Here is a 122,863-nt window from a genome sequence, read left to right on the forward strand (position 1 = left end):
CCATTTAAGGAAGTGAGTCCTTCCTCATTTTGTGGCCAAAGTATTTGAGTTTCATCTTCAGAATCTGGCCTTCTGAAGAGCAGTCAGGGGTTGATCTCCTCTAGGACTGACAGGTTTGGTCACCTTGCAGTCCAACGGACTCGCGGGAGTCTTTTCCAGCACCATAATTCAAAGACCTCAATAATAATATAATATATTGAATAATATAGGACCTAGCATAGAGCTCTGTATGGTTCTAATCTATATTTTATTTAACCTTAACATAACAACTTATTTCCTTTTGGACTGCAAAATAAGCACCAAATCTTATTTTCAGAGGAAGTCTTACCGTTTACCTTAGGACCACCGCAGCCAGGCCTCTCACACCCTGACACCTGTTGTGCTGCTGCCTGATGTCTTCTGTGGCCACTTGCGGTCAGACACTGCATGGCTCATTGCGCCGATGGCGCCACTCACAACAGGAGGTTGTGTGGCTTGTATCATTGCATGCACGTGCAGCGGCAGCAGCACTATGAGTCATGCAGTGTTTGGCCGCAAGTGGCCAATCAGGCTAATGGGAAAAGTTGGCAAGATAGTAATGGGCTGTAGGGAACTGCTTAATTCTTTCTTTGCATTTGTATTCATGCTAACAGGGAAAAAGAAACCAACCTATCAAAAGCAACACCATGGGAAATAGGAATGCAGATCAAAATAAACAAAAAATAGGCATATTTGTGAGCAACTAAAAATGAACACGATAATTAATAGAAGCCAACATGGGTTTGTTTTTGCCTTATTTCTTGCTTTGACAAAGTGACTAAATTAGTGATTCAAGGAAATGTCGTGGGCATAGTATACTTTGATTCCAGTAAGTGTGATAAAATACACCACAATCTATTTAAGATAGAAAAAATGTGGGATAAACAACATCACCACCATATGGATTCATACCTGGCTGATCAACTACCCTCAAAATGTAGTCCTTAGTGCAACTACATCTACCTGGAGGGAAGCATGCAGTAGGGCTCTTTGTTAAAGTCTTCAACAAGTGCTTTGCATATATATTACCACAATTCCAATAAGGCTTATTAGTCTTTTTGTTTCCCTTTGTCTCTCTTTTATCTAGGGGAACTATAATGGCAACTTTCCATCCAGTTGGAATATAACCTATATTTTTTATATGGGTAAATAACCCATATGTTATTTATATGGATAAATAACCCTGCTATTTCATGGAATTTATAAGAAGATTTGACAGCTAAATAATGGGGAATGCCAGGGTTGGACTAGATTACAGTGGTCCCCAACCTTTTGGGCACCATGACCGGTTCCATGGAGAGCGGAGGTGGACCAGAAGAGGCATGGTTTCATGTGCTACCTGCATCCCACAGATGGGGCTTTGCTTGTTTGTGTGGCCCAATTTCTGACATGCCATGGACCAGTACCAGTCCATGGACTGGGGATTGGAGACCTCTGGACTAGAAAACTCCTAAATTCCCTTCAAGCCCTATAATTCTGTGTTTCTATGTCATTAAATGAATCCAGGTTTCCCCAGTGACTTTGCTTGTCAGAAGCTGGCTGAGAAATGATGATCTCATGCCTTGGAACTGCAACTGTCATTAATATATACTTTGGCCGCATGGTATAAATAGCCCCCAACTAATCGAATGGCAGGCAGAAGCAATGGTGCTGTGGATGGGGAACTGTGGAATGAGCAATTTCAAGGGCTATGGGGAGACAGAATGCAATGCAAGATTTGTTTTTTAAAATGCCACAGTTGCTCCACAAGTTTTTCTTAGAGGGGAACATGTCTGAAACAGCAAAACTGCAGCACAAAAACATCCCGCTATTGGGGCCGCACCAGGACCCTAGGGGAGGGAGGGCACTGGTGGGGGAAGACGGATGTGAGTGTGTTGGAGGAGACCAGGAGGGGCACCTCTAGGGGGCTTCACAGAGATAATGTCAGGGTTCCAAGTAACACCTCCAATAAAATAAAACTCCGAGGCTTGAGTTTCCTCAAAGTTCCACTTTATTAGAGATGTCATATTGGCACATCTGGGAAAACCTGAATCTTTCCCACCTAGTTAAAAGTTCAAGACCCTGCCCCAACACCCACAAGTCTATCACAAGGTCCAATCCTTCATTGCCATGTAGAAAATTTCCTCCCATCCACATCCATCCTGGTGCAGGGACAAAGCGACTATGACTTTTTAAGAAAGAAAGTTATTATGGCTACACATTACCCATACTCTATATAATCCCCCCTCCCAGTTTCCCACAGTAGAAAGTGTGGCCAGCCTGAAATCCAAAAGAGAAAAAAATGGCTTCCAGGTCTCACAGGCGGCCTCCCGTCAGAAGAGAAGCATGTTCTGTAACAATAATAAACAGAAGGTTAACATTACATAACTAACCACCTCTTCCCCCCCCCCCGCCCCAGAGGAGGAGCCTTTGGCTTATCTAGGAATATGTCGTGGAATTGTGTAACTAATCTATCTGCTTTCACATTCCAACTCTTTACTCGCGTAGCTTCAAACAACAGGTACCCCTTCCAATGCACTAAATATTGTAATTGATCCCTATACAATCTGGATTTTAGTATTTTTTTCACCTCAGAATGTGTCTCTCCTTGTACTACTATAGGAGGAGGATGTGGTTGGGTCTGAGGTCTCAAACTAGACCCAATAACAGCAAGCTACAATGGAAAATAGGGTGTATTTTTCCCAGAATTCAGGGGAGACTGAGCTGAACTGTCACTGGGTTAATTATTTTTACTATTGGGAAGGGACCTAAAAACGTAGGTCCTAATTTCTTGCTAGGCATCCTCAACCATATGTATTTGGTTGACAGAAAAACTTTATCTCCCACCCGGAAGGGGGGTTGAAGCAAGCGATGCTTGTCTGTCTGTTTTTTATATTGCTCTGCAGCTTCTGCCAGGGCTTTCTTTGTATTCTTCTATCCTTGTTTCAAAGAGTCCATCCATTCAGTCAACGATATTGAGGAGGGGGGGCTCTCTGTGAGTTCAGGCATAGGGACAAATTCCATGCCACTGGTAACTTGGAAGGGAGTTAATCCAGTGCTGCTATGGACTGCATTGTTGTACGCCACTTCTGTGAATGGTAACAGGTCTGACCAATTATCCTCTTGGTAATCCACATAACATCAAATGTATTCTTCTACCATTGCATCCTCACGTTCTGCGGCTCCGTTCGTGTTCAGATGGAAAGCCGAGCTAAGTCCTTGTGTGGACCTGATGGACTTCAGGAACTTCCTCCAGAACTTGGCGGTGAACTAGACTCCTCTGTTCGAGATGATTCTCCAGGGTACCCTGTGCAGGCGGTAGACATGTTTGAGGAACAACTTTGCTAGCTTCTTTGCTGGCGGCAGCCCTGACCATGCTGTGAAGTGGGCTTGCTTGGAAAACAAGTGAAGTCCAGATTACTGTGTTCCCCCCACTTTCTGGGAGTTCTACGATAAAATCCATTGCAATTTCTTAGCTGGAGCTTTCCACTTGTAGAAGTCCAGGGGTTTTTCCTGGCCTCATTTTCCTGGTTGCACAGGTGGCACAGCTCTTTACATAGTCTTCTCCTTCTGCTTTCATCTTAGGCTACCAGAATTGCTGTTTGGCGAGGTGGAGCATCTTTAGGAATCCAAAGTGGCCGCCTAACTTTGCATCATGGCTGTGCTGTAACACTTCTAGCCTCAAGCTGAAATGGACATATATTTTAGATCCTTTCCAGGCTAAGCCATCTCTCATGGTTATGATGCCTTTATTGTCGGTGAGTCAGGGGTTGGTAGGCAGCGCTGCTTTCAAGGTGGTGGCCAGCTTGTCCTTACTGGGATTTGGTGGCCATCTGGCTTGGCCTCTGGTGGTGACTTGTGCTACCAGTTGTGCAGTGGAAAGAGGTCATCGACCACTTCCTCCCTGTGGCTGTCGAATTGTGGCTTGCTGAACAATGCATCTGCTAGTAGGTTTTTCCCTGTGGGGATGTACTTCAGCTCAAATATGAATCTCTTGAAGTAATGTGTCAAGTGGATTTGCTTGGGAAATAATTTCCTAGGGGTTTTTAGGGCTTCAAGGTTTTTGTGATCAGTCCAGACCTCAAAAGGCACGTTACCCCCTTCTAGGAAGTGCCTCCAAATGAGTAGGACCCAGCGGAAGGTGTAAGCCTCTTTCTCCCAAATGGCCCATTGCCTTTCAGTGTTGGTGAGCTTTCTGGAGACTACATCTGCTTGTATTATAAATTAGTTTTCTGTGTCCGGGTGTTGCAAAATTGGCTCTTGGGCAAAAAGTCTTTTCAACTTCTCGAAGGCTTTTTGACACTCCATTGTCCAAGCAATCGGATCGGTTGGTTTTTGTTTTATAGATGAAGACCCCATTCTCCATAGTGGAGGAAGTAGCATCCAGACTGGGTTAACCTCATCTGCTCATTGATTGGACTGAGCCTGATAAGTCCTTTTAGCCACTCCCATGTTGCCAGGCAAGCCCAGTCTTCGACTCAGTCCCTCAATTTTGACGGCTGTGTCATCCTAGTGCTCCAGTGGACTTTGGAAAATATTAGGTTAATTGTCTAAATTCAGATCTGATTCGGGCTGCGTGAGTACCTATATTGTCACCAGAAACCCCAGCCTGGGGTGGTGTAGATTCACCATTAACCCTCTGGGGTGGCGTGCAGGATTGGTTATAACTGACAGACCTATTGTCACTCTGTGAGGACTTGTGACTGGCAGGATTGAAGTGCTGCGCCTCTAGTTTGTTTTGACTATTTGACAGCTGCACTTGTTTCCTAGCATATTTGACAGCAGGAATGTCTCAATTGGCGCAGGAATGCTCTGCCGTTCCCTTAAAGGTCAAGCGGTGAACCGCGGCAGTTTAAAACGCTGTGGAGTGCCGACGCTCTTTCAAATTGACTGCTGGTGAAAGAGCGGCTTGAGGAGCTTGTTAACGAGCTGCTTTTGTCGGAGGTGAGTCTGAAGGCAGCTCTAAGCATCACAAGCCGCTTTTATCGTTTGTCTGAGGGACCTGTCAGTTGCTTTTGGTGCGAACCGCCTTTTTGAAGCCAGCCTGAGCCGCGATCCAAAATGGTGGCCGCCAGCAACGCAGAGGATACTGACAGGAGTCAGGTCCTCGCAGTTTCAACCAACAGTCCTATGGGAAGCCCAGAGGTTTCCCCATCTGCAACTATCCTCCCTCCTGATGTCCCTTCCAGGGGTGGGGGCCACAAAGCACGAAGTTAGACAAAGCATGTAGCCTCACAAGCTTCCAAAGTGACCAATCTTAGTTCTAGGCCTATCTCTAAGTATGAGAGACAGAGACATAAGGCGTTGGAGCTCATTTATAAAAGGCCAGTGGCAAAAAGGCTTCTCTTGTCTTGGGCATTGATAAAAGTCCTTCACTGGGACATCTGCCACGACTCTCTTCTCCTGGAGAGGCTGCAGAGGAGGATCTCTCTCTCCATGTGAGAATTCCCATTGACACCTCAGGCCCCGGGGGTTGGCAATCACCCCCATGCACTACATCTGCGCCTCCCCCAATGATGGGGGCTTTGCCCCAGCCTATTCCCTCTACTTCTGCAGGGGCCAGTGCCAGTCAATTACTCACTTTAGGGGTACCTAACCTCCAGGATATGATGTTCAGGGCCTTCCAGCAGTGCATGGCAGCGGCCTTCAAACAGCCTCAAATTCAACCAACAGGTGTACTACTGCCTTTAGCTCCTGAGGGGCCAAATGGTCAGGAGGAAGTTCTTACAGCCTCCCCTGCCCCATCATGGGAGGATAATGATTTAGACTCTGAGGAGGGCGAAATCAGAGAGGAAAACCTTTCTGAGGATAAAAGCATGCCTCCTTCTAAGCCCCCCCCTTTTCTGGTTTGTTTCAGCCTTCATTGTTTAAGTCCTTGCTATTTAAGGCTAAGGCCTCTGCAAAATTTGAGGACAAGCCATCGGTGCCACTGGTGCAACCTCAAGGCATCTCTGCTGAGACAATCTTTGAGGAACAAGCTATCGAGGCAGACACGGTGCCCACTCCTAAATCCTTCCTTGACTTAGTCAAGCGACAGTGGGCGTCTCCTATCTCGGGCCCTATGCCCTCTTCAAATGACAAAACATTCTTCAATGTGGACAAAGACATGGGCCAGGTGCTGTTGCAACCTACTATTGATGCTCCAGTCACTGCTCTGCATACCCCTGCCAACATGCCCAGAGCTCCTGAGGACGCCTTGAAACCGGAGGACCAAAAGGCTGACCTCACCTTACAAAGGGGTCACCAGGCAGTGGCCTGGGCAGTGAGAGCGGCCACCACTGCCTCCTTCTTTAACCAGTCTTCTTTGCTTTGGTTGCAGGAGCTCCAACAGCGCACTCTGATTGCAGATGTCAGGTCACACCAGGACATCAATAAGTTGGTGGCAGCCATCCAATTCTCGTCAGATGCCACTTTGGCTGCAGCAAGGTTTACCTCCAGGGCAATTGCTTCTTCTGTAGCATCTCACAGATTGCTCTGGCTAAGGCAATGGCAGGTGAACGTACGCCAAAAATGGCATCCGGCATTGATCACACGAGCAGAGTTAAGCAAGGGTTAAAAGCCGAAAAATTCCTGACATAGGTGAGGCATGTCGTTCTCCTGCCTCCTCCTGTAGAGGGTGCTTTTAGAGGCTTTTTTAAACAGTTAAGCAAGAGTCATCCACGGTGACTCTGGCAGCAACTAGCTCAGCCTGACCTCAGCTCTTGCCTTATTCCTTTTACATTTTCTTTTCTTTTCATGATGACAGTGGTGAGGCTCTGCCTCCCCTGCCTCTCCTGACTGCATGTCCCTGCTGGAAACGTATTGGGTTCTTGGTGCTTTTAGCCTTTGGGGGTCTCTTTTTCCTACCCTACCTCTTTTCTCTGATTCAAAGATTAGTCACTTCTACCATCTCTGGAATTACAGCCGTAGTGTCCTCGGTATCTGCCTCTCCTCATAGTAAGCCTGCAAATATCATGATTCTCAAAACGATTCCCACTAAATATGCACTAGTATAGATCTATTTCAAGCTATTTAGCTCTCATCAGCTAGTCATACCCTTACTGGGATTCGAACCTGTGCTGTATTGCATCTTAGGCAGATGTGTTAACCACTAAGCCACAGAGTTCGACTGTGCCCAGTAAGGGTATGGCTAGCTGATGAGAGCTAAATAGCTTGAAATAGATCTATACTAGTCTCCCTTTATTTATTTATCAGCACAAATACAACACAAATGTAACAAAGGCAACAGTAAAAATATTGGGTTTCTGTCTGGATGATCTCTTGTGACGAGCCAATGGACAGAGAATGGAAGTAGTGAACTTCCTCCCATATTTGGGCATACCGGGGGTTGTAACTCTAAATAGATATTACATACATACATACATACATACATACATACATACATATGCATTTTTGAATACAGTGTATGAATATAGAGTATGTCAGTTACACAGACAAAGATCAGAATAAAAAACATGGTAAATATTAACACATGAATCATAACAGTAACTATAACACTTATATTAACTATAATCGTTATAGTATAACCGAGTAGTTTCAACTGTGTTTTCTTATATATTGGCCTATTTACATTTTGTAGATTATCATACTTATAGTTGAAAACCATCTCTATTTTAATACAGACATTCAGAGTTTTTTTCCCTCTAATTCCTACCCAATGTCTCTAGCCATTCATAAAAACTGTCCCATATCCGGTAGTATTCTGAGTCTTCTTTATCTTTAATTTTAAAAGTTAGCCTATCCATTTCAGCACATTCTAAAATTTTCCAAATTACTTCCTCATCTGGCGGAGTGTTTTCATTTTTCCAGTATTTGGCAAATATAATCCTTGCTGCTGTCAGTATATGCAAGACTATGTGATTTCTTTATCATAACTCTCCGGTATTATTTTCAACAGATATAATTCCAGCTTCAAATCTATATTCTGTTTAGTTATATCTTCCAGCCAATTATGTTATTTCTTCCAATATTTTCTTGCTTTTTTGCACATACACATGTGGTAGTGTGTGTCTTCACATACTACCTGGGGACTGATTGCATTTCCAGCATTTTGTAGACAGGTTACTAAACATTTTTGCCAGTCTTGCTGCGAGGTAGATGCCACCTGTAGAACATTTTGTATACATTTTCTTTATAAGCTAAGGCCATAGTCAATTTATAATTCCTATCCCATAATTTTTGCCATTTCTCTAATTCAATGTTATAACCAAAATTTCCTGCCCATACAATCATTGGTTCTTTGATCTGTTCCTCTTCCATTTTAAATGTCAATAAGTAATTATACATTTTCTTTATCAATTTCTAATCCATTCCCCATCAGAATCTTGTTAAGTGCTCTTGGTTCTTTATTTACACCCTATGTTTTAACGTCTTTCTCATACCTTGATTGTATCTGGAGATATGACTACCAATATAACTCTGTAATTGTTGTTTGGTTTTCAATTTGCCGTTTTCATTCAAAAAATCTTTATAGAATACATTTTTTTCAAAATTAATGAGGTTTGAGTATATTAATGTTTCCATTGTGGAAAGCCAGACTAGTATTTTCATTCTACTCTGTCTACTAGTATACTACTTTTAATTTTTTCTCAAATATAAAGCAGCGCATTCCTCACATGGTGCCTTTGGAACCACGTGATCCTGCCATACCATAAGAAGGTATGCCAACCTAATTGGAGATCATGTCCTTCTAATAGTAATAGCTTTCTGTTTGTCAAATTTATCCATTCTTTTATCCATGTAAGAGCTGATGCCTGATAAAATAATTCCGAGTCTGGGAGTCCAAAGCCCTCAATAATTTTGGATTCCTGCAACATTTTTAGTTTTATCCTCGTTTTCTTACCTTGCCGTATATATTTTAAAATTGTTCTGTTTAATTCATCAAAAAATTCCTTCTCTAATTTTATCAGTATTGCCTGGAATAAGAAAAGTACAGGTGAAACTCGAAAAATTAGAATATCGTGCTAAAGTTCATTTATTCCAGTAATGCAGCTTAAAAGGTGAAAATAATATATGAGATAGACTCATTACATGCAAAGCAAGATAGTTCAAGCTGTGATTTGTCATAATTGTGATGATTATGGCTTACAGCTCATGAAAACCCCAAATCCACAATCTCAGAAAATTAGAATATTGTGAAACGGTGCAATATTCTAGGCTCAAAGTATCCCACTCTAATCAGCTAATTAAGACATAATACCCGCAAAGGGTTCCTGAGCCTTTAAATGGTCTCTCAGTCTGGTTCAGTAGGAATCACAATCATAGGAAAGGCTGCTGACCTGACAGTTGTGCAGAAAACCATCACTGACACCCTCCATAAGGAGGGAAAGCCGGTAATTGCAAAAGAAGTTGGATGTTCCCAAAATGCTGCATCAAAGCACATTAATAGAAAGTTATGTGGAAGGGAAAAGTGTGGAAGAAAAAGGTGTACAAGCAGCAAGAATGACCGCAGCCTGGAGAGGATTGTCAGGAAAAGACCATTCAAAAGTGTTGGGGATTTTCACAAGGAGTGGACTGAGGCTGGAATCAGTGCATCAAGAGCCAACACACACAGACGGATCTTGGACATGGGCTTCAAATGTTGCATTCCTCTTGTCAAGCCGCTCCTGAACAACAAACATCAGAAGCGTCTTACCTAGGCTAAAGAAAAACAGACTTGGTCTGTTGCTCAGTGGTCCAAAGTCCTCTTTTCTGATGAGAGCAACTTTTGCATCTCATTTGGAAACCAAAGACCCAGAGTATGGAGGAAGAATGGAGAGGCACACACTGCAAGATGCTTGAAGTCCAGTGTGAAGTTTCCGCAGTCTTTGTTGATTTGAGGAGCCATGTCCTCTGCTGGTGTTGGTCCACTGTGCTTCATTAAGTCCAGGGTCAACGCAGCCGTCTACCAGGAGATTTTGGAGCACTTAATGCTTCCTTCTGCAGACGAGCTTTATGGGGATGCTGATTTCATTTTCCAGCAGGACCTGGAACCTGCCCACACTGCCAAAAGTACCAAAATATGGTTCAATGACCGTGAGATTACTGTGCTTGATTGGCCAGCAAACTCACCTGACCTGAACCCCATAGAGAATCTATGCAGCATTGCCAAGAGAAAGATGAGAGACATGAGACCGAACAATGCAGAAGAGCTGAAGGCTGCTATTGAAGCATCCTGGTCTTCCATAACACCTCAGCAGTGCCACAGGCTGCTGGCTTCCATGCCACTCCGCATTGAGGCAGTAATTGCTGCAAGAGGCCCAAACCAAGTACTGAGTACACGTGCATGCTTATGTCAGCCTCTGTTTTGCTGCTTGTTTTTCGGCTGCCATTGAAATGGGAGGGAGGGCATGGTATTTGGGTGAGGGAAATAATCTGTGCAGGAGGATTGTTAATTGGGAGTTGTTCTCACCATTCGTTTGCATATGTGGAAGGAGGGGAGTTTCCCGCCAAGGCCAACTGTCCAGCATACCACCCTGATGATGATTTTTGAAGTTGTCTCCCACCTGACAGCTGTGGAGATATATGATTGGACTATGGACTGGGGTACCAAGGGAAGGGGAATGAATCATGTATTGATATGTAATACTTTCGTGCCTTTTGCTCAGATCCAGCTTTGCTTAACTTCTAATTACTTATAATCAGTAAAAAATACTCTTAATTCTGCAAAATGGAGTTGAGTGGTTTCTTTCTTGGTTATTAAGTGAAGGAGCTGTGACATTAAGCTGGATCGCATCTCGCACCCATTCCGGAGCTGACACCTTCCGAGGGGGTGGTGCACCCAAAACCTGAAGAATGTCCCACCAAGGCAGTGATCATGAAGAAGATATGGGAGCAGCTGCAGGCCCTTTGGAGATGGAGTGGATGGCTGGCCTGCAGTTGGAAGAATGATCTGTTCGACCCAGGTGGATTTGGGGGGTGGGACGGAAAGAGGATCCTGAAAAACCTTTGACTGGGATTACTATGAGGAGGCCCAGAAAACCAGCGGCTGACTGGCGGGATCCTGAAGAGGAAAATCTTATGATGCCCCAAGCCATGAAACTTTTCAAAGGAGCATGGGAGAGATGCCGGACTCATGAGAGTGAAATGGAGAGAGAAATTGAGGTAGAGACAGAGAAAAAATATATCTTGCCTGACCTGAGAAGAGACTGGAGGGGCCGAAGTGGGAGTTGAACAAGATGACCCAGCGCCGACCCCAACCTCTGCAGCTAGAAACATTCTGGGGGGGGGGGGGCGCAGACACCGGATGGCTAAGGTTCCTCCTTTAAGTGTAAAATACAGAGGAGAACCAAAAGAGCTAGGTCTCTTCCTTGTTCAAGCGTGGAACTACATACAAATGTATGGCGATGAACTGGGTTCTGATGAAGCAAAGGTAAGGGTTATATTGATGGCTTTGGAACAAAAACCAGCAGATTGGATGGTGGGATTGCACAACGCTGATTCCCCGCTTTTGAGAGACTTTAATGGGTTTATGACCGCTTTGAGGAAACGCTTTGATGATTCCCTCACAGAGTGAAGAGCCAGAATTAAGTTTACAACTCTTACCCAGGGGAAACGGCCAGTAGCTGATTATGTACAAGAATTTCGGGAGCTGTCAGCTTTTATGAAGGGGTGGTCTGAAGAAGCATTGCTGGACCATTTCGCTGATGGGTTAAACAAAGAGATTTACCAGCATTGTGTGAACAGAAGACCTCCCCGTAGATTGCAGCCCTGGTATAAAGCAGCCGCTGATGTAGAAATTGACCTGGCCAGGCTGAAGTACCAAGGGGAAGGTGAGGGCGAAGAATTCCCCCCTGCCACCCCCCCCCCAGGAGTCCCGAAAGGAGGGAAAGGTGGATTTGCAAGTAAGCCCAAACCCTTTGTGTTTTTCCGCTGTGGGAAGGAGGGGCATCGTGCCGTGAATTGCCGGGTCAAGATGAATCAAAAAACCCCACCCCCTCGGAAAGAGAAGAGGCTGGAAAAACCTTGCAGCAAGAGGAAAGAACCTGCCCTGCAAGGGGAGGAACCTTCTCAGCGTTTCAACCCTGTGGAAGGAGGAGAGGAAACCCCCAGCTCTTCGGAAGGAAGTGACTCTGATGATGACCGATGGGTAAGTTCCTGTTTGGGACCCATGACTATTCCAGTTGAGCTTAGAGTGCCCTCTTCTGGTGCACAAGCGAAAATTCTAGCTCTTTTAGATTTCGGATGTACACGATGCATTACAAGCCCGGAAATAGTATAGAAATTGGGATTGAAGCTAAAAACTTTGAAAATCCCAATTGCATTTTGCCAATTGGATGGGTCTATTGCGGGAGGGAGCCGATTGAGATGTGGATGGGAACCCACCAAGAGACAATAAGTTTTATTGTAGCCCCAAGAATGGACCGACCCCTTATATTGGGATTGCCCTGGCTGAGTAAGTGGAACCCACACATAAATTGGAGGAAAGGGTGGTTACGCATCCGATCTGCTACACCCCCTGAAAGGGAAGAAGGGGTTCCAGAACTGAATAAGTCAGACCTCAACCTAGCAGCCAGAGGGCAGGAAAAAATTGAAGGGGAGGAAAAAATCCCGAAGGAATACTGGGACCTGAAAGATGTTTTCAGTGAAAAATCTTCAGATATGTTACCCTCACACAGACCCACCGATTGCAGCATTGACATTCTCCCTGGAGTAAAACTCCCAAAACCTCAGATTTACTCAATGACCCCTAGAGAAATGGACGAATTGAGAAAATTCATTGACAAAAATTTAGAAAGGGGTTTCATTGAACCAGCTAGACCCTGAGTGGCTGCTCCAGTCTTATTCAGAGAGAAGAAAGATGGTTCCTTTTGTTTATGTGTTAATTTTAAAAACCTGAACGGGGTGTGTGTCCAAAATCTCTACCCTTTGCCATTAAGGAAAGACATGCTGGCCCAGCTGGGTAAAGGAAGGATTTTCACAAAGTTAGATCTACGAGAGGCCTACTACCAGGTCAGAATTAAGGAAGGCGATGAATGGAAAACTGCGTTTAATTGCCCTCTTGGTTGTTTTCAATTTCAAGTTATGCCATTTGGACTGCAGGGGGCGCCAGCTGTTTTCATGCAATTAATAAATGAGGTTTTACATTACCACCTTTACAAAGGCGTGATGGTCTATCTGGATGATATCCTTATTTACACAGAAACACGTGAAGAACACGTGAAGCTTATTCGCACAGTTCTTAAAAAGCTTCGTGCAGCAGAACTGTATGCTACATTGTCAAAATGCAAATTCCATCAGAAGGTAGATTACCTGGGATATCGCATCTCCCACAAAGGAATAGAGATGGACCCAGCGAAGGTCTGAGCAGTCACCGAATGGGCGGCCCCCCCAAACACGCAAACAATTGCAATTGTCTTGGGTTTTGCTAATTTCTATGGTCAATTTATTCCTTCTTTTGCCAAGATTGCCCTACCAATTACAAACCTCCTAAAGTCAAAGGGGGAGGCAAAACCCAGGCTGGGTAAATCCTTGAACTGGACTATGGAATACCAGGCTGCATTTGAGAAATTAAAACAGCTTTTTGCAGCTGAACCAGTTCTAAAACACCCGGACATGGATTCACCTTTTGTGGTCTAGGCGGATGCTAGTGATGTTGCAGTAGGGGCGGTGCTACTTCAAACGAATGCACATGGGAAGTTGCAACCCTGCGTTTATACCTCTCGAAAGCTAACAGAGACTGAGAGACGATGGGCTATTTGGGAAAAGGAGGCTTTTGCTGTCAGATGGGCTTTGATGACCTGGCGTCATTTTTTTGGAAGGGGCAAAACACCCTTTTGAGGTATGGACTGATCACAAAAACCTAGAGGCATTAAAAAAAACCCAGAAACTATCCCCCAAACAGATGAGATGGCCACAACATTTCAATAGATTCAATTTCACTTTGAAATATATCCCGGGAGGAAAAAACTTTATGGCTGATGCTTTGTCCAGACTTCCTCAGTATAACGATTCAAGGCTTAGTATTGTTCAACCTGTCATGCCAACAAGAAGCCTCGCTGCTCCAGTTGTCACCAGGAGTCAGATCATTTCCAATTTGGAGGTCACACAAGATCTCGTTGCAAAACTCAAGGAAGCCCTTGAGGTTGATGAGTGGTTTCACCAACATACAAATGAGTGCACCATGAAGGATGGCCTGGCTTGGATTGGAGCTAAATCATATGTTCCCACGACTATTAGACCCATGGTCCTTCAGCGCGCTCACGACTCTCGCATGGCTGGACATTTTGGGTTTGTAAAGACCCTGCATCTCATCAAAAGACAATTTTGGTGGCCCTTATTGAAAAAAGACATTGAATCTTATGTAGCTAGTTGCCCCACTTGTGCTGCTGCGAAACGACTGCCAGGAAAACCTCAAGGATTGCTCCAAGCAGTAGCCCGTCCTGAGGTGCCGTGGAAGGAGATCTCTATGGATTTCATTGTTGAATTACTGGAAAGTCAAGGGAATACAGTAATTTGGGTTGTTACCAACTTGTTCTCCAAACAGGTTCATTTTGTTCCTTGCTCTAAAATCCCTTCCGCTAAATCCCTAGCTAAATTGTTCATTACACATATCTATTGTCTACATGGGGTACCGGATCACATCATCTTGGATAGAGGGGTCCAATTTACCTCCTTGTTTTGGAAAGATTTTTTGAAGTTAATAGGCTCCGCCCACCACCCTCAAACTAATGGGGCCTGTGAGAGGACTAATTCTGTACTAGAACAGTATCTCCAGTGTTTCATCAATTACTAGTAGGATAATTGGGTGGAATTGTTACCTCACGCTGAGGTGGTGTATAACAACTCGGTACACAGCAGCATGGGATTTATGCCCTTCAGGGTGGTGTACAGAAATGATTTTGTGCCTATCCCCGAAATACCTCAGGAGAAACCACAAGTGCTGTCCCTTTCCGAGTGGAGCGACCAACTCCGTGAGATGTGGCCTTTAGCTTACCGGGCGCTGGATGCAGCACATCAGGCACATAAGAAACAAGCAGATAAAAAGAGGGCGAAGGCGAGGGAATATAAAGTTGGTGATCGTGTTTATTTATCCACCAAATTTCTCCAGACCTCTCAGAAGTCTAAGAAATTGGGCCCGAAATATGTTGGCCCGTTCCCAATTGTCAAGGTGATCAACCCTATGTCCATACGTCTGGAACTGCCTAAATACCTCAACCATGTCTACCCGGGTCAATCATGTCAATCTCCTGAAGCCAGAACGCACTTCTCCGTTACAGGGTCTTTTGGCAGCTCCACCTGCCCCGCTCCTGATTGAGGGTGAACAGCATTTTGAAGTCAAAGAAATTTTGGACTCTAGGAAACTTAGAAACCGTGTTCAATATCTTGTGGCATGGAAGCATTTCCCTCCATCTCATGCTGAATGGGTCGATAAGACCCATGTGCGGACTCCTCGACTTCACCGTAAATTCTACTCTGCCTACCCAGACAAGCCTTGAACTCGAATGATTTCTCTTTTCTTTCCCCGTCCCTTTTTTCTTCTATGTTATGTTGTTCGTCTGTTTGTCTGTGTTCTTTCGTTTCTGCAGGAGTGATCGTCCTGGGACTGGAGAAGGCCCAGCCTGTGTGATCTTACCGGACGCTGGGAGGTATGTGGCAGAAGACGGTCCTGTAGATATCTGGGTCCTAAGCCATGTAGGGCTTTAAAGGTGATGACCAGCACCTTGAAGCGTGTTCGGAGACCGATAGGGAGCTAGTGCAGCTCGCGGAGAATAGGTGTAACATGGGTGTATCTCGGTACACCCATTATCGCTCACGCGGCTGCATTCTGGACCAGTTGTAGTCTCCAAACACTTTTCAGGGGCAGCCCCATGTAGAGCGCATTACAGTGGTCGTCTTGAGGTGATGAGGGCGTGAGTGACCATTTGAAATGCCTCCCGGTCCAGGTAGGGCCGCAACTGGTGCACCAGGCGAACCTGGGCAAAAGCTCCCCTGGTCACAGCTGACAAATGATGTTCCAGTGTCAGCTGCGGATCCAGGAGGACGCCCAAGTTGCGGGCCCTCTCTGAGGGGTGTAGAGTTTCACCCCCCAGGCTTAAAGATGGAATATCTGGACTATCCTTGGGGGGCAACATCCATAGCCATTCGGTCTTGTCAGGGTTGAGTGCAAGCTTGTTCACTCCCATCCAGGCCCTAACAGCTTCCAGGCACTGGTGCATCACTTCCACCCCTTCACTGAGTTGGCACAGGGCGGAGAGATACAGCTGGGTATCGTCCGTGTACTGATGGTATTTAATCCCGTGCCAGCGAATGATCTCACCCAGTGGCTTCATGTAGATATTAAATAGGAGGGGGAAACAAGACCGAGCCCTGCGGCACCCCATATATAAGGGGCCTGGGGGTCGATCTCTGTCCCCCAACCAACACCGACTGCGACCTGCCAGAGAGCTAAGAGGAGAACCACCGTAAAACGGTGCCTCCCACTCCCACCTCTTCCAGCCATCGCAGAAGGATACCATGGTTGATGGTATCGAAGGCCGCTGAGAGGTCAAGGAGCACCAGGATAGAGGAATGTCCTCTATCCCTGGCCTGCCAGAGATCATCGGTCAGCGCGACCAAAGTGGTTTCGGTGCAGTAACCTGGCCTGAAACCAGACTGAAAGGGATCTAGATAATCCGCTTCATCCAAGGTCTGTTGGAGCTGGAAGGCCACCACCTTCTCAACAACCTTCCCTAAAAAATGGAGGTTGGAGACTGGACGGTTGTTATTAAGTACAGCTGGGTCCAGAGAAGGTTTCTTGAGGAGGGGTCTCATCACCGCTTCCTTCAAAGGTTGCGGGAAAGATCCCTCCTGAAGAAAGGTGTTCACAATCCTCTGAAGCCAGCCTCGTGTTACCTCCCTGCTGGTCGAGACCAACCAGGAGGAACACGGGTCCAGCAAACAGGTGGTGGCACTCGTTGCTCCCATGGCCTGGTCCACTTCCTCAGGAGTGACAAGCTGGAACTCACTCCACAAAATCTGATCAAGGCGCTCCCTCGGCATCTCCGCTGACACTGTCCAAATGGAGTCCAGGTCCCTCTGAATCTGAGTGACTTTGTCCGACAGAACCCAAGCAAATTCCTCAGCCCTTACCTGTAAGGATTCCCCAGCATCCCTCCCTTTCAGGAGGGAGCGGGTTATCCTAAACAGGGCAGCCCGGCGAGATTCTGCGGACACAATAAGAGCGGAAAAATGAGTGCATTTTGCCGCCTGTATCGCCACTAAATAAGTCCTAATAAAGGCTCTTAGTTGTATTCGGTCCAATTCGGAGTTACTAGCCCTCCAGCGTCGCTCTAGGCGTCTCTTTTGGCACTTCATCTCCCAGAGTTCCTCAGTAAACCAAGGTGCTCTCCTGGATCTACTGCCGCAGAGAGGCCACAAAGGTGCAATCCAATCTAGTGCCTCAGCTGCCGCTGTATTCCAAGCAGCGACTAAGGACTCAGTCGGGTTGTGGGCAAGAGAGTCAGGTATCTCCCCAAGCTCCGTCTGAAATCCCAATGGGTCCATCAGGCGCCTGGGGCGGAACCATTTAATCGGCTCCTCCTCCCTGCAGTGGGGGAGTAGCTTCCGAAAATCAAGCCTCAGCATCTAATATCTAATGCTTTCGCGCCTTTTGCTCACATCCACCTTTGCTTAACTTCTAATTACTTATAATCAGTAAAAGTACTCTTAATTCTGCAAAATGGAGTTGAGTGGTTTCTTTCTTGGTTATTAAGTGAAGGAGCTGTGACAGCTTATGCTTTTCAGAGATCCAATATTGTTCTATGTACAATCCTTGTTTTATTGAGTGCATATAATATTCTAATTTTCTGAGATTGTGGATTTGGGGTTTTCATGAGCTGTAAGCCATAATCATCACAATTATGACAAATCACAGCTTGAACTATCTTGCTTTGCATGTAATATATGTGATAGATATCTCATATATTAGTTTCACCTTTTAAGTTGCATTACTGAAATAAATGAACTTTTGCACGATATTCTAATTTTTCGAGTTTCACCTGTACTTTTGGTAATACATTCATTTTCACAGAAGCTATTCTCCCCATCATAGATAATTGTAAATTCTTCCACCTTTTCAAATCCAACTTGATTTGCTGCACCAGTTTTATATAATTATCATCTTTAATTGTAACACACCTTTCACTATCTGCACACACATTTTTCCTGTAAGTTCCTTTTTTGTTTATCGGTGAGATTTTTAACTATTACTTTAGTTTTTTTCCTTATTTATTTTCATCCCTGCCACCATTCCATATTTCTCAATTTTCCTTATAAATTTTTGGGCTGCTTCTAATGGTTCCTCTAATATAAAAACAAAATTGTCAGCAAATGCTTGTAATTTGTATTTTTTCTTTTTAATTTCCATCCCTTTAATCTCTGGGTCATGTCTTATTTTTCTGTTTAATATTTCTAAGGTTAAAATAAATAATAATGGTGATAGTGGACAGCCTTGCCTCACTCCTTTATGTTGAAGTTTTCTGTTGCGTCTCTATTAACCATCACTTTAGCTTTATGTTGCGTATAAATTGCTTTTACCATGTTTATGAAATTTTTCACCAAAGTCCATACATGTTAGTTGTTGCAGCATGCCAATTTATGTTATCAAAGGCTTTCTGAGGATCCTGAAAAATTAACACTAGCTGTTTTTTATTACGCATTTCATAGTATTCTAATGTATCCAGGATTATTCTAACATTATCTAATTTGCCTTTTAGGTAGGAATCTGTTCTGGTCAGGGTGAATAAACTCACTTAAAAATCTTTTTAATCTTTCAGCGATTATGAAGCAAATATTTTATAATCTGCATTCAAAAGCGAATGTCAGGTATGCCTCATTCAACATCCAAGAAAGAAAACCCCCAACTCCATTTGATTAGAAAAAAGATATTTTTACTGAATAAAACAGCAAAAGCGAAGCAAGGCAAAAAGGCACAAACTCGTACATATCAAAAGTTACCCAAAATCCTCTCAATTACCCCAGTCCAATGTCCAATTTCCAACCCCCAAGGTGTCATGTGGGATGCATCTTCAGGTCCTCATTCAATTGGTATGAGAGACAGTTGGCCTTAACCAAACCCAAACACGGACCTTCAGCATGTGCAGAAGATGGTGAGAACAAAAGTCCTTTCTTCGAGACATCTTCACCAGCATGATTTACCTCTGAAATACCATGAGCCCCCTTCCTCCCTGTTACTATGGCAGCCAATAGCAAGCAAACGATATAGAGGCTGACAGCAAAATTGGTCTGTAGTTTTTAATTTATATTGCATCTAAGTCTTCTTTGCGGATCAAAGTAATATAGGCCAGTATTCTGGCTTCATGTAGCCAGTATTTTGGCTTCTAATAAGACTTTGTTGTACACCTCTAGCATTGGTCAGTTTAAGATATCTTGCAATTCTTTATAAATTTCTGCTGATAAACCATCTGGTCCTGGAGTTTTGTTATTTTTTTTGTCTTTTAATCATTTCCATTAGTTTTGCAACTAATATTAAGCGTGTTTTTCACCGTTTTTAGAATTTTGGGTAGGTTAACTTTTTCTAGTTATTGTGTTATTTTTTTCCTCTGGTATTTTTTCATAGTCATATAACTTCTTATAAAAATCCTTTTTTTAATAAGTCCTTTATACTCTTCTAATGTTTTTTGGTGCTGTTTCTTTTTTATTTTTCCTTGCTATGTAAGTTATTGCTAATCTTCTAATAAATGCTTTGGCTGTATCCCAAATGTTCTGTAACAACGTCTCCTCTTTTCTATTCTCTAAAAGAGAATCCCATTTCTTTTGTCATCATCTGTATTATAGATTGATTTAAAGTCCATCTTACTTTTCTTTTTTGTCCCTTCCAACTAATCCTGATTGGATTGTGGTCTGCCCACAAGTTTGTTTCTATTTCTAGCTCCTGCACATTCCCACTCAATACTGGTGTCATCCAGATCGTATCAATTCTGGACCAAGATTGATATACACATTAGAATAGAATGTGTACTGCTTTTTCCCTGGATTAACTTCTCTCCAGGTGTCTTTTGTTGATAGTTCTTCTGTCATTTTAATAAAGGTTCTAGATAGACTTCTTCTCATTTTTATTTATTTTGCTACTTTTGTAATTCATTTTTGTATCCATGAGTGAATTGAAATCTCCAATGATGCAGTTGTTCTCATATTCTGTTTGTTGTATCTTTTGGTGGAGTTTTCTGTAAAATCCTTCGTTCTTTATTTGGTGCATATAGCCACCAAAAGTGTCTGTTTTTGGTTCAAAGTCACCTCCAGCATCAAAATTCTCCCTTCTTCATCTTTAAATATTTGTTCAGCGTTTATTGTCTCTTTAACACATAGTACCATACCTCTTTTTTTCTGTTGTGATAATGAATAAAATAGTTTCCCCAGCTTGGGGTATTCCAATAATTTGTAGTGATAGTTCTTAATGTGTACTTCTTGAAGTGAAATTATATCCAGTTTTAGTTTTTGTAATTTAGAAAATATATTTTCCTTTTGGTAGGGGAGTTCAGTCCATTTATATTAACTGAAAACATCTTTGCTTCTTCTTGCTACCATTTTATTTATATTTAGGTCTTATATTCCTGGTTGCTCTTATTTCTCCTCCTTATTCTGAGTGTTCCTTCTCGTTTTCCCTTTCATCTCATTGTAAGAGTTTCCGTTCTGTTCTTGTTATTTCTTGACCCTTGTATATTGTTGCTCCTCTTATTTCCTGCACCTCTTCTGTATTGAGATAGTTCACGTAGAAATCCATTGCCTTGTTGAATCTAATCAATATCTTTTTTCCTGTAAAATGACTAATATCCCTTTGGATGCTAACCATCTAAAGTTTACATTATGTTTGATCATCTCTGTAGTCAGAAAATATTGTTTTCTAAGCTCCCTTACTCTCTTAGGGGTCTGTTTCAGAAGTACCAATTGTTTTCCTTTATATTCTAATGGTTCGTCTCTTGCCTTATCTTGTCTCTTATTGACTTTTTCACGAACCCTACATGTGCTTCTCTAAGCAAATTATATCTTCTCGCGTAGTTTGTGTAAATCCGGAATGCTTCATCTATTTCCATTTCCATATCCTGTTTATCTGTTCTTAATGTCTTTGCCAATAATTCTTCCATTATCTCTCGTAAGTTTTCTCCCTTCTCTTCTAAATTTTGAAATCTTAAATAATGGGCAGCTTTTTCTGCATCTAATATTATCACAGTATTTTCTAACCCTTTGTTTGCTTGTATCAGTTTATAGTTTATGTCATCCACTTTTTTCCTCTACTTCTTGTTTTTTCTTCCACTCTCTGGATTCTTTGCTCATTTTTTATTATCATTTGTTGAAAATTCTCGAGTTTTTCATCCATATTTTGGATTTTTCCTTTCAACTCTCCCGTATCATTTCTCACTTTCCCTATGACTTATCTCTTCATGACTTTTAGTCATGGATTCCTGTAGTGCTTGTAGCAATGCTAGTACTTCCTTTTGAGATGTGTTGGATTTTTCCAATTGTAGTAGTTTTCAATCGATCTCTGATTAGTAGGGCTAGAGGATGCTGAGGATGGTGTAGATGCCTTATTCAAGGTTGACATCTGAGCAGCTTGTATTGATTCTTCTTTTCTCTATTTGTAATAATCACTAAATATTTCCCCCACTTCTCTTCTCCATCAAAAAGGTAAACCAACCAAAGGCTAGATACCTATATGCCAACACATACAATATCCCAAACAATATAAATAAGTACATATTGCATATGAACATATTATCCACATGCCAAAGGGAGAGGTCATATAACAGCTTCAACTCTCCTTTACTTGGAGGCCAGTCTTCTCTGTCTCAGTATCTCAAAAGCTCAATTTTCCCAAACCAGACTCAAAACAGCTGAGTTGTAATCCAAAAGACCCACAAAGTCTCCAGATTAGTTTTACTCCTGCTAGCCGAGTGTCTACTTTTTATATCTGTTGTGCAGTCTCATTACTATTTGTAATTTGTCTATAATTTGTAATCCATAGGGCCTGCTGTTACCCTCAGCAGAATCTGCATTTGTCCTTTCTTTTATGTCAATTAACCCATATTATTTATAATCCATCCAGATCTCTAAAATGGTTACACTCTTACTTTGCCCATGATAACTTTCAAAAACAAGGCAAAGTTTTTCACTTGTTCCTCCACATCAGATGTAGTAGTAGATAACAATGTTGTCCCCCTTTTTATTCAATCTAGTCAGTACAGAATATCCCCTCTGGTATATGCCAATTTTGGCCCGTAGGTGTCAGCCTTGATTGTTTTTTTCTTATCCACTATAGTGTGGGAGTCTGGAAAAAGAAAAATATTATAGAGCGGGAAAAAAGAAAATAAAAGAAAGTTTTTTTCAGTAACTAACTCCAAAGGGGTTTGGGAAAATAGTTGAAAGGTATTTTACTGGATCTATATCTTCAAAAAGAAACACTGGCCAGTCCTTTTCTTCAGCTTAGGGATAATTGCCTCCTTGCTTCACTTTCAGTTCCTGTGAGTGCGCAGTCCGCTCCAAACTTTCCCTTGCTGCTTCTGGAGGGGAAGAGTGGTAATTCCCTCCCTCCTTCTCACTGGAGACCCCTTTCATCACTAAAGTATTTTAGTGAGTTTAGTCTTGATTTGGGGTAGAAATTAGACAGTTTTTACCCCGATCCATTCCACTGTTCTCTTCTGCTTTCTTTGTGCTAGTGCATTCTGGCAGTCAGAGTTTTGGCTGGGCCATTAATAGCCATCCTCTTCTCCGCCTGTTGAGAAAATTCTCCCAGATCTAACAAAGTGGACTGTCGTCCACCTGTGATCTGCGAGCGCTCTTCCTTCTTGCTGCACCTTCAAGGCAACATTTGGCCCCAAAGAGCCCGCCGACAAGCAGAAAGTAGCTGAATTATGAGGAGCCCTGCAAGTAACAGCTATCACACTCCAGCGATCAGAACCTATTTATTTTATAATTTTTAACTGGATATTCCTTGAGCATTTTTAACTTGCTCTGGTCTCTGACTGTAATAAACATTGACTTGAAAAAAACTGGGAAGACTAAAAAAATGTATTTTAATGATAAACCTGGACCCCTAGAATAAAATCTCTCCTGGTGTGGCTCCCAGTTTATTTCTGTTTCACAAACCCTTGAAGTTTATTCTCTCAGGTCTTTGAGACAGGCAGGATCCTTGGGTGTGGTTATTATTTTTGCTTTCTGAGCATAGTGCCCAGAAGCCATCTTAATAAGTAAATAAAATCCCTCTGGCTATTCCCCCCCAACATTCAGCATACCACCACTAAACTTTAGTGACCTAAAATTTAAAAAATGAAGAGACATGAGACTTGTCTTGACTATTATTGCTTCCTATGATATTTATTTGATTTTAACATGTTCCCTCTGATCCAATGTAACACAAAAGTGATGGGGTTAGTTATAGAAGACCCTGGATGAAACAAATTATTTCAACCCCTTCTGGTCAGGTTTTGTACTGGGATATAATATTGAGACAGCAGTAATCATGCTTTTAGATGATCACTGGTGGGACCAAGGAGTCCCAAGTCCACATATCATAGGACTTGATCTCTCAGTGGCTTTTGATATTGTGTATCCTACTTGATCAGCTTCAAAGTTTAGGAATGGGAGGTATGGTGTTGCTTCAGTTCTACTCTTTCCTTCATGATCTTTTGTTGTTGTAGATGGAGGGGGAAGGGCAATAACATTAAGATGTATGGTCTTCAACTGCACTGTTACATTCCACAATGTTCTATTGTCTCTCAGCTGTAGATTAAACTATTGGATCAAGTATTCAGTTATAAACCTCCACTATAGGCAAAATAATATCATCAAGATTGTTTCCCAGTGTATTCAGTCTGTGAGTGTTTGGACAGGAATAAACAGTTTTCAGTTCAACCATAGCAAAACCAATGGCTATAAGTTTTTGAGCCCCTTGACTTTGGAGACTCCCTACCTTTGGTTATGAAGGTTACATTCCACTAGACAGAACAAGTGTACAATTGGGGGGCCCTTCTAACTCTCAACTCATGCTATGATGTCACCCATAAAGCCCTACATGGTAGTGGATCTGGGTACTTGAGAGACCGCCTACTGCCAATTACCTCCACGCGACCTATTAGATCTCATCGATTAGGCCTCCTCCGAGTTCCATCTGCCGGTCAATGCCGACTGGCAACTACACGGAGGAGAGCCTTCTCGGTGTAAGCTCCGACCCTATGGAACAATCTCCCCGTGGAGATTCGTACCCTCACCACCCTCCAGACCTTCCGCACAGCCCTCAGAATCTGGCTATCCCGTCAGGCCTGGGGCTAAGACTGTAACCCGCCCGAATGGTATGAATGTTGTGTTTTTTTTTAATTATGTATTGTCTTATATGTTAAAAAGTTTGTCTCCCCTCCCCCTTGGGTTGTGAGCCGCCCTGAGTCCCCCCAGGGAAAAGGGCGGCATATAAATAAACTTCTACAATCTACAATCTACAATAAATAGGTGGCAGCTGAGACCAGGAGCTCATTTGCAGAAATCTACCTTGTTCACCAATCATGAATGTTTCTATATTGAGAGCTTCTACTTATGATCATTTGTGCCCTGATTGTATCTTGTTAAGACCACTGCTATGCATCTACACAAAACTACCTTGAAAACTAACTAGAAGATGGAGGATGCAGTTGAAGGAGTAATAACAGATGAAATACTATTACTGGTTTCTGAGTTGCGATGCTCACTAGGGTGCAATTCCCAGTGATAGTTATCAGATGTAAACCTCTTCAAGGCATAGGGCTGGCTTACTTGCAAGTTTACTCCAATTGAATGTCTCAAACAGAGCTGCTAGGTTCTGGGTTCAGAACAAAAAAAAGTTCTATTTCATAAACTCTTTTTCTTACTGAAAGATACACAACTGTGAACTGCAGTAGGTGAGAGGAAAAATAAGTTCCTGCTTACTAAAAGTGGTAGTGTACTTGAGTCAAGTATTTATTAATTTCTATAAAAATATTTGGAAAACAGTTGCTACTACTATTCTGTCATTAGGGGACTTGGTGCTGTCTGAACTTGATAGTTTTCTTGCAGACATTTCATTACCCAAACTAGGTAACATCATCAGTGTTAGTAAGATTCTACAGAGAATCATTAAAACTGCCCAGAATATCATCAGGCTCCAGCTACCAGCCCTGGATGACATCTTCACATCTTGCTGTTTGAGGAAGTTACATAACATTCTCAGAGACTCTTCCCATCCTGCTTACAATCTTTTTAGACTGTTGCCTTCTGGCAGAAGATTCAGAACAATTAAAACTAGGACCACACATCTTCTGAATAGCTTTTATCCCAGAGCTATAATTGCATTCAACAATGAACTAAAGGGCCACCATCAGCGAGCTATTGGACAGTACTACTTGGTCTGTTGTTTGGATGCTTGGGTGGTTTAGGGGCGGGGATTTTTTTGGTGGGGAGGGGTGTGTTTGGGGATTGTTATATATGTTGGGCCTGGTGAATTTTGTTGTATGTGTATATTGTGTATATACGTACAATGACAATAAAGTAAAGTAAAATAAGGACTGTGGTTTGCTCTCAGTTTATGGTTATGTCTGTCCATATGTTTGAATGGGAATAGTTTCAAAAACCATAGTTTCAACTGGAAAACAATGAGCGTCCTAGACCAAGCCAAATCCAAAAATGCTAGGGAATTTTTAGAAGACTGGCACACTGACAAATTAGCCATCAAAAGATACATAAACAATAACTATCATTTATACAAAAGAGATGATCAACAGGATAAAAGGGGAACAAAAAAACCCCAAAAACATTTCTCCACCAGCAATCAGCACCCAGATGAACAGATTAACTCTAAGATTAACATCGATCAACAATCAAGTAAACAACACCACAATAAAGGAATTGCCAAACAAGCCAACAGTAAACAGAGGAAACAAAGAACTTCTAAGACCACCCCCTCCAGCACTAACATGGCAAGCCACTGGGATATAAATTAAAAGCAATCCCACTCCTTACTAGCACTGATTGGTGTTACCTAGTTTGGATAATGAAATGTCTGCAAAAAAACAACCAGACTCAGAGAGTACCAAAGATCCCTTATTTAAACCCCTAGCTATAAATATTCTCCTGTATTGATACTGTTATTATTTAGCACTTGAACAGATAAGGTTCTTCACAAAAATATTGATCCAATTTCACCTCTATAATAAATTGCATTTTTTTTATTTTGAATGGATTTTTCTTGTCAAGAATTCATCTTCTCAGAAATGTCAAAGAATTCTCAGAAAAGCTGAACAGCAGATATCCAGTTTATTACAAATGAATAAAACAGAGCACTGAGGAGCATTTTCCTTTATTGACAAATCTTCTACAAACTTATCTACTAAGCTTATCGTCGCAATCTCAGGAAGAAGGCATGTTTGCATTCCTTACTATCTAAAGGGTAGTATTTGTCATAAAAATCTAAAATATATTCCTCAGTTTTAAATCCAAACTTCTGATATAACAGCATTGCAGAATTACTAGCAGAGACATGGAGAGTTGCATCTTTTCCCATGCAAGTCTGTAAAAAAGAAAAGAAAAAAACAATTATATTAAGACGGTTACATGATTCCTTTTCTTATGTTTTTTTTGGCACTTCCATCATTTATTTTAATTGTTTCATTGGTTTGCTGCTATTACATTTACAATTTTTTTCTTTTGCCAGAACATTTTTTTAATTTATTTTATACACATAAGCACATCAACAGAACACATAAACACATTAACAAAAATAACCACATAACTTAAAAACAACATAGGAACAATAAGTTCCATTGTATATCATACAGCAGTTCCGAATCGGTTTCTTTGCAGTTAGTGTTTTCCCTTCTATACATTTCTATCTTGCGTTCCTAATCTCGTTATTCATTATCCATTTTTATATACATTTCTTTATTTATTTATACTTAGCTACTTATGATCAAGTATTATTTACCTATATTATGCTTTATATTTTTACTGTCATTCATTCTCTTACATACAGTTATAGGTATACATTCACATAGTTATTCTTTTTCTTTGCCATTCTTATATTATTATTATTCCATTTAAAAGGTTATAAGGTATAATTTGGAATGTATTGTTTACCATCCTTCACACCTGCTATGACGCCACCTTATTTTCTCTTTCTTTTCTTTTCTCCCTCCCTTCCTTCTCTACTTCCTTCCTTCCTCTTTTCCTTCCTTCTTCCTTCCCTTACTTCTCCCCTACTCCTACCCTCTGTCTTCACCTTCCTACCCTCTCTTTTCTCTCTTCCTCCCTCCTCTCCTTCTCTTTCTCTCCCACCCACCTCTCACTACCTCTTTCTTCTTCCCCTACCTCTCCTCCACATCTCACCTTATTTTTTCTTTCTTTTCTTTTCTCCCTCCCTTCCTTCTCTACTTCCTTCCTTCCTCCTCTCCTTCCCCTTCTTCCTTCCCTTACTTCTCCCCTACTTCTGCCCTCTTTCTTCTCCTTCCTACCCTCTCTCCTTCTCTTTTTCTCTCTTCCACCCTCCACTTCTTTCCTTTCCTTCGTCCCTCCATTCCCTACTTCCTTCCTCCCCTCCTTTCCTTCCTTCTTCCCTTCCTTTCTTTTTCTATTGTTATAGGTGTATTTTTCAAATCCAATTTATGTTTTCTTGAGGGTGTTATTTCCACAAGTCCATTTTTTTTTCATATCATTTCCTTTTTTCTCTATCATTCTACAGTCCATATTCCAGCTATCATCCTGATTTGATTTCACCAATCATGACCCCCTTTTACTCATAATTATTATTTTTGAGAGTTGTTCTATTCTTTCATTGCTTTTTATTTCTTTGCTCCATCCATCTATACCAATTAACCCATATCTGGTCTACTTTCAATTTCTTAGGAATATTAAACATCTGGGCTCTTTTTTTTTAGTGTGTTCAGTTCATTCAAGTTTATTGACATAATTGTTATTTCTTGATCCATCTTTAGTTGAGATTGTTTCTTTTACTTCTAGTTTGTGTCTGACTTTTCCCTCTCGCGCCTTCCTTCTCTGCTCTCTCTCTTTCTTGCCTCTGTTCTTCTCTCTTGCTTCTTCCGCTGTCTTCTAATGTTTCTTTCTCTTGACCTCTGCATTCTAGTTCCTCTTTGCTTCCTTGTTCTCCTTCCCTATTGCAGTGTTCTTCATAGAATTTGTGTGCTTCTTCTAAATTCTCTATCTTATATCTTTTTCCTTGCCAAGACACCAGAACCCCTTCTGGTACCAATCATCTGTACATTATTCTATTTTTATTTAACTCATTTGTTAAAAATTGGTATTGCCTACGCTGTTCCCGAATTCTCCGTGGGATCTGTTTAAGCATGGTCAGCTCTTTTCCCTGTAGTATAATCATCTCTTCTCTAGTTTTTTTGTACACTTCATCTCTGGCAGTTTTCTTAGCGAATCTTACATGGACTTTTCTCGGAAGTCTGTTTCTTCTTGCGTAGTTAGTATTCACCCTGTAAGCCTCATCAATATTCCCTCTCACTTCCTGTTCTTTTTTTTTTGAAATTCAGTGAGGGTATTAATCATTTTTTCTTTCAGATCTTCCTCCTCCTCTTCCGGTAGGTTTTGAAATCTTAGGTAGAATGCTGCTTTTTCGTTTTCAAGTCGGATTCCTTTTCTTAATAAGGTAAATAACTTAAGTCGGTAGAAATACCAGATCCTACATTAACTTCCATTTAACACTGTTCATGTTGTTCCCTTGTAAGGAGTGAAACATTAGCACTGAAACTGAGTTCTTAGTACAACATTAACAAATAAGAAGGAGAAAGAGAACTTCAGACTACTGGTAGTCATTTAAGAAAACCTCAAGAATGGCACATTTGGAGAAATGAACCATTTTAAAAAATAAACTGACCTATTACTTAAAATGTTTTGGAGAAGATGCTGCAGTCATGACATGTGCTTATATCCGATGTTTTTGATATATGACAGTGTTATCCTTTTCATGCCTTGTATTAGTTGCGTTATAGTGGGTTGAGTGGTCCCAAGCTTTTTGACAAAGTTGTGTGAGTATCTATTTTGTTGGAAGATGTTATATAAGTGGTCTATTTTCTTTTTCTGGTTTCTGCAATGTGTTTGAACTTGTTTGAATAATGTTCTTACACAGCTCTTCTTGTGGGAGTTTGGGTTGTTAGTTTGATAGTGGAGCATTTGATTAGTGTGGCTGGTTTTTCAATAGACATGTGCTTCTAGTTTGCACCATTTCCTCTGCAGTGGAGGATACCCAGGAATTGTAGTACACCTTTTCTTCTTACCTTGTGAAATATATTCCTTTGAAGATGTTAATTTTTCATGTGTCTTCTCTAATTTTTGCTTTATTATGACAAAGTTATCTACATATTGGATCCATACTTTTGGTTGCATGTGTGGGTCTGCTATTACTTTTAGAATTGCATTACAGTCCTGAAACCTTTTTTTTTTTTTTACAATAATTTACATTTTGAGAAGGAACAATAAAGAAAAAAGAAAGGAAAGGAAAGAGAGGAGAAAGAAAAGGAATAAAATGCACACCTCTCATTTTAAGAAAGAGATTTCCCATCATCATGACATGTGTAAACAATTTCATAATCCCATTACCCCTTTCATTAACAAGTATAAAACTCTTCATCCCCAAACCCTTAATAAACAGCTCAAATAAGTAAATCTTCTCCTTATCTAATTGTCATCAAAGAATCCAAGCAGAGTTCCAAAATATTAAAATCAATTAACAACTGTAAAAAGTCAACTTTCCACATCTTGACTATTAACTACAGTATAGATGAAATCCCCATTTTAAAGGCACAAAAATGTTCAAATCATCTAATATAAACAAAATCTAAAAGTTAAGATAACAAAAGAGACCTTTCCCCTTTAAAAAGACACCAAAAACTAATAACACAAATCAAATGCCAGCTATTACAGAGATAATTTCCCCAAGTAGCAATGCATCTTTCAAATGCATATTTCATATCTCAACTCTAACCTACTCACAAATATAAACTCATGTACACATGTACATATACATATATAGTGTTTTCCCCAAAATAAGACCCACCCTGAAAATAAGTCGAAGCCTAATTTTTTTCAGGGTGGGCTTAATATAAGCCCTACCTCAAAAATAAGCTTGGTGGATGGGTGTGATCAGCACGAGAGGTGGCGTGGTAGGGGGCGATGGTGTCCAGTTGCTACTGCAGCCAACTGGCCCCTTGGGGCAGCGCAAATACCGCTAATTCTGAGCATGGAGGCATGCACTGTGTCTCCTTTGCAGAAGGGGGGGGAGCCCTGTTCCAATCAGCACGTAGCAGCATAACACAGGGGGTGATAGAAGAGAGAAAGCTTCTTGATTCCTGTGCATGTCTTTTCACTCTGTGTGTGTGTGTGTATGTGTGTATAGCAGAGCTCTAACCAAGTCTTCTTGCTGTCCTGCAAATATGCAACGATCGCCGTATCTTTCAACAGCTGGGTTGTGCGCGTATTTGCTGACAACCTTTAAATTGCACTCTTCTCCCTCGGGAAGAGCTCTGCTCCCCACCACACAAACACGTTTAAACTTAGTGAAAAGTAAAAAGATATGCATAGGAATCAAGAGGATTTCTTTCTCTTTTCCCACATCCAGCGCTCTTAAGCTGATTGCCATGAAAAAGAAACTGGCGTGCTTTACTCCGCCCTCCATAAATCCTCTCTGTGCAGAAGAGGATGAAGATCCTCAAAATTCTGCCGTGTGCCAAAAATGCAGCTTCTGAGGAATGTGCCGCTTCTGCAAGTTGGGGGGTCACTTTGGTGCACAAGCCTGGCTGGGGGGGGGGGACGCTGCCTACGCCCCTCAAACGCAGCTGCCTTAAGATGCAGAGCACCATGTGCTGAAAGTGAACCTCCTTTCTGGCTGCAGCAGTCAGAGTCAAAAGTGGGCCACGTGGGGGAAAACGGCAAGGACTCTGTGAGCGGGGGGAGCAAGAGCGAAGGCAAGGAGCTGTGTGTTAACCCGGTGGGAGGTGGGAAAGGTTTCGCAGGCACTGGCGCATGACTCTGCCCTTCACCTTCCTGGCCGGGTTCCACAGCTGAGGGGCAATGGAGCAAACCGCATGCAGTTGGCAGGATGACTTTTGCTCTTCTCTTTTTGGACACGGGCTTCTGCTTATTGGGCTGCTTCCCTGAAGCCAGCAGCTCTGCAGCCAGCTGCTTTGCTTTTTCCCTCTTTTTCCTGCTTGTGTGGCAGCACCAGCAGCAGACAGAAGCATGGGGGAGGCAGGCGATCCAGATGCCTTGTGCTGGTGCTTGTTAGGCGCAGCTGCAGGCAAGACAAGGGACAGGGGGACGAAGTGTCCAGCGTGTTGGGATTGCCTCTACCTCTCCCATGCCTCTGCCTCCATCTGCTGCTGGTGCCACCATGCAAGCCTCCCATGATAAAAAAGAAGGAAAAAGCAAAGCAGCCCCCCCCCCCCACCCGGGCCTCTGCCTTCTATTGCTGCCAGTGGTGCAGTGCAGAGGAAGAGGGCAATCAGATCCAATCTCTGAGAGTTATAAAAGAGCTGGCAGTGATGTGCTCTCTTCCTTTCTCTCTCTAACACATACATACACATACACACACACACACACACAAACGTCCCTCAACCCTGGGACAGCCACATCCCTTCACTAAACTGCTTCCCAGCTTCGTTCTCTGCTGCATATGCAGGCAAGAAAAGTAGTTTGTGGGACTACGGTTAAAGAAGTAGTTCAGACCTTCCAACTTATCATGAAAAAAATCTCCCAAAGTTGGAAGGTCTGAACTACTGTATTTTTTTTTACTGTAGTCCCATAGATTACTTTAGTTGCCCTGCATGCGGTGGCGGAGAACGGAGCTGGAAAGCAGGTTAGTGAAGAGATGTAGCTGCCCTGGGGTTTGGGTGGGGTGGTGGTGAGAGTTTGGCATGGGTGGCCTCGCTGAAGGGCCTTCAGGTAAGCCGGTGTGGGGTGTGCGGGACAGCTCCGCACCCGCTGCCTTGCTTTGTCCCCCAATCCCTCCACCGCCTCCCTTCGTTCTTCACAACGTGCAGTCTCTCACAGTAATGAGAATTGCAGGCACAATTGCTTCCCACAAGTTACTGTGAGAGGCTGCATGTTGCTTCTAGGCAGAGGAGGCTTGGTCCCCTTACTTGGTTCCCCTCTGCTGTTTTTCTTTCTCTCTGTGTCTCTCTCTCTCACACAGAGAGACATTTGATTGCTTGAACTGCTGCACTGGCTTATATGGGGCGGTAGGGCTTATATTGGACACATGTAAAAATCAAGCTAGGGCTGATTTTGTGGATAGGTCTTATTTTCAGGAAAATACGGTATTTTGGGTAATTAAAAATCTGCAAGAAAAAAATCAAGCTGAGAGCACCAAAGACCCCTCATTTCAACCCTGAGCTACAAATATTCTCCTCTATCGGTATTTTTTCAGGTGCTACATCAAGGCCAAAAAGCAAAATAGAAAAATAGGTAAATAACCTCCTTAATTTTGAAAAAGCTGAACAATGAATAAATCAAGTCATATTTCTCAGGATAACAGAATCATTTCAAAGTACCTGAATAAGATGATATATCATAAAAGTTGCAATCCCTGATCGTCTCCACTCAGGATGAACGAAAAGGAAAGAGATATATGCTTCATTATATTTGACATCTGGCACCATGAAACCAAAAGCAACTATAACTTTTTTGTAAAGAACGACAACACTGAAATCTGGATACTGTAGGCATTCTGACAGATCAATCCCTATAAATAATGAAAAAAGGAAACCACAATGACATATTCATATTCATAATGGAAATAATTAAATGTTAGTGTGTCATATAAAAAACTATATAAAAAGATATTTTCCAGGTGGTAACTATATTGCAGCAAAGATATTTTACATATCAAAATCTAACATAAACATGGATGACAGTCCATTTCATTAGAAGCATAGTATCGGTAGACCTCACTTATCAAAGGCCAAGTGCTCACTTTCCTATGTCTGACCCTTTTTTCTTCCTCCACTCACAGAACACAATGGAGAGGAAGAAGCTGGGAGCATATTAGGCAAACAGCTGGCACTAGCACATTCTTTCAACATGTATCCCCCATTGTGTGCTGCTTAATCTCTTTCACTTAATCTAAAAAAAATGTAAATACAAACACTTAATTGCCTTCTTGCTAATTATCTTAGTGCCACAATGAACATTCCAAAGGGCAGGGGAGTAGGGAGAAAGGAAAGCTGAAATAAAACTGTAAACTCAGTTGTGGTTAAGTAGTTTTCCATGATGTAGTTTTTGTGATTGTTAAACAAGGACTACCTGCATCTAATCATATAAACTGTGGTCAATATAACCTATTAAGTGTGCTAATCTTTAAGAAGCAACAAGACAGTTTTTATTTTAAAAATAGTCTGAGAGTTAATAAAAAGCATTGTTGTTGTTGTGGTTGTTAGTTGCGAAGTTGTGTCTGACCTATCGCGACCCCATGGACAATGTTCCTCCAGGACTTCCTGTCCTCTACCATCCTCTGGAATCCATTTAAGCTCACGCCTAACTGCTTCGGTGACTCAATCCAGCTACCTCATTCTCTGTCGTCCCCTTCTTCTTTTGCACTCAGTCTTTCCCAGCATTAGGCTCTTCTCCAGTGAGTCCTTCCTTCTCATTAGGTGACCAAAGTATTTAAGTTTCATCTTCTGGATCTGGCCTTCTAAAGAGCAGTCAGGGTTGATCTCCTCTAGGAGTGACAGGTTTGATCGTCTTGGTGCTCAGCCTTTCTTACAGTCCAACTTTCACAGCCATACATTGCAACTGGGAAAACCATAGCCTATAGTTATGACTATATAGTGGGACCTCAAGTCACAACCACAATTCGTTCCACAACCTTGGTTGCTACCCAATTTGGTCATGGCCTGAATCTAATTTTCCCATTGGATTGTATGTAAATACGATCAATCCGTTCCCCTACAAACTATCTATCTATCTATCTATCTATCTATCTATCTATCTATCTATCTATCTATCTATCTATCTATCTATCTATCTATCTATCTATCTATCTATCTATCTATCATCTATCTACCTACCTACCTACCTACCTACCTAACCTACCTACCTACCTACCTACCTACCTACCTACCTACCTACCTACCTACATACCTACATACATACATACATACATACATACATACATACATACATACATACATACATACATATATATATATATATATATATATATATATATATATATACACACACACACATATACACGCACACAATTATGCCATAGAACTCAGTTAATAGTAAAATCCTTTAATAACACTAAGAAAACCTTGAACAACAGAGAAAAGTATTCTGAGAGAGGGGAGAGGTAGGTTACTGTATTGCGGGAGAGTCTGCATCCACAATGGAAGGACGATGGAAGGATGTTCTCCTTCAGATGTTATCTCTCTTGCGAATTATTAGTCTTCTAATGTTTCATCTTCAGGAATTTCTGGATTAGGGGCTTTCTGTTTTTTTAACCGTTTAGTCACCAAAAACTGATAATGACTTGTCTTTTCCTGCGCATCAAAACTATGGAAATGAGAGATGAATGATAATTCATCATGTTCAACATTCTATTCGTGGGAGTTTTGCTGGGGTGGTGCTTTTCAAAGAAATTCTGGTACTCATTCCATTTTCCTATGATGTCTTTCAACACATCACTTTTAATCACCTCCCTTTCGTCTTCTTCTTCCCCCAATGACTGCTCCTCAGTGAGCACCTTATGCTGCTAATTCTGGAGTGAAACGAGTTCGTCCATTGTCAGTTCCTCATCATGATTTTTGACCACTTTCTCAATGTCATCACTGTCGACTTCAAAACCCATGCTCTTACCCATGGACATGATCTCCTCCACAACAGGGGGCTCAAATCCTTCAAAATTTAATTCAGCAACGCATTCAGGCCAAAATTTGTTCCACACTGAGTTCAAGGTCCGGTATGTGATGTCTTCCCAGGCTTTGTCGATGAGGTTGATGTAATGAACAATATTAAAATGGTTCTTCTAGAACTCTTTTAGGGACAAAAACATCTCTTCAGTCACATTAAAATACTTGGTGAAGAGTCCCTTAGTGTACAGCTTCTTAAAGTTGGAAATAACTTGCTGGTCCATGGGTTACAGAATAGGAGTCGCGTTTGCGGGGAGAAATTTGACCTCAATGAAACTTGACACATTGTCCATAAGATCAACCAAACTTGGAGGGTGTGTCAGTGCATTGTCCATCAGAAGAAAGCACCTTTCAGGCAGATGATTGTCAGAAAGGTATTTCCTAGTAGTGGGAGAGAACATCTCGTGCAGCCATTCCAAAAATAAGTTCCTTGTGACCCAACCCTTCATATTAGCCTTCCACATCACGGGCAGTCTGGCCTTGTTGACACTGTGGTGTTTGAATGCATGAGGGTTCTTGAATTAGTAGATGAGTAGCAATTTAATTTTTAGATCGCCACTTGCATTCGCACACAGCAAAAGGGTCAATCTGTCCTTCATTGGCTTGTCACCGGGCATAGCCTTCTCCTCCTGTGTGATGTAGGTCCTCTTCGGCATCTTTTTCCAAAACAATCCCATCTCATCACAGTTAAACAGTTGTTGCAGGACATATCCTTCAGCCTCCATTAATTTAATGAAATCTTTTGTGAACACTTCCGCAGTAACAGCGTCAGAACTAGCATCCTCTCCATGCCTTACAACACTATGAAAACCACTTCTCTTATGAAAGTTTTCAAACCACACTTTACTGGCTTCAAATTCATCACTTTCTCCACTCGAAGAATGGTATTTCTGGCGCAAATTACCATACATCTTCCTAGACTTTTCACATATGATCGTCTTGCTTATGCTATCACCTGAAAGTTGCTTCTCATTCAACCATACTAACAATAGTTTTTCAGAGGACGGACCAGCGTCTCAACGGTATGCACACGAACTTCGGGTCTCCGGAGGAGCGGCAATATCCCACCACTCTGGGAGGCTCATCTACACCTGGAACTGTCTTGTAGGGACAGTGAGGAATGAGAGCACGGGCAGAGGTGAAGGGGATCGCCGCAAACCCCCTGGAACATCTGCAATAGCTTTCAACCCAGATGGGAAGGAAGACAGCCATTGCAGAGTTGAGGCGGCTTCACAAAAGAGAGAAGGAAGAGGCTTGGAACGTCTGGGTGAGATTGTGATAATACACTGGGGCAAACTGTATTCAAAAGTTTGTTTTTTTTTCTCCCTGATTGACTGACTGACAACAAAGAGAGAAGACTAAAGTGTGTGGGGGGGAGTGGATTACCCCTCCAAAAGGTAGCGGCGGAGAAATGAATGCCAATATAAATAAAAGATTCATCAAATAGTTTTGGGAGGGTGGTTTGGAGAAATAGAGAGCAGTCTGGATAGAGTGGATTGCCAGTGAAATTTTTAAATTTTGATATTAATATTTGAAGAAATTGAACTCTGAGATTGCTCTTAGAATTTTCTCCCCCCCCCCAACTACTCTTTTAAGTAACAACAGTGCCATCTAGTGGCAAAAGAGAGAATACAAAATGATCTTGAACAAATGCATAGTGATTTGATAAACAAAGAAGTGATAAAAACTGCTACATAAGACAAAACACCAGCTGTGGATTCATCTTCGGCGCTTTTGTTTTCTAATTTCCTGATTATAACTTTGGAGCTCTGGAATTGTTTTGGAACCATTTGGAACTGTGGAGCTTTTGCTTATATTAAGAATAGAAGTTATTTTCTTTAGGTGAATCTGTACTTGGTTCCTTTTTTTAAATCAATTTCATTCTTGATTTTTCCTTGAAACTTTCCGTTTAGTGGGTACTTACTGTCTGTTACAAAACAGACAAACACGAAAGAAGATAGAGAAGGAACACAGGAGACTGGAAAGAGAACTACAAAGAAACCCACAAAATGTTAAAATTAAATATTTGATAGACCTAGAAAAAAATATATTGAATTTAACGGAAAACAAAAAAGTGGCAGATAAAGTAAAAGTCATAAGACAAAATTTCTTTGAAAACGCAGATAAACCAGGAAGATGGTTGGCGTATAAGATGAAAAAAGAGAAAGAAAAAAAATGCATAAATCAACTATTAAACCAAGAAGGGAAGAAAAGGAAAAATAATAGAACAATATTATAAGGAATCATACCAGCAAGACACAGTGGCAGTGGAAAAGATAAAATAATATCTAGAAAAGGCGGAAATACCTAAGGTTCCAGAAAAATTTAAAAAGGCATAGAAGAGAGACTAACTATGATGGAAGTAACAGAAGCAATAAAAAGACAAAAAAAGGGGGAAACACCAGGTCCGGATGGATCACCAGCGGAATTCTATAAAACACTACAAGATATACTAAGCAACATCATGCTAGAAGTATTCAATGAGCTGTTACTGAAAGCAAAAATACCAGATTCTTGGTCGGAGGCCTATATAAATCTTATCCCAAAAGAAGAATCAGACTTGCAGCAAATAAAGAACTATAGACCAATCTCTTTATTAAACGTGGTTTATAAAATCTTTGCATTGATAATGGTAGAAAGACTCAGACTGTTAAGTGAATTTATACACTCAGTTCAAAATGGCTTTTTACCCAAGAGACAAATTAGAGATAATATGCGAATTATATTGAATGCATTAGAATATTATGAAGTACACCCTAGGAAACAAATGGCATTGTTATTTTTGGATGCACAGAAAGCTTTTGATAATGTAAATTGGCAAGTTATGATAATGCAACTGCAAATGATGGATTTTGGGGAGGGATTCATAAATATGGTTAAAACTATTTATAAAGAACAACAGGCTAAAGTGATGGTAAATGGGGATTTGACAGAAAAAGTGCCTATTAGAAAAGGGACCAGGCAAGGGTGCCCGCTATCTCCACTATTATTCATATTGACACTAGAAGTTTTGAACAGAAAGATAAGGCAAGATAAAGATATAAAAGGAAGAATATAAATTGCAAGCATTTGTAGATGACTTGGTATTATTGGAGATCCAATAGAAACAGGTCCAAAACTACTAGAACAAATAGAAGAGTATGGAGGAGTAGCAGGATTGAAAATTAATAAAGATAAAACAAAAGTTTTAGTGAAAAATATAACAGAAAAACAGAAAAGAGAAATAATGGAGAAATTAGATATTCAAATAGTAAAACAAATCTAACATAATAGTATATTAGATATTCAAATAGAAATATTTGGGAATACAGTTGACTTCAAGATGTGTAACTAGTAAGGAATATAATTATTATAAATTAAGAAATCAAATTGAAATGGATATAGAGAAATGGAAAAACTTATAGCTATCACTAATGGGAAGAATAGTGGCAATTAAGATGAATATATTACCAAGAATATTATTTTTATTCCAAACAATCCCGATAAAACTGGAAAAAAAGTATTTCAAAAAATTAAATAAAATAATAGAAAAATATATTTGGCAAGGAAAGAAAGCAAGAATTAATATAAGAATACTACAAGATTCTAGGATTAGAGATAGATTTGGTGTACCGAATTGGGAATTATACTATCAAGCAGCAGCTCTAATGTGGATAAAAGAATGGATATTCCTAAGAAATGCAAGGTTACTATCCTTGGAGGGACACGATATGCAACTAGGTCTGCACTCACTTTTGTTGAATGGGAAAAATAGAATATATGGTTATTTTCAGAGACACTATGTAAGAAAAGGTTTATATGCAGTATGGGAAAAAGTAAAAGGAAAGGACTATATGGAAGTACCAATGTGGCTTTCAATGGTGGAAACTGTGACACATCAGAATATTAGTACTATGAAAAAGGTTATTAGGTACAAAGATATATTAACAGTGCAGGGAGAACTAAAACAGAAGAAAGAATTAGAAGAACAAGGAACTGATACAGGATGGTTTAAACAAATACAAACAAGATATGAGAAAGATGTTAAAGAGTATGGTTTTAATATGGAAAACTCAGAATTAGATAGGATACTCATGGGAACGAATGAAAAAATGATTAAAAAATTGTAGTTATCTACTTAGAATAAATTTAGAAGAAGAGGTTAAGGAAACAATGATAAGGTGGGCAAAAAACTTCTAGAACTAGAAAAATGGCAACAACTATGGGAAAGGAATTATAATTTGACAATGGCGACAGCATATAAAGAGAATTTATATAAAATGTTTTATAGATGACACATGACACCTGAAAGATTAGCAAAAATGTTTAAGGATAAATCAGCTAAATGTTGGAAATGTCAACAATTGCCAGGAACATATTATCATATGTGGTGGATGTGTAGGGATGCAAAAAGCTATTGGATTAAAATATAAACATTGTTAGAGAAAATGATACATTAACCCGTATAGTTTAAGCCATAGGTATTCTTATTGGGTATTCTACCAGAGAAATATAGTAAAGAAGATTCATATTTGATTGTACAAATAATAACAGCAGCTAGAATTGTATTTGCACAAAACTGGAAAGCAGACAAAATCCCATTGGAAAGGGAGGTAATAACGAAGATATTAGACTGTGCAGAAATGAATAGGTTGACATTGAGAATAAAGGACAAAGAGGAATCATTGTACTACAGGACATGGGGGCGATTTCATGAGTGGCTTGAAAAAAGATATAAATAGAAAGAAAAAGGAACAAAACATGAAATATCTCAGACAACACATGATTAAAATGGGGGGAAAGGAGATAAGAAAATATCAAAATGTAAATATACAGACAGAAAAATGATATGAATTGACATATGTTAAACAACAATTATAAGAATGTATATTTAAGAATGAATTTGAAAAGAAAAATAAAAAACATTTAGCAAAAAACAACAATAATAGTTTTTCCACCTCTTCCAGCACTTGAGGCCTCTACTTGGTTATCATTGTCACTCCCCTGGCAACACTAGCTGCTTTAATAGCCTCTTTCTGCTTCAAAATAGTTGAGATCATAGACTTTGATTTCTTGTACTATGCAGCAAGTTCAGTAACATGCAGACCACATTCATACTTCTCAATAATTTCCTTCTTCAATTCAATTTCAATTTTCTTTAAAACTTTCTCACCAACATTACCATTCTTCACTTGATTAGAGGCCATGGTTAATTGCAAAATTCATGCAATATGGGTCCCTAACACACAACAGGAAATTTAGCGTTTAAAGAAAAATGTCACGGAAGGGGAAATCAGCTGCAGCCGCGTTTGATCGCCACCCAAGTTTGTGTTCGCAACCAGAGTAAAAAAAAATTATGAATTTTTTGATCAGAACCCGATTTGGTCATGGTCTGAGCTGTTCGTGACCCGAGGTCCCAATGTACACACTTTTGTTGGCAGGGTGATGTCTCTGCTTTTTAGTATGCTGTCTAGATTTGCCATAGCTTTCCTCCCCAGGAGCAAACGTCTTTTAATTTCTAGGATGCAGTCCCCTTGGCTGTGGTGATCTTGGAGCCCAGGAAAATAAAATCTGTCATTACCTCCATTTCTTCCCCATCTATTTGCCAGGAATTGAGAGGGCCAGATGCCATGATCTTACTTTTCTTAATGTTGAGTTTCAAGCCAACTTTTGCACTCTCCTTCACCCGCATCAAGAGGCTTTTTAGTTCCTCTTCACTTTCTGCCATTAGAGTGGTATCATCTGCATATCTGAGATTGCTGATATTTCTCCCGGTAATCTTAATTCCAAATTTTGATTCATCTAGTCCCGCCTTTCTCATGATGGGCTCTGTATATAAGTTAAATAGGCAGGGCGATGGTATACAGCCTTGCCTGACTCCTTTCCCAATTTTGAACCACTCAGTGGTTCCATCTCCACTTCTCACTGTTGCTTCTTGACCGGCATATATGTTTCTCAAGAGACAAATAAGATGGTTTGGTACTCCCATCTCTTTAAGAACTTGCCACAATTTGTTGTGATCCACACAATCAAAGGCTTTGACATAGTCAATGAAGCAGAAGTAGATGTTTTTCTGGAACTCCCTAACTTTCTCCATGATCCAGTGTATGTTGGCAATTTGATTTCTAGTTTCTCTGCCTCTTTGAAATCCTGCCTGTATTTCTGGTAGTTCTCGATCCATATACTGCTGGAACCTCACTTGTAGGATTTGGAGCATAACTTTAGTAGCATGTGAAATGAGGGCAATGGTGAGATAGTCTGAACATTCTTTGGCATTGCCTTTCTTTGGAATTGGAATGTAAACTGACCTTTTCCAATCCTGTGGCCACTGTTGAGTTTTCCAAATTTGCTGGCAAATTGGGTGCAGCACTTTTACTGCATCATCTTTTAAGATTTTGAAAAGCTTAACTGGAATATTGTCACCTCCACTAGCTTTGTTGTTGCTCAGATTTCCAAAAGCCCATTTGACTTCACATTCTAGGAGGTCTGGCTCTAGGTCAGTGACCACCCCATTGTGGTTATCAGGGACGTTAAGCTCGGCCTTCTATAATTCTTCTATGTAATTTTATCACCTCTTCTAATCTCTTCTGCCTGTGTTAGGTCCTTGCCATTTTGGTCCTTTATTATGCCCATCTTTGCATGAAATGTTCCCTTCATATCTCCAATTTTCTTGAAGAGATTTCTGGTCCTTCCATGTCTATTGTTTTCTTCTATTTCTTTGCACTGCTCATTTAAGAAGGCATTCTTATCTCTGGAATTCTGCATTCAATTGGGTGTATCTTTCTCTTTCTCCCCTGCCTTTCGCTTCCCTTCTTTCCTCAGCTATTTGCAAAGCTTCCTCAGACAGACATTTTATTTTCTTGCATTTTTCCCCCCTTTGGGATGGTTATAGTTGTTATCTCTTGTACAATGTTGTGAACCTCCGTCCATAGTTCTTCAGGCACTCTGCCTATCAGATCTAATTCTTTAAATCTATTTATCACCTCTACTGTATATTCATCAGGGATATGATTTACTTCATACCTGAGTGGTCTAGTGCTTCCCCCTACTTTCTTCAATTTAAGCCTAAATTTTGCAACGAGAAACTGAGCCACAGTCAGCTCCTCGTCTTGTTTTTACTGATTGTATAGAGCTTCTCCATCCTTGGTTGCAGAGCACATAGTCAATCTGATTTCTGTATTGACCATCTGATGATGTCCATGTGTAGAGTTGTCTCTTGGGTTATTGGAAAAGAGCGTTTGCTATGACCATTGTATTCTCTTGTCAAAATTCTATCAGCCTGTGTCCTGCTTTATTTTGTACTCCAAGGCCAAATGTGCCTGTTATTCCAGTTATCTTTGACTTCCTACTATAGCATTCCAATCCCCCATGATGATAAGGACATCATTTTTGGTGTTAATTCTATAAGGTGCTGCAGGGTTCATAGAACCAGTCAATTTCATCCTCTTCAGCACCAGTGGTTGGGGCATAGACCTGGACTACTGTGATGTTGAATAGTTTGCCTTGGATTCGAACTGAGATCATTCTGTCATTTTCGGGATTGTATCCCAATATTGCTTTTCCTACTCTTTTATTGACTATGAAGGCCTTCATAGGGATTTTTGCTCACAGTAGTATACCTGATGGTCATCTGAATTAAATTCACCCATCACTTCCATTTTAGTTCGCTGATTCCTAAGATGTCGATGTTCAGTCTTGTCATCTCTTGTTTGACCTTGTCCAGCTTGCCTTTTCATGGATCTTACATTCCAGGTTCCCATGTATAGATCTTTACAGCATTGGAGTTTCCTTTCACCAACAGATACATCCACAGCTGACCGTCCTTTCAGCTTTGGCCCAGCCGCTTCACTCTTTCTGGCACTACTAGTACTAGTCCTCTGCTGTTCCCCAGTAGCATATTGGACACCTTCCAACCTGAGGGGTTCATCCTCCAGCTTCATATCTGTCCATGGGGTTTTCATGGCAAAGATGCTGGCGTAGATTGCCATTTCCTTCTCCAGTGGATCACGTTTTGTCAGCAAAAAAAGCATTACCCATATATATCTTCTATTAAATAAAATAGTTTTAAATAAAAGTACAAAATACTGCTTTAGTTTTGCCACAAGTTCATTATTTTTTTTTGTACATTATCATACTCCATCAACTTTCTTTAACAGCACGTAAGCATCATACTGACTTCTGGCCCACATACAATGGATGGACTACAGGAATATTCTCAAAATTGTTTATACTATTCTCTGGCAGACAGACTCTGGAGCCAAAGGCCATACTGTGTGTTCTGAAGTGACTGGCAAGCATGGACGGTCTAATCTATGAAGCCAAGTGTCAATTAGTAAGACTTCTATTCCTAGGATGCCCATGTGTGGCTGCCCCCTGACCAAAGAGGTGGCAATAAATGCCAGTGTGATAGACTTCCCTCCCACAGTGATTCACAATGAAATGTGAGACCTGCTTGATTTGGTCTCCTGGTTTGTATGCCACAAATGGGCCATTTCTCTGATTTCTATAGCAAATACATCCTAGGTGCCCCATTGTATATTGAGGTAGTGTCAGACAAAAAAGGTAAGTAGCACAAACTTTTGCAACCTATAGTAACAACCAATTGTGAATTCACTTGGAATTAAGGCATGAAGCTATTCATATGGCAACCACTTCCATATAGAACACCAGTAGATGTTCCTAACTATTCTGCTCTCTTAGTTGACATAACTGCTATTAGGAAATTTGTAGTTGTCGTCTATCAAGCTCAAAAAAAATGCAGCAATTAATGGTCAGAAGATTAGTATTAGATACCGGGTAGGAAATAATGCACAATTAATAGGGATAAAAGTCAGAAAAATATTTTTATGTGGAGATAGTTAGATAAGAGAGTAATCATCTAGTAATACGGAAGGTAGCGTGGCTACTTTTTATTCAATTATGCCTATAGGAATGCCAACAACTTTGATACATTGTCAATTATTTGTTGGAATGTGCAGGTGAAGAAGTGGGGTAGGAAACTTCCAGCAACAGCACTGTAGCTTCCCAAAGAAAAAGCAACACATTCCAGGCCCAAATAAGAGACTGTGCAGTCCTAAACTGGATAGGAGAAGAGAGAAAAAGGTTCAGGGTAGTCACACAGGTATCTATCAAGGTAAATCTATTAGGTTAGAAGATTATAATGAGTTTCTGTCTATTAGACCAGGGGTTCCCAATCCCCAGTCCACTACAGGTAGTCCTCAACTTACAACTGTTCATTCAGTGACCGTTTGAAGTTACAATGACACTGAAAAAATGATTTGACTGTTTTTCATAGTTATGATCTTTGCAACATTTCCATGATGTGACCAAATTTAAGATGTTTGGCAATTGTGTCATACTTAGGACCATAGCAGTGTCCTGGAGTTTTGTGATCACCTTTTGCAAATTTTTGACAAGCAAAGCCAATGGGGAAGCCAGGTTACTACTTAGTAATCTGTGTTACTAAGTTAACAATCGCAGTGATTCATTTAACAACTATGGCAATAAAAGTTGTAAAATGGGGCAAAACTCACTTAACAAATTTCTCACATAGCAATATAAATTTTGGGCTCAATTATGGTGGTAAGTTGAGGACTACCTGTACTGGGCAATGAGCTGTTTCGCAACTGGACTGCAGAAGCGGTGCCCACCACTCGCGCAAATGGTATTGTGGGTGCATGCACATTTGCCAGCTGCTTGGGTGGAACTAACACCACCACCCCGCCCCCCACTGCCGGCCACAAAGCTGGAAAGGTTGAAAAACTCTGTATTAGGGAAAGCAAAGAACTGAACTCAACTGGATTTCACTGTTTCATCTTTGGACTTAGTGTGACAAATTAGTTCTGCATATAAACCCTAGCATCTGTAAAAATACACAAAGATGCTCCAGTGAAATTCAATGGAATCTCTGCCTCCCATCCCCAACATTTTGGAAGTATGATTTTTACAGTGTAAAAATAGATGCTATAAGCCATTAGAAGAGAAAATGTATTTGTTCTCATCTTTTAAATCACTAATGGGACAAAATAAAATTACCAGTATTCAATGGCACATGGCCTAGATTTAGCAATGAGACTTGCAATTTTTTTAAAAGAGAGAAATAAGAAAGGAATGGAAGCACAAAATTATTCTGAGGCAAAAATTCTAATTTCCATTCTTATTCCATCCCCTACATCTGTCAAAACCTTTTAATTTGCTACTTCTGGTACTACTACTTAGTTAGTGGAAGACCTCAGCCCACCAAGTGATTCAGTCAATCAGATGCAGCATTTGATCAGGAAAGATTGGCTAGCTATGATCTAGTAAAATCCTACCTGGCCAGAAGAACTCATGGCACAATGAATTAATGGTCGGGATGTGATTAGGACGCACATAGCAATAATCAATGGGGGCTTCTGGTTCAGGAGTCCAGTTTGGATCATTCTTATGATAATGAGCTCGTATTTCCATCAGCAGCCGAAGTTTTGGGGGCCTGTTCTCATAATCGCGTCTAGAGAAAACAATTGAAAAAAACTGAGTTAATGTTTCCCCAAAAATAAGACCTACCCAGAAAATAAGACCTAGTCTGATTTTTTAAAGCGTGCACCTATTAGCTCTACCCCCAAAATAAGCCCTGGTGAATGGGGGATGGACATGGCCAGTACCAGAGGAGGTGGGGGTTGACGGTTTCTGGCAGCAGCCACAGCCTGCGCAGGTGAATCCCAAGCAACAGCTGGAGGAAGAGAGAGCCAGGCGATCCGGACATATGGTGCCGGCCACAGAAAAGCTGAGTCAGTGGGCTGGAGCTGGCAGCCGACTGCAAGAGGCTCGTCTTCGCATAGCGGACAGCGGCAGAGGTGCAGGGGGGAGGAACGCAATCTGGATGTGCAGTGTGGGCCACAGACAAGTAGAGATGTGAAGATGATTCTCCTGCAACTGCCCACCCACTCTGTCTCTCAGCTTGCCTGTGGCCTAGATATTGCGTGCCTCCTATGCACCTCTGGTTGCTGCTGGCGCCGCCACATGAAGACGAGCCTCCCGTAGCTGCCCACTTGTAAGAAAGGAAAGCCCATTCTCAATTCATTTCAACTGATTAAGAAGTATATGAATAGGAAAAATCCAAAGATTTTTACAAATACAAATATGCTATCCTAAGAAAGACTACAATAATACTTTCCAACTATCTCCACTGAGAAATACTTAGGGATATCCTTTTATTCCTATAAAAAATAGGAATATTTCAATCTGACTCACTGTCCTGAATTCCCCAAAAGCAGAATTTCAAGACAACACCTTTTGGGACTCCCAAAAGTGGTCTTAGTGGTCACTCTATTTCAACATTATACACCTTGTTATTTCAATATTAACCTGAGAGCAAAAAATTAATGTTTGTTGATAATAGGTGATTCACTAGTCACAGGAACAGTCATCATATATAGATCAGCATCCTAGTGCTCCAGGATGTTTGAAAAATATAGTTCAACAGTTCTGAGATAATATCTACCAGCACCTTCAGATTTCTGGGATGTAATCCATTTGATCCTGGTAATCTGAACTCATCTATGGTGAATTGGTGTTCCCTTACCATTTTCTTGCCTATTTTGATTTGTATTCCTTTACAGTACTGATACAGAACAGATAGTTACGGTTTTGATAGTTTGGACTTAACTTTTTTTGTGTTCTTACATGTTCAAACAAACTTTTTAAATTATTTTTGGCATTTGTTCCAACTTTTACTTCATTCTGAGCCTTAGCTTTCCTGACTTCATCCTTGCAGATTTGAGCTATTTGGTGGTATTCTTGTTTCTCTCCCAGTTTGTCAGAAACTTCTTTATGCAAACTTACTGTTTTTATCTGGGGCCTCTTGTTTTTATTTCATTCTCTGAGGTATTGTATTAAATTGAGCTTTTATTTTTTCATTTTTCAAATTTCCTCAGCATCTTGAGCCCCCCCACCCCCACACTTTAGGATTCCTATTCATGAACTGCTTCCTAAACTCTTAGGTTCATTGAAGTCAGGTCTTTTAAAGTCTAAGACAGTAGTGTTACTTTGTTGAATTACATTATGTTGCATTCCAGAATGACAGTCACCCTCCCCCAAAGTTCCTGCAACTTCAACCCCATTTCATCTTTGTTAGTAACTGATAAGTCCAGTGTTAACTGACCCTCTAGTTCCCTCCTCTATCTTTTTGGTAACAAAGTTGTCAACTAGCCTTATCAGAAACTTGTTTTCCTTGACTTTTTTTAACATATTGAAATTGTTTTGGACTTTTTTTACAAGTTATTCATTGTGGGCTTAGTTTTCCGGACTTCATTTTTACAGATTCAGGCTGTATGCTAATATTCTGCTTCAGTTATGTGTCCCCTTTTCTATTTTTTTATACTTGTCCTTTTGTCTTACAATTTGAGTTTTTTATGCAACCATGCTGATTTTTTCTGGGATTCCTTTAGGGGTGGGTTCTAGCCAACATTACTGCCAGTTTGCTCATGCACGGGCTGGATGTGTGAATGCCCAGTTCAATGGAAATTGTTCTGCGCATGCGCAGAACTCCCCCCAAAATGGGAGCGGCAATGGCAACAACCAGGGAACCAGTTCAGGGGCGTGGCCAGCCTGGGTTGCTGCCAGTTCTGCGACTCAGACCGGCATAACACTACTGGTTCGGCTGAACCGATAGGAACCCACCTCTTGATCTCTTGTATTTCGTTCTCTATGGTATTGTGCTAGACTAGGTTTTTATAATCTCATTTTTCAGAGTTTTCCAAACTTTTTGATTTCTTTTTTCCTTCAAGATTTCCATCCAGCAACACCTTCCAAAGATCTAAGTTACTGAAATCCACTTTCTTAAAGTCTAAGACACTAATTTAACTTTGCTCTGTTGCTTCTTGTCTGCATTATCTTGACTTCCAAAAATCATATAGTCATTCTCCTCCTAAATTCCCATAACTTTAACCCCCCTTTCATCTCTGTTAGTGAGAATTAAGTCCAGTATCACTGAACCTCTAATTTTTAATAAGACTATATTAATAGGACAATTTTTCTAGAGAGATGCATTGTTTCCCAGATGCAAAGATTAAAGATGTAGCAAGGAGACTTACTAAAATAATGAAGCCCACAGATTATTATCACTTTCTTTTGTTTCATGTTGGGCTGAATAATACAACTAAGAGCCTGAAAACAATTTCAAGGGACTATGAACAACAAGGCAGAAAAACAAAGCATTTGGGAGCACAAGTAGTAGTCTCATCTGTATTTCCAACAAAAGGTCAAGATCCAATGAGGGAATAGAGGGTTCTCGAAGTAAACTACTGGCTCAAGGGATGGTGCCACAAAGAGAATGTTGGATTTCTATACCTTGTTTTACGTTACTTAGAAGAAGGACTTCTAGCAAGAGATGGGCTACACATCGCAAGGACCAGAAAGAATGTGTTTGAAAAATAACTACCCAGGCTCACCCAAAGGGCTTTAAACTAGGGAGATCAATCTTTAAGATCAAATCCCAAGCATAACGGACAAGACAATGAGAAAGGGAGAGAAAAGTAGAAAGGGAGCCTACTACAAAACAGGAGAGGTAGAGATCCTATACATTAATACTCCGAATTTGGTAAAAACGGGGAGAACTTGAAGTTCTAGTACATGAAGGCAGGTATGATATTGTTGCTATTACTGAAATTTGTTGGGATGAGCCCACAACTGGAACATACTGCTAGAAGGACATAAACTGTTCAAAAGAAGCATGCCCCTCAAAAGAGGAGGAAGTGTTGCACTGCATTCTATGTAAAGAATACATTTCTATAGAATGACATAACACCATGGATGAAAGCCTTCTTAGATGCATTTGGGTGAATATGAGAAGAAAAGAAATGAATTGTTAAAGGTGTGTATTACAAAAAAGCAGAAGCAGAAAAAAATAAATGAACTTTTTGCTAATCAGTTAGCAAAATTAATATCTGGAAAAAGCCTAAAAAAGATATTCAAGCAGATTTGTCAGCACCTAAAAATGAATTAAGCAATGTCTGGAAGCCAGCATGAGTTTATTAAAAAGAGATCATGGCAGACAAACCTTATTCCCTTCTTTAATAAACTGACTAAATTAGCATATCAATGAAATGCTATGGATAGTATACTTGGACATCAGTAAGCCATTTGACAAAGTAGACAGCAGTCCATTTCTTGATGTGATAGAACAATGTATGATAATACTACAATTAGATGGATTTGCAGTTGACTGACCAACTGCACTCAGTGTAGTTCTTAATGGAATTACATCTACATGGAGGGAAGCATGCAGTGAGGTACCTCAAGATTTTGTCTTGGGATAATGCTCTTCAACATTTTCATAAATGACCTAGATAATGGGACAGAAGGAGAACTCATCAAATTTGCAGACTACAACAAACTAAGTTTGGAAGATAAATTTATAATTCAGAAGGATTTTGACAAGAGTTGAGCATTGAGTCCTATCCAACAAAATACAGTCCAGTGGTAAGAAAAGTAAGATCCTGCCCTTAGGCAGGAAAACTAAATGTATAGGTATAGAACAGGCAGTACCTGGCTCAATAGAGTAATAACTGTGAAAGGGATCTTTGTGTCCTAGTGGGCCATTAGTTACATATGAGCTAGCAGTGTGTTCAGCTGCCAAAAAGTCAATGCAATCCTACGCTGCATCAGAGGGAACAGAGGGATAGCATCAAGATAACGAGAAGTGCCACTAAGGGCACTCTATAATGCACTACTGAGGTCACACTTGGAATACACATCCTGGTCACCATGATACAAAAAAGATGCTGAGACCCTAGAAAGGATGTAGAGAAGAAAGGATGTAGAGAAGAACAAATAGATGATAAGCAATCTAGAAACTAAACCATATGATGAATTCTTAAGGGAACTAAACATGTCTAGCCTAACAAGAGAATTACATGATAGGGATGACATGATAGCTATCTTCTGGTACTTGAGAGGCTTTCATAGGGAGGAGGAGTTAACATTCTCCAAAAGCAAAACAAGAAGCGATGGATGGAAGTTCGTTAAAGAGAGATCCAATCTGGAACAAAGGAGAAATTTCTTGACAGTAAGAATAATTAATCGAATAGCTTGCCTCCTGGAGTTGTGAGAGCTCCATCGCTGGAGGTCTTTAAAAAAAAGTTGGACAGTCATTTATCTGGGATGCAGAAAGTCTCCTGTTTTGGGAAGGGAGCTGGACTAAAAGACCTCCAAGAAACTTTCCAGCCCTATGATTCTATGACTCTTTTTCTAAAAACAAACAAACAACAATTTTTATTTGTTTTTAAACAAAGACAAAACAAACATAAAAATAAAAAAAATAAAAAACCATCTTCCATTACAAATTGTAGAAAGTATGTCAGTTGGTTACAGTATTTCCATGCATCTCTTCCATAGTCACCACCTGCTTTTAATATCAAATCATATTTTAAATTCACCTATATTCATGTATATCACAATTATTATATCTCAACCTTAATTTGACTATAATTGTTTTTACGTCCTTTTATATATAACATTCAAAATCTAGAATAGGATTATATAACATTCCATTAAATCATCCTAAAATCATCCAATCACAATACATCTTTATAACATAGTCTAGATAAAGCTTTTAAACCTCCTCTCATAATCTCTATATTGTTTATATAAAATTTCATATTATCAAATGATATATCTATATGTATTACCGTTATTAATCATTATTTACCTATAGCTATTGTCGCTTCATTTTATACATACTACTAGGAAACTAAATTTAGCTTAATTTTTATTATACATTTTCATTGCATCAACCTGTATCCCTCCAGCAATAGTACAATCTTATATCTCTTGCCATTTGCTGCATTAATGTACTAGTTACTTTCTTAATAAATCTTATATAAACCTCCCTTGGCAACATGCTGTTCCTTTCGTATCTCACAAAAGCTTGAAATCCAATATCTGCTCTTTCCATCAGCTTATCTTTAGTTATCACTAGTGCTTCTATCAAGATTTCTCTCCTTATCTCTGTCAATTTTTCTCTCTTTTGTTCTTCTGTGCTTTGAAGTCTGGGGTAGAATTCCAATCCATCCATCGCCCCTTTCCATATTCCGCTCTTGCCATTACCAACCACACTCACTTTGTGTCAGTATCCAGTTTTCTTATCTCTTTGCTCATTTTTTTCCTTCCATCTTTTGAACTCTGTCCTCCACTTTCTTCATTTGGTAAACATCCTCAGTTTCTCCATCCGATTTTTCTGTTTTGTATTCCATATTCTCCAAATTCTTTTCAATTCTCTCTGTCATAACTAATAGATTTTGAATTTCAAACAATCATTTGCAATGTTACAGTTTCTTTTTCTTGCTGGGCCATTCTCTCAATTTTGCAGATCTGCCACTATAGGGTTCAAGGCTAAACTTCAAAGAGGTTCATTTATTATCTTTCAAGTCAAAATGTTGTCTTCTCTCCAAAAGCTAGTGATAAAATTTCCAAAAGGCACCTGTATAAACAACTTGTGCACTTTCCACTATCACTGTCAGTAAACAAGCTGAAAGAACCTTGAATCTCAAATGATCAAAGAGAAAGAAGAAAAAACAATGTATCCAGCCTCCCGCCTCTAAGTGGCAGTGTAACTGCTTTTCCTCCTGTTGTTACAACCCTCTTTAATCCTTCTTATTTTCTTCTTTAGATTCCAAGCTTAAGAGAGAAAAAAAAACCTTAAATGGAGATCAAAAACAATCAAATCAATCAATCAATCAAATCAAGCATTATAAAAAAAGGAGAATTTGAACCCATAGGTATAAGCAAGTGAAAAAAGAAGAAAAAAGTAATCCATTCAGTTTAAAAAATAGGGAGCCCCTGCAAAAGTTCCATCCGCGAAAAAAAAAGAAATTAGAAATTGGATAACACACTAAGTTCAATGCAGATCAATCTCACCACCTAGTCTTTTGTCTTCAATCTTAACTTAATTTTTTTTCTTGGGTAGTCTCTTCTTCTAGTAATAAAATTTCCTCACCAATTCGACACACTTTCTCTTTCCGCTTTCTTCCCATTCCGGAGCTGTCCCAACTTCAGCAGCTTCATTAGCTGCGTTTCTGTCGTTGGAAAAAAAGGCTATTCCTGGATCTTTCAGGGACATGGCGATGTCCCTGAGATCAGCAAGAGGTACCCTTCTCAATCACCATCTCTGCAGGACAGTTTAAGTCTGAATGGACCGTCCAGCGGCAGGAATTCAACTGCGATCTCGGAGCATCAAGATCGCACGTTGTACTGTCACGACGTCAGCTCTCTTCCATCATGATTCTATGACTCTGATGTCACCGGATGTGTGCATTAAATCTAAGTATTTAATCTCCCATTAAACTCACCAGCTCTTCCTTCAGCAAGTACGGTATATGTAACTGTTCCATTTTTTCACATGTTAAATTATCCAAATGTTTAGCATATGTTGCCATGTGATAAATTCTGGATTAAAGGTGAGTGCTTTATTAGCATCATAATCTTAGCATAGTCAGTGTTTTACTGTGGTAGGAAGAAGGAAAGTCCACTTTCCCTTTCCTTGTCTATATGCAGAAGCCACCCATCCTGAAAGCCATCTTTTACTTGTCTTTTATCTTCTTCAGGACAACGCAATGAGGAAAAGCAATAGGAGTGCTACAGCTGACCAGTGTTATTTTCTTAATTATCAACAGTTATCAAGATCAAAGAATATAAAGGATCCAGAAGAAAAAGTGTCTTCCCAATAGTATATCTATACCTGATATAAGGTTTCAAAACACGAGAAGTATAGGGACTGATAATGCTATGATCAGTCGTATCTTCAGAGCCTACAAGTCGGCACCAAAATGTTGTAGTTCTATGTTGAAACTCTTTCGCAGCAGAAACTTTAGTCTGTAAAACAAAATTAAGAAATAACTGAGTTACAGAAATAATCAGGAAATAAAATCAGTGATATGGCTAGTACCAATGATTAATCAGATATGGCAGATGTATATGATGACATCTAATGTTAAGCAGAACAAAGAAAATTTTAATATACCAAGATGATATAGATATCCAAAATAGCAAGAAGTTGCATGCATCCTAGAGAAAACATCTACTAAATAAGTGGTCATGCATATAAAATCGAATTGCTTATCTTACTTTGAAGCCCATACTGGGCATAAAAAAACGATAAGTAAAAATTCTGAATTGGTGACACTGCAGGGATATGTATTTATGACAGTTGCAGTGTCCAGGGAACACGTGATCACCTTTTGCAACTTTCTGACAAGCAAAGTCAATGGGAAAGCCGTTGTTAGTAAGAACCATGTTACTAACTTAACAACTGCAGTGATTCAGTTAACAACTGTGGTAAGAAACATTGTAAAATGAGCAAAACACATTTTACAATTATCTTGCTGAGCAATGGAAATTTGGGGCTTGTAGGGGTAGCTGGTGAAATATTTTAAGGGAGATTCAGGTTAATGTCAGGGTTCCAAATAATATCCAAAATTAAATCAGAGTCCAAAGCAAAGCATTGCTCAAAGTTCTAATTTATTAAGAGAGTCATGTTGGCACATCTGTGAAAACCCGAATCTGGGCACGGGGGCTGGGAGGAGTGCTGACTCCCATCACTGACCTGACCCGGGTCAGCGAAAAATATCAGCAAAGATGAAGATGAGAGCCTTTGAGAATGGAAGCAGAGGACAAGTCGCTTCTCTGCAAATCTTCCAAACTGTAAAGGAATTTGTGGAGGAGTAAATTTGGACATTTATAGCATCTGGAAATATGCGGTCACAACCGGAGGGGGTTGAAAAGGCTATTTCAACACATGTCTGGAGAGGGCAAGAACCCAGTAGCTGACCAGATGATTGGAGACTCCCAGACCAACTTGTGCAGCCAAATGTGAGTGAATACTCCCCCTCCTTCCCTAGCAAAGGCTCTGCAATGTACTGGAATGGAGACTTTTACTCCTTCCACACAGCGGCAAGTGAAATGACCCATTACTCTGCAGCTGAGCCACAGACAGATCCCCCATCAACATGGGGAAATCAATCCAGGCAGCTTCATCACTGGAGGCCTTCACAAAGAGATTGGTCTGCCATTTGGAACAATAGGAAACAAACCAGACGCTTTGGCATCAGCAGATGCCAAGAGAGCATTGAAGATGACATTAGAAATCTTGAAGCCAATTTTCAACAGATAATGTAGCAAATGCAGATCCTGAGTCAACAAGGCATTCCCCTGCAACTGCAACACCTGCTCCACTAGCCCAAGCACAACTGCCGGTTCCTGCCCTGCTTATCCCCAAGTCTCCTGACTGTCTATTGCTGAGATTCATAGTTGAGTCTAATAAAATGAGAACATTCTTAGCACAGTATGTCGTGTTCATCAACACCAAACCTAGGAAGTTTCTGATAAGACAGATCAAGAGTCTCTTTTATCCTCATGCTTTTAATTAACTCCGGTGCCAAATGGACCCTTCCATTCATCAAAACCAATGACCCCATCCTGGATAGTTACTCAAACTTCCTCACTAGATTTAGAGAGCAATTTGGACCCTATTCAAATAGAAACTGCCAAACCACACATCTTCCAACTCCACCAAGGCAACAACTCTGTCAGAACTTATGTTGAAGATTTCAAGATCACTGCAGCGGATCTGGATTGGAATGAGAAAACCTTACAGGCACAATTCCAAAATGGGACTCAACAAATCCATAATGACACAACTGATAAAACAAGATATTCCCCAGGTTGTACAAGATAGCTGCTGTTAACAGCGGAGTCTTAAAATCATTTTTCGGCAGCCCCAGCCAACTACTTCCAAACCTGATTCCATCACTTCCCCTAGCTTCCCTGTCCTTTTGATTTGGATCCTGAAGAGCCAATGCAAATTGGAACCATCAGACAAAATTCCAGGAGCAGAACGGCAAAGGTGCAAACAACTAGCCCTTTGTTTCTATTGAGAGCCTGGCCACATCATCAAAAATTGTCCTAGCAAAACCATCCAGGAGAGATAACAGACAGCGCAACAATGTCTCCATTACTCACCATCTGGACAACAAGCCCCTCCCCTTTCATGAGCTCCTGGGGGAGCTACCCAAAGCACTGAATGGTTAATTATCTCCACTCAGGTACATTAATAAAATTTGATCCAACCCTGATACTTCCCAGTGGTCCCTGTTTCGATAGATTCTGGCTCAACCTCTGACTTCATAAGCCTAGCCACAGTTCATAAACTTATGATACCTACAGTTCCCGAAGTCTCAATTGCCAGTGATAACTATTGATGGCCAAATTTTAAAAGCAGGCTCCATTACTCATCTACAGTGCCTTTGAAGTTTAAATTAGTGTTTAAAAGAGTTAACCCTTTTCATAGCAGATTACACAGATCTTCCAATAGTGCTGGGAACCTACAACAGGACCCCACTATAAAGTGGAAAAACCAGTCTATTGCTTTGAAAATCCTGAATGCCTTTCTAACTGTGATCAGCCCTCCAAAGCCTCCTACACGCCCCCCTTAACGAAAAAGATGACCAATCTATAAAGTAAATATGCAGATTTCATTGATATGTTAGGAAAGAAGGAAGCTTCGGCCTTCCCTCCACAAAGACTGTGATTGTGCCATAAACCTGGTCCCTGGTGCCAAAATTCACAAGAGACAATACCAAATGTTTACTATAGAATTTGAGACTTTAAAACAATATTTGGACTCTAATTTGAAAAAGGAATTCATAAGTCCTTCTCAGTCTCCTGCCTTGGCTCTCACTTTCTTTGTACCCAAGAAGCAAGACCCTAGTGCCGTGATGGCAAACCTATGGCACGTGTGCCAGAGGTGGCACCCAGAGCCCTCTCAGTGGGCACACGGGCCATTGCCAGTTGCTCTTCTGGTTTCCAGCATGCACATACGTGCCAGCCAGCTGGTCTTCGCAGGCACCAGAGCACCGGAAAACGGCCTGAAAACAGCCAAAACTGCCCCAAAAATGGAGTGTTTTTCAAGCCAGTTTTCAGGCTGTTTTTTTGGGCCATTTTGAGGCTGTTTTTCAGGCCATTTTTCGGAGCACCCAGCCTGTTTTTCAGCCAGCTGCTGTTCCAATTTCTTGCACATACATACGTGCCAGCCAACTGGTCTTCATTGGAAAACAGCCTGAAAAGTGGCCAAAACCAGCCAAAAAACAGGCATGTGCACACCGGCCAGCTGGTTTTCGGGTTTCCAGCACTCCAGTGACACATGCACATGCATGCATGCGTGTTCCAGTTTGGGCACTCTGTGCCGAAAGGTTCACCAATCCTACCCTAGTGGGCCTAATAACTGTGAGAAACCTCCAGTGACAGTGGTCCATGATTACAGGGATTTAAATGCAGTCACAGTAAGAGACCATTATCTACTGTCATTAATTCCAGACCTATTAGATAGGCTAAAGAAAGCAAGTATCTTTACAAGAAATACTTATCACCTTATTCTAATAAAAGAAGGCCATGAATACTTAACCACCTTTGGCACTAGATAGGGCAACTTCAAACAATCACTACACATCTACAGAAATGCATAAAATCAAGTCTCCTTGAATGTTAACATATGGGTTAATATAAAAGGAAGGGACATTCAATGGTATTGTATGATCAATTCTAATTCACTTTATTACCGTCATAGACCAGGGAACAGAACAAATAAAAATACTCAGTAAATATAAAATTAAAAGTTCTAGTATAAAATAATAACTAACTAAAATATATGATAAAAGCCAGTCTGTCAATTATACATGGTCTAACTACTAAAATTACAATCCATAAACTGTGTGGCCTGTTATCAGTTTAATACTAAAAGGGAAAAGAATAAGCAGTGCATAGGATTTGCCACATTTGTTATATAACGTAACTATGGTAGATATGTGTTTCCGATGAATCCCCAGTGCTGCTGCGCAGAACCTAGCCACCTGCACTGTAGTTAAGCAGCCACTAGAAATAAGCAATGCCGGAATGGCCAGGATACCTAGCAATTATTGTCAGAATATGTTTTTTCCCCGAATCTCTGGGTAAAAGGAACATCAAAGGAGTATGTGACCAACAATCTCCACCTCTCCTGAGCCACAGGAACAGAGTCTTTCAGTTAACACATCTTAGTATGCCAAAAAATTGGGGGAAGGGAGCAGGACATAGAACATGGCCCCAGATATCAAGAGATCTGCATGAGAACCAAGGACACTTCAGCAGGTGTTTACAAAAGCCTGACAACACAACAATATCCGGAGAATGTATTGGACAATGTGACATGAGCTAATTGGGGGGTGGAAAAATGTGAACTTTAACTATGGGGCTTAGCACAGGAAAGAGCTAAATCTGATTTTGCCTTCAACCGTGCCGAAGTGACGTATTCAATAAAGTTTTGCATATGAAGAGTATTGGATCATCTCGGTGTTGGTTGCTTTGGTCAGTCAGAACCTTGATATTAAACCAGATTAAACCAGCCGAAAGTTGGGACCTAAGTATATGAGGCCTTTTCCTATTGTGAGGTTGATCAACCCTGTTATGGCAGAGTTAAAGCTGCCCAAGATGCACCCAGTTTTCCATTGCAGTTTGTTGAAGCCAGTCCAGGGCTGTAACTTAAGGCCTGTAGGAAAAGAAGTCCCTGGATTAACTATCATGGGAGGAGAGAAACATTACAAAGTAAAACTGATCCTGGATTCCAGATATTACAAAGGAAAATTGCAATACCTAGTGTAGCGGAAGAGGTCCATTTGACATTTGGAGACGTAGTAGACAAACATTTAAGTAACAGCCAGCAATGTGCTGCAAAAAAGCCAATGCTTTTTTGGCTGCATTAAGATCAGAATCAGGATCATTTGATTTGATTTGATTTTATTGACATTTGTAGGCCGCCCTTTTCCCTGAGGGGACTCAGGGCGGCTCACATAAAATCAGGGAAGGGGAAATGCAGACAATAACAAAGACACATATAATAAAAACAGTAACCAACATGCATTCATCATTCGGGAGGGGCAACTATCTTCATCCCCAGGCCTGACGGGCTAGCCAGTTCTTCAAGGCTGTGCGGAAGGCCTGGACGGTGGTGAGGGTACGAATCTCCACGGGGAGTTCGTTCCAAAGGGTCGGGGCGACTACTGAGAAGGCCCTCCTCCTTGTAGTTGCCAGCCGACACTGGCTGGCCGATGGGATACGGAGGAGGCCCAGTCTGTGTGATCTTATTGGTCGCAGGGAGGTGATTGGCAGAAGGCGGTCTCTCAAGTATCCAGATCCACTACCATGTAGGGCTTTATGGGTGATTAACAGCACCTTGAAGCGCATCCGGAAATCGACAGGTAGCCAGCGCAGCTCGCGGAGGATAGGTGTAATGTGGGTGAACCGCGGTGCACCCACAATCACTCGCGCGGCTGCGTTCTGTACCAGCTGAAGACGCCGGATGCTCTTCAAGGGCAGCCCCATGTAGAGCACATTGCAGTATTCCAGCCTAGAGGTCACGAGGGCCCGAGTGACTGTTGTGAGTGCCTCCCGATTCAGGTAGGGTCGCAACTGGCGCACCAGGCGAACCTGGGCGAATGCCCCCCTAGCCACAGCCGTCAAATGGTGGTCGAACGATAGCTGTGGATCTAGGAGGACTCCCAAGTTGCGGACCCTCTCTGAGGGGTATAGAATTTGACCCCCCAGCCTGAGAGATGGAATATTGGTGGAATCCTTGGGAGGGAAACACAACAGCCACTCGGTCTTTTCTGGGTTGAGCACAAGCTTGTTAGCCCTCATCCAGTCCATAACCGCCTCCAGGCCCCGGCTCATCACGTCTGCCGCTTCATTGAGTTGGCACGGGGCGGACAGATACAGTTGAGTATCGTCCGCATATTGATGGTATCTGATCCCGTGCCTGCAGATGATCTCTCCCAGCGGTTTCATGTAGATGTTGAATAGTAGGGGGGATAAGACCGAACCCTGAGGCACCCCATATGTTAGGGGCCTAGGGGATGATCTCTGCCCCCCCACTAACACCGACTGCGACCTGTCCGAGAGGTAGGAAGAGAACCACCGCAGCACGGTGCCTCCCACTCCCACCCCTCGCAGTCGTCGCAGAAGGATACCATGGTCGATGGTATCGAAAGCCGCTGAGAGGTCTAGGAGAACCAGGATGGAGGGGAATCCTCCATCTCTGGCTCTCCAGAGATCATCAGTCAATGCGACCAAAGCGGTTTCTGTGCTGTAACCGGGTCTGAAGCCTGACTGGAAGGGGTCGAGATAGTTTGCTTCCTCCAAGGACCGCTGGAGCTGAAAGGCCACCACTTTCTCAACAACCTTCCCAAGGAAGGGAAGGTTGGAGACTGGACGATAGTTATTAAGGACAGCTGGATCCAAAGATGGCTTCTTTAGGAGGGGTCTCACCACCGCCGCTTTCAGTGCGGCGGGGAAGTTCCCCTCCCGAAGAGAGGCGGTCACGACCGCCTGGATCCAGCCTCGTGTCACCTCACTGCTGCTGGTAACCAGCCATGAGGGACACGGGTCCAGTACGCAGGTGGAGGCACTCACAGCCCTCATGGCCTTGTCCACATCCCCGGGGGTAACATCCTGAAACTCAACCCAGAGATGTTCCATCTGATCCTCTTGTGCCTCGGCTGGAACTGCAGGGGTGGAGTCCAAGTCCGACCGAAACCGAGCAATTTTGTCCGCTAAGAATTGGGCATAATCCTCAGCTCTGCCCTGCAAGGGTTCCCCCGCCTCCCTTTTGTTTAATAGGGAGCGGGTTATCTTAAACAGGGCGGCTGGGCGGGACTCAGCGGACGCAACCAAGGTGGCTATGTGGGATCTTTTCGCTGCCCTAAGCGCTCTGGTGTATTCCTTGGTGCAGGTGGTTACCATTGCTCGGTTCGATTCGGACTTATTGGACCTCCATCGGTGCTCTAGGCATCTCCTCCGGCGCTTCATCTCCCGGAGTTCCTCGGTGAACCAAGGGGGTCTCCGGGATCCGCCGCCTCGGAGGGGCCGTAGTGGCGCAATCCGGTCGAGGGCCTCTGATGCTGCCGAATGCCAGGCAGCAGCCAAAGTCTCTACCGAATTGTGGGTGAAAGAATCAGGAATGACTCCAAGTTCCGTCTGGAACCTTAATGGTTCCATGAGTCGCCTGGGGCGGAACCACCTGGTCGGTTCCTCCTCCCTACAGTGGGGGTTTGGTCTCTGGAAGTCGAGCCTCAGTAGGCAATGGTCTGACCACGACAGGGGTATGATGTCGTTACCCCTCAGACCAAGATCACAAATCCACTGCTCCGAGAGGAATACGAGGTCGAGCATGTGACCTGCCGAATGGGTTGGGCCCCGAATTACTTGGGTCAAGCCCATGGCTGTCATGGAAGCCATGAACTCCTGCGCCCCATCAGAGTTTTCACCGAGCGAAGGCAAATTAAAGTCCCCCAGGACCATCAACCTAGGGAACTCAATTGCCAGCTCGGCTACCGACTCGAGGAGCGAGGGGAGGGCTGCTGCAACGCTGTTGGGAGGCAGGTACGTTAACAGCAAACCCACTTGACCCTTGAGGTCCAACTTTATCAGCAGAGACTCACACCCGACAAGCTCCGGAGCAGGGACCCTACGAGGAACTAACGACTCCCGGATGACAGCGGCCACACCCCCACCCCTTCCCTGGGCTCTCGGCTGGTGCAGTACCTGAAATCCTTCTGGGCACAGTTCTACAAGGGGGACTCCTCCCTCTGGGCCCAGCCAGGTTTCAGTAATACATGCCAGGTCTGCCCTCTCGTCTAAAATTAAGTCCCGGACGAGAGGAGCTTTATGTACCACAGACCTGGCATTTAACGACAGCAGCCTGAGTCCAGGGTCCTGATTACTTGCGCCATCTGGTCTCGGAGTGGGACTCACAGGGCCGGAAGGAGGGATCTCTGTAATGTAGCGAACCCTCCTTCCCCGGTAATGGCCTGCCCTGAAGTCCCCGCCGTATCTGCCCCTCCCTGTTACGACCGTAATACCCCGACCCTCTCCCGTGTCTCTAGTTCCCTCAACCACCCCCATGGCCCCCGCTTCTCCCGGCAGGTCCTCCGAATCAGACATACTCATTCATTCACCCAAGCAGTCCCCACAGAAAGTTAAAACACATAAAAATACAATGATAATGAATAATAAAAGTGGGATCATTCACTCAAGCACATACAATCCCATGCACTCATCATACCAGATAAAAATTGCGCGGTTATCATGTGAAGTGTACCGCTTTATAATGTCTTGATAAGACCACATGTGGAATATTGTGTCCAGTTTTGGTCTCCACAATATAAAAAAGATGTTGAGACTCTGGAAAGAGTACGGAGAAGAGCAACCAAGATTATAAAGGGATCAGAGGCTAAAACATATGAAGAAAGATTGCAGGAATTGGGTATTTCTAGTCTAGTGAAAAAAAGGACCAGGATGACATGATAGCAATAGTTCAATATTTGCCACTAAGAAGTGGGGTGGGGGGGTGTCAATCAATTTTCTAAAGCACCAGAATGCAGAATAATTAATCAAGGAGAATTTGATTTAAAATTGATCAAATTGATTAAAACTAATCAAGGAGAAAACCAATCCAGAACTAAGGAGAAATTCCCTGACAATGAAAATTAACTAGTGGAATGGCTTGCCTTCAGAAGTTGTGGATGCTACATCATTGGAGATTTTTAAGAAACAGAGAGCCATTTGTCCAGAATGGTATAGGGACTCTTGCTTGTAAGGGGTGATTGGACTAGAAGACCTTTGTTATTGTTGTTAAGCATTATTGGTCCATCCTATTTATAGGGATGTTACAACAGATGATAATTTATTATTTGTTCCTTCAAGTCAGTCTTGTCTCCTGCCATTGAGTTCACAATGTTTTCTTGGCAATGTTTTTCCCCAAAATGGTAGTCCCTACTAGGACTGAGAGCGTGATTGGCTCAATCTCATTCAAATGGTTCTGTGCCTAAGATGGGACTAAATTCACCAATTCTCAGTTTGTAAGACAGTGCCTTTAACCATGGCACCAAATTGTCTCCAAGTGGATTCTCATACATGTTGAATTATAGATAATAACTTAATAAAAGACAGAAATTTTGAGCCTACTGCTCAGCCCTCATAGGTTGTTGTTAAGAAACAGGGGGAGATTTCAAAAGGTAAGTTCCTAAGAGAAAAGTGAGATAAGGTATATTAGTTTATGATAACGATAGTGATAGTAACAACAGAAAAACAGGAACCTGATATCGATCCAAGATTCGGAAAACCTGGCAAGAAGTTTTGTATACTGCAGAATCTGATGGCAGATAGGCGGCAAGTCTTTCCTTAGTTCCATAAAACTGTTCAACCAAGATAAGAGCAGAATTCACAATATCGTCCAAGTTAAAAAGGGGAAGACCTCTCTCTCGTTTCATCTTTCGGACTATCAGCTTGCGCTTCAGCCGCCGAGCCTCAGGAGTCATGTCTGCTGCATTTAGACAGGCCTCCAAGTTCCTCAAAAGAAGTTTTTCTTCATATATACCAATAGAAGTGTATTTAGACTGAGAATTCTTATGAGCCTGCTGGGTCTTCCGCTTGTTTAGACCTTGCTCTTGAAAGAAGGCATGTCTACTATGATTTTCCACATCATTGACTAGCCTCTCTGCTCTTCCTTCTTCACATATCAGCTCTTGTTTAATCTGATCAGACAGCTTCATTTTCTTTTGGATCATTGTCCCTGATGCACCGGATGGAGGGATGTATTCTATTCCTGGGTCTATCATACCATCCATCTCTTCATCATCTATAAACAAAACAAAATGCCCGAGAAACACTGTAATATTGTAACCAAATACGTTTTCTGCAGATAGTAAATGTTTATACCTAAGAAATTCTGAAAATATGTCAACTTTGATTTATTTTCCTTACAAAGTGTGAGATAAAATCAATATCCCAATTTTTACAAAACAGAAAACTAAAATACAAGTAGTCCTCGACTTACTACAGTTTGTTTAGTGATGATTTGAAGTTACAACGGCACTGAAAAAGTTACTTATGACCATTTTTCATACAACCATCGCAGCATGCCCATAAAGAGCCGAGGTGGCACAGTGGGTAGAGTGCAGTACTGCAGGCCACTTCAGCTGACTGTTATCTGCAGTTCAGCTGTTCAAATCTCACCGGCTCAGGGTTGACTCAGCCTTCCATCCTTCCGAGGTGGGTAAAATGAGGACCCAGACTGTGGGGGCGATATGCTGACTCTGAAAACCGCTTAGAGGGGGCTGAAAGCCCTATGAAGCAGTATATAAGTCTAACTGCTATTGCTATCACATGATCAAAATTTAGACAGTTGGCAACTGAGTCACCTTTTTGATGGTTGCAGTGTCCCATGATTATGTGACCTTCTGACAAGCAAAGTCAATGGGGAAATGAGATTCACTTAACAACCCTCTGACTAGCTTCACAACTGCAGTAATTCACTTAATAGGAGTGACAAGAAAGGTCACAAAATTTGGGGCTCAATTGTGTCATTAGTCAATGATTACCTGTACAACTTTCTATAAATCAGTAGTATTTATATTGGTTGAAAAATTAAACAACCCTACAACTAAGGATAGTTTTATTCATATCGGATTACTACTTTCTAAATATAATGAAATTTCTTCCAATTACCCTCATTTGTATAAATGTTATTCCGAATAGAAATGTGGAAAACACACACAGAGAAAATGTGTCTGTATATATGCATGAGAGAAAATGAGAAACAGAGGTCTGCCATTTCAACCTAGTCTTGATGATAATCTGTAGCATTTCCAAGGGTACTCCAATGTACATCTGTCTATCTTAATTGCTACCCATACTATTTTCCTATCTCTCTAGTATAATAGTTTACTTCTAAGTCCTATCATGCACTCATATTAAATGCTTCAAAAATGTGATTTGCTGTTTTTCATCTCAAGAGAGCAGTCAGTTTAGTGTATTTGGTCCAGGACAAATAAGCTTCTTGCAGTCCTTGGTATTGTTAGTAATTATCTACATTGCCATAATATAGAGGCATATATCTTCTTTCCTTTATTCATTCCTTGTGTTCAGCTTTCAATAGCTGAACATTTTTTCCATATTAATCCTGGAAAAGAAAATATTAGTATGATTTGTAAGTCACAGAGACATTCTTCCCCTTCATGGCCCTGTCTCAGTTTATTACTTTCCTATTTAAACTTACTTTACTTTACTTCCTGAGCACATGATTCAGCTTTATGTAATTTTGAAACCAAAAAGCAAAGCTATCCATGCCCTATCAACTTTGAGATGATTAAGCAGACTAGCTAATATTTGTCTCTGCTGTTTAAATATTGTTATTATATTTAATTATGCTCTGTTCCCCTGGATGGATAGATAATGTCCATTTTCCACATCTCAACACAGGGAAAGTGTGCATAGGCACACCTAATGAATATTATCATAAGGTATCATTTTTCTTTTTCTAATCAAATATGTACACTGAATTTTGAAGCTGTCAAACCACTTATTACTAATATTAATGCTGCTCAATCGCTTCAAAATGAGATTGGTGGCAAATAAACTTAATAAATAATAATAATAAATTACACTTCTGTCTATATAAATGTATTTCTGGGCAAAGTATAATTATCATGTTTAACATCTTTAAATTCTTAAGACTACCAATCTATTTAGATACATTTCCAAATTGTGGGCTTTTTAAAATTATTCAATGCCTCCTTTTGTATATTAATTGTGGTTTTATTTATTTATGTGTCTTAATAAAAAAGGAAAGAAAAAAAATGAATTAATATTTGCTATGTTACACATTAATTGTTTGTTTATTTGGATACTGTTTTATTTTCTCAAGTGCTGCAACCATGAAAATTATATATTCTTTGTCCTATACCCATTCTTAATAAATGTTACATATCTCAGTATATAACCACAGTCATAATACGTTTGTGCAAATGAATCTAATAAAAATGATCACATAAGGAAACTTAAAAATTGCTTTTACCATGAAAAAGGGCCTGAGGTGGCATTATATCTGGAATAAGATCAGCTTCTGAAAGCAGACTAGGTGTAGCTGAATGTGACGCTGGAGTTCCCGGAGCAGAAAAATCCAGAGAGGGAGAAGGAGATGGACTGGTCAAAGGTGTTTGATCAGAAGAACTGAGGGAGGAAAAATCAACCACCTCCCCCTTTTCAAGCATAATGTCTGAATGCCTGTTTCGACTGGTGAATTTGACCGGTGTAGAGGATGTACTCCTGTCCATGAAGCCAGCTGCTTCTTTCTGAGCTCTCCTTATTTCTTTGGCTTCTTGAGTGCGAGACCGCTTCTCCTTCAGCTCCATAGCAGATTCTACTGGATTGCGGCTCACTCGCTTTCTAAGCCCCTCCACTGTAATGATTGGATCTATAGAGAGTTTTGAACCTGCCGGAAAACAAGCAATTAGTTTCCATAATCATAATATCAGCATTACAATGCTGATTATAGCTGATTACATTACAAGTATTTTAAAAATTCATAGCAAGTTTAGATACTTATATGCTTGCATATTTTAAATCAAAGTGTGCAATATTTTGTTGGTTGTAAGTCTGATATTTAATAATGTGTAGAAGAGTACCAAGAAAAGAATGGTTGCAGTGAAGGTGCAAAGTGAATGAGACCAGGTATATGTGTGAGGTTAGCCATTCCTGGATATATTTTTTATATGGTTAACTGCATTAAATATATTTTAGGATTTCACTATATTTTTTTTCCTATATGAAAATGAAGATAAAATTAATTAACTAATGCAGACAGAAGGCAATCTAAGGCCGTGATGGTGAATCTATGGCACGCGTGACATGCAGAGCCCTCTCTTTGGGTAAGTGCCATCACCAGCTGTTCTTCTGGTTTCTGGCATGTTGGCCAACACCGCATGCACACTGGCCAGCTGGTCTTCGAGTTTCGCTCAGTTTGGGCACTCGGTGCCAAAAAGGTTAACCATCACTGAAAATGTTCACAGTAAGGGGGAAAAGTGGTTCTGTGGAAATGTGATTCTAGCATTACAGGTTATTCATCACTGTTTTACTAGTAACTTATAAGAGAAAAAAACATATAGAAGATGCTAGGAAGAATTATGAAAACAGAAGAAAAACAAAGATATAAAGAAAGAAAGACAAGTGGAATCACTGAATAGATTGTGAGATGAACCTGAAGAAATGAAATGAAGAAAGTCAGGTTGGTAGCATAAACAAGTAAGCACTAACTCTTCACCTCCAAAGCCTATTTTGTCTCAAGCATAAATCTAACTGATATTAAGAATGAAAAATGTATTTTAAGTATCTGGCTGACCAACCACATAGTGGGATACCACTAGGTTCTGTCTTAGGCCCAGTAATCTTCAATATCTTTATAAATGATTCAGATAAGGGGATTGAAGGGTAACTCATCAAATTTGCAAACAACAACAAACTGTGGAAATAGGCTCGAGATCCAGAAGAATCTTGACATTTGAATACTTGGAATACCCTTGGAACTTAAAAAGCGACTAGACAGCCACTTGCCTGAAATGGTATAGGATCTCTTGCTCAAGCTCGTATGTTCTACTGCATCCAGCTTTGACTACAACAAAAAAGAATGTTGATTTTCTAGAATAGACTTGGGCATTTTGTAGTCTTCAATGGTTCCTGTCTGGCCTGTGTCATCGTTGGGGTATCAGCATTGGAGTGGGGGGGGTGTTGGCAGAGTACAGGGCATCAGCAGAGGGTAGAGTGGCAGCGCTCTGCAACAATACCAGCATCTCACATAGCCCCTTTGAAAAATTAATTGCTAATCCTTGCTCTAGAAAAAGTGCAGAGATGAGCAACAAAGATGAGTAGGAACAGGAGACTAAATCATATGAAGAACACTTGCAGGAATCTAGAATCTAGTAAGAATGAAAAGATAAGGAAACTTAAAAATAGCTTTTACCACAACAAAGGTGGCATTATATCTGGAATTATATCTGCCTACTCCAGGGGTGTCAAACTCAATTTCATTGAGGGCCACATCAGCATTATGGTTGCCCTCAAAGGGCAGTAGCTGGGTCACCGTGACTCGGTGGGTGTGACTGGGAGGGTATGGCCGGTTCAATGTCGCTCACTGGGCACAGCTGACTCAGAATGGCTGGGTCAGAATGAAACAAGACGCACCGGCTAACCTGATGGGGCAATTCGGTGCCCCACAAGCTCCTCACCTCCCCAAACTGCTGGCTTCTCTGGTGACAGTGAGGGGCTGCCCCCACCGCCTCAGTTCCACCCCCTGGGCACACGCACAGGAAGTGGAGAGAGCACAGGAGTTAGCATTCCCAGTGACTGTCTTGCCCCACAGGCTGACCACATTCTGAGTGCTTCCCTTTCACCAGGATGCCAGCCCCACATGCTTGCCGCCTTCTATGCGCACACCCCTGGGGTGGGTCAGGGCCAAGGCTCTGATGTCTTGATGTCTCAAGGGCGGCCCTGCGGACCACATCTAACCACATCAGGGCCGGATCTGGTCCATGGGCTTTGTATTTGACATGTCTGTTCTAGTCTAACAAAAAGAAGGAGTGGGGTGACCTGATAGTAGTCTTTCAATATTTGAGGGGCTGTCAGAGAATAGTGGGTTGACCTCCAAAGGATCCGAGGGTAGGACAAAAAGTAATAGATGGAAGTTCATCAGAGATATCCAACTATTAATTAATTATCAGTGGAATGGCTAACCTCCAGAATTTGTGGATACTCCATCACAGGAGGTTTTAAAAAAGAGATTGGACAACAATTTGCCTGAATGATATAGGGTCTCCTGACTGAGCAGAGAGTTGGACTAAAAGATCTCCAAGGTCACTTCAAACCGCATTATTCTGTACAGGTAGTCCTCAACTTACGACCACAATTGAGCTCAAAATTTCTGCTGCTAAGGAAGACAATTGTAAAATTGCCCAATTTTACAATCTTTCTTGCCACAGGTGTTAAATGAATAACTGCAGTGTTGAGTTAGCAACACAGTTGTAAAGTGAATCTGGCTTCCCCATTGACTTTGCTTGTCATAAAGTTGCAAAAGATGATCACATGAACTTGGAACACTGCAACCATCATAAATATGAACTAGTTGCCAATTTTGATCACATGGGAATGCTGCATAAGTGTGAAAAAGTCATAAGTCACTTTTTTTCAGTGCCATTGTAACTTCGAATTAACTGCTATAAGTTGAGGATTACCTGTATTTGGTTTCTTTTATTTTGTGATGCATAAAATTTACTCTCAATTAATTTTTCAAAGTTTGCACACATTCCCTTTCCATTCCCTTGAATCTTGAAATACACAGATTTATATGCAGTTCATTTAGCCCTACCTTTTGCTTTTAGAGAAGACACAGAAAGTTTCTCTCCTTCAGGCTTCATTATAGGGGGCCTATTATGAACAAGTTTCCACCATCCTGGTTCTCCGAATTCCTGAGCCCCAGAGCGAAAATACAAAGGGCTTCCCACAGAAAGGCAACCAGCAACAGTGCTCCACCATGTAGATGTCTTCTTTCTAAACAATTAATGGGAATAAGTAATTTAGCATTAGGATTTTTAGATAACACCTTTAATATCTATAACACAAAGCTATAAACTACAGGCATTATTCAATATCCTTGTTTAATGTTCATTGACCATTCAAAGTCATGACGGTACTAAACAAGTGGTATTCACAACTGGGCCTCAATGTTCCAATTGGCCCAGAATCCCCAGTCATGTCACTGCAATCTGAGTGCTTGACAACTATTTGCAGCTAAGGTTGCAAATAGTCTGCTGTCTTCCTACACAGTCAATGTGGAAGCTTGAAAGGAAGTGTGCAAGTTGTTTTTGTGAGTTGTTTGCATCCTTGTAGCTGTTTCTCTTGAGGAGTTTGGCTATAGTATGCACAAGTTCCCAGGGAATCATTCCTATGGATCTTCTACTTCACAGCATGTGTGCCCATAGAATGCTGACAATTTCTTGCTGGCTGCCAATAAGCAAAATCAGTGTAGAAACTGACAGGAAGTTGCAAGTCAAAAGCAACCCACAGGCGTCTAGTGGATAGGTAAGTGACTACTGCATTGCGATGTATGATGGGGCCAGGGGTAGCTGCTACCAGGTGAGGATGTGCAGGTGGCTGCCACTAGATGGGAATTCCCTGCTTAATGACAACAATAGGGACTGCAGGGTATGCCATCACTAACCAACGCAGTCATGTGAGATCACACTTTATGACTGCAGTGATTAGGAACAGAAATTCCAATCCCAATAACAATCATTAATCAATTGTAATAGCTATTTCTGTTGTCTTCTAGTTCATGTGTACCTTCAGATCAAAATTGACATGTGAAGTTTACTTCTATAGCAGTGATAGCTAACCTTTTTCTCCTTGCATGCCGAAATTGTGTGCGCACGCTATCACGCATGCCCACACCCACAATGCAATGTGCTCACCCCCCACCCATGTGTGTGAACCCCCCACACAGTTGACTCTGCCTCCTGCACCACGAGCTGGCCGGTGGGAGACGTGCGCATGTGTGATGGAGCTGAGCTGGGCTTACGTGCCCGCAGAGAGGGCTCCGTGTGCCACCTGTAGCATGCGTACCATAGGTTCGCCATCAAGGTTCTATAGTATAGTATTTTTAACATGTCAATTAGCTCACTGATTTCTGCTTTAAAAGACATACAAGAATCCAAAGAGGGGAAGAAGGCGGGGCTTAGCAGTGAGAAGATGGAGTTTCAGGCTACTCCTGAAATTCCTCTATACCAAAGGATTTTTGGACGGGTTCTTTGAACTCTAGCTGTCCCGGAGACGACAGTGAAGGTGGGGAGGGACCCAGGACCCCAGAGATATCTGCAAATCTCTGGGGGGGGTATTAACTCCTCATGCCAATTCCTTTTTGGATTAGTTGCGTGCTAACTGAAACTGCAGGTTGCCCCTAAGAATGGAAGAAGTGATGTCATCTGGTAAGCTGATTTTATTATCCAAGAGAGACTGTTCGTGTTAAAAAATTAAGCTAACTGAATCCAAAGAACAGGAAGATTTAGCGGCGAATTGGCTCTTTCTAATGGATTTATGACTGGTGGTTACTTTACTTCTTAAATGCTTCAAGAAACTCCGCGACATCCTCCCCCCTCTGAATCTCCCTAAGTGGATCGTAAAACTTATCTCCTACTAATTAGCCCGTCACGATTCGACATTTTTATTACTTTACTACCTAGTTCTGTTTACAACTAGATAAGATTGACAGCCTGTAAGAGACTAAAAAAAAAAAATGCTTTGAAGCCTGTGGGGAAAAAAAAAAAGAGAGCTTCTAATTTTTAACTACGACACATCATGGCGTCCCAAAATACCTCTAAGATTTCATTTCAGACTCTTTTCTCTGCGTGTAGAGGACTCTTTGATTCTTACCAAAAACTGGAAAGAAAACTGGATCAACTGATTCTAAAATATGAAGTTAAAACTGAGATCGTTGAATGCTTAAATGTTCCTGAAACACAAATGGAAAATGTGAGAAATGGTGTCTGGTCTATCTCAGAGGAAGAAAGGAGGGGGGAAGCTATAAAGACGACTCATTTAAAGAGACAGTGTGCAGGAGGAATGGAGAATCTACCCTTGAGAATTAAAGTTAATTTGGGAAATTTTATAAGCCTAGGACAACATTATTATTTCATCACCGACATTCAGAATCCAAAGGTGCCGAAATATTTCTGTTTGGATTTGCTTATGGAAACATTTGGTAAATTTATCCAACGAATGGCTATTGGACGGAGGAAATCTCGTTGTTGGAGGGACACAGGCTGACAGATGGGACAATACAACCTAAAATTAGCTAGATCGGATTACTTCAATTTGTAATAGATATAGCTGAATAATGACTGATATGGATAGCAATATATATAATTTGGAACTGGCTGATAGATTGATGAATACAATTGAAAACTAGTTAAACCTAATTGCTTTTTCTTGTAACAGATATTGCTGAATAATAATTGATATTGATAGTAATGTATATAATGTGGAGTTGATATGATAACTAACAATTGGATATGAGAAAACACCTTTAGACTATACATAAAGAGTATTAACTATAATAATTAGCACTATTAAAAAACTAAATAAAATTCATACAATCAAATGTTAATCAATACTGGGAAAATGTTATGATATATGATATAATTGAATATTATGGATGTTTAGCTAAAATAGGATATGAGGATTTGATGATAATAGAGGATTTTACAAATAAGTAAATGAACTGCCAGCATGTGTTATGGACTAATTCCTTAGCATAGCTAAGGATGAAGGATGTTTAAATAACCATAATAATTAAAACTGGAGGTATAATGATGTTGATATGGTAAATATTCGAGTTAAGATATCTGAATTAATATGAACTAACGGAAGAGAAGCACCAAAACATGTTGTAACCAGTTGATATACTTCTTTTTTTTTTTTTCATAATAGACACCTGTGTTTTGTTTTGTTTTCCTGATTGTCGTTTTTGTCTTTTTTTGTATTATCTACTATCCTTTATTTTAATTTTTAATTTCTATTTGTCCTTTTTTCTTTTTTCTTTTTTTTTTTTTGATTTTTCTCCCTTCCCATCGGTGTGGGTAGGTATTGTTTAAGATTATTACTCCTACCAATATTTCTAAATAATAATTACAGTTAAATGAAAATGGATATATAATAATGCTTGAGTTAATATGAGTTATGTTGGTTGACTGTGGAGGAGATGTACCAAAACTTATCTGTAATTGATTGATATATTAAGAAAGATGCTGTACCCGTTTTAAACTAAAACTAAAAAACATTTAATTAAAAAAAAAAAAGAATCCAAAGATAGTAAAAATGTTTTTCTGAACTCTCTAATTTTCTATCTATTAAAATTCTACAGTATGTGCTTTTGAATATCTAGAGGTATTTTTCACTTAATACCACAACTGAAAAGTGCAACTCTGTCATTAATGCAGTTGTTATGTTGAACATTACATTACTGCCACAAACCTATTTTTGTAGGTTTGTGTAAATCACCCACAGTTTTTAAACAAGACATCACATGAAATAAAATTTTACTGTTCCACTTTGCTTATTGGAAGTTGACTGAAAAGAGTGCAAATGGCAATCATGTGACCATGGGACACTGTGACCATCATAAGTACAAGGAGTTGTAAAGTTACTTTTTCAATGCTTTTGTAACTTGAATGATGTTAAGTGTACCACCTGTAATTTGTTTTATTTTAATAACTACTCCTAAATTATTATAGGCTTATTAAAATTGTTAAATTATCTAAAAGGAATTCTGGAACATTTCTAGTTGCTGATCCATATCTAGATATCGACATATCATCAATTTACTGCTATTCTACACTTTTGATCAGTGACACTTGTATTACAATTCTTCAAATAATAAAAGTTCATCATTTAATATCATAAATAAGCAGAAAAGTGATTTATCATATTCCACACAGATTCTCCAACCAAAAATTGCTTTTTAAAAAGTGTATTTAATAATGGAATGTGGCCTTGTGGTTTTTAAAATATAGTACAGTATAAACTCAGTTTAATTTAATTGGGAAACAGGTGTCAAATATTAACAAACTGATTAAATTGGAGAGTAATCCTGTGACAATTTGCATAAATACAATTTTCTGTTGCAGACTATTGATCCATTCCATGCTAAGTCCGTGGAATTGAGATCCAATATATTGAGATTTCTTGTACCATATATTTTAAGAAAGTTACAATAATTGAAAGTATAGCCAGCTGTAAGCAAGCGATTTATAACTATGAAAATATGAGAGCATTTTATTTTACAAAAATTGGTGGTGTATTAGAGATTTCCTTGAATCGTATTTGGTTAACGTTTCAACTACTACTAGATATAACATTGTTGTAAAAAAAAAGATGACTTTATGACTATGCTTTACAAAGTTTTTTTATATGCATTGCAAATTTCAGGGCTTGTGGCCTTTCTATCAAGAATAAAATAATAATATTATTGAAACTAGAGGTAGGTTCCTACCAGTTCAGACCAATTTGGCTGAACTGGTAGTGATATGCCAGCCTGGATCACAGAACCAGTAGTGACCACTGGACCACGCCGCTGAACTGGTCCACATGCTTGGACACTCGCCCTGCCTTGCCTTTGTCAGGTACATCCACTGCCTCCTGCTGCCTACACACAGGTAAGCATTGCGACGGGGACAGGAGGGTGCAGCCCGGCAAGCTTCACATGCTGGAGAGGGCAGCAGGGGAAGAAGAGGGCAGAGAGAGGAGAGGGCAGTGGTGCTAGCAGGATCGGCAGCAGTCGCAGGCAGTGCCCACATCCCAGCCGCAGCGGCAGGAGCAGCAGCAGAGCATCCTGGAACTCCCAGGGAGTTTTCCCACATGGCTTTGGCCAAGATATGGCGAGTAGCAGCTCCAAATGCTGGCAGGGTTCCCAGCGCCGCAGAGCAGAGTTGGCACCGCCTCTGCCAAAGACTGACTGTCCTTCAGATGAAGCGCCTGCACTGGCTGCCTCTAATCTGCAGTTTACTTGTGAGCACCATGCTGATGAGTAAATGTGCTCACGAGTAAACTGCAGATTAGAGGCAGCCGGCAGATCCTGGCTTGCTCGCTTGGCTGCTTGCCCCCTGGAGCTTGCAGGCAGTGAACAAAACTATCACCTCCTGCCTCTGCGCATTGAGGAGCACGGATTTCAGGAAGAGGCTGCCAGCGCTGCCCTCAGGTGAAGATATGAGCGGCGAGGCTCGATTCCACTTAGGAGCCCGAGTTTACTCGTGAGCACCATTGGCCTTTCTCCTTGCCTCTCCCAGCCAATGGTGCTCATGAGTAAACTGCAGCTAGGATCTCCCGTGTGTTGCATGGAGGGCAATGTTAGCACACTCCCAGCCCCACCCTGCAGTGCCTCCACCAGCTCAGGGCAGCGGACTCAGCTTCAGTCAGGACGATCCGAGGCTGTGGGGAGCCCCCCCTGTGTTGCATCCCCCTCCCAGCTTTTGCCTGCACCTATATGCCCGGAGCCAGTGGAGGCACCACAGGGTGCCTGGGAGCGTGCTAACCTTGCCCTCCCCAAGCACTGGACTCCGCCATTGCCTTCATCCCTGCCCAGGTCTCCCCCGACTGGGTCCCGAGGTAGGAGGCAGTGGCCAATCCCCCCTGCCCTCCGGATCGCCAGCATGAACGGCACCATGCTCCTGGGGGTCACCCGCTTACCTGCGCTGGGAGGTACCTGGCGCCGCTGGCGGATTTCCATGGTGACAGGTACACATATGTGGCTCCGCCCCCAGGCCGAGCGCATGCCTTTGGACCAAGGCCTCGGGGCTCGCGGAGCGGCCCATGTGCTCAGCTGGCTCTGGCTGCACCAGATGCCTCAAGGCACAGGTGAGCTGCTCTTGGCTGGAGGGGGGGGGGGTCACGAGGCTTTGGGCCAGGAGCCGATAAGCCGTGAGCACAGCTGCCCTACCGAGAGAAGCGCTTACCTCCGTTGGGTCCGTTGCCTCTGAAGAGTTCCCGGGCCAGTCTCTAGTTGGCAGAGATGCCGGGTGGGACTACCTGAATGGCCGTTTCTTTCCTCCTGGGCTCCGTCTCCTGGGCAGATGCAGCAGACAGAGTGTCCGGAGCAGATGGAATGAGCGCCCAGGGCCATCATCCACAGTCACCACTTCAAGACCAGGCTGCTCAGCTCACCCCCAGCGCTGTCCGGGAGACAGCGAAGAGCCCCGGCCTGCCCCCCCCAGCTGTCAAAAAGTTTCACCACCGGTTCGAGCGTGACTTGGGGGAGGCTCATGTGACAAAGTGTACGTGAGTGACGTCAAGTTGGCCACGCCCACCCAGTCACATGCCCCCCACCTAGCCACACCCACCAAACCGATAGTAAAACATTTTGAAACCCACTCCTGACTGAAAGTGTATTTTCCAAATTAACAGAGTATTTAAATGATAATACTACTGTGTACATTACTAGTAATATTTACCGGTTTCCTAGTAGATAACTCCAGTGTTTTTCAATAAAAGCACAAATGTCTTCTTTCCATCGGAAATAACCTTGGCGACCAGTTCCTTCTAGAGATAGATTATACATAGCCAGCATGACAACCTATTTTACAAACAGAAATGCTAATATTAACACCTCAAACAATTCATCTCCTTATATATAATAACCTTCTAAACTTTGTGTCATAAAACTTAAAAATTCCCAAAGATGAATTACTGATGCAATTCTATATTCAATTTTCCAATTTAATTACATCTCAAGCTACAGAAAACCCAAACATTCATCTTTCTTTAATCTTTCGTTATTGATTAGCTCTTGGGCGATATCAAAGTACAGAATTCCAGAAACAAATTATTACTAACATTTTATAAAAGCAATTTAAAATGGAATTGTATGAAATAAATTTAAAATAAAATTGGAATAAAATATGATTTAAAATGAAATTGGAATAAAATATGATTTAAAATGAAATTGGCATAAAATACAGTCTGAAATGAAATTGGAATAAAGTACAATAATTTAAGACATAGATAAAATATGATAAAATTGTATTTCAGTGTCACTCCTGCAATCTATACCAATCAGTCCCACATATGCAGGTGCGGCGCCATTCGCCAGCTCCAGCCTCCCTGGGACCTCCTCCTGCATGCTGCCTGCTGTCCCTTTGCCACATGTCACCCCGTTTCCCCTCCTTCAGAGACTCCGGCCCTTACTTAATCCTCCTGTGGTTGGTGGCAGAGGGCAAGGCAATCCAGGACTAAGCTGTCTCCACTGGGCTCCCCACCAGCCCGCATCTCACCCCATTGTCGCAATACGCCTGCAGTCTCCTCCTCTTTTTTTCAGTGCCATAAGCCTGCAGCCACCACTGCTGATTCAGTTCCAGCTGGCAAAGAGGCGGCGGTTAGGAGGCTTCTCACACTGAAAACTACCAACCTCCGCTTCTCGAACGTGTCAAAAAGAGCTTCAGTGCTGCTGCCATCGCCGCCCTGTTCTTCTGCCAAAGCAGGCATGGGGGTTGCATGTGCAGCCAGCGTGAAGAACAAGGAGGTGACGGGGGCGATGGGACTAAGCTCTTTTTTGGCACGTTTGCGAAGCAGAGGTCAGTCGTTTTCGGCACAAGAAGCCTGCAGAAGCTGCTGAGGCCCTCCTTGAATCTGGGGCCTGGGATTAGTCTGAAGGCCCTCTTGAAGAAGACCTCTGCTGCCCGGGGGAAGGTTCAGCCGGGCTGCTGCTTGCAGGCAAGGAATGGTCTGCCATTTTGAAAACAATCTGACTGTTAGTGCTTCTGAATTTTCTCACTCTAGTAGAAATTCAAATTTGGGGCAAATCCCAAGCCTGGGAAGACCACCCTTAAATGTAATGCTGGCTAATAAATCCGAAATTAAATTTGCCTGCACCTTCACAAAATGAAGGGATTGCAAAAGAACTCATTGTGAATACCAGCAATAGAGAAAAATGGGGGTAACCGGCAACATGGATTGCAAACACCACAGGAAAATACAAGCTGGATCAGGAACAGAAGCCTCGGTCTTGCACACTGAAGCCTTGGTCTTTTGCATGACAATGCACAAAGCATAGTGATGCCTGCTACCAAAGGGGCAGGCTGCAGGTGCTTAAAAGCCAGATAGAGTGGAGCTTGGCTTAATAAACTGGTGCTCCTTCGCGGAACGAAAAGCAGCATCAGTGTTTCCTTCAAGCCATTTGGAAGGTTCCAAAGATACTCACACTGCAGCGATCCCTGTAAACGGTGCCACGCTTAATCTCAGTGGGGGAAAGAGCCACCAGATTAAAATAGCTCCTTTGCTGCTGTCTCAAACTTTTAAGATCACTAATTGAAAAATCCAAGCATGGAGAATGAAGAAACGTGTCTCTCTAGCCAGACTGAGAAGAAAAAACTGAGCTCAGCCAAGAGAAAGAGACTAATGGGGCTTGTGAACATGCTAACTAGGGACTGCATTATAGAAATCCTCCCAGGGGTAAGACTCCCTAAGCCAAAGATTTACTTCACGACCCCACATGTGCTGGAGGAATTGTGAAACTTTGATAAAAACTTAAAACTGGTTCATCCAACCAGCTAGACCACGGGTAGCTGTCCTGGTGTTGTTTTAAGAAAAAAAAAAAGAACATGGCTCTCTTTGTTTATGTGTTGACTACTAAAATTTGAACGAACGCCATTTGCATAGAAAATGTTTACCCATTACCCCTCATGAAGGACATGTTAGCTCATCTGGCCAAAGGGAAAATCTTCACTAAGTTGGACTTAAGAGAAGCTTACTACAGAGTTCAAATTAAGGAACAGGATGAATGGAAGACCGCCTTCAATGGCCCTTTGGGTTGTTTCCAGTTTAGAGTGCTCCTGCTCGGACTACAGAGGGCACCAGCTGTGTTCATGCAGTTGATAAATGAGGTGTTGCATGAACATCTTTACAAGGGTTTTTTAGTTTATCTTGATGACATCCTCATTTACACTGAAACCTTAGAAGAACATGTGAGAATTGTGTGCTCTGTCCTGAAAAAACTCAGAGCTGCTGAACTGTATGCCAAATTGTCAAAGTGTGAATTTCACCAGGAAAAAAATGACTATTTGGGTTACAGCATATCACATGAGGGTATTGAAATGGACCCAGAGAAGGTTCGGGCAGTCATGGAGTGGGTGCCACCCAAACTGCACCAGCAAGCATTTACAAAGCTTCCTAGGTTTTGCCAACTTTTACCAACAATTCATCCCTCATTTGCTAGGATTGCATTGCCCATTACTAATCTGCTAAAGACAAATGGAGAAGCAAAGCCAAAACCTAGCCGACCACTCGAGTGGACCATGGAGTGCCAGGCTGCATTTGAAAAACTGAAACGATTGTTTGCAGCTGAGCCCATCCTAAAACATCCCCACATTGACACCCCTTTCGTGGTCAAAGCTGATGCCAGTGAGGTGGCTGTGGGGGCTGTACTACTTCAAGCTAATGCTACTGGAACCTTACAACTTTGTGCCTACACCTCTCGAAAACTGACTGAAACCGAAAGGAGGTGAGCAATTTGGAAGAAGGAAGCGTTTGCGGTCTGGTGGACCCTGTTAACCTGGAGGCATTTTCTCGAAGGGGAAAAACTCCCTTTTGAGGTGTGAATGGATCATAAGAATCTTGAGGCCTTGAAAACACCCCGGATGTTGTCACCCAAGCAACTTCGCTGGTCACAACACTTTAATAGGTTCAATTTCTCTCTACGCTACCCTCCTGGGAGGAAAAAACCTTATGGCAGATGCCCTATCAAGACTGCCCCAATATAATAGCACCCGGCAGGAAGTGATCTGCCAGGTCATCCCCTCCAAGCAATTGGCTGCTCCCGTTGTTACCAGAGCCCAGAGAAAGGTTGACCTGGACCTATCCACCAATCTAACCAGGGGGCTGAAGGAAGCACTAACAACTGATGACTGGTTCATGTCTCTCTCAAACTAATGTACGATTCATGATGGCCTCACATGGGTGGGGACTAAGTTGTACGTTCCTGTGAAGCTTAGGGGAGTTATGTTACAACAGGGCCATGATTTGAAAGCTGCTGGACACTTTGGGGTGGTGAAGACATTACACTTAGTTAAACGGCAGTTCTGGAGGCCATCTTTGAAAAAGGACATAGAGACCTATGTTCCTAGTTGCCCATTTTGTGCTTCTGCAAAGAGGCCACCTGGGAAGCCATCTGGATTACTCCAGAATATTGCTAGACCTCATGCTCCCTGGAAAGAGATATCCATGGACTTCATCATCGAATTACCCGAGAGCAGTGGAAACCCAGTCATTTGGGTGGTCACACATTTGTTCTCCAAGCAGGTGCATTTCATACCCTGCTTCAAGATCCCTTCAGCAAAAACATTAGCTAAACTATTTATTCAACATGTGTATAGGTGTTCCTGAACGCGTTATTTCGGACAGGGGAAATGTCCAGTTCACCTCCCACTTTTGGAGGGAGATCCTGAAGATGTTAGGCTCCACCCAAGGTCTAAGCTCCACCCACCACCTGCAGACTAATGGGGCTTGTGAACATGCTAACTCAGTTCTAAAACAGTACCTCAGGTGCTACGTAAACTATCAACAAGATAACTGGGCCAACTTACTGCCGTTTGCAGAGGTCGCATATAATTCCATACAGAGTAGCACGGGTTTTACCCCATTCAAAGTGGTCTCTGGTCAGGACTTTGTGCCCATCCTGGAACTGCTCCAGGAGAAGTTGCAAGACCCTTCCCTGGCAGAGTGGATTGAACAACTTCAGTACATCTGGTCCATTAATCATAAGGCATTATGTGCTCACCAAGCACATAAGAGATAGGCTGATAAAAAAAAGAGTTATGCCAAAAGAATACCAAATTGGGGATAGGGTTTTCCTCTCCACTAAGTACCTACAGACTACCCATAAGTCTAAGAATCTGGGACTGAAGTTTGTGGGTCCATTCCCCATTGTGAGAATTGTGAACTCTATTTGAGGGAAAAAGGTGCATACTCCGAAAAATACAGTAAATGCTTCTCTTTTTTCCATTTATCTCATACTTCTCTTTTATTAAACTTATTGCTACCCATCTTGCCTAGAAGTAACTCTAGGTAGCTTATAACCAAAAAAAGCAACAAGATAAAACATTAAAACAATAAATATCGATACTAAAATTGACTTAAAAATTAATAAAGATCGCAAGGTAGGGAGCAAGATGCACCCAGAGAGGAAGTGTGGTTTTATTTCAGTTTGTTAACAGGCCAAATGGCAGAGCAAGGTCTTCAGGACCCTTTGGAAGGTCAAGAGCAGGTGAGGATCTCACCTTGAGAGCGTACAATGTTCCAAAGGGCAGAAGCCTTAGCAGAAAAGGCTCTTCTCTTGGACTCTGCAAGCTGGAATTACTTAACCATCACAGTCTGCATCATGCCCCTTCTGCCACCATAGGTGGGGCGGGCTAATCCCATTGGGTGGGACAGTTTCTCAGGTAACTTGGAGCCATTCCATGAAAGGCTTTAAAGGGCTTTTACCAATGCTTTGAATTGGAACCAGAATCCAACTAGCCATCATTGAAGCCCACACAATAGTGGTGTACATGGGCCATCCTAGGGGCCCTAAGAATTGTTTGCACGGACACATTCCATCCAAGTTGTAGCTTCCAAATTTTTCCCTTTTCCTTCCCCTTTGCGTTTTCCCATTATCTTTATTTTCATGTGTATTTATATTATAATAATCTTAATTAAAAAAATTAAAATAAAAAAAATCTTAAAGGGTTGCTACACAAAAGAAGGCATACCCCCTGTTCTATCATTCTTGATTCAGGGCATGAACTAATGGATTCAAGTTACAGAATGGCAGAGTACAGTTTATTATAAATGGGATGAGAAGAGATTAAAAATGTTCAAAAATGAAAACTGTTTACACTGAGAACAAGCACAGACCAACATAACCAACAGTTAAAATGTTTTAATTCTGGGACTTCGGGGTGGGGGGGGAGGTATGGTGAACTGAAGATTTCACAAAAGCAGAACCAGTAGGTATAGCAAAGACCAGGAATCAGTGAGTAGACTGTTTCCTTGGAACTTTCTCTATATAAAGAAAGGACAGAAGGCTGCTCACATGTACTCTGGATGGTTACGTTTTGCAAGGACACCACAGGACAGTAATTTTCTGCAGGTTTGAGGGCTGGGAGGCTATGGATTAGCCATCGTACACACAATCACAGCAGAGATTTCTAAATAACATTAAGTTCATAAAACCTTACTTTGTAAGTTTCAGAAATTGCTCATTAAATACTTCTATACTACTGGTGATTTTTGGACTGACAAGTATGAAAACACTCGATGAGTAACTTCAATTCTGAGTGAAGAAAATTTTACTCATAAGCTTAAAATTTAAAGAATCTGAAATAAACAAAATACTAAATACACCCTTACGAACAATCGCAGAGGTCTGCAACATTTGTCCTAAATGTTGCCAGCTGAAATGGAGCTTCCGAGGGGTAGATGTGCCACTCTGATGCTCCGTTTGGGCTTCCAGAGGCCTAGCCTAGCACAGTGCTGGCTGAAATGGAGTTTCTGAGGGGCAGACTGACCAACAGAAATCCCATTCAGGCATCCAGAGGCTTTCCCCAGCCCATTTTTGGCCAAAACGGAGCCTCCGTGGACCGGATCCAGCCCTCCCAAGGATCCGTTCAGCCCTCCATGGGCCTCGCCGTACTTACTGTACTTACTTTTCGAAGAGCTCCAGAAGAGGTTGACCAAAGAAGCCAAAGGCTCTTATTCAGAAGCCCATGAAGCAGTAAGAATGTCAGATGTAAGGAAAACAACTTCCCCCATCTGAATAAAAGACCGGCTTCTCTGCCATGAGGGCCTGCAGGCTTAGTTTGGGTCCAGTATGGCCGGCGTCGAGCAGCCTCCTGCTTGCTGCTGACTGGCTAGTCAGGGTGTGGCAGCCAATCAACAAGGAGCTTGTAGTTCAAACTAATGAGACAAAGGAAGCAAGTTCCTTGTTGATTGGCTGCCGCCGCTGCCTCAATCCCTGAAGCTGTCCTGAAGCAGGAGGCTGCTGTGGCCCTGTCCAGGTCTTTTCTACTACCAGAGGCCTGCTGGCCACATGGCCCCAAGCCGAAGTTTTTTACTCAGAAACTGGTGAAAATGTTTTCCTTAGATTTCATGTTCTTACAGCTTCACCATCAACTGAATAAAACACTTTGGCTCTGCCAGTGAGTCAGCCTCTTCTGGAGCTCTACAAAAAATAAGTAATCCATGGGAAATAAGGTGAGGAGGAATAAGTGGAATCTGGGATGCTAGTCTGTGGACACCCGGTGGGGAAAGCAATTGTGATGTCCCCAGGGAAGCATGAGTTGTCTCAGTGGATTGGGGGATGCCTTGGGTGGCCTGCTCCAGCACTAGATCCCGCATGCTCTTCCCTGCTCTAAGATACCTCATTTAATGACCTGTGCATTCAATTAAGAAATGCATTGGGGAAAGCAGGAGAGATCACGTTCATTTAACAACATGATTCAATCAAATGAGTTCTTGGGTTACAAATGTAATTGGCAGGCTCTATTACATTCATAACTTGAGGATTACCTGAATTGATAGACTATGCCCAAAACATTTACTGAAGAAATGACAGATATAGATTTTTTTTTAACAGAAATGGTATTTACAACTCATTGGCTAAGAGAATGATTTAGAAAAGAACGTTTCACTGAATCTACAAAAGAAATTGGCTGAGGATTTTAAATTTAAAAGGAAAGTTCGGCAGTTCAAATCTCACCGGCTGAAGATTGACTCAGCCTTCCATCCTTCTGAGGTCAGTAAAATGAGAACCCAGATTGTTGGGGGCAATATGCTGATTCAAAACAGTTAGAGGGGTCTGTAAACCACTGTGAAGCAGTATATAATGTAAGTACTAAAAGCAAATGACAAGCCAAGAAAAACCTTGATAATTTTTTCCTACTCGATTTACAAAAAAGGCTTGTTAAAAATATTGAAAAATTCTGTCTAATGGGACAAAAAGGAAATGGAGAGAAATTGAATCCTACAACAATATTTGAGTGATTTAAAAATTTTCATTTTCATTTTTTTCATTTATTTGTCATTTATAGGCCGCCCTTTTCCCTGAGGGGACTCAGGGCGGCTTACAATTCGTGGGAAGGAGTGCAAGACAAAACATAAAATATGTGAATAAAATAAAATAAAACAGTAAAACACAACATTCATTCAACATTCGGGTGGGGCGGATTAGGATCTTATCCCCAGGCCTGACGGGATAGCCAGATCTTAAGGGCTATGCGGAAGGTCTGGACGGTGGTGAGGGTACGAATCTCCACGGGGAGATCGTTCCAAAGGGCCGGAGCTGCTACTGAGAAGGCTCTCCTCCGCGTAGTCGCCAGTCGGTACTGACTGGCGGATGGAATTCGGAGGAGGCCTAATCTGTGCGATCTGATGGGTCGAAGGGAGGTAATCGGCAGAAGGTGGTCTCTCAAGTACTCAGATCCACTACCATGGAGGGCTTTATGGATGGTAAGTAGCACCTTGAAGCGCACCCGGAGATCAACAGGTAGCCAGCGCAGCTCGTGGAGGATAGGTGTTATGTGGGCGAACCGTGGTGCACCCACAATCACTCGCGCGGCCGCATTCTGGACTAGCTGAAGTCGCCGGATGCTCTTCAAGGGCAGCCCCATGTAGAGCACATTGCAGTATTCCAGCCTAGAGATCACAAGGGCTCGAGTGACTGTTGTGAGGGCCTCCCGATTCAGGTAGGGCCGCAACTGGCGCACCAGGCGAACCTGGGCAAATGCCCCCCTGGTCACAGCTGACAAATGATGGTCAAAAGTCAGCTGTGGGTCCAGGAGGACTCCCAAGTTGCGAACCCTGTCTGAGGGGTATAAAATTTGACCCCCCAGCCTGAGTGATGGAACATTGGCCAAATTATTGGGAGGAAAACACAACAGCCACTCGGTCTTGTCTGGGTTGAGCACCAGTTTGTTAGCTCTCATCCAGTTCTTAACGGCCTCAAGGCCCCGGTTCATCACGTCCACCGCTTCATTGAGTTGGCACGGGGCGGACAGATACAACTGTGTGTCGTCCGCGTATTGATGGTATTATTTATACCCCATTAAGGCTGTTAGAAGTGAAAGTAAGATATATATATAAAGTTGGTTGATTTGATCAAGATTAAAACAAGTTATGACATATCTTGTTTTGTAAAGAGATATGGCAACTCTTTACAGACCTGCTGACATCAGGGCTGAATAGATGAAAGTTTAATGGGTTTATTTATAGACAAGAGATGGGATAAAAGTGATAGAAAAAAATGTCTGTTACCTTAGAGGTGAAGAATCACTAAATTTCATTATAGTTACGATAAAGGCTATCTCCTTATTCTTTTTTCTTGCACTATTTACTTCTTTCTGTTCTTTGTTTAAGTACAGATTTTATTTTTACATTTAAATAATCTTTAAATAAACATATACAGAAGAAAAAGAAATATTTTAAACATTGTTTACTGAAAAGGGTGTTGAAGGAAATCATTTTAAAAATTCTTCTGTTAACATTTAAAGAAATCTGAACTATTTCATTATTACATTATTTGAACTTTATTAATTAGCTTGCTACTTACTTGCTGCCATGTTAGTTTCAACCGTTCAAATTGCTCCTTCCCATCTTCTGAGCAATCAGAGCAAGTAAACTTGAAAAAGTTATCACCTTTAAGATAGGTGATCTGTTCTCTTGTGTGACCTGTAAATAAATAAAAATCAGTCCTTTTTTTCTCCACAAAAACAGTCACTCATTATGAATTATATTATAAAGTATTCTTTCTTCCGTTCAATCATGTCTGATTCTTGGAGGTTGCCTAGACAAGTACCTGCAATTTTCTTGGCAAAGTTTTTCAAAAGTGGTTTGCTATTGTTTCGTTTGCAGGCTTGAGAGAAAGTGACTAACTAAAAGTCACTCAGTGAGCTTTGTGCCGAAGACAGGGCTAGAATTCATGGTCTCCCAGTCTCTACCTGATGCCTTAACCACTACCTGAGACTGGCTTTTATATATATTACTTGATTCCGATTGTAATATTACTCTATTTTAGCCCTGGGAAGGCGGCAAACCACTTCTGAAAATCCTTGTCAAGAAAACTCCCGGGACTGGAGGCAGTGTCCGAAAGTGACACATGATTGAATGGAGAAAAAAAATTATTTTTAATATACTTTGTGCCTAAGGTGGGACTAGAATTCAACATCTCTTGGGTTTAGCCTGATATCTTAACCATTATACTAAACTGGTTCTCAAAAAGTAATTACCGTATAAGATGCACCTTTTTCTCTCAAAAAAGAGACTGAAAATCTGGGTGCGTCTTATACACTGAATACAACATTTTTGGCCTCCTGAAACCCCGCCCCCTTCACCAAAATGGCTGTGCATAGCTTGTAGGAAGCTTTCAGAGAGCTCCTGGGGAGGGAAGAAATGGGCCATTTGTTGCTCAATTTTGCCCCCCCCCCAACCCCCAGGAGCACTCCATAAGCTTCCTAATGCCCCCCGTGTTTTTTTTAACCAAAAATGGGCCTGTTTTGTGAAAAATGGGCTGGGTTTTTGCTTGTTTTTGCCCCCCCCCCGCCCCCAGGAACACTCTACAAGCCTCCTAAAGGCTATTCATGCCCTTTTTTTGAGGTCTGCAGAGTGCAAAAATGTTTTTTTAAAAAAATTGTCTCTTCAAAACCTTGGTGCCTCTTAGACTCCGAAAAATACGGTACCTGAGAGTAAAATATAACAAATAGAAATAGAATGGCCCTCAAACAGAAATCTTGGCATCTGTTACTGTCTTCTTAATAGAATACAGAAAACATACTAAATGCTACTATGGAATATTTATGTAATATTTACATGCTAATTAAAACATTTCAAATAAAAGATTCCATCCTGAAAACAGCTATTTGATGTTACATGTTCAAAATCAAATACTTTTGTTTGGGAGTGCTACACTAAAATCAGAACAAATAATGCTACTTTCTTTCAATTTCAGAAAAAAAACATAAGTATTTAAAGTGTCCAAGCATGTGACTGAGCTGTTATTCCTTGGCTTGTACTTTTTTCAAACTTTTGACCACTTAAGCTAGAATTAATTGATCATGTTCTTGCTGTTCCTGATTTAACTTTTTGAAATCCTGGTATGAAGCATGAAGATAGAAAGAGTTAATCATGCGGTCAGACAGAAGGCAATTCTTAATAGTGCTTAACTGTTTCTCTCTCAATTACATGAGTCAGCCTTTCTGCAAAATTATAGATATTCTAAAATAATGTACTAGGCAGAAATGTACACCAGTGGATGCAATTAAATTATAGATGGGTGAGAGGAATGTACGCAATTTGTACTTTGTATTTCCAGCAGCTAATTTAAAGATTAATATGTGCGGTGGTTTTTTGTGCTCACAGTAAGTGTTGTTAATGATGTGGTTCCCATCTTCAAAAAAGGTGGGGGGTGAGGAACAGATTCAGAAAACTACCGGCCAATCAGCCTAACATCAATACCTGGGAAGATAACTGGAAAAAATAATTTCAAAACAGAGCTGCAAACATCTAGAAACAAATAAAGTTATAATTAGAACAGGTTTGTTAAAAGCAGATCATGCCAAACCAATCTTATTTAATTCTTTCACAAAGTGACTAAATTAGTAGACCAGCGAAATGCTGTGGAGGTAGTATACTTAGACTTCAGCAAGGGATTTGATGAAGTAGACCACAATCAACTTCTTGATAAACTAGAAAAACGTGGTATAGACAGCATCACCACCAGATGGATATGTAACTGGCTGACAAACTGTACTCAGAGTTGTCCCTAATGGTACTACAACTACATGGAAGTAAGCAGTGAGGTGTCACAAGGTTCCATCTTAGGCCCAGTACTCTTCAATATCTTCATAAATGATTTAGATGAGGGAATTGAAGGGGAACTAATCAAATTTGCCAATAAAACTAAGCTGGAAGGAATACCGACATCCCAGAAAACAAGCTCAGGATTCAAAGATTTTGACAGACTTGAACAATGGACCCCATCAAACAACATGAAATTAAATGTGGAGAAGAAAATACCTAGGCAGGAAAAACCAAAGATACAAATACAGATTAGGCAAAACCTGGCTCAAAAACAGTAACTGTGAGGACCTTGGAGTCCTAGTGAACAATCACTTAAACATGAGCCAGAAGTGTGCGGCAGCAGCCAAAAAAGCGAATACAATCCTTTGTAGTATAAACAGAGGCATAGAATCAAAATCATTAATACCACTTTATAAATCCTTCATAAGACCATATCTGGAATACTACATTCAATTTTGGTCACCACATTACAAAAAATGTTGAGACTTTGGGGGGGGGGGGGGAAGTGCAAAGAAGAGCAACTAAGATGATTAAAGGCCAGGAGACTAAAACATATGAAGAACAATTGCAGGAATTGGATATGGATAGCCTAGAGAAAAGAAGGACTAGGGCGACATGATAACAGTATTCCGGTATTTTGAGGGACTGACACAAAGAGGAGGGAAGGTTAACTTATTTTCCAAAGCACAAGAAGGCAAGACAAAAAACAATGGATGGAAACTAATGAAGGAGAAAAGCAATCTGGAATTAAGGAGACAGTTCCTAACAGTGAGAACAATTAATAAGTGGAACAACTTGCCTTTATAAGTTGTAGGTGCTTCATCATTGGACATTTTTAAGAAAAGACTGACAGCCACCTGTCTGAAATGGTCCCCTCCTTGAGCAGGGGCTTGGACTAGAAGACCTCCAAAGTCCCTTCTAGCTCTATTCTGATTGAAATTGAAATGCTGTAGTAAATGCCTAGTACAAAGTATGGCTTCCTGAACCATAAGATTATTAATGGTGAAAACGGCCTCCCCCAGCGGCCCTCTGGAAGCCAGAAATGGATCGTTTCTGAACTTCCAGTAGGCCCGTTGGGCCCATTTTTCACCCTCCCCAGGCTCCAGAGGCTTTCCTGGAGCCTGGGGAGGGCAAAAACTGCCTCCCCTGGGGAAATACCAAACTCAGCTTGGAGGCGAGCAGTGTGGTGCGCGTGGGGGGTAGCGGGGGGGGATGTTGTGTGCACATACACATGTGGGGCACGCTTTGCATTATGGGTGCCAGCACACACACATGCTATCGCGTGTGCTCGCTCGCATTTTTGGCACCCAACAACAAAAATGTTAGCCATCAGTGTTCTGTTCTATCAGTATTAAGTTTCAGGGTACATTTAAAAATACAAAGGCTCTATGTTAGTTTGGGTCATTTTTTTTTCTAGGTGGGATGTGTGCATTCTGTACATACCCTGTTTTGCTGCAATGTCAATGCTATTTATACAGTTAAAACTACAGCAGCCTTTTTTCTAGTCAACAATCATCACTTACCGTATTTTTCGGAGTATACGACCAAGATTTTGAAGAAGCAAATTTTTTAAAAAAGTTTTTGCACTCTGCAGACCTCGCGAAAACAGGCCCATTCTCCCCCCCCCCCCACACACACACAAAAGAGCATGAATAGCCTTTAGGAGGCTTATAGAGTGCTCCTGGGGGCAATTTTTTTTTGCTCATTTCTGCCCTCACCAGCTCCCAGGAGCACTCTATAAGCCTCCTGAATAGAAAGCATTATGTTTGATTTTGCTTGATAATGCATATAAAAATGATTAAATTGGGAAAAGAAGTTGTCTGTCTGAAAAGTTGTCTGTCTTCCAACTTTGTTTACCTTGAGGCTGGGAGAGATACTAATTATTAATTAAGGTATTGTATCTGATTCAAGTTTTCCTCAACTGTGTAAACTCATTTGGGTAACTTTGGGCATAGGATTGTTGTGATAAGAATGAAGGGAAATGCAAGCCAATTTAAACACCTGAAGGAAACTGCATGCCTACATAAAAATTAACAAATAAACATTAAATGATTGTTATTTTGAAGGCCCTGACTTCATAGAATATTCTTAATACAGGAAAGGAATGGTTTGTGATTGCTGCCTTTCTGAATCTTTCTGAACATCTAAACACTGTAGTCCTTGAATTTCTCAATGGCTTTTCATAGAATGCAGGTATTTTCTCAGCCATGCAACAAAGAAATGTTGATTAAAATAAGTTCAAATAGCTAATATATGTTTAAGGCTTTTTAAAATGAATTTGCTATGCAACAATTTATTTGTGTCTTAAGAGGACCGGGAACTGTGTCATTTATTTTGAAACAAGCATAAGCGATTTCAATGTTGTTTACTTCAAGAAGTATTATATCTCCAGGTTTCTAGAGTTCATAGAAAACTAATTGATCATTTCTAAAAAACACCAAGTGAGTAGAACTGAATACTATATGGACAAGTGTGCTTATGTGTAAAACAGAGTAATAACTGCAAGTTTGAGAAACTCAAATTCATAAAGGACACAATATAAATAATTAAGAAGTCTTACTTGCTGGCAACCATTTTTGACATCTTTCACAGTAATAAGATATCTCCTCTGCCCAGGATGTTTCTCCTTCATCACTATTCATAGAGTCCCCGCTTTGATCATGGCTCAAATCCACTGATGCCTGATCTTCAGATTCTACTATAAGAAGAGTCTCTCCTTCTACTTCCCCCTCTTCCAGTCCTTCTGAAGGAGATGTTCTTGTAGCTTCATCATCATGACAAGTCATCATGTCACTCATGTATGCATTTTTATCCATTATGCCTATGGAGAATTATTTTCACTATATAAAAATGTTTTCTTCTTTAAAAAGCATGATCAGAATAATGATTGATTTGGTAAATATGATAATTAAATTATGTAACAGAAAATTACGGCGAATCTCTTTCTTTTCACGCTTGGGGTTTTCTTGCCATTAGCATTTTGCTATTCTCTCCTTCAAGTTGTATGGACAAAGTGGTATGTTTATCTAAAAGATTAAAATGTTCCTTGTATTTCTGTCTCTCAAGGTCTCTGTACACGCCTTCATGTAACCTCTGAAAAAAGATATATTATTATTATTAAAAGATTGGAAAAGATCCATCATACTTGCTATAAAATTAAGAATTCTTCAAAACTAATATATATTGCAATGTACGTTTTTATCAGATACATTTATTATTATTATTATTATTATTATTATTATTATTATTATTATTATCATCATCATTACACAATATTAATTAGATTACAGATCCATAAAGATACTTATAAAAATATATACAATAAGCAAAAAATACAATAGCCCTTGACTTGGGACTATAATTGGGACCAAACTTCCATCTCTAAGAAACATGGTCATAAACAAGATGTCATGCAGCTCTAGATGAGGTCCTTTCAGTAAGAAGCACAGGAGTACAGGAGGCCAGGGGGAGGCCCAGCACAAGTTATGTGCAAAATGGGGGTGCTGCAGTATGCCACAAGCACAAATAGGCTGGGAAAGAATATGCTTGGCTCAAGGGCTTCTTGATATGGTACAGTGCAAGATGCCCAAGTTGTAGTGCTGCACAAAGCTGCAGCCATCTCTGGAAGCCTCAGCCATCTCAGCCCAGGTCAGCAGCATGGAGTAACTCTCAGGCACATCAGCTACTTGACTGGCCCAGCAGTGCAGTTTGCTCCAACCCAGCCGCCCTGCCACAACCAGCAGGTCTTTGCTATTTTCCTCTCACTATTAGAGGTTTAGAGGTTTATTGGGATTTATATGCCGCCCTTTTCCCTGAGGGGACTCAGGGCGGCTTACAACCACAGGGGAGGGGAAGTGCAAGGTCAAAACAAACAATTAGTGAACAAAAGAAAAATGATAAAACACAACTTTCATTCAGCAATCAAACACTCGGGCGGGTGATTGGAAACCTATCCCCAGGCCTGCTGGGAGAGCCAGATCTTGAGGGCTGCGCGGAAGGTCTGGATCGTGGTGAGGGTGCGGATCTCCATGGGGAGCTCGTTCCATAGGGTCGGGGCAGCAGCAGAGAAGGCTGCTTTAAGATGCACCAGGCCTGACCCTACTGCATGTGAAGCAGTTGCTGGCTACACCAAGCCTTCTTCCTGAGACCTGGCAGAGCTATCAGCTGACTCACATACAGTAGGGTCAACCACCTCATCATATTGGGAAGAAAATTGAGGTCACAGGTTATAAGCTTCTTCATTCAGGCCCATCATAATTTTGAATGGTTATTGAACAAGTGGCCATACATTGAGGACTACCTCTACTAATATACAGTTAGTCCTTGACTTACAGCTTTCTATGTCCATTGCTAAGTAAGGTGGTTTTTAAGTGATTTGCGTGTTATTTTATGATCTGTTTTTGCCCCAGTTGTTAGCTGATTCATTGAAGTTAAGTTAATCCCATGATCATTAAATGAATTCCTCTATTGACTTTGTCAGAAGCCAGCTGTGAAGGTCACAAATGATGATCACATAACTCTGAGACACTGGAATAGATGCTAATTTCCAAGCATTCAAATTTTGATCACATGACTATGGGGATGCTGCAAACAGTTGTAAATACAAGGACTGATCATAACTTACTTTTTTCAGTGGCACTGAAACTTCGAAAGATTGTTAAACAAATGGTTATAAGTCAAGAACTACTGGTAGTCAACTTAAGACCAATCATTTAGTGATTGCTCAAAATTACAGTGGACCCCCCAAAAGCTGACTTAGTTCCAAAATCATGACTCCTGCAGCACCCCAGCAGTCCTTTGCCCTTATGATTGACTGCAAGGACCCGTCTGCGCCTTCCTATCTCCCCATCAGGTTCCACAGCCCTTGGGCCTGCAACCGCCCCTCCAGGCCCCACACCCTCCTCACTTACCTTTTGAAGGTCTCTGGAGCTCATGTTAGGAAAGCAAAGCAGGCTTCATTGTATCTAGGCTGCATGGCACAATTCCAGAAGCAGCCACCATTTTCCAAGTGTCCACTATTCAAGGCAGCTTACCTGAAAATGGCAGCCACTTCCAGGATTGCACCATGTAGCCCAGAAACAATGAGACCTGTTTTGCTTCCCTAACACAAATTCTAGAGATGTTCGAAAGGTAACTATGCAATGGGTTATTTGGGTAAGGAGAATATGGGTCTGTGGGTGGGAAACAGATCCAAGGGCAGGAAGCAGAGCACAGGATGCCTCGGGGTGGGGAAGGCCTTGGGAGGCTCGGAGAAGGATCTGCATTATGTCTCCCAAGGCCTCCTTCGAGGCCCCCAGGTCCACTTATTGACCGCACTGGGAAGAGCACAGGAGGAGAATTGTAAGGCTCCATTTCAATTGTTGTTTGAGAAATATCTGTTAGGTGAAACATCACGTGACCACACTATTTAGCAACAGTAGTTTTGGTAGTCCTAGTTGGAGTTTTTAGCCCAAGACTATGCTATCATTAGGTAAGGACCTCATGCTTATTCTTTCCTGGCATGCTCCCTTTCACTTCAACTTCCCCAACCCATTTCTTCTCATCTCTGCCTTTTGGGTCATTCTGAATTCCACTGCTCCTGCTGTTCCACCACTCTGTACTCCATCCTGCAGCCCTCACAACCCCCAGATTACCTTTGCCATTTTCTTCCTCCCACTGAGATGTGGGTAGGTTTCAGGGCAATAAGGACAAAAGACAGCAGTGGAGGAAAGCAGAGTTGGAAGGGGAAATTACACAGGTGAGGAGAGTTGAATGGCACCCTGCGGTCATAAACACAGACAAACTTCCAAATGTCTAAATTTTTATCACATGACCATAGGGGCTATAACTCTGAGGATCAGTCATAAATATCAGATTTCTTGTTGGGAAGCTGTTCCATAGAATTTGGTGCAGCTATTAGTCCTGGACAATATCCCTGATCTTCCCCTCATTTCTTGTCAGTCCAATATCTGCCTAGTGTAGAACAGTTAACAGTTTCTCTAGGTTAAAATATAATATCTATGCAAAAAAAATTTTTTTTTCCCTATTCAATCATGGTGGAAACTGTTTGGACAAGTCCCTGCAGCTTTTTTGGGAAGGCTTTTCAGAATTGTTTTGCCATTGTCTCCTTCCTAGGGCTGAGACAAAATGAAAACCAGACTGTGGGATGCATGTGGGATTTGCCTAACAGGCAAAACTGTGTCATAAGTTGGCACATGAAAGTCAGGACCATGAAAAGTAGAGATGGTATTGCTGGTCCCAGCTGCCATCAATTAGTGAGAATTACTGGTATCTGTAATTCTTGGGATATGCACAAAATAGAACATAAAAGCTTCAGCTACACTTTTAATCAGAGATTAAAAGACTTAACAGAAAAATGAAACTTGTACTATTACTGTTAAAAAGAAAAAAAATGAAACTAGTTGTAATACTATTGTGTATGGTACATTGTTTTAACAAGAAACCAGAAAGTTAGCAAAAAAGATGCAGTAAAAATAAGTTGCACATATCCAGTTGTTGAGCAACAGAAACCAACTTTCCAGGAAATTTTTCAATTTCTTATAAACTTTTACGAAGACTCCATTTAACAATCATTGACTTAAACTTCTCATTATCTAACACTGTTTAATTTTCAAAATGTTTAAGAGGAATTAACTTTGCTATTTTAATGTTACTTTCTTCTTTCACTCTCTGCATAGAACTGAGGTTAAGCTATTGTAAATTGTAAACTCTACCCAAAAACAAAAAATATAATACAAAGATACACGTTATTGCTTGCTTTTTATGTTACCTTAATTAGGAAAATGATAAAGGCTTATTTAGATTTTTAGGAAGAAAACAAAAACCTTACAACACAGTCTTCAAGATGAGCAAAAGTAAAATTGTCCCTCGCATTTTCTTCCAGTCCAAATTCAGTATAAGTGTTAGAATGTACTAACATACATTTAGAAACTCTCTTACTTTTCTACATGGAAGAGGTAAGAAGAAAAAATCATTAAATGCCATTTTTTCTTAAAAGAGAAACGACGGAATTGCATATGCTTCTTAAAACTTTTTTGCAACTTCCCTAGTACAGCAATATAAAATCGCAGATTCCTCCATAGCTTTTCTATGGAATAGAAATAGAAACTCGAGGAAAAAAATGGCTCCCAAATTCAACGAGGAAGCAGGAGCTTGTAATGTGTGAGAAATCTTTTGACATTACCTCTCTGAGACGTCTCTGTTGGACGTGGACACCAATAATGACTCCGCCCGAAACCAGGACAGAAACCCCCAAGGCTGCCTTAGAAACCGCTGACATGACACGACGTAGCACCACAAGTTCCCACAACTGCAAGCGTGAAAAAGATCACACCATTGCAGATAAGGTGCTAAGAGCATGCGCGTCTGCGCGGACGTCACAATGTGTTCTATCTTCCACGCATGCTTAACGGGTTTGACTGACGTGCGTGGTTGGGATCGTTTCTTTCCGGAAAGTGCTTTCTTTCAAGAGACACAACGTTGACCCTAATTCTTCGAGTAGTTTGGAAACTCTATTTTTACTCCAATAGAAGGAAAAGACGTAGCACATTTGTTGGCAAGTTGAATTAGCATTTTTAAAATGGAGGAATATGAGTGTAGCAAAAATATTTAATTTAATTTGTGGGTTTAATTTTCTGCTAAGAAATCTAAAAGCAAAAATAATACATCTGGTGGAATTATAAAATTACTTCAAATATTCTGCATTAAAATCTTCATGCATGAGAACAGAAGACCTAGTGTTTATATGTGCAGTGATGTGGTGATCTTCGTATTGTAGAAAATTACCACCCACCCCTCCTAGAAGAATGAAATATTTTGAGAAATAAAAAAGGCAGACTATTATATTTCCTTGGATGAGAAATGGAGAAACATGTTTTAAAGCAGCCCCCACCTTTCTTAAAAGCTCTCAGCAGATGCCAGGACCTAAGAGATAAAGATCTTATTGAAAAAAGCCAAGTATCTAGGTAGCTCTATTCATAGGCAAAAATTCCCTGCAGCGTCAGAAAAAAAGGTAGGATTAGCCCTCAGCCACAATGAACTCTCCTTCATTGCATCAGCAGTCCCAACTTCAAGCAAACCTGGGAGCTCAGACAACCTACAGAGCCAGCTATGTCCTCTACAACAGCCAATAGAATACATTTTCTTGCACAGGAGCAGGAAGTTCAAGTACAAAGCCCAAGAGAAGGTGTAGCACCCCTCGCCTTAACTCCATTTGGTCAGCTGCACCAGAATCATGTGCTTGGTGGTTTTGTTCATCGCTAAACCATCTTTCTAATCAACCTTCATGTTTACAGTGTCTTTCTCCTGGCTTGGAATTGGATCAGATGATATTTCTTGCAACAGTATCTCAAATGGACTTCCTATATCTGACCACAGCTGGTAGGATCAAGGACAGTGCATATTATTGTAATTAATCATCTGTTCACTCCAGACAGTTCATCAGTAAAAAGATTTCTAGGCAGCTTTTGCTAAAGGCAGCACACTATGATTTTTTTTATTAACTATGCTTTATTCAATTGATACCATTGTTGGAAGAAATGTCCGTCTGAGTTCAGCTCCAAGTGGGGAAAAAGACACTGGAGACATGGAGGCTGCTTGGAAATATGGTTTTAATGGGGGACAGGACCACTTGGCTTGAGTCCTGAACAGAAAAGGTGATCACATGCTTCAATGTTGGTGGAGAAGAGAAGATAGGAAGAGAAGCTGAGTCCCTTGTTTTATGCCCTCTCTGGCCTTTGATCTTGAGCTTGTATTCTGATTGGTTGTCAGACTCCCATGGGGCCATGCAGGGGCAACTCTCTAGGCTGCGTTTTGAATCCAGATTTGGTTGAGTTCTCAGATGCCATGTGGTGAGTTGGGTAAAGGCCAATATTATCATGCCTTAATCCCATCCCCCTGGAGCTGAAGTGGAGAACTCTTTATTATGCAAAGGGACTAGCTTGGCCTTCTTAATGGCCCATTGACAAAGTGGGGATGGGCAGGAAGCTACAGGCAGCTATTCTGTCTTTTAAAACATGTTTCTTTCTTTTCACATCCAGATAAATAGTCTGCCTTTTCAATATTTCCTAGGATATTTCATTTTTCTGGGGAGAGGGCTGGGTGATAACTTCCTACACCTTTAAGTAACATACTAAACCCCTAAGCAAATTAACCAACCATATTTTAGCTATTTCATATTTACTTTGTTTATCCTTTTAGTTGCACTTTAAAGATGCAATTCTTTAATTGCCCAGCCTGGAAATTATGATTTGTTTTCCCTGTATTTACAACTTCTGGAAGCAAGTTGTTCCACTGATTAATTTTTCTGTCAGGAAATTTCTCCTTAGTTCTAAGTTGCTTCTCTCCTTGATTAGTTTCCACTCATTGCTTTCTCTTCTATCCTCAGGTAGAGAAGTACACGTAAGATTCACAAAAAAATCAGTGTATAAAAAACTGAGAGAAGAAGAGATAACATACAAAGGAAGGGAAATACAAATTTTGAGGCAAATACCAAGGAGAGTGAGAGATCAGAGAAAGCATTACCAATTCCTCAGCACACGATTAATAAGATACAATGTGATGTTCAGATGGCTTATTCCAGAGGGAATCGTGATCACTTGGCAGGAGAAAAAGTTTAAGATAGAAACATTAGATAAGGCACGCAAGGACTTCCTGTGGTGACATCATCATGCTTGGAGTTGAGGAACGGGAGCTCTCCTAACCTCTAACTCTAACTTCTTCATTTGGGCTCATTTCTGAGCTCTGTGGATCCCGAAGGGACCAGCAAATTAAGGGGGAAACTCTGAAGACGCTGGGGTGATAAGGCAAATCTCCTAGCGGGTAGGAGAAACCCACTAAACGGATGAGGATCTATCCTGCCATTTGATTAGGACTGGAGCGATGGCGACCGCATAAAAAGGAAACAGAGAGAGAAAGCAGTTGAAATTGAGACATCTGTTACTATTATTGACAACCCAAAGAAGAGGCGGACAATGCGAAATCGGCAGAGAGGGTGAGCTGGAAAGAAAGAGGCTCTGTGAAGGAGACTGTTTTTGCAGTTCAGATTTTTTGCCGAAAAGAAGTGAGAGCATAGACACTGAGTTGGAATTGACAACCTGAATAACTTGAAGGAATTGGCCACAGTGAGAACGAAAACCCGGCATGGACAACAGGAGTAGAACATAGTAACTACTGAGAAGACTTGGAAGGCACAGAAAGGATTGTTTAACAGTCGGGTTGGTAGTTGACTTTTTTCATCTTGCTCTTCCTTCTACTGTTTTGTTTTTCCCAAAGAATAGTTGAACTTACAAGTATTTGGTATTTATTCGCCTCAGAACTTGAAACAGTACCAGAGACAGTAGAGAGAGGACTGTTTTGGAACTATTAGAGGGCATCGTTAGCCACCCCCCTTTATTTCCCTTTGCTGCTGGACTTGTATTAACTGATTGACACTAAATGATACTGAGAAGAGGATGACACCTAGTGGATTATAAATTTGAACTATGAAGTTTGATGCAAGAAAACCAACGGTGGCATAAGCTGATATATAGCCATAGAGAGAAATTAATTACTAGAATTGAATACCTGTATAACTGATACAATTGAGAGACATCTGTTTGTATAAGATAACAGTGTGATATATAACTATGATATATAATAATTAAGGATCAAAACCAGAATAGAATAATACATAGGAATGTTTAGATATTGAAACGTGATATTAAAGAAGGTTATTTATTGTTAAATATTGAGATATATAATTATTGATACAATTGATATTGCTGATAAAGTAGAAGTAAAGTAGAATTTATATGCAATTGTGGGCAAGAATATATAGGGGGATAAAAATGGCAACTTCAGTAAAGTTAGTGAAAAAAACTACACCCAATATGATTTCAGCAACATCCCCCTCCTCAAATCAAAGATCAATTGAGAGCGCATGGGGACTGGAGAAAGGTGGAACGATGGCAGGAAGAAAGGGGCCAGCACCAACAATGCAGAGTATGCAATTGATGCTCCAGATGATACAAGAGACATTGACAAAAAGCCAAGAAGTTACGGCTACAAATCATGAAGAGACAAGGAGGAATCATGAAGAAATGAAAAATGAAATGGGAGAATTGAAAGGAAATATCAAAAACGTGGATGACAAAATTGAAAGGATACAGAATGCCTTAGCAATCAATGAACAGAAAATCCAGAACATCAAAACAAAAATAGAACAAACAGATCAGAAGATGGAAAAAATGGAGTTGGAATATAGACAAGTTAATAAAGAATTAGAGTTATCAATAATCCAACTTGAAAATGAAAGCGCTGCATTCTACCTAAGATTCCAAAACATACCGGAAGAGAAGGAGGAAGACCTGACAGGAAAAATGATCGAAATCTTCACTGAAATTTTACAGAGAAAATAACAAGAATTGAGAGGGTTCATCAATGAAGCTTACCGTGTGCATACTAATTATGCCAGAAGACATAGGCTCCCGAGAGAAGTGCATGTAAGATTTGCTAAAAAAACAACTAGAGATGAAGTATACAAAAAAACCAGAGAAGAGACTATTACATTACCGGGAAAAGAGTTGATCACGCTTAAACAGATTCCACGGAGAATTTGTGAACAACATAGACAATACCAATTTTTAACAAATCAGTTAAATAAAAACAGAATAATGTACAGATGGTTGGTACCAGAAGGGGTACTGGTATCGTGGCAAGGAAAAAGATATAAGATTGAGAATACAGAAGAAGCGCAGAAATTCTATGAAGAATACTGCAAAGGGGAAGAAGAACAAGGAAGTAAAGAGGACCTAGAAAGTAGAAATCAAGAGGAAGAAACATCAGAAGACAAGGAAAGAAACAGGAGAGAAGAACAGAGGCAAGAAAGAGAGAGAGCAGTAAAGGAAGATGCGAGAAGGAAAAGTCAGATACAAACCAGAAGCAACCAAAAAAAACCTCTAAAGATGGACCAGGAAATAACAATTATTTCGATAAATTTGAATGGACTGAATGCACCAAAAAAAAGAGCGCAGATGTTTAATAAACTTAAGAAACTGAAGATATAACCTGTATACAGGAAGTGCTTATTAAAAGGGAACATAGGAACTTATTGAAAAACAAAAAACTAGGGAAATTATATACAGCACTGGCAGATAAAAAAGAAAGAGGGATAGCAACCTATATAAAGGAAAAAATAAACTCCAAAGAAGTCTACTTTGATGAAGAAGGCAGGATGCTAATGATTGAATTAGAGACAACAGAAAAACCGATATTATTAATAGTCATATATGCACCTAATCAGAAACAAGAGGAATTCTATAGGAAATTACACAACAAAATAAATGAATTAGAATATGAAAATATTTGTTTAATTGGGGATTATAATGCAATAGTGGATTAAAAAATGAACTATGAAAGAAAAAAGAAAAATAAAACAAAAAAAAATACATTACCCAAATCCTTTTTTGAGATGGCAATGGAATATAAACCACATGATATTTGGAGAGAAAGGCACAAAACAAGAAAGCAATATACCTTTTATTCGAACCCCCATCAGTCCCTATCAAGAATTGACATGGCTTTGATCTCATCTGGTCTATGTAATCAGTTAGATGAAATTGAAATAGAAGCAGATGAATGAGCAGATCATAATCCAATAAAATTAAGATGGAAAGGTCAAAGAAGAAGAAAAAGATGGATGATGAATTCAAATATTGTAAATGAAATAGAATACACTCAAATGCTGGAGAAAGAATTAAAACTATTCTTTAGAATAAATAAAAAAGAAGACACCTCAATTCAAAATCTCTGGGATACTATGAAAGCATACACAAGAGGCCTTACGATTGCCTACATGGAAGAAAACTAGAAAAGAAAAAGAGCAACAAGAATGTATACAAAAAGAACTTAGGGAAGCTGAAGATGAACTACAGAAAGTCCCAAAGAATAAAATTAAAAAAGAAAAAAGAGATTATAAAACATAAGATCAACTTAATAACTCAAAAGGAATTAGCACAGAAAATTAAAGCGGCCAGACAAAATTACTTTGAACAAGTCAACAAACCTGGACAATGGCTGGCATACAGACTGAAGAATGAAAGAGAAAAAAGGATGATATATCAATTAAAAGATGATGAGGGAAGAATTCAATACAAAGCGGAAGAAAAGAAGCATATTATTCATAAATACTTCGCAAAACTATACATGCAAGATAATATGGAGGAAATCAAAATAAAACATTATTTAAACACAGAAAAGATAACACCAATCTCAAAAGAACAAAGGGAGGCAATAAACAGGCTAATAACGTTAGCCAAAGTGGAATTAGTCCTGAAAAACCAGAAAAATAATAAAACCCCAGGACCAGACGGAATACCGGTGGAGCTATATAAATATAATAAAATAATATTGGAAGAGCTAGGAGTGGAAATGTTTAACAAAGTTTTAGGAAAAACCAAGATACCTGAATCATGGACAGAAGCAATAATATCGCTAATTCCAAAAGAAGAAACCAACCTACAAGAAATTCAAAATTACAGGCCAATTTTATTACTAAACCGTTTATAAAATATTTGCAACAATTATGGCAGGAAGAATTAAATAGGTTTTAAATGAACGAATACACCTGGACCAAAATGGATTTTTACTTCACAGACACATTAAAAATAATACGAGAGTGATCCTAGACATAATAAGAGCATTACGAGGCGCATCCAGAAAAACAAATGGTACTGGTTTTCCTTGATGCACAAAAAGCATTTGACAAAGCAATCTGGAAATTTATAATAATGCTATTGGACGAGATGAAATTCGGAGAAAAATTTATAAAAATGATAGAAGGATTTTATAAGAGTCAGACAGCCAAAGTTCTGATGAATGGAGATCTAACAGAGAAGATTGAAATAAAAAAGGAGTCAGACAGGGATGCCCCCTCTCTCCTTTGCTGTTTATATTGATTTTGGAAATTTTATTAAATGAAATTCGGAAGGACCAGGGAATAAAAGGTTTAAGACTCAAAAATGAAGAATATAAGCCCCAAGCCTATGCCAATGACTTAGTATTCGCTCTAGAGGATCCATTAGAATCCAGCCTGAAATTAATTCAAAAATTAGAAGAATATGGTGATGTGGCAGGAATAAAAATCAATAAAGACAAAAAAATGATAACCAAGAACATGACAAAAAAGCAAGAAGAGGAACTGGAAGTAGCAACCAGAATGCAAATAACTAAGAAAGTGAAATACTTGAGGATCTGGGTGTCGGCAAAATGTTCCACAATTAAAGATGATAATTATAATAAATTAGTGATACAAATAAAGAAAGATTTAGAAAATTGGAAAAATATTCAGTTATTATTCATGGGACATATAGTGACAATTAAAATGAATATTTTACCAAGAATCTTATTCCTGTTGCAAGCCGCGCCTATTAATCTGTGTAAAAAATTCTTTCAAGAATTAAGCAAAATAGCCGCTAGGTTCATTTGGCAGGGATGAAAAGCGAGGATTAAACTAAAGTCAATGCAAGACAGCAAGGAGAGGGGAGACTTAGCATTACCAAATTGGGATTTATACGCATCAGCAGTAACAATAACATTGGCGAAGGATTGGATAGAGCTAAAGAATAAAAGAATTTTGACCTTAGAAGGCCATGATTTGCAAGCAGGCTGGCATACATTCCTATGGGATAATAAAAATAAAACGCACAAATACATTCAAAATCATTTAATCAGAAGAGCGTTATTGCAAAAATGGCTCAAAAGAAAAAAAAAATCCACTATGTGAAAATCCCGAATTGGCTATCACCGACAGAAAGGACGACTCACCCAAATTTTATAGATTTGAACAAAATGCTAAGATACAGAAACTTAATTGATAGATAGGGAAATTTAAAAACAATTGAAGAATTGGCAGATCAGAACATGAAAGTTGACTGGCTAACTTACCTCCAAATCAAAACTAAATACAATAAAGATACTAAACTGTTCTGACCCCCCTCGTTCCACACCAAAGCGCATTACGAGCCAAAGATACTTTATGCAATTTATTAACAGACAGACAGGACCTTGGCAGCAAACCGGCACAGACAAGCTTGGGCAGCAGTCCAGCACAGATAAGCCGTGGCAGCAATCCAGCCTGCCAAGCTCACACTAATGTTCACTAATGTTCCTGCATTGACTTCTGGAAAAGGGCCGTGTGCACAAGCAGTCCTTTTATAGTCTGGAGAGGAGCCTAATGACCACCAGCTGAGTGCAATTACCTCCTGTAACTGTGCAACTGTTCTTGACGCCTATTAGCTCTTCGGTGCTGGGCATCCAGGAACAACTCACTGCTGACGTCTGGATCATACTCCCTTTTCTCCTCCCCACTGGTCCAAGGCTCAGGCACCTCCTGGTGGCCAACTAGCCTCTCTGCGCCCTGCTCGGAGTCGGAACCCTGTCCAGGGCCCTCCACATCCTCCAGGGCCAACTCATAGGGCCCCTCGCTGTCGGAGTCTGGTGGCAGCTCCAACGGCTCCTGCTGGGCCACAACACTAAACTATATGACATCGAAACAGAACCACACGAATTGGATAAAATTATTCAAAGCTCAGATAGAAAGATGATAGGGAGAATATATAAATTCCTCCTGAAGTATAAAATGGAAGAGGAAATTGTGAAAGAACAAATGATGAAATGGGTGCAGAATTTTGGTTATAATATTGAATTAGACAAATTGGAAAAAAATTGGGGAACAAACTTAAAAATGACACTATCAGTTGCATACAAGGAAAATCAGTACAAAATGTTTTACAGATGGCACTTGGCACCAACAACATTAGTTAAAATCTTAACAAATACCTCCCCAAAATGTTGGAAATGTGAATCAATACACGGAACATATTACCATTTATTGTGGACCTGTGAGGAGATTAAATTTTTTTGGAAAGGAATCAAAAATAGGCTGGAGGCAATAACGGGGGTTAAAATAGAATGGAAACCTGGAGGTTTTTTTATTAGGAGTAATGTCTGCGAAATACAAAAAAGAAACCTAGTATTTAATACTACATATAATTACGGCGGCAAAGAATTGCCTTTGCCCAGAAATGGAAAAACAAATTAATTAACCCATTGCTTTTTGTTCTATCCTCAGGTAGAGAAGTACATGTAGGATTTTTTTTAAAAATCAGTGTATAAAAAAGTGAGAGAAGAACAGATAACATACAAAGGAAGGGAAATTTTGAGACAAATACTAAGGAGAGTGAGAGATCAGAAAAAGCATTACCAATTCCTCAGCACACGACTAATAAGATACAATGTGATGTTCAGATGGCTTATTCCAGATGGAATCGTGATCACTTGGCAGGAGAAAAAGTTTGAGGTAGACACATTAGATAAAGCACACAAGTTCTTCAAACACCACTTCACAAATGAGGAAGAACAGGAGAGTAGGAAGGAGGCAGAAAGTAGAAGTCAAGAAAAGCAGTTAATAGAGGATAAGGAGGTAGAATGAGAAGAAGGAAAGAAATAGGAAAGAACAAGCAGAACGAGAGGGTGCAAGAACAAGACTAGAGACAAGGACTATGAGAAAACTGAAGACTGTAATTAAATATCGAAATGGAAGAAGAAATTAAGATGCTTTCAATAAATATAAATGGACTAAACTCACCCGAGAAAAGACAAACCTTGACAAAACTACAAAAATTGAATATGGATATTGTGTGCCTTCAAGAGGTACACATTTAAAGTTTGTACAGTAAATTACTAGAAAATTCAAAAATAGGAAAACTTTATGCAGCATTAACACAACAAAGAAAAGGGGAATTGCAATATATATTAAGGAATGGCTAAAACCCAACCAAATTTATGCAGATGAGGAGGGGAGAATCTTGATGATGGAGATAGAAACAGAGCAAAAAAGAATACTTCTCACGGCAATATATGCACCAAACAAAAACCAAAAAGAATTTTACAGAAATAATGGAAATAGAATATGAAAATATATGTTTAATAGGTGACTTCAATGACAGATATTTAAAAAGATTACTAAAGCAATAAAAGAAACAAGAAAAAAGAACATTACCAACTACGTTCTTTGAAATGGTGCAGGAACTGAGTTTACAAGATGCATGGAGAGAAAGAAATACAGAGAACAAATAATATACTTCCTACTCCAACCCATATAAATCATGATCAAGGATAGACATGGTCTGGATGAGACAGGGATTGAGGAGAAATACAGAAGAGATTGAAATAATGATTAATACCTGAACAGATCATAATCCAATAAAAGTGATATGGAAAGGATGGGGGAAAAAAGAGATGGACAATGAACCAAAATATATTGAAAGAATACATGACAATGGTAGAAAAAGAAATGAAACTTTTCTATAAAGTAAATAAAAAAGAAGAAACATCACTACAAAATTTGTGGGATACAACAAAGGCATACATTAGAGGACGGACAATAGAATATTTGGCAAGAAAAACAAAAACAAGAACTATTAGAGGAAGAACTTTAAAAATTGGAAGCGGATTTGCAAAAAAATCCACAAAAAACCAAAGCAAAAGAAAAGAGGGAGTTGATAAAGCATAAATTGAATTTGATGACACATCCATAATTGTAGAACAATTTTTAAAAATACTAAACGAAATTATTCACACAGACCAAAATTGATTTCTACCTAAATGACAAATGAAAAATAATGTGAGAATAATTTTGAACACACTAGAATATTGTGAAGCACATCTCAGGAAACAAGTTGCATTGATTTTTTTGGACGCCCAAAAGCCTTTGACAATTTGAATTGGCAATTCATTATTACACAATTAAAAACCATGCAATTCCAAGAGAAATTTGAGAAGATGATAGAAACAATTTATTCAATTCAAATGGCAAAAGTACTAATAAATGGAGACATCACAGAGAGGTTTAATATTTTGAAAGGAGTAAGACAAGGATGTCCCCTATTGCCTTTATTATTTATTTTAACATTAGAGGTACTACTAATGGAAATTAGAAGGGAACAAGAAATAAAGGCACTAAAAATTAAAAAAGACTCCCTCTTCTTTCTGGCAACCCTTGAGATATCGGAACACTGCTATTATGTCACCCCTAGTCCAGTTCCTTTGTATGTTTTATCCTCAAGACCCCTAATAATCTTTGTTGCTCTTTTCTGCACTCTTTCTAGAGTCTCAACATCTTTTTTTACATCATAGCAACAAAAATTGGATGCATTATTCCAAGTGTGGCCTTACCAAGGCATTAAAATGTTGTATTAACACTTCATGTGATCTTGATTCTATCCCTCTGTTTATGTAGGCTAGAACTGTGTTGGCTCTTTTGGCAGCTGCAGCACATTGCTAGCTCATATTTGTCCATTAGGAATCCCATTCACACTATTGAGCAAGGTACCACACTGTACCTGTGCATTTTGTTTTTCTTGCCTAGATGTAGAACATTTAGAATGAAGCAATTTCACGGGTTGTAGAGATCACTCCCCTTCCATAGAGAAAATAGCTTTCAAACCAACTTGCAAGCTTTCCAAATAATGTTGCTGTTCTAACAGTTCAAGGACAGGTTTTTTGCCAGCACTGATGTTTTGCAAAGCACCTCTTTCAGATATTTTGCATAGTCCTAAATATTAGACTACAAAATCTATATTAAAACACTTATTTGTCATATTTAGGAGAAATTAGAAAGGGGGTTTGGGTCAAAGTCAATTCCTTATAGATCCTTAAGGGCGCTTAATGATCTCCCAATCACAATCAAACCAGGAATCACATCAATTTCCACAGAACAAGACATAATCACAAGCCCAACATTCTGGAATTGCCATAAAACATTGACTAAAGACATGAATCCTTCTGGTTCCTCATTATTTTCTCTGACATAGCTGAAAATATTTAAAAAGCACATGTCACAAAATAAGCATAACTCCTCAATCCTACACTTTGTACAGTAATGTAAAACGTCCTTATAAATCTCCTCAATTTAACATTTCCCACAAAACAATAAACCAAAAGAATATAGCTCAGTCAGCATAAAGTAAACCTTTGCAGTCATGGATCTGACCATATTTGACTACGTGTTTCCCCGAAAATAAGACTGAGTGTTGGTGTTATGGCCCGCCAGCACAGCTGGCAGCAGATTCAGAAAGTGAGGAGGTTGGGGAGAAACATAGCTCAATTCTGGAGTCTGGGGAAGGCTCCTTTTTTTTGTAGAATTTGTTTATTTTTAGACAAACAAACAAACAAGACATAAAACGTAAAACCATTGGAGCAGCAGCTGGAACAAACCTTCCTCCTCAGATTTGAAAGAGGCCCCTAGAGCTGCAAAAAGCAGCAACCAAGCCAGGAGGGGCACTAAGCTGCCAATTGATTCTCCAAGCCTGTCCCAAAATCGACCTCGGCTGGAGGAAAGAGAGCCGAGAAGCAACCAGTAAAAAATTGCAAAATGGCCCTGAAAGGTGTGGAATTCATTGAGTTCACCCCTCCAGGCCTGGAGGAACTGGGAACCCCAGGGGAAAATGAAACTGACTCTGAGGATGACCCCTGGTAAGTCAGCATGTGGACCCCATGACCATTCCAGTAGTTAAGGGTGCTTTCAACTGGCGTCCAAGGGAAGATGCTAGCCCTCTTAGACTCTAGTTGCACCAGGTGCGTCATTATTCCAGAGGTGGTGGAGAAAATGGGACTAAGTCTAAGGACAATGAAAGTGCCCATAGCCTTTTGCCAGCTAGATGGGTCAGTAGCTTGCAGGGAGGCAGTCCATTTTGTAACTGAACCAGTTGAAATGTGGATGGGGGACCACCAAGAGTCTTTAAGCTTTATCGTAGCCCCTCATACTTGGATTATCTTGGCTATGGAAATGGAAACCTCAAATGAATTGGAGGAAGGGACTACAGCACATCCATTCCACTCAGCCGGGAAGTGGGGCTGGGAAAACCACCTGCATAGCCAAAGCTACAAAGGAACTGGCAGCTGCTTACATGAAAGCATTGGGGAAGGAGAAAATCCCTAAGGACTATTGGGACATCAGGGAGGCATTCAGCAAAAGGGCTTCAGATGAGCTCCCACCCCATCGCCCTATGGGCTGCATTATAGAAATCCTCCCAGGAGTAAGCCAAAGATTTACTCAATGACCCCATGCAAGCTGGAGGAATTATGAAACTTTATTGATAAAAACTTAAAACGAGGGTTCATCCAACCAGCTAGACCACAGGTAGCTTCCCTGGTGTTGTTTCAGGGGGAAAAGATGACTCTCTCTTTGCTTGGACTACAAAAACCTGAATTCCATTTGCATAGAAAATGTTTGCCAATTACTCCTCATGAAGAACATGTTAGTTCATCTGGCTAAGGCGAAAATCTTCACTAAGTTGGACTTAAAGGAAGCTTACTACAGATTTGAATTAAGGAAGGGGATGAGTGGAAAACCACCTTCAATTGCCCTTTGGACTGTTTCCAGTTTAGGGTGCTCCCATTTGGACTGCAGGGGGCACCAGCAGTATGCAGCTGATAAATGAGATGCTGTATGAACATCTGTACAAGGGGGTGTTAGTTTATCTTGATGACATCCTCATCTACAGAAACCTTAGAGCAGTGATGGCGAACCTCTTTTGGCTCACGTACCAAAAGTGGGGAGAGGGCAAGGGGTCATGCGTGGGTGTGCCACACCCATAATGCTATGCACGTGATCCAGCATGCATGTGTGTGCAACCAACACTCCCCCTGTTTTTTGGTGCACTTTTTTCGCCCTCCCCAGGCTCCAGAGGCTTTCTAGGAGTCTGGGGAAGGCAAAAACAGCCTCTCCCCCAGAGGCCCTCCGGAGACTTCAGGTGCTTCTCTGAAGGCTCCGGAGGAGAAAAAACGGCCCTACGAGCAAACCAGAAGTTGTTCCCAAACTTCCAGTTTGCCCATGGGGCTGGTTTTTCGCATTCTGGAGGCTTCAAGGAAAAACAACCACAAAAGAAGGCTGAAGTCAGTTGGCCAGCGCACGCATGCACGCTGGAGCTGACAGGGCAAAGCCTCATATGCCCTAACAAATAGCTCTGTGTGCCATCTGTGGCAAGCATGCCATAGGTTCACCATCACGGTCTTAGAGAAACATGGGAGACTCGTGGGCTCAATCCTGAAAAAACTCAGAGCTGCTGAACTGTATGCCAAATTGTCTAAATGCGAATTTCACCAAGAAAAAATTGACTATTTGGGTTACCGCATACAGTATTGAAATGGAACTGGAGAATTCCAAGCAGTCATGGAGTGGGCAGCCCCCCACCCCCACCCATAAGCAGCTACAAATCTTCCTAGGGTTTGCCAACTTTTACTGACAATTCATCCCCTCATTCGCTAGGATTGCATTGCCCATTATAAATCTCCTAAAGACAAATGGAGAAACAAAGCCAAAACCTAATCAGCCACTGGAGTGGACTATGGAGTGCCAGGCTGCATTTGAGAGACTGAAATGATTGTTTGCAGCTGAATCCATCCTAAAACATCTCAACATGGATGTCCCTTTCGTAGTCCAAGCTGATGCCAGTGATATACCTACTGGGGGAGGTATTATTTCAAGCTAATGCTACTGGAGCTTTACAACCTTGTGACTACACCTCACAGAAACTGACTGAAACCGAAAGGAGGTGGACAATTTGGGAGAATGAAGCATTTGCAGTCCGGTGGGCCCTGTTAACCTGAAGGCACTTCCTTGAAGGAGTATAGCACCCTTTTGAATGGTGGACGGATCATAAGAACCTCAAGGCCTTGAAAACAACCCAGAAACTGTCATCCAAGCAGGTTCACTGGGCACAACACTTTAATTAGTTCAATTTCTCTCTGTGGGACTTTCCGGGGGGGGGGGGGACGACTTTATGGCAGGTGCCCTATCCAGACTGCCCCAATATAGCAATTGGAGGAAAAGAATACATGGAGTAAGAATTGACCTTTATCTTTAAGGAAAACAGAAAATAGGATACGTCATTACAGATGTGTGGAACATGAGTAAAGTATATATTAGAGGATAGTAATGACATCTAGGAAAAAAGAATAGACAGAATAGACAAGTGCAAAGGAATTGGAGCAGGAATATAAGGTTGGAGATAGAATTACAGAAAAATCCACAAAACAAAAAGGTTAAGAACTTGATGGATCTGTAAAAACACAAACTGAATTTAATGAAAAATGAAGACTTGGCAAACAAAATAAAATTAACAAGACAATTTTTTTTCAAAAAGGTCAATAAACCATGACGATGGTTAGCATATAAAATGAAAAAGGAGAAAGAAAAAATAATAATAAATCAATTGACAGATCAAGAAGGGAACATACAACACCAAAATGCAAAAAAGAAAAATAATAATTGAGAACTACTGCAAAAAATTATAGCATGAGAGGGTTGCTGAGGAAAAGATAAGACAATACTTAGAAAAAGATAAAATACCTAAGATTCCAGAAAAATTCAAAAAGGTGTTAGAAGAAAGAATAAAAAAGATGGAGGGAATGGAGGGAATTAAAAGACAAAAGAAGGGGAAAACACCAGGACCAGACGTACTACCAGCAGAGTCATATAAAACATCACAAGATATATTAAATAATGTAAAGCTGGAAGTATTTAATGAGTTGTTATTAGAAGCAAGGATCCCAGACTCATGGATGGAAGTGTATATAACCCTTATACCAAAAGAAGACTTACAGCAAATAAAGAATTATAGACCAATTTCCTTATTAAACGTGGATTATAAAATTTTTGTATCGATAATGGCGGAAAGAATGAAGATACTTTTAAATGAATTCATACATACAGACCAAAATGGGTTTTCACCCAAGAGACAGATTAAAGACAATATGTGGGTTGTATTGAACAGCTTAGAATATTATGAAGTTCACCCAGAGAAGCAAATGGTGTTATTATTTTTGGATGCACAGAAGGCCTTTGATAACGTGAAGTGGCAATTTATGATATTGCAGCTACAAATGATGGACTTTGGTGAGGGGTTTACAAATATTGTTAAAACTATCTATAATGATCGGCAAAGATGATTGTAAATGGTGATATGACAGAAAAAGTGGCTATCAGGAAGGGAACTAGACAAGGGTGCCCATTATCTCCACTACTATTCATATTGACATTAGAGATTTTGAATAGAGAGATAAGACAGAACAAAGAAATAAAAGAAATGAGAATTTTAAAAGTATACAAATTACAATCATTTGCAGATGATAAGGTGTTTATTATGGAGTATCCGATAGAAACACCCCCCCAAAAAAAATTAATTGAACAAATAGAGGAATATGGAGATGCAGCAGGATTGAAAATTAATGATAAAACAAAAATCCTAATGAAAAACGTAACAGATAAACAGAAAAGAGAAATAATGGGGAAACTGGATATTCAAATAGTGAAAAAAGTGAAATATTTGGGCATCCAACTGACTTCAGATGTGTAACTATTAAGGAAGATAATTACTATAAGCTGAGAAAACAAATTGAAATAGATGTGGAAAAATGAAGAAATTTATAATTATCATTAATGGGAAGAATAGTGGTAATAAAGATGAATATATTACCAAGAATTTTGTTTCTATTTGAAACAATACCAATAAAACTTGAGAAAAAATATTTTGAAAATTTGAATAAAATAATATGGAAATATATATGGCAAGGGGAAAAAAGCAAGAATTAACATTAAAAATGTTACAAGATTCAAGAACTAGAGGTGGGTTTGGATTACCAAACTGGGAATTATATTACCAGGTGGCAGCATTAACTTGGATGAAAGAATGGATTCTATTGAAAAATACAAGGCTATTGACTTTGGAGGGACATGATTTGCAATTAGGTTGGCATGCATTCCTATGGTATGGGAAAAATAAGATACACTGTTACTTTCAGAGACATTATATAAGAAATGGATTATTAACATCTTGGGAAAAAGTGAAAGAAAAACACTACTTGAAAATACCAATGTGGCTTTCAACAATGGAAGCAGTGACACATCTGAATATTAGCAGCATGAGAAATATTATTACATATAAAGAATTAAAACAAAAACAAGAATTAGAAGAACAAGGGATTGATATAGGTTGGTTTACAAAATGCAAATACAATCAAGATATGAAAAATATATTAGAGAGTATGGTTTCAATCTGGGAAGTTCAGAACTGGATAAGATATTCATGGGAATAGAAGAAAAAAGATTAAGAAATTATATAGCTACCTATTATGAATCAGATTAAAGGAAGAAGAGGTTAAAGAAATAATGATAGCGTGGGCAAAAAAAATGGTTATATGATTCAGTTAGAAAAATGGCAACAATTATGGGAAAGGAATTATAAATTAACAATGGCAACAGTGTATAAAGAAAATTTATATAAAATATTTTATAGGTGCCATATGCCACCTGAAAGATTAGCAAAGATGTTTAAAGATAAATCAGTGAAATGTTGGAAATTTCATCAACTTCTGGGATTGTATTATCATATGTCGTGGACATGCCTAGAAGCAAGGAATTAAAATAAGAACATGGTTAGAGAAAATGTCACATCGAAGTATAGACTTAAGACCAGAGACATTCTTATTAGGTACCCTATCAGAGAAATATAACAAAGAAGATACTTGATTATAGATATAATAACGGCGGCTAGAATTGTATTTGCACAAAATCAGAAAGTAGACAAGATCCCATCAGAAAATCTTGGATTGTGCAGAAATGAATAGGTTAACATTGAGAATAAAGGATAAAGAGGAATTGGTGTATCTCAAGATGTGGGGAAGATTTTATGATTGGTTAGAAGAAGAATATGAATAAGAACATAGAAAAAAGAGGGAAACAGAAACCTAGATGACACACTATTAAATGAAAAGGGGGGTAAGAGGGGGAAATAGAAAAGTATTAATATACAAATATATGTTCAAAGGATGAGGTATGTGTAAATAATAGATTGGAAAATATAATGAGGAAAAGGGAATGTAAAATGGTAAATGTAAAGACAGAACCAGGTTTGTTGGAATATCATCCTGAAAATACGCCAGATGGAACAGGAAAATATGCAATCACAACAATAGAAATAAAAGGAAGAGAGGAAAGGTAGGAGGAGGAGAGGAGAAGAGAGGAAAGGAGAAGGAAAGAAGAAAGAGGAAAGGAGAGGAAGACAGGGAGGAGCAATAAGAGTAGGAGAGAGAGTAGGAAGAGGAAGAAGAGGAGAAGAGTGAAGGAGAGGAAAGGGAAGAAGAAAAGGGAATGGAGAGGAGGAAAGAAGAAAGCAGGGAAGAAGGGAGGGAGGGAGAAAAGGAAAGGAAAGCAGGATTGTCGTAAAATAAAATAGGTGTATGGGATGGTAAGCAAAGCAATTGTCACGCCCCACTCCATTCCATAATTAGGAAAGAAGACCAAGAGACTCCATGGGTTGGAAATCCAAAGTACTTTTACTAATTATAAATGGTAAGCGAGCAGTAGTGAAGCAAGATCTGAATAATATGGCGCGAAAGCAATTGATATATGGCAAAGCCCGTTCCCCCCCTTAGGATCAAAGCTCCAGTCCAATCATAAGTCCTTCAAATGTCAGGTGTGAGATAACTTCAAAAAGACAGGCCAAGATGGAATGTGAAGGCCGTTGATGCAGGCGGGAAACACGTACGCATGCGTAAACCCCAACGACTGGAACATCCTAGAACATTCCTGCAGCAGACCTCCAGCACATCAATTAAAACCCTCCCACATACACGCCCCCCCCTCCCGTTTCATGGCAGCTGAAGCAGCAGCAAAGCAGAAGCTGACATCCGGCCGTCCCCCGGAAAAAGGCTGTCAGGCCTGGAAGAAAAAATAAACAAAACAGACAACACAGAACAAAACAGACAAACAACAAAGAAACAAGAGAGGGAAAGGAGAAAAGTCAAGGCTTGTCGGGATAAGCAGCATAAAATTTCCGAAGCAAGCGGGGAGCACGAACGTGGGACTTATCAACCCATTCCGTGTGGGAGGGGGGAAAATGTTTCCAAGCCACAAGGTATTGGATGCGATTGCGGTGCCTGCGGGAATCCAGAATGTCCCGGACTTCAAAATGACGTTCCCCATCAACAAGCAACGGAGCAGGCGGAGGGTCATCTGCTGGCCGCAGGTCAGACACCCGTACTGGCTTGATGAGGTTGATATGGAATACCGGATGGATCCGATTAAGGTGTTTGGGCAATTGCAAACGAACCGAAACAGGATTGATAACTTTCAAAATCGGGAAAGGGCCAACATACTTGGGACCCAATTTCTTAGACTTCTGTGTGGTATGCAAGAATTTCGTAGACAAATACACTAAATCACCAACGTGGTACTCATAAGGCTGAGAGCGTTTCCTATCAGCCTGCTTCTTATGAGCCTTGTGGGCGGCGTCCAAGGTGGAACGAGTGAGGGGCCAAAGGCGACTGAGACGTTCACTCCAGTCCGCCACGGAAGGAACCTGAGGCTGGGCCGTAGGCAGTTGGGGGATAGGAACAAAATCATGGCCATAAACGACCCTGAAAGGGGTGAACCCAGTGCTGGAGTGAACCGAATTGTTATAGGCCACTTCAGCGTGTGGTAACAAGTCCACCCAATCGTCCTGTTGATAATTGATGAAACAACGTAAATATTGTTCAAGGACGGAATTAGTACGTTCACAGCCGCCATTAGTCTGAGGATGGTAGGCGGAGCTAAGGCCCTGGGCGGAGCCAATACGCGTGAGGAACTCCTTCCAAAACTTGGAGGTGAATTGGACTCCACGATCGGAGATAATACGGTCGGGAACGCCATGCAAGCGGTATATGTGGGAAAGGAAGAGCTTAGCCAAGGCCTTGGCGGAAGGAATCTTGTGGCAAGGCACGAAGTGAACTTGCTTGGAGAACAAATCAGTAACCACCCAGATAACCGTGTGCCCCTGGCTCTCGGGAAGGTCCACAATAAAGTCCATAGAAATCTCCTTCCACGGGGCAATGGGGCGGGCGACGGACTGTAGAAGTCCGTGTGGTTTCCCCGGAGGTTTTTTGGCGGTAGCGCAAACCGGGCAACTGGAGACATAAAGTTCAATGTCCTTTTTTAAAGAGGGCCACCAGAATTGTCTCTTCACGAGGTGCAAAGTTTTCACGAATCCAAAATGACCCGCCATCCTAGAGTCATGAGCGCGACGAAGGACCACAAGACGTAAGGAAGCGGGGATGTATAATTTAGCTCCAATCCACGGAAGATCGTCTCTCATGGTGCATTCGTCCCGATGGTTCAGGAACCAGTCGTCTTGAGGGAGGGCTGCTTTGAGGTCAGAAAGCAGGTCGTGAGGCACGTCCTTTTGGGCCTTGGTCTGGTGACGTGTGAGCACCGGAGCCGCCAAGAGCGGTTGGACGATACTAAGCTTGGAACAATTATACTGAGGTAACCGGGACAAAGCATCGGCCATGAAATTCTTTCCACCCGGGATATACTTCAGAGTGAAATTGAAACGGTTAAAATATTGGGCCCAACGCATCTGCTTTGGGGAGAGACGGCGAGGCGTGCGCAACGCCTCCAAATTTTTGTGGTCAGTCCACACCTCAAAAGGGTGTTTAGAGCCTTCAAGGAAGTGGCGCCAAGTAGCGAGGGCCCAACGAACTGCAAACGCCTCTTTCTCCCAGACCGCCCAGCGTCGTTCCGTGTCAGTGAGTTTACGTGAGGTGTACGTGCAAGGCTGTAAGGTACCCTGGTCATTGGCTTGTAGCAGAACAGCCCCAACTGCGACATCACTGGCATCAGCTTGGACAACGAAGGGTTGGTTGAGGTCAGGATGTTTAAGAACTGGTTCAGCGGCAAAAAGGCGTTTAAGCTTTTCGAACGCCGCCTGGCATTCCATGGTCCAGTCCAAAGGCTTACTGGGTTTAGGTTTTGGGTCGCCTTTAGTTTTGAGCAAATTAGTAATAGGGAGAGCAATGTCGGCAAAAGAGGGAATAAATTGACGGTAGAAATTAGCGAAACCCAAAAATTGTTGCAGTTGTTTACGAGTTTTGGGAGCGTCCCATTCAGTGACGGCCTTTACCTTCTCAGGGTCCATTTCAACTCCATGAGGGGAGATACGGTAGCCCAGATAGTCAATAGTAGTTTGGTGAAACTCACACTTAGACAATTTGGCATACAAGTTGGCTGCACGGAGTTTTTTCAAAACAGTGCGCACCAGATTGACGTGGTGGTCGTGAGAGCGGGTATAAATGAGGATATCGTCCAAATATACGATAACGCCCTTATAGAGATGATCGTGCAGGATCTCATTAATAAACTGCATGAATACAGCAGGAGCCCCCTGTAGGCCAAAAGGCATGACCCGGAACTGGAAACAACCAAGAGGGCAGTTAAAGGCGGTCTTCCATTCGTCCCCCTCCTTAATGCGAACCCTATAGTACGCTTCACGCAGGTCCAATTTTGTGAAGATGCGGCCCTTCCCCAGTTGCGCCAATAAGTCCTTCATCAATGGGAGTGGGTAGAGGTTTGAGAACATATGGCGTTAAGGTTCCTAAAGTCACAACATAAACGAAGAGACCCATCTTTCTTCTCACGAAACAGCACAGGGGCCGCCACCTTGGGTCGGGCCGGTTCAATGAAACCACGTTTCAAATTTTTGTCAATGAAAGAACGCATCTCCTCCATTTCCCTGGGTGACATGGAGTAAATGCGGGGTTTTGGGAGTTTGACCCCGGGCAAAATGTCAATGGAGCAGTCAGTAGGCCTGTGGGGGGGTAGAATGTCCGAAGATTGCTCGCTGAAGACTTCCTTAAGATCCAAATATTCTTTCGGAATTTTCTCCTCTCCTGCAATCCTCTCCTGCCCCCTAGCGGCTACTTCAGGAACGTTAGTGACGTCAGGTTGGTTTGGAAAGCCCTCCCCCACTGGAGGCACTTTGGAGCGAATACGCAAGCGGCCTGTCCGCCAATTTATGTGAGGGTTCCACTTCCGGAGCCACGGGATGCCCAAAATAAGTGGTCTGTCCATGCCAGGTGCGACCACAAAAGAGATTAATTCAGTGTGGGTACCCATTTTCATTTCCAAAGGCTCAGTAAAAAAATGGGCAGGCCCCCCCCCGCAACTGATCCGTCTATCTGGCAAAAAACAATAGGGGTTTTCAAAGTGCGCAATTTGAGGCCTAATTTCTCAACCATGGCTGGGTTGATCATGGACCGGGAACAGCCGGAATCCAGTAATGCTAGGAGGGTGGCAGGTGTCCCCTCAGGAGGAACTTTTAATTCAATAGGGAGTAGAAGGGGCCCCTTGTTTGAACTCACCCAGTGAGGTGAAGTGTCGTCATCTGAGTCATCAGAAGAAGAGGAGTTAGCATCCGCGTCATCCTTCAAAGGTTGGGGAAGAGGAGGGGGGTTGGTTTCCCCAGCGAAAGCCGTTTCCCTCTTTTTCTTTTCAGAGCCTCTGGCAGGTTTCTCCTCACGTCTGGGAGGGGGTTGGGCAGAGAGGGGTGATTTCGCCCGACAGAGGGGGGCGGTGTGCCCAAGCTTCCCACAGCGAAAACATGTTAAAGGTCGGGAGGAGCCAGAAGGGGGCTCCCTCGCGTCGCCTCGGCGTTTGGGAAGCGCTTGAGTAGTAGGAGGGGGGAGGGACTTGGCAGCTCTCTCTTTTCGCTTTCTTTTTTCTTCAGTGGCATAACGCAGACGAATTAAGTCAAGCTCAGCGTCAGCAGCATGTTCAAACCAAGTGATTAAACGCCTCGGTAGGTTACGATTGACACATTGTTGATAAATGTCAGCGTCTAAGCCTTCAGCAAATCTGTCCAGAAGTGCGTCCTCCCCCCAGCCTCTCATGTACTGAGACAGACATTGAAATTCCTGGATGTATTGGGCGACCGGTCGATCGTCTTGGTCAAAGGTTAAAAACTTTAATTTGTTCCGCTTCTCAGTTAACGGGTCATCAAAACGCTGGCGGAAAGCCGCCATAAAACGGTTGAAATTCCCCAAGAGGGGAGAACCAGACATATGCAAAGCCGTTGACCACGAAGCCGCTTCACCATCCAAAGATAAAAGGACCATTCTGACCCTTAAAGTGTCAGATTCAAAGTCCCGCCCATATATTTCCATGTAGTTAAAGACTTGCATAAGAAAGGAGGGAAGGGTGGCTGAAGCACCATTAAAACGCACAGGCAAGGGAGGAATTTTAGCCATCCGATGTCGTCGAGGGGGAGCCTGGGGGGGAGGTCCCCTTTGATCAGCAAAACCTCTAGCCGCAGGGGGTGATACAGGCCGAGGGGGGGGTGGGGGAGAATCTTGGCGTGGGTGACGTTGCCAACTTCTCCAGTCTCTTTCCTCCTCCCCCCTCCTGTCCTCCAAAAATGTTTGACCCCAATAATCAGGTAACTCACTCCGCTGTGGTTTTCTCACGGGGCCCTGGTGTTGATAATTTCTCCATTCAGCTTCATCGCCTCTTTGGCTCCAATAGTCAGGGAAATCACCCGCCTGAGGTTTCCTCACGGCCCCTGGCTCCAGCGAAGTTTGTTGAGGTGGTCTCTGGGTGAGTCCAGCATTCCAGCTTGTCTCTATTTCTCTTTGCCCCACTGAAGTTGACCAACGGGGTAGGGGGGAAGGCTCAGGCTGATTGGAAATTTGTAGTTGAAATAAATCTTCGTGCAGAGGTCGGTCAGACGGGCTGGGCTGGTGTAAAGAAAGGTCGGGAGGTCCCAGTTCACTGGAATCCGTCCCTCCCACGGCGCCTTCCTCTTCTCTGGTCGGAGAAGACATTATGTCCCTTCTCGGTAGACGTAAATCTCCTGGAAAGGGATATTATTCAGATCTTGCTTCTTGTCACGCCCCACTCCATTCCATAATTAGGAAAGAAGACCAAGAGACTCCATGGGTTGGAAATCCAAAGTACTTTTACTAATTATAAATGGTAAGCGAGCAGTAGTGAAGCAAGATCTGAATAATATGGCGCGAAAGCAATTGATATATGGCAAAGCCCGTTCCCCCCCTTAGGATCAAAGCTCCAGTCCAATCATAAGTCCTTCAAATGTCAGGTGTGAGATAACTTCAAAAAGACAGGCCAAGATGGAATGTGAAGGCCGTTGATGCAGGCGGGAAACACGTACGCATGCGTAAACCCCAACGACTGGAACATCCTAGAACATTCCTGCAGCAGACCTCCAGCACATCAATTAAAACCCTCCCACATACACGCCCCCCCCCTCCCGTTTCATGGCAGCTGAAGCAGCAGCAAAGCAGAAGCTGACAGCAATTCCGATTATATATTTTAACTGTTATATGGAAAAATGAATTTTTAAAATTGTTAATACACAGTTAATAATAACCATGAGAATGTATATTTGTAAATGTATGTATGAGATTAAAAATTTAAAAAACTTTTTTTTTAAAAAAAAGAACCACTCCACCACATCTTTTAAAAATCCTGGAGCACTGGGTGGGGGGAGGGGCTGAAGTCACGACGAGACGACGTGCGATCTCAAAGCTCTGAAATCGCAGTTGACACCTTTATTACTGGGGGGTCCCAACGGACCTAAACCATCCCAAAGAGATGGTGAATAGGAAGATTACGTCTTGCTGATCTCAGGAATATCGCAAAATCTCCGAAAGAAGCAAGAAAAGATCTTTGAGACGGTAATAAGAATTCCAGTCATAAGACTGACGAAGTTGGGGCGCCCTCAGAACGGAACAATGTCGAGAAAGAGAGTGTTTCCAGCTGGTGAGAAACTTTTATTGTTTTAAAAAAACAGACTGCCTATAAAACCTAAAAAACAACTTAAATCAAAGAAGAGAAGAACTTAGTGGCAAATTTGATCTTTGTAATGGTTCTGGACAGTGGTTATCTTACTTTTTAAATGCTATTTACATGGATTGAATCTAAGCAAACTTTTTTCAAATGGATGGATTAAGCTTTCTTCTTCTAACATTTCTTTGTGACTTTCTGTAAGATACAGATTAATTTTCTCCTCTTTTATTGGTGTGGGTATTTTATTTTTAAACTCATTTAAAGAGTGGATTCTTTGTCTAAATTGATATACAAAAGAGATAAAGAAAAAAGAAAAAAGAAAAATCCCCACTCCAGAGGTTGATTGGAGAGTTCGCTGTATTTGAAGAGAATATGCCTCTTTTTCTCTCTCATGGATTGTTTTGACTTCGGCATTGCAAGGTTTAACTGCCTGGCTGTTTGGCTTAAGATCTGATAAGACTCCACAGCTGTCCTTTTGAAGTTTGTTTTCCCTTACAGAGAGCTTGTGAATGTATGTTTTAATGTTGCTGACCTTCTAAGAGAAAGCAACTATGTATGAATATGGCACATGTAGAGTCTCTGAATTTGCAAGGAATACTTTCAGAACTGCAAAAATTATTAAATACAGAGGAAAATTGAGAGAAAATTGGAATATTTGGAGCATTTAACATCCCAGGGGTGGGGGAGTGGCAGTCATCATCCGAGAGTCATTAGTTCCTCGTGGGATCCCTGCTCCAGAGACTGTTGGGTGTGAGTCCCTGCTGGTGAAGTTGGTCCTAGGGGGTCAAGTGGGCCTGTTTCTAACGTACCTACCTCCCAACTACGTTACAACAGCCCTGCCTGTGCTCCTTGAGTCAGTAGCCGGACTGGCGGTTGCGTTCCCCAGACTGATAGTGCTGGGGGATTTCAACCTGCCGTCACTCGGCGAACGCTCGGATGGAGCACAGGAGTTCATGGCTTCCATGACAGCCATGGACTTGACCCAGGTAATTCAGGGTCCGACTCATACAGCGGGTCACACGCTCGACCTCGTGTTTCTCTCGGAGCAGTGGAGACGTGATCTAGAATTGAAGGGCATTGAGATCTTGCCCTTGTCATGGTCAGATCACTTCCTACTGAGGCTCGACTTTCGGAAACCACTCCCCCACTATAGGGAGGGGTAACCGATTAGGTGGTTCCGCCCCAGGCGCCTGATGGACCCTCTGGTATTTCAGACGGCGCTTGGTGAGATACCTGACTCCCTTGCCCACAGTCCAGCGGAGTCCTTGGTCGCTACCTGGAATACAGCGGCGGCTGAGGCTCTGAACCGGATATCGCCTTTACGGCCTCTCCACGGCAGTGGATCCAGGAGAGCTCCTTGGTTTACCGAGGAACTCCGGGAGATGAAGTGCCAAAAGAGACGCCTAAAGTGACGTTGGAGGACTAGTAACTCCGAATCCAACACAATTAAGAACCTTCATCAGGACTTATCTAGTGGCGATACGGGGCAAAATGTGCTCATTTTTCCGCTCTTATTGCATCCGCAGAATCTCACCCAGCTGCCCTGTTTAGGATAACCCGCTCCCTCCTGAAAGGGAGGGATGCGGGCGAGCCCTTGCAGGGTAGAGCTGAGGAATTTGTTCAGTTTCTGTTGGATAAAGTCGCTCGGATTTGGACGGACCTGGACTCCACTTGGACAGTAACAACCGAGATGCCGGGGGAGGGCCTTGATCAGATTTCTTGGAGCGAGTTCCAACTTGTCGCTCCTGAGGAAGTGGACAAGGCCATGGGAGTGGTAAGTGCCTCCACCTGTTTACTGGACCCGTGTCCCTCCTGGCTGGTCTCGACCAGCAGGGAGGTGACATGAGGCTGGCTCCAGAGGATTGTTAACACCTCTCTTCAGGAGGGATCCTTCCCCCACCCTCTAAAGGATGAGGTGGTGAGACCCCTCCTTAAGAAACCTTCCCTGGATCCAGCTATTCTTAATAACTATCGTCCAGTTTCCAACCTCCCTTTTGTAGGGAAGGTTGTTTCAACTCCGACGGACCTTGGATGAAGCGGATTATCTGGATCTCTTTCTGTCGGGTTTCAGGACTGGTTACTGCACCGAAACTGCTTTGGTCGCGCTGACCGGTAATCTCTGGCGGGCCAGGGATAGAGGACATTCCTCTATCCTGGTGCTTCTTGACCTCTCAGCGGCCTTCAATACCATCGACCATGGTATCCTTATTTGTAGACCATAAATTGAGTTTAAACTCTTGCAGAAGATAAGATCAAGGCAGTTGTTGAGTCCAATGTTGTTATTTACTAGTTAATCCAGTCTCAGATTAGTAACAATATTGTACAGGGTTGAATGTATGGGTTCAGATGTACATTTGTTTATGGTCCAATTAATAAGAGGTAGATTGAGGTCTCCAAGAAAGATAAGAGGGTGTGGCCAGGAGCCTGCCCATGTTAGTAGTGAAGTTAGTTTGTTTGCATGTTGGAGGTCATAATCAGGGGCTCTGTAACATAATAAGAAGTGAAATGTGGTATTTAAGGACAGCTCATAGACGATGGTCTCAGGAACAGGGAGTTCCTGTGTAACTTGAATATTTTTTAGATTTAGGGACTTTTTATAGAAGATAGCAACACCACCCTCTCTATGATTTTCATGATCAGACCGATAAACATGATAGTCTTTTACTGTGGTAATGGAGTCTGGGAGTGATGTATTCAGCCAAGTATTGCAGACAAAGATAATGTCGAATATAGCCATATTTAGTAAGAGGAGGAATTCAGGCATTTTGTTTGTGAGGCTTCTTGCGTTAAATAGCTTGCATTTAAGGTCTATAGTGGTGGGTCTTGAGGAAGTAAGGGGTGTGCATGCCTAGTTTTGGATGGTGGTGGTGATGGTGGTTGTTGAAACATGGGCTGTAGAACTCATTTTTGATACAGTCAACACAGTTGTCAATGTAGAAGTTAGTCTCTCCTAAGTCTTGGCATCTTTTAAGTTCTCAGCAGAGTTCACGGGAGCAGGCATGTTGCAGTATGGATAGGTCAGGCCGTGAACAAAGTTCGTTAAGGTTGATGTTGGTTCTAGCAATTGAGTTTATTGTATAAATGAATTTGTGTTTGCTAGACTCATTCTTGCAAATGACTCTGCAAAAGCGTGGGCCCAATGAGCCATCACCGTTCTTGAAGTCAGGGCCATCTTGAGAAATGTTGATGATTTCATCAGGGGAGATGGATGAAGTTTGAAATTTGCTGATAATGTTGCAAACCTTAATGATATCATCAGATTCGTTGTTGTCCTCTAGACCAAATAAAATAACATTTGGACATTTCTGTTCACATTTAATGATGTCTTTGATGAGTATGGAGATATTATTTGCTGGGTTGGTGGTTGTAGTTGTGGTAATGGTGGTTAGATTGGGATAGGATTTTGAGCTGTTGGATGTTCGCTTTTGGTGTTGTATTTTTTCCCCAATAGATGATAAATGTGCTTTTAAACATGCTTCAATTGAGTCAATGAATGTTAGTCGTGTTTCTATAGAGTCTACCCTATCAAGCAGGACAAAAAATTTCTCATGTTGCAGCATAGTAAAGTAGAATTTTCTTTGTTATTCAGCAAAAGTGATCCACAGCTTAAAAATAATTACTTTTCAATTTATCATATTGCGCCTCTATTAGATTCCAGATGAAGTCAGTTCAGAGCACCACAGTTCAAAAAGGACAGGGACAAATTGGATCAAGTTCAGAGAATGGATACCAGAATAGTAATACATCTGGAAATCAAGCCTTATGGTGAGTGTCAGTCATCCAGGTCATAGTTGTCTCAAAGGTGCTTTTTCAAAAGGCAAGTGGGCTGGTTTTTTTTTCCTAGAGGAAGAACAAAACATTTAGTTTCTCAAACTTCATCAGTTGTGATTGTGGGGGAAATGGAGGGATAGGTACTGATAGTTGAGACTGGATGGTGGGGAATGGAAAGATACAGTACATTCAGAAAGTATTCAGTTCTTCACTTTTGTCAAATTTGTTCTACTGCAGCCTGATTTTACAGTTGTTGAAGTTCATTTTTTCCCCTCATTCATCTACACTTTGTACCCCATAATGACAAAGTGAAAACAGAATTTTAAGAAATGTCTTGTAAATTTATTAAAAAGAAAAAAACTGAAATATCACATTAGCATAAGTATTCAGACCCTTCGCAACAACAGGTGCAAAATACCTCCCATTTGTGTTGATTATTGCTGACATGTTTCTACACCTTGATTGGAGTTGACCTGTGGTAAATTAAATTGATTGGACAGGATTTGGAAAGCAACACACCTCTCTATAGAAGGCCTCACAACTGACAATGCATATTGTAGCAGAGCAAAAGCCATGCGGTCAAAAGAACTGCCTGCAGAGCTCAGAGACAGGATTATTACAGGGCACAGATCTGCGGGAGGCTACAATAAAATTTCTGCTGCATTGAAGATTCCTAAGAGCAGAGTGACCTCCGTAATTCTCAAATGTAAACGTTTGGCACAACCAGGACTCTTCCAAGAGCTGGCCACTTGGTCAAACTGAACAATCAGGGGAGAAGGGCCTCAGTAAGAGGTGACCAAGAATCCAATGGTCACTCTGACTGGGCTCCAGAGTTCCTGTGTGGAGATGGGACAGAGTTTCAGAAGGACAACCATCACTGCAGCCTTCTACCAATCTGGGCTTTATGGCAGAGTGGCTAGATGGGAGCCTCTCTTCAGTGCAAAACATGTGAAAACTCCACTTGCAAAAAAGCAGCTGGAGGACTCTGACTGTAAGGAACAAGATTCTCTGGTCAGATGCAACCAAGATTGAATTCTTGGCCTCCATTCTAAATGATATGTCTGGAGAAAACCAGCCACTGCTCATCTACCCAATACCAACCCAACAGTGAAGCATGGTGGCAGTATCATGCTGTGGAGGTGTTTTTCAGCAGCAGGGACTGGAAAACTGGTCAGGGTTAAGTTGAATGGAACAAAGTATAGGGATATCGTCAATGAAAACCTGTTCCACAGTGCTAAGGACCTCAGATGAGCCAAAGGTTCACTTTCCAATAGGGCAACGATCCTAAGCATACAGCCAAGACAACACAGGAGTGACTTGGGGAGAACTCTGTGAATATCCTACTATGGCC

The 122,863-nt window shown here is 41.2% G+C and overlaps 1 protein-coding gene across 1 annotated transcript; it reads right to left on the minus strand.

Moving 5' to 3' along the window:
• Positions 1–26,210: 26,210 nt before the first annotated feature.
• KAT14 (lysine acetyltransferase 14) lies at positions 26,211–89,028 on the minus strand. The gene is made up of 10 exons (XM_032219753.1): positions 88,642–89,028; positions 83,836–83,954; positions 74,711–74,832; positions 68,080–68,261; positions 64,738–65,154; positions 61,979–62,520; positions 52,537–52,670; positions 45,134–45,309; positions 32,481–32,671; positions 26,211–26,482 (listed from the first exon to the last, which is right to left on the minus strand). Exons 1-10 carry the CDS (start codon positions 88,895–88,897, stop codon positions 26,309–26,311), a joined length of 2,313 nt encoding a protein of 770 aa, XP_032075644.1. The 5' UTR covers positions 88,898–89,028; the 3' UTR covers positions 26,211–26,308.
• Positions 89,029–122,863: the final 33,835 nt, after the last annotated feature.

The sequence above is a fragment of the Thamnophis elegans genome, chromosome 6 (genome assembly GCF_009769535.1).
Source record: "Thamnophis elegans isolate rThaEle1 chromosome 6, rThaEle1.pri, whole genome shotgun sequence".
Classification (NCBI taxonomy): Eukaryota; Metazoa; Chordata; class Lepidosauria; order Squamata; family Colubridae; genus Thamnophis; species Thamnophis elegans.

What these genes read in the sequence shown, in the direction of transcription:
- KAT14 (XM_032219753.1), bottom strand. Translation starts at nt 88,897, where the DNA reads ATGGATAAAAATGCATACATGAGTGACATGATGACTTGTCATGATGAT. An exon ending in GTTTTGAAACCTTATATCAG is followed by an intron (nt 45,310 to 52,536) that starts GTATAGATATAC and finishes TGTTTTCTCTAG; the next exon opens with ACGCGATTATGAGAACAGGC. An exon ending in CCATGAGTTCTTCTGGCCAG is followed by an intron (nt 32,672 to 45,133) that starts GTAGGATTTTAC and finishes CATTATTTATAG; the next exon opens with GGATTGATCTGTCAGAATGC.